At 41.8% G+C, this 124,611-nt stretch overlaps 1 protein-coding gene across 1 annotated transcript; it reads right to left on the minus strand.

Moving 5' to 3' along the window:
• Positions 1-30,588: 30,588 nt before the first annotated feature.
• On the minus strand, positions 30,589-120,692 carry camk1b (calcium/calmodulin-dependent protein kinase Ib). The gene is made up of 12 exons (XM_084061606.1): positions 120,604-120,692; positions 110,931-111,050; positions 57,050-57,181; positions 47,323-47,397; positions 42,865-43,003; positions 41,037-41,163; positions 40,791-40,866; positions 40,443-40,555; positions 38,717-38,795; positions 38,250-38,337; positions 37,475-37,562; positions 30,589-35,452 (listed from the first exon to the last, which is right to left on the minus strand). The coding sequence occupies exons 2-12, from the start codon at positions 111,014-111,016 to the stop codon at positions 35,343-35,345; spliced, it is 1,113 nt and encodes a 370-aa protein (XP_083917732.1). The 5' UTR covers positions 111,017-111,050; positions 120,604-120,692; the 3' UTR covers positions 30,589-35,342.
• Positions 120,693-124,611: the final 3,919 nt, after the last annotated feature.

Genomic DNA, 124,611 nt, shown 5'->3' on the forward strand with positions numbered 1-124,611 from the left:
CGGTCCCGGTGGCCTTTGCTGCATGTGATTCCCCATCTCGTTCCCCTGGAAACCTCCTATGTCCAAAACTGTTACTTTGTGTGACGCTGTAGCAGTGTTGATTTCGTCGACTAAAACTATGACGAAAAATGTTCGTCCACTACCTTTTTTCACTGACGAAAACCACGTTGTGAGCTTGTAGATCAGCTATTTTCAGCATGCAACCAAGTGTAAAATCAGGCATTATGACGCCATCAAGGCACCGCCAAAATACAGGGTTATGAGCAGATTATAATGCATTATAAGTATGTTCATGATGCGTTATACACATAGGATGGATAGCAAGTGCTACCAAATACATTTTAGTCGACTAATTCAAGTGTAGATTTAGTCGACTAAATCAAGTGTAGATTTAGTCGACTATAATCTTATGATATTTAATCGACTAAAAGTAGACTAACACTAAAACATTTCAGATGACTAAAATATGACTAAAACTAAATGGAATTGTATTCAAAAGACTATGAGTCATGACTAAAACTAAATCAAAATTTGTTGTCAAAATCAACACTGCGCTGTAGTATGATCAAGTAGGGCGTTCATGTACAAAACAAAACACAAAAAGTTAAAACATGGAGATCAGAGATTCCTGCCCGACAGCAACGATTTCTACATTGTGGTATTGCTACTTCATCCCACCCTCCCACTGCCCACCACCTACCCCTCTCCCCCTCCCAGCGCTCAATGTTTTTTTAACTCATGTCATTTTTCATGGTCAGGGGGGGGGGGGGGGGGGGGGTGTTGGACTCAGGCAGCAGAGTGGCGGTCCTCAGGGACCAGCCTTCACATCGGTTGGAAGGTTGTAATCTTTGGTAGCTATGGTTGAGGTCGGGCGTTGCCAGATTTCACGAGAGAAATAAGCAACCAGGTGGTCTATGACAGGGCTCTTCAACAGGGGGTCCGGGACCCCTAGGGGATCCTCAGAGTTACTACAGGGGGTCCGCCAAATCTTCTGCGAGGCGTTGTGAGCTTGTAGATCTGCTATTTTCGGCTATTGTTCCCCTTCACACAGAGATTTGGTGTAGAGGGAAAAAAGAGCAGACCAAGTACAAAGCCAATGGCCAAATTGACTAAAAATTGAGCGTTTAAAAGGTTAACTAGATTTGCACACATTTTCACGAATTTTCAAAAATAGCAGATATACAAGCTCATAGCGCGGCACAGCCCAAAGTGTAAAATAATGCTTTTTAGCTCAAATCTAAAAATGACACAGTTCCAGGTCTTAATGGGTTAAACAACACAAATCTGGTATACAGGTCTCCCTCCCTGCCACAAAAGATGTTCAGATGGGGGGTTAGGGAGGGACAAATACATATTAATGTGGGGGGTCCATGACATGAAAACATTTTGAGAACCACTGGTTTTAAATAATAATCAAAAACTTTGGAAGCAAGCCCAAATAAACAACTATACAGAAAAACAAGCCCAAAAGTCGCTTAAAATAAGCAGACATGGCAACACTGGCCTTCACAATGTTTGGAGGGTAGCTGAGGGTTGAGGTTGGAATCTGTGTAGAGAGAGAGGCCAGGATAGGATGAGAAGCACTGGTAGGAAGAATTATTGGTAGCAATACATACCACAAAATAAGAAATACTCTGTTTCAAGTCCCAGAAACCACTGATCAAAATTGTACTTAACAGTACTTGAGTAAATCGTCTCTGTCGGTTGTCCGAAACTGTAACTTTTCAGGATTCAGGGTTTTATGTTTTAAAAATGATCAAAAATGTCAGATCGACAAGCTCAAAAGCGTGTGGGTCTGCTATTTTTATATATATATATACTTTTGTGTGATGCTTTAGTACAGGGGTCTTCAACAGGGGGTCCGGGACCCCTAGGGGGTCCTCAGAGTTAATACAGGGGTCCGCCAAATCTTTGTGTGACATGATTTTTTTTTTACATTAACCACTTGAACCCTAGCATCCCTTTTCTGAGGAGAACTTTAGCTTCGCCTCGCGCTGCGAGGCGTTGTGAGCTTGTAGATTGGCTATTTTTGGCAAAGAGGTAATGGTGTAGAGGGAAAAAAGAGCAGCAAAAGTTTATCTGGAACACAATTTATACAATATAGAGGGGGAAGATCTCTCTCTCAGCTAGGGGGTCCTTGGCCTGAAAACATTGAAGACCCCTGCTTTAGTATGATCAAGTAGACCGTTAATTTACGGGGGGGGAAAAAGAAAACGTTAAAATATGGAGATATGGAGGTTTCTGCCCGACAGAAAGTAAATGTACTTAGTTACTTTCCACCACTGCATGGTTGTAATCTTGGTAGCTGAGGTTTGAAGTTGGAATCTGTGCAGAAAGACCAGAATGTAGGATGAGCAGAGAATGGAAAAGACTGGTTGCACGGTTGGTTGGTTGGTTTCCGTTGCTGTCGGGCAGAAACCTTGTATCTCCATATTTCCAAGATTCTTGGGCGGTGTAGCCGCCCCTATATGTGAGGTTGGGACATTGACATTTGCTGCACTGTGATTGGCCACCCATTGTACCCGCCTAACCCTGCACTGTGATTGGCCACCCATTGTACACCCCTAAGGCCTAACCCCTACACATTCAATGCAAATCTATACTTTTCTTTAAGTGAGCTTCCATCACTGTGATGACCACTAGCTGCACTGTGATTGGCTGACTCTATTGGCTGACTCTATCCAGCACTGTGATTGGCTAGCGAGACACCTGATGAAATTAACAACCTATAGATAGGACTATGTACTTAAAAAAAACACATTTATGTTTTTTTTTTAAGTGAGTACACCGCCCACTTCACACTGGGTGTGATTTTTTTAATGTTTATTTTCGTAAATTAATGCCCTACTTCAGGGGTCTTCAACGTTTTCAGGCCAAGGACCCCCTAGCTGAGAAAGAGATGAAGCAGGGACCCCCCTCTATATTGTATAAAATTGTGTTTCAGATTAAAGTTTTTCTTTTACTTAGTCTGCTCTTTTTTCCCTCTACACCTATAGCCTCTTTGCCAAAAATAGCCGATCTACAAGCTCTAAACGCCTCGCAGCGCGAGGCGTTCAGAGCTTGTAGATCTGCTATTTTCGGGCTGATGTTCCTCTCAGAAAAGGAATTCTAGGGTTCAAGTGGCACTGGTTAATGTAAAAAAATCACACCCAGTGTGAAGTGGGCGGTGTGTGGTCATCACAACATGACTCACTTTAAAAAAAGGATGAATGACTTTTTTTAAAGTCCATACTGCTATTCATAGGGCTGCACATGTGTCATGTGTTTCGCTAGCCAATCACAGTCCTGAATTTGCAAAGTCAGCCAATCACATTACAGTTAGTGGTGATGACACTAGCTGTAATGTGATTGGCTGATATGAGAAAAGTATCGATTTGCATTAACAATGGAAGGGTTAGGGGGTACACAATTTTTTTGGTCGGTGTCCAAAACTCACTTATAGGGGGCGGCTACACCGCCCCAAAAAACGAAATCCTATCACACAAAGATTTGGCGGACCCCCTATAGTAGCTCTGAGGACCCCCTAGGGGTCCCGGACCCCCTGTTGAAGACCCCTGCCCTACTTCATCATATGACTGTATGACAGTAAAAGTACAGCACAAATAGACTGTCGACAAGCTCATGACGTGTCGCAATTGCGATTCCACTTGATTTTCAGTTATGTAGACAGTGCTATATTGGATCACTCCAATATGATACATCCCTCCGCTGCGGGCAGAGCCATCCCGAGGTACATTACCAGATGAATCCGTTTTTTCTCCTCGACGTCCCCTAGTACCTTTGCTAGGTTCTACCGCATTAATGTGGTCCCTTCCAACCAAGTGGAACAAGCCGTTTTGGGGGTTGCCTCCGCTTCTGTGGAACCAGACGACAGCCCACTGTTGTGAGGAGGACCCCAGCCCCAACCCCTTCTGTTAGGTGAGTTTGTGCTTTGTTCCTTTCTCACTCACCGAGTAATCTGGTATGGTCAATATCATAAGTGATCCAATATAGCGCTACATGATGATGGCATAGGTAACCACGGTTGTGTGAGCGATTGGATCACTCCAATCATCATTTTGGTGTTCTAGGCCGGGTGCCTCGAGAAGGACACGAGGTGGAAAGGTGGGCCACGTAGGGATTTGAGGCAGTCGCAGAGGGTGACGCCCCCCAAGGCGTGCCACACCCCGACCGTACACAGATTAATATGGTAATCCACCTCGGGTCGGGTGCCTCCGCCCGCCGCAGAGGGATATATCATATTGGAGTGATCCAATCGCTCACATAACCATGGTTACCTACGTAACCATCATTGTCTGTGGGTTTTACACATATTGAACAAGAGCTTGTGACTAAATAATAACTACATTGGATCCATGGAATACGGATTTTTCTTTTTGGACATACAGTGCAGCAGTGGTTCTCAAAGTGGGGTCCGGGGTCTCCTTGGGGTCCTTGTAGGTAGGGGTATACCAGGGGGTCCCCAGCCTACAGATTCTGCCGTCATATAAGTAAGATATGTTTACTGTATGTTTTTGTGAACACAACTGAACTGAGGTATATAAATGTCCATTCAAACGTGTTATGTTATACGTTTTGTAGCACGTGAAGCTGTTTAAATTGGTGTCACAAAGTTCAAGGACTTAAGTCGCTCGCTGTATTTGTTGGCATTAGCTTCAGACAGGAGAGAGCCCCGTGGAATTCCGGGCCCCATGACAGCTACATCACACTGAACTCTCCAATATTTATTCAGCAATAAAACCTATAAACCATGGCCTGTCATGAGCCCCGGTGAGCTATGGGGACCCTTGGAATCTCTCTACCCTTACGGGGTACATTTTTAACACTTTATTGTATAATTTACAGTGGTGGAAGAAGTACTCAGATATTTTAAGTAAAAGTAGCAATACCACAATATAAAAATACTCTGTTACAAGTAAAAGGCCTGTGTTCAAAATGTTACTTGAGTAAAAGTACAAAAGTATCGGCATCAAAATATACCAAAAGTAAAAGTACTAAAATGTTTGAAAATAGCAGATCTACAAGCTCACAACGTGTCGCGATGAGACACGTTTTGAGCTTGCAGATCGGCTGTTTTCTAATAGCCAATGTATAAAATAGGGCCAAAATATCTCCAGAGAGTGTACAAATGGAACCAAATGGACCCTTATATACCGGTCCATTTGGTTCCATTTGTACACTCACTGAGTTACAGTCTTGTAAGGGTCTATTTTTGGTTCCTCCTCACTATCAATCATTTAGCTGGGGACCACCCGGACCACCCTATATAGCAGTGGTTCTCAAAGTGGAGTCCGGGGACCCCCAGGGGTCCTTGGGGGGCAGGGGGCGTCCCCAGCTAAATGATTGATAGTTAGGAGGAACTGTAGGCTCTTACAGGACTGTAACTCAGAGAGTGTACAAATGGAACACTCTCTGAGTTACAGGTAACCACTTTCCCCATGATACTGTGGCTATTCAAAAACAGCTGATCTACAAGCTCAAGCTTGTACATCTGTTATTTTCGATTTTTTAAAAGAAATATCGAAAATGTTTGAAAAACTTCCCTAGCACAAAACCTTTTCAGATGGGGGTCCACGGCCAAATACATATCAATTTGGGGGTCCTTGACATGAAAAAGTTTGAGAACCACTGCTCTAATACTGCAGCAGTGATTCTCAACAAAAAAAAAACATTGATGGAGCCAAATGCTTCCCTTTTTACACTATAGAACTGAGGGTCCATTTGGTTCCTTATCAGTCATTGAGCCGAGGACCCCCCTGGAACCCCCTCAAGGTCCCATGGGGGTCCTTCCGGACCCCATTTTTTACTGATTTAGCAGGGGTCTTCAACGTTTTTCTGGCCAAGCACCCCTTAGCTGAGAGAGAGATGAAGCAGGGACCCCCCCACTACGTATTAGATTCATGTTAAATGTGTTTTCAGACATTTAACCACTTAAACCCTCTATATACTTTGTAAACTTGACCTTTTGCTCGGTACTTGGTCTGCTCTTTTTTTCCTGTACACCAAACATCTTCTCCAAAAATAGCCGATCTATTGTGAGCGTGTAGATCGGCTGTTTTAGCTAATGTTCGCCCCAGAATAGGGATGCGAGGGTTCAAGTGGTTAAAGGGGTAATTCACCCACAAAAATACTTTTTTAAAAATTGATTAGTCACCCCATGGAGCCTTGAATTCATGGATATTGTTTTGTTTTTGTCGCATTCCTAAGCCAATAATTTGATGACCGGCACCGGTTCCGGTAGGAGACACAAAGAGTCTCCGTTGTGTCTCCTACCGAAACCGCTGCCTACCGCTCCGCTGGTCATCAAATTATTGGCTTAGGAATGGGACGAAAACAAAACAATATCCATGAATTCAAGGCTCCATGGGGTGACTAATCGATAGAATTTTTTTGTTTTTGTTTTGGGTGAACTATCCCTTTAATGTAAAAATAAAGTCCCTAGCACACAAAGATTTGGCGGCCCCTCTGCAGTATCTCTGAGGACCGCATATAAGGGTCCCGGACCCCCTGGTGAAGACCCCTGCCCTACAGTATGTGGTGCCCCTGCCAGGGCACAGGTAAAAACAGCATCATCCTCCTCAGACAGACATCATTTCATGATCTTGCGAACAATTCTCCTCTCAGTGCAACCAGAACCAGGTGTCATCATGACATGATGAGAAGTGCATCTGTTCATCTGGTTATCTATTTTATGTGCTCCTATACTTGCCAATGGAGGGAATTAGCTAAGCCTGCTAAACACCTGTTCTTACAGAGAGGCCTGTGTAGACAGTCCAACACCTTAAGGTTTCTGTCAACACCACATTCTACTAAAAGTCCAATACCAGATATTTGATTATGGATATTTTAACCACTTAAACCCTTTTACTTCAATGAAGTAAAAGCTCACAATGCATAGCCAGTCTGTGTTCTTTTGTTCTAGTTGTACCATTGCTGTAAAGCAATGGTACTTGAGGAACCATTAAAGTGTGCACATTTGCACTCTCTCAGAGTGATGGGGGTCTTTGCATAGAGTTATGATATATCTGGCGGACCCAAATGCTTGCCCAAATGCGAAAGTCTTGAGCCCCGAGCACTACTAGGCGCACTTGGGTTTCAAACGGTAGAAGCATGCGCAGTGGCGTTTTAAATGCGGAACTATTGCATTCTCAGATTTGACCACTAGGCGATGGCCGCTTCATTGTTCTATACCTGTTCTGGGTAGCCTGGCTCCAGCCCGTGAATCGCTAGCCACGGCCATTAAAAAAATATGTTCAGGCGATTCTGGTCTGGTGACGCTCTCATAGGAGGTCTCAGCCTCGGTTGAAAATCTGATCGACGAATCGGGATCGGGATAATCCAGTACGAACCAATCGCCAAAGAGTCTTTGAAAAAAAAAACTTTGGCCACGCCCCCATCTCAGCAACCGGCTGCATTGAGAGGGCTTTCAGACTGAATAATGGAGTGAAACGAAATGAAAATTCAGGCTGAGTGTCAGGCTATGTTCTGGAGGCTTGGGTCTTTGAAACTAAGATGTTGACTCCAAAGGGACCATTGGAGTCAACAGAGTTGACACGATTCACGCGACTGTCTCTTTCCCTGGCTCTGGTGGAGTAGGCAGGTATAACTGCTGATGTAACCTCGCAATCAATTCGCGGCTTTCCTCGTAACCTGATGTAACCTTGCGTCTTTTCGCGTCTTTCCACCGCGGAGGAAAGCCGCGAAAAGACACTCTGAGTGAATACCAGACTCTGAGTAACTGAGCTGTGTGATCCAGTTTAGAAAAAAGTGGAATATTATTTCCGCTCCAAACCAGATCAGAAAACTTAAAACGGTATTGATCCCAGGCTACTGCTGATGAGAGAAATGGGAGTTGTGTTTGTAGATGGGTGGGGCTCGTCAGGTGATCTGGGGGGGGGGGAGGAGGAGGACGAGTCCCAGGGCATCTGTTGGACTAGTGACCAATAGAAAAGGCCTGGGAAAGTAGAACTATAACAGTGTTAGGAGAGGAGAGACAGAAGCAGATTGTGACACATATTTGAATCCTTCCGAAGTGTTGTTTGAGACATGAGCCACTGTCTGGGCACGTTATACATATCGTCACTGTCGGGGTAGAAACCTCTTATCTCCATATTTTTTTTTGTTGTTGTGTTTTTTTTTGTAAATTAACGCCCTACTTGATCGCACTACAGCGTCACACAAAAGCATCAAAAGTAGCAGCTCTGCAAGCTCGAGACACGTTTCGAGCTTGTAGATCTGCTACTTTTGCTACTTTTGAATTTGAATCCTGAAAAGTAACAGTTTTGGACATATGAGGTTTCCACCCAATATATTTTTTAAGGCATGCACACCACACATACCCTGTAATAATGTAATAATAATGGATCAAAAATGGGTCTATTATTACATTCTCAGGGTTACATTAATACGGAGGATTATCTTTTGGTGTGTGCATGCATGCATGCTGTGGGGAATAGATACTGAAGAAAAACAGATGTTGGAGGATGTTGTTTAAAGTCCATTATGAGTGAAAAATAGTACACCGTTTTCACATTATTCCAAAATAGACAACATATTAGGAGTTAAATAATCCCCCTGTGTTGGCCTGTGTGTGTGTGTGTGTGTGTGTGTGTGTGTGTGTGTGTGTGTGTGTGTGTGTGTGTGTGTGTGTGTGTGTGTGTGTGTGTGTGTGTGTGTGTGTGCTCGCGCGCACATGCGTGCGTGCGTGTGCGTGCTTTCGTTTGTGTAGATAGAATGTTTTTTTTTCCCTCACATTATTTTTTCACATACATGAAATGTGTCCTCTGTATTTACCCATCCTATAAATCTGTGGTTCTCAACAGGTGGTCCGGGGACCACCAGTGGTCCTTGAAGGGGTTCCAGGTGGTCCCCAGCTAAATGATGGAGAGTTAGTAACCAAATCGACCCTTATTAGGTAGATCTTTAACTCTTGATAGCGTAAAATGAAACCAAATGGACCCTTACGGGTCCATTTGGTTTCATTTCACGCTCTCAAGAGTTACATTATTGTTAAACATCTGCATTACTTAATTAAAGAATTGTTATTAACGTTTGCCTGTTATCTCTCCTATGGTACCAAAATCAATACCAGGGCCGCAGCCATGGGTGGGCTGGGGGTGACCCACCCATGGCCACCCAGCTGTCCCACCCAATCGATTTTGCAACAAAAAAAAAATGTTTGTATTTTTTTATATATATATATAATTAATGTTTTGATTAAAAAAAACGGTAAAATCTGGAAAAATAAGAATTAAATAACATAACCCTAACCTAACCCTAACCATAAACCGAAATAAAAGTAACAAAAAACGCCCCAAAACGCCCAATATCCGCTCAATAACCACAATTTGTCACGGGTCGGGGACACATGCACGCACGTGCCCACCCGCTCCTGCTCAGGCCCAGCCTATGCTAGCGTTCTGGCTGCGCCACTGATCAATACAGCATGGAATTGTTGTGGACAAAATCGTATCCAATGACGACAAAAAGTCTTGGCTATGAGAGTCTAAAAAATCTCATCAAACGGTGGTCCGTGGCTCAAATGGCGAATAAATAATGGACATTGATATGGTTGAAAACCACTGCTATAACCACTAGGAGCAGCGAGCGCCATTCTACACGCTCGGGGAGCAATTTGGGGTTAAGAGTCTTGCTCAGGGACACACATCGCTGGTGACACATTGCTGGTGCCCTTTGATCCATGGTCCCACCAGAAGCCCCCAGTGCAAATTAAGAGCCACTATGTAGACACAGGCAAAGATGTGGAATTGCGTCCATAATTCCATCTCTTTCCATGTTCTGTTCATGGCACCGGCCTTGAATTCTTTCCATTTCATGTTGGCTTCGATCGATGCAGTGGTGGAAGGACTGCGATTTTTTACTTAAGTAAAACTATAGCAATACCACAACATAACAAGACTGACATTTAAATGTCATTTACAGGGTGGCTACCAATATAAAGAAAATGAGTGCATCTGTGTCTGTCTGCCTTTGTGTGTGTGTGTGTGTGTGTGTGTGTGTGTGTGTGTGTGTGTGTGTGTGTGTGTGTGTGTTTGTATTTTTATACTTGCGAGGACCAAGTATAGTAGAATTTGAAGAAATATACATTGTGAGGACGTTTTTTTTAAGACAAATGGTTGTTTTATAGTTAAAAAAACATTTTTTAGAGATACGTTTACAATTAGAAAAAGTGTCTTAGAGGTTAGGTTTAGGGATTGGAATTAGAGTTCAACATGTTTTATACTTAGTTGCGCGCCAGTGTCATGCACCGAAACATAGCTGATCTACAAGCCCACAACGCGTCGCAGCGCTTGTAGATCTGCTGTTTTTCGGCTTTAGGCTTACGGTTAAAATGGCAATTATTATTTTTAAATGGCATTCATAACATGGCTGTCCTAAAGTGTTGATGTCCTCACAAGTATAGTAATACAAACATATGGTACATACAGTACAGTACATTCATATGGTACATACAGTACAGTACAGTCATATGGCAGTACATTGCCTGTGAGAAAGAGAAGGCCGGAGCAGAAAGCCAGCAGCAGTTTACATGGTCTCTCCATTCTGGTTGAAAGATCCATTATCAAGTACACGACTAATTCAAACTGCATGTCTGTCAGGTTGCTGGCGGGACTTTACTGCAGCCAGAAACCTACCGAACCCAAAGTGGAAAATTAGTTCTCTCCTAATACTGTACTGTCTCTCTCCCTCTCCCTCTCTCTCACACACACACACACACACACACACACACACACACACACACACACACACACACACACACACACACACACACACACACACACACACACACACACACACACACAGACTTTGTCTAGTCCTTCCTCTCTGTTCCTCTACGCTGTTCGTTTGTTTTGGACACAGTGTCAGACAAACCATTGTGTCTCGGCCAAATCCTTCCAAGTTGAGACCAACAGAAAAAAAGGGAAACAGACAAAAATCATTAATGACCAAGATTTTCCGATTGGGCCCCTGCCATCTTTCCTCTGGTCCTCCTGGCACTTCAGAGATCTCTCTGCATTGTGTTCCAGGAGTCAACCCAGGTTACTGTGAGCCCAGCTGTTATATGGTCTGGAACAGGAGAAGCAGGAAGGGGAGACTGGTAGACAATGTATGGTATCTATATAGTGTCCTGCAATGATATTATGTGACAGTTATTAAACCATTGGGTTTTTATAGTGTATTACATAAAACTATATCATACAGTTCATCACCGTCTTGCTAACTTTTAACACTCGCCTCATCAAGGGCATATAAAGTGCCACAGAATCCATGGAAAAAAAGATGTTGATTGTATGATCAAGAGTTATAGGCCAAAACGTGAATCTGCCTGTTATAGCGCCACCATGAGGCTGATTTTAAAAATTGGGTGGCATTTCTTCCTTGGCCTAGTGGGGATGTGCGTATCAAGTTTCACGGCAATCGGACGCTGCGTTCATGATTTGAGGCATTTTGTACAAAACGGACCACTCCTGCAAACTTTGGAAGCCAATCTTAGCCAATGAGGATGGAATATGAAAAGTCTGACAGATCCGTCTTGATCACATGACTATAGAGGCCTTGTAGTTAGAGTGTCCGCCCTGAGAATGGGAGGCCAGGGTTTGATCCCCGGCCGGGTCATATCAAAGACTATAAAAATGGGACCCAGTGCCTCCCTTCTTGGCACTCAGAATCAAGGGTTGGATTGGGGGTAACTAAGTCCCTGTGACATACTGGCATCATGTCTAGGGTATGTACTTGTGTCATGGTCTGAGTCAGGGCAGATTGTAGGACCCAAGTGCAGGAGGAAACAGAGGCTGAACAGGTCGATTCAAAGTATTTAATAACTCAAAACGTAGGAATACAAACTAGAAGTGAAACCAAGACAATACTACACGCAACGTAAGATAATGAACAAGCAAAGACAAGGTGCAAACACAGGGCTTAAATAGACAGGGAAATAATAAGACACAGGTGAACTCAACAGACGATCAACACTGGGATAGGCTGGCGGACTAAGAGGACACAGGAGGAGAACATGACTAATCAAACGGGAGGTGAGACAAGACAGGTAACAGTAACTAAGCACAACAGGAAACAATACAATAAGGTACAGAACAGCAGGGCAACAACAACAACAACAACAACAACAACAACAACAGAGTAACAGAACACAATAGGAACGATACAAGTCCTAATAAGTCCACGGCCTTATAAGGGCAGAAAAGGTCAAAGTGCTGAGATATACAGTCAAATATACACAAAGTGCTGAGATATACAGTCAAAGCCCGAGGAGCGGACCGTGACAACTTGTACATCAAGCTGCCTCACGCAGAAACAGGAGATAGGCTCCTGTCCTATTAGTCCATGAGCCAGACAAGATTTCATTATCGAAAAAGAGTGGGCAAAACCAAACCTATATTAAATTGTTCATAGGGTCAATACGAGTAAATAAATATATGATAACCTCTCCACAGGAGTAGCTTTTTCATGGTTATCACACATTTAGTTATTTTCCCCATACGTACATGAGGTGAAAAAATTACAAAATTTAAAAAAGAGTTATCATATAATGAAACTTCCTGAGTTGATTACTTACATGAAGACAATGATTTATCGTATTACAAGTTTTCTGAAATATATATTTAAATATGCAAATTAGGCATTTAGTCCATGAGCCAGAGCCCCAAAATTGAGCCAGATATTGAATATTCCCTCATTAAAAACCTTTGACTCCAACATCTTAACAAAATGAAATAAGTATGTTGACTCTATAAATACATGTGTCACTTTGAAAGAGTCTTTGCCTCTTTCAAAGTGAGGTAAGACAGGAATAATCACTAAATGGCTGAGAAATGGCGGATACTGTAACAATTGGATAGGACACTTACACAGACAGGACAGATAGGACACTGACACAGACAGGACGGATAGGACACTTACATAGACAGGACGGATAGGACACTTATACAGACAGGACGGATAGGACACTTATACAGACAGGACGGATAGGACACTTATACAGACAGGATGGATAGGACAGTTATACAGACGGATAGGACACTTGTGTCATGTTACTATGACAAAGTAACATGTTCTATTTTTTGTAAGAATTAGAACATAAGAATTAGAACATTCCCAACATTCCCAACATAAGTCTGCTGGCGGAGACTTGTGCTCCGAGGAGCACTTTTTCTAGTTATATTTGCTTTTTAAAATTTTGTCATTTTTTCACCTCATGTACGTATGGGGAAAATAACAAAATGTGTGATAACCATGAAAAAGCTACTCCTGTGGAGAGGTTATCATATATTTATTTACTCGTATTGACCCTATGAACAATTTAATATAGGGTTGGTTTTGCCCACTCTTTCGATAATCATTGCTCAATTTTGGGGCTCTGGCTCATGGACTATATGGGCCACGTGGCTCGGCAAGGCTTGCTTACTTTACTTTTGCCCTGGCCTCCATGCCTTCAGCCTCGCAGAGACAAAAATAGCCAGCTTATTGTGTAAAAAAATAAAACATTTTTTACCAATTACCTGAATGCCCCCCCCCCTTTTTGAATCTCGGAAACAATAGAAAGCAATAAATTAATACATTTTAACACTCATCTTTTAATGTTAATTAAACATCAACTGATGCACAAACTTGGACACATCATCAGTGTTGGAGTCACTGGGTGTTTCGGGTCTTGCAACAGACTCCCTCCTCCAGGCGACCCGACCGAGGCTGATCAGACCCCGGCCTGTGTCCAAGTGGCATGCTAATGAGGTGAGATGTTAATGAGGTGAGATGTTAGCAGAAGGTGGTGGCGACACCAGGAGGCTCTAGGCACTGTGGGTTGCCTCCGGGCCTGACTCCTCCTCCTTCGCCTGACCAGAAGTGAGCGCTCTTCTGTGCGTTGTGTCGTTGTTATTGCTTGGCACAAACATCTCATTCTGCCTTGATGGATTTTTTAAACCCCTCCTTGTAGGTTTCAACGCAGCCTGTAACTTTTGGTTCTTCCTCACAGAAGAAGTGGTTTGGGCTGCCAACCCTGTCCAACCCCGGGTCGCCATCTAGTCTCCGGCCGTCCTCTGTCTCTTCAGATGTCACCACACACTTTATGGTCGTCACCCTGTCTGTTCCTGGTTGTCACTGGTACTCCCACTCCCAGAGTTGTCAGTTAATAAAGCATTCGCTGATGCGCACACTTGGACACATCATCAGTGTTGTTTCCTGGAGTCACTGCGTGTTCTTTTTTATTATCATTGCAAACTAATAAAAGAACGCTTGTTGTAAAAAAAACAAAGTTATCCTTGTGTGCGTGGGGGGGGGGGGGTGAGGGGGGGGGGGGGGTCTCAGCTTGTGTCAGATGTAAGGAGGTGGGGCCTCCAATGAAAAAAGGTTGGGAACATCTGGTCTATAATATAATATGTTCAAAGAGGAGATTGTGTGCACATCTTCTACCTGTATTTAGGCCAGGTGCCAGGACATCAAGGCAAGAACCAAATAGAATAGAGATTTGACCTTATAGGTCTTCATCAGGCAAATTATTTCATTTATTTCATTTAATTTGCCTGATGTAGACCTAATAGTGTTAATTTTGTCAGCAAATTTTGATTTAGTTTTAGTCATAGTCTCAGCTTGTGTCAGATGTAAGGAGGTGGGGCCTCCAATGAAAAAAGGTTGGGAACATCTGGTCTATAATATAATATGTTCAAAGAGGAGATTGTGTGCACATCTTCTACCTGTATTTAGGCCAGGTGCCAGGACATCAAGGCAAGAACCAAATAGAATAGAGATTTGACCTTATAGGTCTTCATCAGGCAAATGATTTCATTTATTTCATTTAATTTGCCTGATGTAGACCTAATAGTGTTAATTTTGTCAGCAAATTTTGATTTAGTTTTAGTCATAGTCTTTTGAATCAAATTCCATTTAGTATTAGTCATATTTTAGTCATCTGAAAAGTTTTAGTTTGTGTCTAGTTTTAGTCGACTAAATAAGATTATAGTCTACATTACAAGCTCACAACGCGTCTCAGTGCGACGCGTTGTGAGCTTGAAGATCTGCTATTTTCAGAGCGCAACACCCGAGCGCAACCAAACATAAAATGACTTGTCTTTTAGTTCTACTGGATCTCTTCTCCACTAGTCCCTCACTAACATTTTAGTCTAGTTTTTAATTGTTGACGAAATTGTCAATATATTTAGTCTTAGTTTTAGTCATCATGGCTTAGTTTTTATTTCGTTTTTATTTCGTTTTCGTCAGTGAAAAAAGGTAGTTGACGAACGTTTTTCGTCATAGTTTTTAGTCGACGAAATCAACACTGCAGAGACCTATAAGGTCAAAACGTTGAGCCATTAATAAAATTGCCTGGGAGCTTAAAACCAGTGTGTGGATGTTTTAACCTTCTATATAATAAAATATACAATAACAACTAACCCATGCTCCTTGTCTGTTGAGGGAGTTTGATGTACAAATTGTGAATAATTTATGCATGCTATGACTATACGGTCAGATTTTGCATGTATAAATTATGCAAAATACACATTTGGAAAATCTTTATTATGCAGAGTAGGAGAGTCTTCTGTGAAAGAATTTTTCCACCAAAGCACAAAGTCACATCGGTTTCTTACTTACTCATGTCTATTGCCATGCCAAGCAGTCAAGCTCTACAGGATCACTGCCCTGCCGTGTCAGCACTTTTCTAAATCAGTGAGAGCATTTTGTTTTTTCCGTGGAAATGAAGTCCAAACTGCCAATTCCTCATGAAAGAAAAAAAGATATTGGCTGGCAGATAGATAGATAGATAGAGTGGACAGGCAGACAGACAGACAGACAGACAGACAGACAGACAGACAGACAAACAAACACACACACGCCCCCCCCCCCCTCCCCCCACACACACACACACACACACACGCACACACACACACAGTCCAGTTCCCAGAATGCCACTCAACATCCTGAGCCAGCGGCAAAACATTGCACAGTAATTTGTTTCAGACCCTCAGAATTGAATTAACACTTCATTGTGTAGCTCAGTGAAAACAAACAAGACTTTGTTGGCAGGTCAATTGAGCGTGTAACTACAGACCTCTCAAGGTCAATAAATTATAGCTTGAGCCTCTCACTCTGGGTATGTATTTCATATCTTCATAAGTAGGCCTAGGCCCGCTTTATTTGTGCCATTTATAGAAGGGAAAAAAATCGGTTCACTTTGAGCTATATGCAGGTGATGAATGGAGTAAAAATCTGGAGTGTTAACTTTCAACATAAAAAAAAATCTTGAAAGTATTACACATTTTAACACAAATCTTCTCTTCTGGGGGTCCCTGGCTCAAAAACCTTTACAGATAGGGTTCTGTTGGAAAATACATATCAATTTGGGGGTCCTTGACATGGAAAAGTTTGAGAAACCACTGTTCTGGAGACCAAACTTCTGCACTTCCAAGAGGGAATCCCCACTAGTCCAGGGAATGCTCATGAGCTTCTCTCTATAGGTCGTCCTCAGACGAGAACTCCATCATCGCTTCCAGCCATCCCGGTTCTCCATACATCTGGCCAGCTCGTTGGTGCTTTGCGCTCCTGCATCTTTCTTGAGTACGTGACGTCCACGTATGTTAGTGTGGGATGTCCTCGTGACCGGTGCCCATGTGTTGGTTCCCACGGCACCAATTTGCTGGCTGGCAGCTCTTGATGTCTTTGGCAGTGTCCTGACTCATTCTATTATGCTATTATGCTATTTTCTCGCTCACCCTTGGTATTCCCGTACACAGATTCTTGTTGGTAACATGTACACTCTTGCTGATGTTAAGTGCTGCACGCAACATTCTGCTGTGGCACCCGTCTAGAGACTTATGCAGGGTTGGTTTAGGGTCCAGCATTCACTGCCATAGAGGAGAACAGACTCTACCGTTGCACATAGAAGAAGCTGAGTTTGATTTGTCGGGGAAGGTTGGAGTTCCATACACTGGTCATGCCGTTCAGGGCCCTCCGTGCATAAGTGCCTTCCTCACTTTAAGATCTTGCTCGGTTGGGTTGATCCATGGGCCCAGGTACTTGAAGTCCTTGACTTCCTTCAAGGCAGTGCCTCCAGTTGTTGTCAGAGGTGGATTTTCCGATAGGATGTTATAAGTGATAACCGTACATTTTTACCGTTATTTTATTCTTTGGCCATTCAAAAATAGCACATATACAAGTTCATATCGCACCACTTTGTGCCGCGCTACGAGCTTGCTTCTATTTTTGGAAAACCGTGAAAATGTGTGCAAATATTTGAATATACTGTATATATATATATTTTTTTAAAAGCACTTTTTTTTTTACTCAAATCTTTGCTTCTGGTGGTCCCTTCAACAAAATGTTTTGAGATGGGGGTCAGCCGCCAAATACGTAATAATTTTGGGGGTCCTTAACACGAAAAAGAACCACTGACATGGAAACTTAAGTTTTTGCAGAAAACTGTTAGGATTTAGAAGACATTTGTAGAATCTGCTTCAGGTCTTGGGTTAATACAATATAACTTATACAATTGGGGTGGTTGTATTTTGTCTCCCTGCTCTTCTATTGAGACATTTAGATCGTGTCAAAGGTCATGTCTCACCTAGACACAAGATCTGACACGAATTTTGACCTGATGGTCAAGATTCCATTTATCTCCTGAGCAAGCAGGCAGGCTCTATCAGCTCAATGGTAAAAATGTAAGACGAAGAGGAAAGTTACATAGTGCAGCTTATTATTCTGCCAAACAGATTGCTTAGAATAACATTTTATTCATTAAAATGAGGTCCGGCTCGCAGCTTTGAATGAACACGCTGGATTTTTTTTGTGCTGTGTACAGATTTTCATGATAACCTTTGGATGGCAGCGGGTGCAGAAAAAGGGGATGAAAGTTCATCAAAGCTGTGAAAGCTCTCTTTGACTTTGTACCAGTTTGGTTGGCACACATGTTGACGGACGTGCTGGGCACCGTGGCCACCTGAGACCGCAGATGGCATCGACAGATAAAACGCAATAAATCCCTGGTGACAGACATAATAGACAGTGTGTGTGCGTGTGCGTGCTCTTTTACTGCACACACACACACACACACACACACACACACACACACACACACACACACACACACACACACACACACACACACACACACACACACACACACACACACACACCCCGACATTTCATTTTCTCCTACTGTAAGTACTCCTGAAATCTTAAATCAGCACTTTGACATAAAGTGAACCAGATAACCTTGAATGATGAAGGTTTATGACATATTATTGTGCGCCCATGTTTTCCCGTCATACTGTAATAGGGGCTGGGCAATGCATCGAGATATCGAAACCGATATTTAGAACCAATTAATCAACTTGATCTTGCTGATGTACTGTAGGTTGGCATGTAGGCATGCACATATTTTTTTTAATGTTATAGACTTTTGAAATATCTGATAAATCCCCAAGAAAAAAATCAAACTGATTTTTTTAAAATAATCTACCAAATCAATTAGTCTGATTAACACTGAAATGAATAGATGGCAGTGAGAATGGCTATTTTCACTGTTTAAAAGAAGAAAACAAGTTTTTTCTTTTTTTTCTCTGTTTAACCGCCATGCAGCACTAATGAACTTTCATGAACGACCTGTTAAAAGGAATTATCCTTATCCTTAGCCAAGCAGTGTCAAACACTTCAGGTTCTGCTGAGGTGCAGACACACAATCAAATAATAATGTTAATTTATCGAATTGTACAGTAACCAAATGGACTTTCACGGGTCGATCTACCTATGAACGTATGAAATCTGTTTGTGTCTTTCTTGCGCATATAACTCGAGGATCGTCTGACCGTCTGACTTCAAACCTGGCATATAAACCTGGCAAACCTTGTGTATCTCCGCGGACCTGAGGGTGTGTTGCGCCGATTGGGAATTTTGTCAGACTGGCCATATCTGTCTGTGTCCCTTTATATCCATATTATGGAGATCTCTGCGTCTGTCTGTCTGTCTGTCTTTCTTTGTCTGTCTGTCTCCCTCTTATACACATATAAGGAGATCCCTGGTGTCGAAGTGAGAAAAAGATAAATGTAGCGAATCAGTCTGGATTCCAGGCTACAAAAGGTCACTGATAATTTCACAGTGAGTGTTTTTGGTCTGCCATAAATGACCAGTTGAGCATTGGGCGGCACTATATCTGTATTCTTGTCATAATATGAGTCATCGCTGTGCTGTAATTATGGAAGCCTTGTTATGCGGGGAGTTAGGGACATGCAGTGGTGTAAAGTAACTAAGTACATGCATTTAAGTACAATTATGGGGTACTTTTTTTTAAAGTATTTCCCATTTTAAATACTTTCACTTCTACTCCATTACACTACATTTATTTGAAAACTTAAGTTACTAGCTACTTTGTTGATTTTCATTATTATTACAAAACATACATTAACCACTTCAGCCCGATATGTTCTTCGGCTATTTGAAAATAGCCAACCTACAAGCTCACAACACGGTGCGAGTCTCGCGACGCGTTGTGAGCATTTTCAAATGATTTTATACATTTTGAAAACATGAAATGGAAGATTTCTGCATAATGAGTACTTTTACTTTTGGTACTTTTATGTACATTTTGATGCCAATATTTTTGTACTTTTACACGCAAATTGTGAATAATAGACTTCAAGACTTGTACTTGTAACAGAGTATTTCTGCATTATACTGTAGCATTACTTTTACTTAAGTAAAACTAATTCAGAGTACTTTTTCCACCACTGATGTTATGCAAGCAGTGAGGGACAGCTTCCTCCAGCCAGAAGCAGCAGACCTCGGTGAACTCCTTCAAAACATTCTCAAGTTTGGTGCAACCGCTCAGGACATTACTCATGCCTGTTTCCCTTCGGAGGCGTTCTGTTATTTAAAATGGTCTTTTGTTTGTGAAACCACACAGTTTGCTAGGAGGTCACCAAAGCGTGAACTATCCTTTGGTGCAGACACTCGCACACAACTAAAGTATGAATCGGGTTCAATAAATCAGGCGCAAAGGTTGGCATTTAAATGACAAAGTCAGTGTCAGCGGTCAATGACAAATCAACCACTTTTGACTCTTTGCGTGTAAGCATTGTACAGTACAGCTGCAAAGTCATGTAAGAATGTGGGTGAGTGGCGAAAGACATTGTTAGTGAAACAAAAATGTTTGTGTTTTGAACATTTGCTCCACGGAGGAGCCTGTCTATGTTCCCTCAGCCCTACAGTATGTCAACCGCTTGACCACTAGAAGTACAGACGCCAGGGGTCTGAACTTGGCATCCTCCTTTCTCCCTCTACACATCAACCGCAAATGGCTCGGTTGATCTACAAGCTCACTCGTGAGCTTGTAGATCTGCTATTCACTGAATGTTCACCTATTATGACAGAATAGGAGAGGCTAAAGGCAGCTCTCCACAGCACAGACCCGGCGTTTTGGGCCGACTCAGCGTTGGAAAGCGTCCGCTGCGGTTAGCTCGTTCCGTCGGGTCAGACCTCCATCGACCCGACGATGAGAAACCGAGCATGTTCAGTCTTTGGGCCGACTGGTAGAGTCGTGGGGTAGTGAAGAGGGGGGAGAGAGGGGGGTAAAGGTTAGGTGCGAGCTGGCTGCGGTGTTGCCAGATTCTGTGAGTGAAACAAAAGCGACCAGGTCTATGAAAACAAGCCCAAAAGAAGCAACCGGTTTCACCACTTGAGCCCTATTATATCAGCTATTTTCAAACATAATCTTGAAAGCAAGCCCAAACAAGCAACTACACTTCAGAAACAAGCCCAAACATAAGCAACCAGCAACTATAGAATATTTACAAGCGACTTTACAGGAAAACAAGACCAAAGTCGCTTATAATAATCAGCCCGCCAGCTCTACATGCATTAGCACAACAATGTGCACATCGGCCGACAGTTTGCGCTGAACTAAATGCCAACTTTTGCCAACAGACTACCAGTCTGTTGCAGTCCAATCTGGGAACCCATCGCCAAATGAAAAGGAAAAACAGCGTCCTCTGCTGTTTTTTACTATCTCACTTGGCTCTGGGAGGAAGTCGACGTAGCACACATACGCAAGGAAACCGGGGTTTTGGTCTGCCTTCAGCCTTTCACTTCCGGTGGTGTGACTATGTTTTCATCCCCACAAACAATATTTCTACACGGAACACTAACACCACTTCTCCCAGAGAACATGGATCGTTTTGGTTATAAACCCACTTGTTTCTATGATGAAAGAGCAAGTTAAAAATGTGAATATCTTTCCTTGGTTTTGTCTGCTCCGAGGACGCTATTGTTAAATGAGTTTAGGTGTGTTTCTAGTGGGGAAGGATCGGCGGACACGCAAATCCCGCCCACTACATTTGATTAGGTAAAGCGCGGCCTGCTTCCTGATTTGAAGGCATGCCCACTTGTAGGCCAGTGCGATGACGAACCCCCCCCACAAGATTCAAACGCAGAGCAGAATCTGTTCTTGAGAGATTAGTTGCAGTCTGAAGTAGTCGGTTTGGTGGAGAGTCACCTTTAGACCCGAGTTATAAACCCATAACCCCAACCGTATAAACTGAGAGGGAGCATACAGTAGGATGGGACTTTAGAACACCAGGTCTTCCCACAAATGACAAAGTGTTTCTTCCTCTTTTCCTCTTATGCCCATTTAAACACATCTTTCACTGAATATTTTCCGCTATTTTCACTGAACGTTCACCTATTATGACAGAATAGGAAGGCTAAGACTCGAGTTATAAACCCCTAAAACCCCAACCGTAAACTGAGAGGGAACATATACAGTAGGATGCCCTCCCCACCTCGACCCTTAGAACACCAGTGTCTTCCCACAAATGACAAAGTGTTCCTTCCTCTTTTCCACTTATGCCCATTTAAACACCGCTTACATCTTTCAGCACTCTCTACGACGGCTTTGTGATCCAACACAACTTCCACTGCCGTTATATTCTGAAGCGGTCCCTTGTTCCCCGAGTCGGCGACCACATAATTTCTCCTCTGTCGGGCTATACAGTCTTATGGGTGAGGTTTGACCGCCGTGGCTCCTGCTGCCTCGCTCTGTGTCGTTTAGTGGCCCTCCGCCACTATACATGCCGACCGCAGGGCCCCCGTCTGCCCCAGCATTCCTCACGGAGGAGAAGAAGAAGAGAGAGGGCCTCATGTAACGGGCTATGAAATTAACATTCGTGACAAGCTTCTGAACCCACACAACTATGTTATGGGATCGACCGGTGCCAAACTCTCTACTTGAGAAAACTTATGTTCTCTTCTGTTCTCTTCTGTTCTGTTCTATTCTGTTCTGTTCTGTTCTGTTCTGTTCTGTTCTGTTCTAGTACAGCGATTCCCAATCTGTGGGCTTGAGTCCACTGGTAATTATAATATAATAATTGGCAAAACGCTACAATATTATTGATAATAGAACATTAATAAAGAAAAATAATTAAATTAAAGTAAATAAAAGTGATGCTATTTTTTTCTTCAGAAGCTTGAAAAATGAGTTTTCATTGTGATACCGATATGTAGGAACTTAATAGTATTGTACATAACGCTCCACATTGATCCACATTAAGACCACGTGATCCACCCATCTGACCACAACATGGCTGCGTGCCGTGTTGTGGTCAAAATGGGAGGATCGCAAACTATTTAAAGATTCTCAAGTTACGGCCTTGATCCAGAAAAGGATTCTTGTGACTGAGACGAGCCATGATTCAAGAACCAGGTGTGGAATAGATACCTGGACAGGACAATGTGCTTCAGCTACACATGACGGATATCAATCAAATTCAAATTCAAAGATTCTAAGGGGTTGATTTGTCAATCTCTCCTAGTAGAAGCAGCGAAATGAGTGACAAAGAAAGTTTCTTTCTTTAAGAAACCCCTTTGAATCCGTTTGATTTCAATTGATGAGTCAATCAATAGAATCTGTTATGCACTTCTATTCTTTTTGTGACAATAACCACGAGGAGTTTATCTAAGCAATATTAGCACAAAAGCCTGGTTAAAGATGTCAACTGAGCAGTGGTTCGCAACCTTTTCATGTCAAGGACCCCCAAAATGTATTTGACCGCGGACCCCCATCTCAAAATATGTTGCTCCAGGGACCCTCAGAAGCAAAGATTTGAGTTACAAATGTTCCCTTTAAAAATACATATATATAATATATATATATATATATTTTTTTAATTTTCACAATTTTTCACAATTTTTCAAAAATAGCAGATCTACAAGCTCATAGTGCGGGACTCGTTGCCGCGCTATGAGCTTGTATATCTGCTATTTTTGAATAGCCCAAAGAATAAAATATGGATAAAGGGGTGTGACGCTTTATTAACTAATTTTGCAGGGGACCCCCTGGTACCCCCCAAGGACCCCTGGCGGTCCCCGGACCCCACTTTGAGAACCAATGAACTAGGTGACTGATCATTCATAACATAGGGCTCTATGCTGTTAATGTATCCGTTTGTAAACTGTAGTGTTGCAAATGTCACCCCAAATGGACCCTTAAATGAACTGTCATGACTGTGTAGCAGAGCTTGAGCCTCATCATGCCTTGAGGCTGTTGTGGTGGTTGTTGGGCAACAGCATCAAACAAACAAGCTCACTGGACCGTTTGGGACGGTCTCATCTAAATCAACATGTCAACATGGTGTCATCCTATCAGCTGATCCTGTGCAGAGCATTTTATTTCCCCAACCGCAGCTTCACCCCAAAATATCAGCCCTGTCGGGCAGAAACCTTGTATCTCCATATTTCAGCGAGTGTATCAGACAAAGTAGCAGAAATAGCAGATCTACAAAGCTCACAACGTGTCGAGCTTGTGATGTTATAGATCTGCTTTTCCCACAATTCTTTTTTAAATCTTGAAAGTGAAAGTGTGTCCGTGGGTTTTATAAATATTTCACTCATGAAAATAATAAAAAAATAATAACTAAATGGCTAAATAATAACTACATTGGATCCATTGGAGATGCAGGTTCTTTGTTCCATTTTCTGAGAAGTAACGGTTTTGCAATGGTGTAAAGTAACTAAGTCCATTTACTCAAGTATTGTGCTTAAGTACAATTTTGAGGTATTCTTACTTTACTGGAGTATTTCCAATTTTCAGTACTTCTACTCCATTACATCTCAGAGGCAAATATTGTACTTACTTCACTACAATTATTTATTTATAGTTACTAGTTACTTTGTAGATTTTGATTTATTACAAAACATTAACCACTTCAGCATTTATATATATTTTGACCATTTGAAAATAGACAATCTACAAGCTCACAATGCGTCGCATCGCGACGCATTGTGAGCTTGTAGATCTGCTATTTTCAAAAGATTTATATACATTTGAAAAGAAATGGGACTTTCTGTATAATGAGTACTTTCTACTTTTGGTACTTTGAGTACATTTTGATGCCAATACTTTTGTACTTTTAATCAAGTAAATTTTGAATTCCAGACTCTTGTGAGTATTTCTACATTGCAGTATTGATACTTTTACTTAAGTAAAACATGTGAGTATGCCAATTCTTTTTCGACCACAGTGGTTTTGGACATAAGGTTTCCACTCGACAGCAACGTGAAGAATACATGATGTTTATCCATCGGTCACACACACAATGCATAGACAGGAATTTTAATGGACACTTCACTTACAAAATCTGCTCCAAGCACAAATTATTGCCTTTTGAGCAATAGTCAATAATCAGCATTTACAAAAAAAGGCCCATACATTTATTCATTTGTACAACAAAGTTTTGCTGTACAATAATGTCATTCTCTATATAATTAGTTGATGAAAAGTCAAAGAGAAAAGAAGAGATTGACACGGTAACAGAGGGAGAACCTTCCAAACAGCTGAGGGAAACCCACAATGAATAAGACTTGTGGGTTGGGACCCCCAGGGGGATTCCCACCTGATTTTTTGGGGGGGAATGACAGATGACAGTAAAGTGACAAATTAATACCCCAGAAATGTAACTATTAAAAAATTAAATGAAAAAAAGACCATTACTGCGTCAAAAGTAATCAACAAACTATACTATAAAAACAGGTCAAACATTAGCCAAATTGTCAAATAATATAAGAAAGAGGCAAAAATGTTGAGAATAGAGCTTGTAGATCTGCTATTTTCACGACATTTATCTGTGGAACCGAGTCAGACTAAATGAAATGTAATGTAATTGGCGAAAAGTGGCAAGCATTCGGTGAAAATAACAGATCTACAAGCTTGTTGATCTGCTATTTTTGCCAAAGAGATTTGTTGTGTAGAGGGGGGGGGGTTACAGAATGTAACTAAAAAAATCTAATATTTGAGTTACATTCTGTTGTTTGTTTACTAAGATTGCAGGGTAGCGATGTAGCAGGATTCTGTCAATATAATGACTTTAGTTCATATATTACAGCTGCACTTATTTCAGTTACTGGAATATAGCAAATCTTTCTTTGAAAGGTCATAAATGATTTGCTGCGCATCTAATTATAGTCCTTCATTTGTCACAATTAAGAGCATACCTTATGGTAATCATTTTTGCTTCATTTAACTTTCAGATGAAATCCTCATCAGGCTTTTGTGGGAAGTTTTTTTTTTCCGCAAATAAGGTTTTCAAATTCCACTGTGACCACGACGTGAACCCTAGTGTTCCTATTCTGGGGCGAACATTCAGTGAAAATAGCAGTTCTTCTGTACAAGCTGAGCTTGTAGATCGGCGTCGGTAAGAGATATGGTGTAGATGGGGAAAAAGCAGGGGGCCTAAGTGCTGTATAGCAGTGGTTCTCGAACTTCTTCGTGCCAGCCAGCAATTTGTTTTTTTATGTTGAAAGTGAAAGTGAAAGTGGTTTTATAAAACACTTAACCAATGAAAAGTAGCCTAAGAAAGGGATAGTTCACCCCCAAAGTGACTTTTTTTCTATCGATCAGTCACCCAATGGAGACAGGAATGCGTTTTTGTAGCGGTTCCGGTAGGAGACACAGAAGAGTCTCCTTTGTGTCTCCTACCGGTCTGCTGGTCATCAAATTATTGGCTTAGGAATGCGACAAAAACTAAAAAATATCCTTGATTTTTTTTTTTAGGTGAACTATCCCTTTAACAATAGCTTGTGACTAAATCATAACTAAATTGGATCCAGTGGAACATGGGTTCTTTTTTTCGCCTCCACATTTCCTGAAAAGTAACGGTTTTGGACATACAAGGTTTCCACCCGACAGCGCCTATATATTATCTTCACAGAATGACATATTACATGATCACACCGCTGACTGCTCAGCCCTGCTGGTAAGAAAAGCACAGCTGTTTAATCAAACCACAGGAATGACTTATGAAATGACAAAACACAAGCAAAGGATCAGTCAGTCTGCCATAAATATAACGTTATATGAGAATGTTGTCTCTTTAATCAATGTACTGTAAGGCCGTGCAGCTCTGGACAGTTTTTCCTCCCCCTGTTCTTGTGTGGGCATGCCTTATTTCACTGTCACAATAATTCATTAAGTACAGAAGTATCCACAGAGAAAGTCCCCGACAAGTAACTGGGCATTTCAACTATATAGTCTTTATGTTAAACATTACATCACATAAATAAACACAGCATTAATATATATAATAATATAGAGAATGACATTATTGTACAGCACAGCTTTCTGTCCAATGTGAATAATGCATAACTAGAAAAAGTGCTCCTCGGAGCACAGGTCTCCGCCAGGTCAGGTACGTTATTCTGGCCTCCTGGTGGCGCTATAATAGGCCAACGTGAAAAGGGTGCCATTTATTCTTAGGTCTTTCACGGCAATCAGACACTGCATGCATGATTTGAGGCATTTTGTTCCAAAAATGTGTTTTGCTAAATTAGACCTGCTGGTGGCGCTATAACAGGCCAATGTGAAAAGGGTGGCATTTCTTCCTCGGCCTAGTGGGAATGTGCGTGTGAAATTTCACCGAAATCGCAAGCTGCGTGCATAGTTTGAGGCTTTTTGTTCAAAACGGACCAATCCTGTAAACTTTGGAAGCCAACCATAGCCAATGAGGATGGAATATGGGAAATCGGACAGATCCGTGTTGATCACATGACTATAGAGATACTGTCTACCGATTTGCATGACGTTTGGATAAAATCTGTAGGAGTAATGTAAAAAATCACACCCTGTGTGAAGGTAGCGGCGCCTTTGATACATTTTGTCATCGATATGTGTTTATAATGTGTTTATAGCCATGTGTCACGTGAAGCTTGACCAATCACTTTGTTGACGGACCTGACCAATCAGAACGTTGGCGGTGAACACGGACAAAGTCAGGTATAGAGCAGGATCCGCTCGGCTAGCGCCGCTAAAAAATGGGTTTTGCACAAATCGGCCTCCTGGTAGCGCTATAACATGCCCATGTGAAAAAATTGGGGCAGAGGTTTTGAATTGGCATCCAGGGAGTGTGTGTGCACAGTTTCGGAGCGACCGGGCCAACGGTGCCGGAGATTAGCTGCTAACACACAGACAGGACGGACACACACACGGACGGACACACACACGGACGGACGGACGGACGGAGGGTAAAACATACTCTCTCGCCATGCCTTCGGCCTGGCGGAGACAATAAAAGCTCAGAATACATTTTGAAAACGTCACTTTTTCACTTCGCTTCAACAGTTGAAGATTTTAAGTGCCGTTTCAATCAGCTAAAGTTTAGCTGATTGAAACGGCACTAAAATCTTGCAATGCACTTCGTCTACAGCGTGACAAACGTTTCAAGTAAAATGATCGACATAAATCTTCCAGCTCTCACCAGAATTTATGGAGAGTTTTTAGTGTTTTGTTCTCTTATCTGTGTAGGCTACAGTACAAACTCTTCATCATTACTAAATCACAGACAGGGGTTCACACACATTTCAAGCCACGACGTCATGCAAACGCACACTCACACAACCAGGACCAAGCTATTATGGTTTTTATGAGAAAGCCAAATAAAAACGAAACACACACAAATTGCTTAAAAGGATCAGTGATTGTTTCAAGGCGTCTGGAGGAGCGTGGTTATAAACCCTCGCTGAGATGATGTAATCCACAATCTGGATGAATGACCACAACATTCACTCTATCTTATGTCATTTTATATGATGGAGTCATTGTTGTTGTTGTTGGGTAAAATACATCATGTTTGGTTGGGTGGGCAGTGTGGGAGAGATGGCAGATTTGATCACTTAAACCCTATATGGTTGACCGGAGTCCCTCAGGGCTCTGCACTAGTGTATTTTCTGTTTTCTGTTAACCCAATCAATCCGGGAACGCATTCCGTGTCATTTTAGATTTCTTTGACTATTCCGCGAGCGCTATGAGCTTGTAGAGCTGCTACATCTTTTTGAATCGTGACATTTTTGCAAATTTTTGAATATATATATATTTTAAAGCGAACATTTGTAACTCAAATATTTGCTTCTCGGGGTCCCTGGAACTAAACATTTTGAGATGGGGGTCGGCGGCCAAATACATATAGTTTTGGGTGGTCCTTGACATGAAAAAGTTTGAGCACCACTGATATAGCTACTGTATATGTTTTTCAGAAACCAGTTAGGATGTAGAAGACATTTGTAGATACGTTCCAGGATTTAATGGTTTAAAGGGTTAAAAGCTATAGAAGTAAAGGTAAAAAATGGACAACGCCTTACGAGCTTGTCGATCTGCCATTTTCCTGCGAAAGTTTTCCCCACAATGAATACGGATGCTGGGGTTGAAATAGTTAAGCAGTCACACCTGTGCCCGACTCCAAACTAATTGGACACTAAAGGCCGTTCACCTGCATGGATGTAATCTAATAAATGCCCTCTCTCTTCAATAAATGTGTTTATACCAGTTTAGTTGCCAACCTGAGCCCACTGGATCAGGGCCCACTTGATTATCTCAAAAGCATTGGCGGGCGACCCACCCATCTGAACCACTTAACATAGCAGCCAAGAGCAAGTTTCTTTTTTTTTTTTTTTTACAATGCAACAAATCAATTGTGGTTAGGAACGGCTGGTTTCTACCCATCTACAGTACCTGACCTTTGTGTCCCTGTTTTGGAGGAACTCCAGTGAGACTCTGCTACAGGCAGAGTCATTAGGGCTGCAACCAGGCCTGGAATTTCATCTTTTTAGGGGCAAGGTCACTTGGCCTTAACCTAGCTCCGCTAGGGCAAAAGGCCAAATGCAAGGACAGCAAGGCCATGAAATAAAACATTAATATCAAGACCAGTGAAATCATTAATTTAATTTACTGTCTAAGAATTAAATATTAAATATGAAGTATGACTATCATTGAAATAAATATTGTACATGTTTGTACAAACTCCTGAAAAGTTCATACTCAGTCACTGGACTGGTTTGAAGATGGGGGTGAGGACCGAGGAGGGGTTAAGAATTCAGAATCTTGACAGTGAAATAGCTTTAACTGTTATTCTGTACTCTGTCTGATGACCTCATAACCCATCTAAATGTAGAAGTTTAAAACTTCCTCTAGGTAAAGATTAAAGAATATTTTCACGCATCCATCCATCCATCCATCCATCCATGCATCTTCAATCGCTTATCCGGAATCGGGTCGCGAGGGTAACCAGTTCCAAGAGAGAGCTCCAGACTTCCCTTTCCAGAGCAACATTAGCAACTTCCTCCTGGGGGATCCAGAGGCGTTCCGAGGCCAAGGTGGAGATGTAAATCCCCCCATCTGGTCCTTGGTCCGCCCCGGGGTCTCCTCCCAGTGGGGCGTGCAGCGAGGACCTCCCTAGGGAGACTCGCGACCACCTAAGCTGGCTCCTTTCCAAGTGAAGGAGTAGCGGTTCTACTCCGAGTCTCTCACGAGTGACTGAACTTCTCACCCTATCTCTAAGGGAGAGGCCGGCCACCCGTCTGAGAAAAATCCTTTCGGCCGCTTGCAGTGGTGGAAAAAGTACTCAAATGCTTTACTTAAGTAAAAGTACCAATACTGCAATATAAAAATACTCTGTTACAAGTAAAAGTCCAGAATAAAAAATGTACTTGAGTAAAAGTACAAAAGTATTGGCATCAAAATGTACTTAAAGTACCAAAAGTAAAAGTACAACATATTTGAAAATAGCCGATCTACAAGGCTCACAACGCGTCGCGATGCGACGCGTTGTGAGCTTGTAGATCTGCTATTTTCAAATAGCCTAGGTATAAAATAGGGCTGAAGTGGTTAATGTATGTTTCATTATATCATAGTTTATATCTGAAAAGTAACTAGTAACTAAAGTTTTCAAGTAATTGTAGTGGAGTAAAAGTACAATATTTGCCTCTGAGATGTAGTGGAGTAGAAGTAAAAGTATTGGAAATTGGAAATACTCAAGTAAAGTACAAATACCTCAAAATTGTACTTAAGTACAGTACTTAAGTAAATGTACATAGTTACTTTCCACCACTGGCCGCTTGTATCCGTAATCTTATTCTTTCGGTCATCATGACTCATGACCCACACTGTATGACAATATTTTCAATCTCCATTAAATCAACCAGCCCTGATAATTGTCCTTTCAGTATGTGTGTGTGGCTACAGAATGTACTTTGCATTGCAGTTTCATTAAAATAAAAATACATATGTAATGATGAAGTGAGACAATGGGATGTGTACATTCATATCCTTTAATCCAGTTTCTCTCTGTACAGACTGGATTTGATGACATAACATAAAAATAGACATGCCTATGAAAAAAAAAAAAAAAACGTATAAAGAGGAGGATGGCAATGAAAGTGCATTGACTGTACATGGTGACAGGCTGCATGTAAAGTTTTGGTTACAATTCCAGACATCCTCACAACCTGTACAAGATGACCACATTTACAGTAAGTATGGTTTAGCAGGTCTAAGTATTTTTTTTTTTTGTGGGTCAATGTTTAATACATCCCAAATGATCAGGAGCATCATCAATAAAAAAAAAAACATACAACTTCCATTTATTCCTAAAGGAGACCTAAAAGCTGTTAAGGATATAAACAACATAAAATACAATAAAAATCCCTTTTTGTGTATAACTGTAAAGAGTAAAGCTGCTCCAATGCCACCAGGACCATCTATAAATGAGTGGCCCCATGACTTGGAGCCAGAATGACCATGCTCTGCTTCCCTGCACTATGAATTAATATATCATCATCATCATCATCATCATCATCATCATCACTGTTGAGGGAAAACCTTGTATGTCCAAAACCATTACTTTTCAGGAAATGGAAAAAAATAATCTGTGTGTTCTGCAATCCAATATAGTTATTAGCTCTTATTAATACTTCATTGGATCAACATTTCAAAACCCACAGACACACTTAAAGAGGTGGTGCCATGGTTTTGCACTTTTTCTGTTTTTCATGTGTCTATGAGGTTGATAGAACTTCATTAAGCCCCCTGGTGGTGTTTTATGGTGTTTTATGTCTTCTCTGACTATTTTGAGTTTCTACAGTACCTGGAGGCTGAAAACTTGAGGGTCAAACGTGCCAATAGAGAAACAGCACTTTAGTGACATAGTAAAAACATACCCTCCCCCTCATTATCATAACACAACAGGTGTGGGCATGAGGAGGAGGAGGGACTAGGACAGGTGGGTGGTGCTAAGGTGGTGGAGGAGGTGCTACGGTGAGAACCAGGTATACTTAATGAACTGGAGGCGTGTCCACAGAAAAACATAATTTTAGCAATTTTTGTATACTTTTTTGAAAAAAATCTTCCTCCTAGTATAACCATAATACCTGATGATTATGTTTTTAGGGGGGGGGGGGATTCACTGAAAATCACGGCACCCCGTCTTTAACCACTTTCAAATGAGTAGCTAAAATAGCCGATCTGCAAGCTTGGCTGTTTTTGCTACTTTTGTGTGACATTGTTGTAATGAAGTAGGGCAGTAATCTCAACCTTTCAAGGCCGTAATCATATTTGAACTGGGGACCCCCCACCCTGACAAGCACTTGGAATTGTAGGAGTTGAGGCATTACATTTAGTTTGATTTGGTTCCACAGATGAAAATTGTGAAACTAACAGATCTACAAGCTCACTATTTAAAAAAAAAGCTCACAAGCTTGTAGATCGGCTATTTTTACCATTTTTAAAGTATAGTTTGTTGATTACTTTTGACACAGTAATGGTCAAAAAACCTACAGTTTGAAATATGGAGACACAAGGATTCCTCCCGACAGCAAAGATATATTGTTTTTTTGCAATTAGGCTGCATGCATGTTTTTCTTTACATAACATATATGATCACCACTGATCTAGGCAAGCATTTTGGTTTAATCAAGCTCTATTCTTAAAGCCTCACTATGTAACATTTTTAATGAATAAAATGTAATTTTGTCCAATCTGTAATACAATATAACTTATACAAAGTTGGAGGTTGTATTTTGTCTTCCTGCTCTTCTATTGAGAAACAGGATGTGACCAAACTTTTACCTCAATAGTATTAGCTCAATAGTAAACATTTCAGCACTTACAGCGCAGGAAACCGGGTTCAAATCCGGGGGTAGAAGAGGAAAGCTACATAGTGCTGCTTTAAGTGAAGGTATAGGGATGGCAGTGAGTATACTGTATGTCTCGCTCATGAGATTACAGGACCTAACTGGGAGATGAAATAAAAAAAAAAGAAATGCATTTTCAATTCATAATAATAGCATCAATGCAATACAGTATTATGTACAACACATGAAATGACAGAAATAGTGTAGATGCATCTTTTTTCAAAAGCTACCGTAAAATAAACCCTTCACACATCGTACAGTACATACAAAGGCACCGTTTTACAAAGATATATCCCTGTACTGAATTAGTTTAAAGAGGTTTGGGGAGAAGAGTGAAGCTGTATCTGGTTTAAAGACCCAAACCACTAAACCCAGGAACACCATACACAATAAAATAATGGACCCCAAATTGTCCATTTTTTACACTCTGCAGTTAAATTGACACTCCGTATCTTACTGTGTACCGCCACAAGAAAGGCTACATGCATGCAGTAATAGGGCATAGAAGTGGTGGCCATTTTGTGGTGCCACCGATAGAAAACCCATGATTTTTTCCCACAGAGATTTCCGAAAGTATTTATATACATTAATTGAAGCTTTTCAGTGTCAACAAATATTTGAAAACCGCAAAACAAAGGGTATTTATTACATATACACGGTTCCCACACATTTTTACCAATGAATTTCCAAAACTTTTCCAGAATATTTAACCCAATTTCCAGGCCTATTTAACAATCATTCAGCGCAATAATGATTCTCTTACTCCTATGTGCAATGCCCAAAGACAGGCAGTGTATAAAAAATAAAGCATAGAATGGTATAATTCCATTCCAAATTTCGTGCCAAATTTACTAACTCCGCATCACGCTGCACCACGTTCACGTTGTGAGCTTGTAGATCTGTTCTTTTTGTCACGTCCAGTATGCATTAGGCTGCAATCACGCAGCCCGTTCGGTGAAAAACTACTTTTGTTAAATCAATAGCCAAAAACAATGCAAAGCCAAATGTTTTTTCCAGGACCCTTGATACATTCCAGGACCCTTGATAAATTCCAAACCTTTTCCAGGACTGGAAAAGGTGTTTTCTAATTTCAAAATATTTCATGACCGTGGGGACCCTGCATATAGTATATATAATAAAATTAAATATTCAAATATTTTTTGACACAGAATCAAATGTTTTATGGTCATGATTCACCAGGAGCCAGGGTTTGGTTTGGTTCCAGGCTTAAACTAATTCATATAAATATTTTCGGGAAATCTCTACGGGGGAAATTAATGGGTTTCTTATCTGTGGCACCACAAAATGGTCACCACTGCTATGCCCTATTGTATGGGAACTCACTGATTGTCTAAAAGCACAACCTGCTTATGTACTAGATGGATCCACGTTGACACAATGGTAAATTATGATGTCAAATTACATCAAATAAAATTGGAACATCAGTTAAAATTGGAACATCAGTTAAAATCAGTTGTCATTTTCAAGAAGCCCTTCACATCAAGTTTATCAATATAAAACGAAGAGGCTTACTGTTGTGTCCAACGCACACACACAATACTTTAAAGTCATACTGTGTAACATTCATTATTCTAGTCTTTTTTTGGCGACACCTACTGGTAGCTCTGTGTCATTATTACAGCGTTTGTCTATACAGAGGGAGCGCTCGAAAATGAATGCTAGCTAGCGCCTGAGAATATTTTGGAATGCAACAACCCGTCGTCAGAAACGGCATTTATTAACGGTAAAATACATCAATACGCACATTTCCGGTGCCTAAGTCATTTCGGCGCCAGTGTTTAATAAGTGTTTAGAGAGATTTTTGTGGAATGGTTATTGTGAGAAATATACCAGTGAAAGATTATATAGAAAATAACATTTGTTTAATTGAACAAGTTACACAGTATAACTTTAAACATACTATCTGTTGGAAAAGATGTTCCTTGTTGTATTATTCTAAATTCTAAGAGGGAGATAAACAATACAATAGGCTCTATGCACAGCAGCCATATTGGGAATGAATTGGGCCCCTTCCTTACTTCCTTTACAGGTGTTACCAATAATACTAATTAAGGCTCAGTTCCATTTAGTGTGGCATAGTGGTTGTCTTATTTTGAAGGACCCCCATAACTCTGAGTGTACTAATGGAACCAAATGGACCCGTAAGGGTCCATTTGGTTCCATTTGTACACTCTCAGAGTTACACACCCACCATAAGGGGCCATTTGGGAACCAAAATGGAGTGTTTCTAGTGAGCCAACATGCACGATATCAGCACCCTGACCAGAATGGAACAGAGCCTTCAATTAGTATCATTGGTAACACCTGTGAAGGAAGTAAGAAGAGGCCCAATTTCTTTCCAATATGGCTGCTGTGCATAGAGCCTATTAAATAAAACAAGTGTTTGCCCTACTCCCTTTAAGCAATACACTTGATACACTCCCCCTCCTCTCTCTCTCTCTCTTGCTCTCTCCATCATATTTCACTCCTCCTCTCAACCAATCCATCACCATCAGTCTGTGAAAGTGACCCGCCTACCATAAAGCATCACCAGCGGCAGTGTCTCTCCTCCGTCCACAGACCGGACGCGTTGAACCTCCCAGCCATGCCCACCACCACCACCCCCACCTCCCCATGTATACGTACAGGCAGGGGGGGGGGGGGGCTTGGAATGACGCTGTGGTCCCAAACCAGATGGAGGGAGGGAGCAGCAGATGCCTCTGGTCCTCCATGACACCCACAGGGGGATTAAAAATGTTAAAGTCACTGGTGGGGAGGAGGGGAGGGAGGGAGGGGGGGGTATGATGATCAGGTAGGTTACAGTAAAGTGGGGGGCTGCATGGTGGGGCACAGGGGGGGTGGTGGGTCAGGAATCAGACCTGGCTGGCAGGGTGGCAGTGGTACGAGCAGCTGTTGTTGGACAGAGGGTCTGCAGCACTGCTGTCAGCGCTGTGGGTGCAGCCACCACCCTCGCACTGGGATTCTGGTTGAGAGAGCGAGAGCGAGAAAGAGAAAGAGAGAGAGAGAGAGAGAGAGAGACACCATGTGTGTGTGTGTCAGAAAGAGAGAGAGAGAGAGAGAGAGAGAGAGAGAGACAGAGACAGTGACAGTGTCAGATCAAGTGCCACCAGAACACCCTGCTTTGAGCTACGTATATTAAGGACAAGTAAGACGTGTGAACGCGGGAAGCGAACGCAGCTTGAAAATAACAATAAGAAGAATAGACAGGAATGAGCAATTGTAGAGAAGTGGGTGGTACAGTTAAATTAGTGAGAACAGGGCCGCCACAAGAAGGTATCTCAAACTGTCCTCAAACTAAGGCATTTTCAACTTGCCATCCGGCCTGAAATATGCACAAATGACATGGAATTCTTAGATATCCCAATAGGTGAACTCGTGTAGATGCTTTTAGATGTGTTATTCTTGACTGTATTAGTCACCCAGGGGCAGGCGGATTTCAGCCACACTGTAGTGCACTCTGAGATCTGTCAGCAGCCAATGAGAGCATGAGTCACATGGGGGTGCGGCTGCACACAGGCAGTGCACACAATACTGCACACAGACACACGCACAACCCGAGCACGGTTTCTTAGTAAGCTCCACTTGCGAGGAGTTCCGCTGCGTTCGCAATTATTATATACCAAGGACGACTTATGACGAGAGCGCTAGGTATACTCTTGGTTGCTTGTTTTAGAAGAGAATGCACTTAATGGTTCGGGTGATTAGTAGTTTCGTTCCCCACCTATGTTGAATGCACTTATTGTAAGTCGCTTTGGATAAAAGCGTCTGCTAAATGACTGTAATGTAATGTAATGTGATGAGACATCGTCCAAACGCCCTCACTGCAAAGGACGACTTATGACGACTTATTATTTCTTTTTGATTAAGAAAAAAAGAAAAGAATCACACAGAACCAGAAGATAACGTGATCCGAAGATTTACTGACCCATTCACTTCCTGGTTAATTATTTATTTGGGAAATAACCTGTATCTTGGCTCCTGTGTATTACTACGTATTTTTGGCGAGACATTATTTTTAACACGTATAAAAAGCGAACGGGAGGTCGCCATGACATTTTTTTTTTTTGCCGAAGCACAGTAAAACCCTCTGTGATTAGCAAACATCAGGGGGGTTGATCATACTAAGAAAATCGAAAGATCGCTGGCAGTCTGGGCTTTATTTATCTATTTGCTCTGGCAGTGGGAGAGTTAAACCAAAAATAGGGTGCTAAAAAGGTATGTTATTGTCCACACTCTTGGGAGTATGAGGTATAAGCTGCATAAGTCAGTAGGACTCTAGTATCACCAGATCCCAAACCACCTCTATCATACACTATTAGCAAAGAGGTATTGCTTTGTATCAGAGTCCTGCAACGGGCCGGGTACCCGCGTTTGACGGGTGAAAACGGGTGAAAATTTTACTTTGATAAGATCACAGGTACGGGGACGGGCGGTACTGAACTAATCGCGGGCGGGTATCATTTTATTGTGACAATCAGAGCGCACTGTTTCCGCCCAAACAACGTCACTTGTGTAACTTAACACAGCACAACTGCATGGAGCACGCTGGTCAGTTATCTTAACTCACAAAAACACATTGAACATCCTGTTAAACCTTCAAATTAAAACCATCTGACGACGTAAAAAACGACACATGTGTGCTGCGTAGATGCGCGTTCGCGCGAGTGGCTTAAGGTCGCTCCTCCGTCTTCACTTGATTTCTGTACGAACCTGACCACTGAATGTAGCGCTGTTGTTGAAGGCTGCTATCTTTTTCAACACACTTTTCAATAGGATTTACATTTTACTCTGCATGTAATCACGGAACGGGTAAACGGGCGGACAACGGGTCGTTTATTTGACGGGCGGGGCGGGTCTGGTTCGTATTTTTGAAATAATCACGGGTGACGGGTCGGTCTACGGATCTGAGTATTGACGGGCGGGCCGGGCGCGGGTTCTCAAAATTGGACCCGTGCAGGACTCTGCTTTGTATACAACGTGGTACCTAGGTGTTGGGGGTCCTCTGGCCTCTCGCTGGTCCCCAGCTGGAGTCGTCTCATGTGGCGGATCACCGCCGTGGCGTTGAACGCTTGCTGCAGAGAACACACAACAAGTGGTGGTAAAAGTATCAATATAACCATGCAGAAATACTCTGTTACAAGTAAAAGTCCCGTATTGAAAATGTACTTGAGTAAAAGTACAAAAGTATTGGCATCAAAATGTACTTAAAGTACCAAAAGTAAAAGCACTCATTATGCAGAATGTCCCATTTCACAAGTTTGCTAAATGTATTTAAAGTCTTTTGAAAATAGCAGATCTACAAGCTCACAATGTGTCGCACCGCAACACGTTGTGAGCTTGTATATCTGCTATTTTCAAATAGCTGAAGTATATATATAGGGCTGAAGTGGTTAATGTATTTTTTCTAATAATAATCTAAATCAACAAAGTAACTAGTAACTAAAGGTTTCGAATAATTGTAGTGGAGTAAAAGTACAATATTTTCCTCTAAGATGTAGTGGAGCAGAAGTAAAAGTATTGCAAATTGGAAAATACTCCAGTAAAGTAAAATCACCTAAAACATGTACAGTACTTGAGTACATATGCTTAGTTGCTTTCCACCACTGCACAACACAATGCTATTTAGCACAGCGTTACAGTATATTTTCCTAATTATCGTTGTGCTTCAGTTGTACGAGATTTGGTGTAGAAGGAAAAAAAACAATTATAGAGCCCTGGGGGACCCCGGTCATGTGGTTAAAGTGATATTTTCCTCTTACCCTCCACTTGCTCTTAGCAAAGTTCTTCTTGATCTGGGCACTGACAGACTCGTGGATGTTCTTGTCCAAGGCGGTGTCTGCTGCAATCCTGATCAACACAACAAGCACACAACACCACTGTTACACACTGTGGTGACATCATAGTGTCCTTATCTCTGTGTGTGCGTGTGTGTGTGTGTGTGTGTGTGTGTGTGTGTGTGTGTGTGTGTGTGTGTGTGTGTGTGTGTGTGTGTGTGTGTGTGTGTGTGTGCGCGCGTGTGCGCGTGACAAAATGTGACATAGCTCTGTTTAACACAATGCTGCCTGTACCCCCTCCAACTAAACTTTCCCCATTTTCTTAAACTGTTTTTATTATATTTTTCACACTTGCTTTGGCAATGCAAACGTACGTTTTCTCATGCCAATAAAAGCTCCTTTGAATTGAACTGAACTTGTGTGTGTTGACAGTAACATATGGTTTCCATTACCACGGGTGTTGAAGAGCCTGGTCGCATGTGTAACGCACCCTGGGGTCTTTCTCCATCAGGTGTATTATGAAGTCTTTAGCTAGAAAAAACAAACAAAAAACACCAACACATTAGTACAGTGGTTTTCAACAATTTTCATATCAAGGTCCATTATTTATTCGGCATTTAAGCCACGGAACCACCATTGGATGAGATTTAGCCTCTCAGACCCAAGACTTAGAATACTTTGTTATCGTTTCATACAATTTTGTCCACGATTCCATGCTGTATTGTAACAGGCAAACGTTGATCAAAATAACAATTCCTCTACATGCTCTAATTGTGTAGACTTGTTGTAAATTAAGTAATGCAGATGTTTAACAATAATCTAACTCTTGAGAGCGTGACGGGTCCATTTGGTTTAATTTTACGCTCTCAAGAGTTAAAGATATATAAGGGTCCATTTGGTTACCAACTCTGCATCATTTAGCTGGGGACCACCTGGAACCCCCTCAAGCACCACTGGTTGAGAACCACTGACATAGTACGTCACCAGCTGCTCTTCTGAGGTTATTCCCAACAATAAAAGAAATTGACACATTTGAAAAATGTGGCCAAGACAGGGATGCCAGGGTTAATGTGGTTAACATAATTATGTTAAGTAAATAGTTAAATCAAATGTATCAAACATATCAAGACAGTCTACAGTCCTCAAAAGGAAGTGAATGTGATAAAACATATCAGTCCCCACATCCCTGCTGTAGGGTTTAAGTGGTTAGCACCGAGTGCCGCGCTATGAGCTTGTAGATCTGCTATTTTTTAGAAAAATCCTGAAAATTTGTGCAAATCTTTATACATTTTTAACTCAAATCTTTGCTTCTGGGGGTCCCTGGAACAAAATATTTTTAGATGGGAGGGGGTTCGCGGTCAAATACATATCATTTTGGGGGTCCTTGACAAGTTTGAAAACCATTGATAATATAGCAACTTTCGGAAAAAAGTACTTTAGGATTTAGAAGACATTTGTAAAATCCCCAGAAGCAAAGATTTGAGTTAAAAACTTTCGCTTTAAAAAAGTATATATGTATATATTCAAACTAAAGATTTTCACACATTTTCACGATTTTTCTAAAAATGTGTATCTGCTATTTTTGAATAGCCAACGAAATCGAAAAAATTACACAGATGCTGCTTTCCCAGGCCTTAAAGGGTTAAAAAGTCTGAAAAAACATCTATCAGGAGACCACAAGAGGGGGGTAAATGTAAATTCCGAAAGGAGTTGTCATTCACTGCAGCCGTTTTTCCTTTTTCTCCTTTGTACATATACTGTACTGTAGTGTTTGAATTTGTTGCTGTATAATTGTGTACATTTTTGTCATGCTATGTTGAGGAATTGAATACATATAGGACCACAATGGAAACAAAAACCACCTGCAGTTTTCCTTTCTGACAAATTCTAATCTATTCTTCATTCCCTTGAACATAATTTTGTGTTTCTTGTTCCTGTCTCTTAACTATGTATCTTACTGTATTTATTTGATCTTGTACATGTAAATTTATTGTTGTTTGTATGTCCGGCCTTGTGGGGAAAAATGGTGGGTGGATGGGGAGGACTGGGGAGGGGTGGATGGGAGTTGTTGGGAGAAAATGTAAAACCGAAGAGTTGTTTTATTTTTTGCAAATTTGAATACAATGTCATGTGTACTCTTTGAATAAATTTTGCTTAAAAAAAAAGAAGTCCTTTTACCTGAATCAGAAATATCATCCCAGTAGGGAGAGTCAAACTCATACTCCGCCTTCAGGATCTGCTCAAACAGCTTGGCATCGTTCTCGTCATAAAACGGAGGGTAGCCACACAGCCTGAGAGACAGCATGGGAGAGAAGAACAGGTGTCAACGCAGTGAATGCACACATTTTTAGAAGCTTATAGATTTGTTATTTGGTTGAATATATTTAGTCTACAGCTAAAACAGGAGGGGGGCCTAGTATAGAGATCCCTGGGAGACTCCAGTCAACTAAGTATATATAATGTAGGGTAGGGTTTAAGTGGTTAAATGAATGGTGCAAACAGTGCCACTTCCTTCAAGTCACTCACAGTATGTAGGCGATGACTCCGATGGACCAGCAGTCCACTGCCTTGCTGTAGGGCTTCTGAGCCAGAACTTCAGGGGCTGAGAGACACAAGCAACAACGCAGCATGAAACATTTTATATGGACCACAGCTCCACCATGTCTGTTAGCATGTACATCCTTATACAGCTTTTAAATTCAAAACACTTCTATAGTGTATCGCTGCCTTAATAGTCACACATCAACTTCATTAGATTGTGCATGTGCTCACCAACATATCCGGGCGTTCCACAGGCAGTAGACATGACGCTGTCAGAGCCCTCGATCTTAGACAGACCAAAGTCACTGATCATGATCTTGGAGTCTTCCTCCATACTGTAGTACAGCAGGTTCTCGGGCTGCCATGGTAGGAGACACACATCAGATTAACACCATTAAAACCATCTCTGTCATTTTACATTTTATATATCTTTGTTTTACTCTTAGGATTTAGAACAGTGGTTCTCAAAAATAGCAAATATACAAGCTCACAGCGCGTCACTTTGTGCCACGCTGCAAGCTTGTAAATCTGCTATTAAAAATAAATAAAAAATAAATAAATCTTTGAAGTGTTTTTTTGGGATAATTTAGATTTTTTCTTCTCTTCCAAGGCAGAATACATTTTTAGAAGGGGGTCTGTGGCCAAATTCATTTTGGGGCGTCCTTGGGTCTAACTACTGTTGATGATAATGAGAGCTCATTTGGGAAGGCAAGCTATTTCACTTTTAATTTCATGCAATACCTCTTGCCAACCAGTGGGTGCCCTACCTAACCACAGGGTCTAAAATGTCTCAATAGAAGAGCACAGAGACCACACACACACACACACACACACACACACACACACACACACACACACACACACACACACACACACACACACACACACACACACACACACACACACACACACACACACACACACACACACACACACACACACACACACACACACACACACACACACACACAGAGAGAAGAGAACGTATACTTTTGTTTACATTCTTTTAACTGTGTGGAGATTTTGTCCAAACTTGGCAATTTCCTTGGTGGTGTGTTCTCAACCACACACGTCTACACACAGCACACAAACACTGCATCAAACAACGGAGCTTCCCCGCCCACCGCAGTTTAAACAAAATGGCAGAAAAGAAAATGGCTTTTAAAACAACTATCAAAGTCAATCACATCAGTTTACAGGCAGAAAGAAAGGGAAGAGCAAAGCAGCGAGGCAAACAGACTGCTTTCAGTTACTCCTTCTTCCACCAGCTCAGTGACCTTCGTGGTTAGAGAGTGTCCGCCCTGACACTGGGAGGTCGGGGGTTCGATCCCCTGGGACAGGTCATACTAAAGACTATAGGAATGGGACCCAATGTCTCCCTGCTTGGCACTCAGCATCAATGGTTGGACTATGGGTCCAACCAAGTCCCTGAGACGATACAAGTGTCGGCTATATACAAAAAACATATACAAAAAAAGGGGAGGGGGGTCATCTGTCTACCGGGAAACTGGTACTACCTCCTCTTATGGCCTCCAGAAAGATGAGCTTTTAGGGCTGTTTTAAATGAGCCCAGCGAACTGCATTTTTTGAGGGATGGGGTTAGACTATTCCATACCTTGGTGGCCGTACTGTAGAAGGAGAATTTGCCCATGTTTGTTTTATGGGTGGGGTTAGAGTTAGGGTTAGGGTTAAAGATGGGGACTCAGGGGAGTTCAGAATCTCAACAAAAGACACTGGTGTCTACATGACAAGAAAGAGACACCAGCCCAATCTATCAAAGTATCATGCGCTAGACTTCTGGGAGATGAATTGCTGGGCTGGAGCGCCACACCTACCGTACCATCAGCTCCCAGTACTTACCGCACGACTTGCCGCACCCAATCCACCCATGCTACTCACACACTGAGTTTAGCGGTGCCACGGGCTGTAACCCATGACCTTGTGGTCCAAAAAGGCGAGAGCTCTACCGACTGAGCTACACCCGGACACGGTCTAACTAAAGTATTTAGGGTTTAAAGTGGTCAAATATTCCCGTAGGTGAGCCATGCAGCAGACTGACCTTGAGGTCTCGGTGGACGATGCCCATGTCGTGGAGGTACTTGACGGCGTCCAGGATCTGCTGGATGAGCTTACTGGCGTCCTTCTCCGTGTAGAAACCCTTCTCTATGATGCGGTCGAACAGCTCCCCTCCGGACACCCTGCAACGATGGGAGCAACCAGTGTTCATTTTGAGTTAGTTTTAGTCCTATTTTAGTCATCTGAAATGTTTTCCTTTTAGTCGATTTTAGTAGACCAAATCTACAGTTGATTTTGTCAGCAAAAAAGTATTTTGGCAGGCCTTGATGACATCATAATGCCTGATTTTACACTTGGTTGCATGCTGAAAATAGCCAATCTACAAGCTCACAAGTTGTCACAATGCGTCACATGTGAGCTCGGCGGAATTTTGAATACCAGACTTTTAGGACAGAGTATTTCTCCATTGCAGTATTCATACTTTTACTTAAGTGTAAAGTAAAGTAAAAATGTAGTACTTTTTCCACCACTGTTAGTAAGTGACATATTGTGTACTCACTGCCATCCAGCTCTAATGCTCTCACTGTAATTCAACCTGCTCTTAGCCTCCACGACCACTAGGTGGAAGCATTGCCTTATCTAACAGGGGCCATTCTGCCATAATAACACAGACGAACATGACAGCACGCCACACAGCATGCTTCACTCAAGTCATTAGGATTTTTCTGCCACAGAAATCACACAAACACGCTCCCCCACATGCACACGATCACACGTTTAATCACACCATAAATATAGCAGCAGCAGGCATTGAAGAAGTAAGAAGAAGCGAGCGAGGGAGTGCCAAGAAGTACGAGATAATGAGGTTAAAATGTAAAGGAGGAATAGATGAGAGAAACAACTGGGTGGGCATGAAAAGAAAGAGAAAGGCAGACAGAAGGCTTCTAGGTGGTGGTGATGGAGGTGATGGGAGCCTGTTGCTTTATGTTGTTGAGGCACAGATTGGGCTTGTGTCTCTTTTCTTGTCATGTAGACGCCAGTGTCTTTTGTTGAGATGCTGAATTCTTAACTCCCCTGAGTCCCCATCATTTGAGACCTGAAGCCGATTCTACGTGTCTCCTAAATCCTAACAGTTTTCTGAAAAACCTATGTTTCTATATCAGTGGTGTTCAATCTTTTTCATGTCAAGGACCCCCAAAATTATATGTATTTGGCCGAGGACCCCCATCAAAATGTTTTGTTCCAGGAACCCCCCAGAAGCAAAGATTTGAGTTACAAATGTTCGCTTTAAAATATATATATATATATATATTCAAAGATTTGCACACATTTTCACGATTTTTCAAAAATAGCAGATCTACAAGCTCGTAGCGCGGCACTCGGTGCCGCGCTATGAGCTTGTATATCTGCTATTTTTGAATAGCCCAAAGTGTAAAATAATGCTTTTTAGCTCAAATCTAAAAATGACACAATTCCAGGTCTTAATGGGTTAAAAAAACAATTCAGTGACTTTGATTGGTGCAGGGCTGAGCATGGATCAGATAGTAAATACCATAATTTATTCATTTCACTGCAGATAGTCTACATATTACATTTAAAATCATCCTTAAATGCAATTCATTCTTTCAATGCACTAAAATCTTGTTTTATTTGATGGCCTTCCTGCCACTGCCATTTGGCCTTTGTGCCCTCAAAAAATGGACAACACCAAAGGCCAAGTGGCCTTGCCCCTAAAATGACCAAGTTCCAGGCCTGCGTACGTTGCTGTCGGGCAGAAACCTCATATCTCCATTATTTCATCTTTTTTATGTTTTTTTTCCCCATAAATTAATGCCTTACAACTTCATCATACAAGAGTGTCTCACCAAAGTAGTGAAAATAGCTAATCTAACAAGCTTGTTAGATCAGCTATTTTCACTATTTTACTTTTGTTTTAAAAAGGAACATGTTTTTGTTGTTGTAAATACCAGGTTTTCCGGCCGAACATCGACAATAACACCCCCCCCATATGTCACCCTGCCTGCCAGACCACCTGCTGTTTTCACTGGAAACATCCAAACAGTGTGTGCCTCTCCTCTCCCTCCCTATCTCATCTCTGGATCCCTTTTAAGCCCAGATAACACTAGTAAAAAAAAAAAGAACATCCGCACACCCAGATAAAGAAAGGGCGACGCGGTGGTAAAGTCCCTGCCCAGTGCCCACCATCGCGGAGGTTGTGGGTTCGAATCCACTGTGGTGCGTCCGGCTTTGTCGAGCGTCTACTCTACAAGAACACAATTGGCCCGTGTTCGGGGGAGGAATCAATTGGCATAACAACTAAATTGGGGAGTAAAAGGGCTAAAAAGCAAAAAAGTAGACAAAATCAATATTAAAGGATAGCCTGTTCAAAAGAAAGTATTTCATGTGAGCAATGAACGTTTCGGTCGTGTAGATGCCTGAGGAAGGTCTACACGAAACGTTAAAACTCCCATTAAATACTTTCTCTTGAACGTTGCAAGTGGCCGTGTGCGGGTATATCTTTCAATGTTGATTAAGCCCTGATAACACGCCATGGCTTGGTGGTATAGAAAATGACACATTATTATTACCAGATATTATTACCAGTAGTGGAAAGAACATTTTTAACTCAAATCTTTGCTTCTGGGGGGGTCCCTGGAACAAAATATATTGAGGTGGGGGCCGGTGGCCAAATACATATCATTTTGGGGGTCCTTGACATGAAAAAGTTTGAGAACCACTGATATAGCGTTTTTCAGAAAAAACGTTCAAGATTTTGAAGACATTTTTTGAATCGGCTTCAGGTCTTAATGGGTTCAAACACAGTGCGTAAATCAGACCGAATCATCGCACTTATTCTAAACTAAGTTTAGAATTTGCCAGCAGCATGTAACCTTAATTAGTGACTAGTGACCCAGATTTAATTTAATTAACGCCCCCGGAGGACTTCAGAGAGGTGTCCACAACAGAGTGGAATGTGTAGGGCTGCTATAGCGGTAATGAATGGAATCTAAAAATGGTCCAATATAGATTTTTCCAAATTAGATAATGTGGCCCATAAAATAATCAATCGCCCAGTCCTAATCCTCTCTATTCTATTCCTCTGTGTGACAAACCTATACTACCACTTTAAAACCCTCTACACTTAGCTGAACGGAGTCCCTCAGGGCTCTGTACTAGACCCGCTCCCGTTGACCAGCTCACAACGTGCCCGGCGTTGTGCCGCATTCATTGTGAGCTTATAGATCTGCTGCTGTTCACACATGTTCGCCCCCAGAATAGAGACGCTATAGAGGGTTCATGTGGTGAAAAATGGCTAATATTGATTTTTTTTCCCAATTAGATAAATGTGCCCCATAAAATAATCAATCACTAAATCCTCTCGTTTACTACGTTCCTCTGTGACAAACACTGTAGAGTTAATTTATACGCCATCGCACGACCGCGTCACTTGAACAGATCTTTAAGCTAATGAGGCAATAGGTCTCTCTCTCTCTCTCTCTCTCTCTCTCTGTGTGTGTCTCTCTCTCTCTCTCTCTGTGTCTGTCTCCCTGTGTGTGTGTGTGTCTCTCTCTCTCTCTCTGTGTGTGTGTGTGTCTCTCTCTGTGTGTGTGTGTGTGTGTGTGTGTGTGTGTGTGTGTGTGTGTGTGTGTGTGTGTGTGTGTGTGTGTGTGTGTGTGTGTGTGTGTGTGTGTGTGTGTGTGTCTCTCTCTCTCTCTCTCTCTCTCTCTCTCTCTCTCTCTCTCTCTCTCTCTCTCTCTCTCTCTCTCTCTCTCTCTCTCTCTCTCTCTCTCTCTCTCTCTCTCTCTCTCTCTCTCTCTCTCTCTCTCTCTCTCTGTGTGTGTGTGTGTGTGTGTGTGTGTGTGTGTGTGTGTGTGTGTGTGTGTGTGTCTCTCTGTCTCTCTGTCTGTCTGTCTGTCTCTCTCTCTCTCTCTCTCTGTCTGTCTCCGGCGTACTCCCCTGGTGGTTGTTGTGAGAAGGCACGGTGCTCTGTGTGTGTGTGTGTGTGTGTGTGTGTGTGTGTGTGTGTGTGTGTGTGTGTGTGTGTGTGTGTGTGTGTGTGTGTGTGTGTGTGTGTGTGTGTGTGTGTGTGTAAACTTGCATCACTATACTTGTGAGGGCACAATGTCCCCCCTCTAGTAGAATGTAAGACATAGACACGGTGAGGAGCATTTTCCTGGTCCACACAAGGGAAATGGTTGTTTTATGGTTAAAAAAAGATGAAGGTTCTACAACACCGATCTACAACACGCTGCAAGGTGTTGCATTGCTTGCAGATCGGCTATTTTTCGCTAACGTTCTCCTCAGAATAGGAATGCTAGCGTTGAAGTGGTTAATGTAAAAATGTAATTATCCTATCACACAAACATTTGGATGGCCCCCCTCTGTAGTAGCTCTGAGGACCCCCTAGGGGGTCCCGGACCCCCTGTTGAAGACCCCTGCAGTACAGTAGTACTCACATAAAACACATACAGTACACACATGATATATACACAGTACTCACAGCTGCATGATAAGGTAGAGATGAGATTTACTTTCAAAGATGTCCTCCAGGGATACGATGTTGGCATGTTTGATTCTGAAGGAGAGAGAGAGAGAGAGCGAGAGAGAGCAAGACAGTTAAACAAAGTAATACAAAATACATGTAAATGTCTTCTATTTTTCTTATGAAAAGTAGCTTTGGACATACACGGTTGCCACCTGACAGCGGCTCTCTCTATCAATCTATTGATCTATGGCAGGGGTGATGCACCTTTGATGATGGCGAGGGCCACTATATTTCCACACTCACTCCAGAGGGCCACATTGCATATACTCTGTGTCCGTATTTTAACTTTTTTCGCCACACAAAAGTAGCAAAAATAGACGATCTACAAGCTCAAAACGCGTCACAGTGCGACGCGTTTTGAGCTTGTAGATCGGCTATTTTTACTACTTTTGAATCAGAATCCAGATTTTTCTTTGCTATTTTTGAATTGGAATCCTGAAAAGTATTTATTTTTATTTTATTTCAAATGCATTTAGTTATACTTATGTTACCTTTATGGACTTAAATACAAACACATTGGACATAAAAAAAAGACAATAGAATTTTAATACTAGTCATTAAGCTACTAATATAGACTGAAGTAGTTAAAGCGGGTCATGTTTGCATGTTTGGAATTGTAGCGGCTGAAACCAATAATATATCAGTGTTCCGATATTAAACTGTGGGCCGCATTAAGGGAAGGTGGGGGCCGCATGTGGCCCCCGGGCCGCCAATTGCCCATGTATGATCTATAGACACTCACTAGGACTGACCAATATCCTAATCAGGTCTTCTTCCCCTTCATAGTCAATTAGTAGATTAATCAGTTCGTTTGGTTTTATGTTTTTTTTTTGCACATTATCTCTTCATGATGCCAACAACCAACAAAAAACACTTTCCTATCCTAAAGCCTCACCAATAATTACCATACTTTAAAGACCGAAAACCCGAAAAACCTGAAAAGGTGTCATTATGTGCCTATTGTCCTCAAAGTCACTCATCCAACAAGCTTTGAACTGAGCAGATTGGACCTTCCGTTCCAGAAATAATGGCCAAAATATCTTGAAAACGGCCACTTTCACCGATTTTCGATTGAGTTTTGACCATTGTCGCCCGTTTTTCTTTAATAACTTTGAGCTGCATCCAATACATCCACTGCCATTTCCGTCGGCCTTACCGTTGAAATTTCTATTTTGGGAGTAATAGATTTCTTTTTCTTTTTTTCTTCTTCACAGAACCTGAGGCTCGGCCCGGCCCGACTAATTAGCATAGATTTGGGTTCGGTCCTGCCCGGCCCGAAAATGTATGATCGAGTTCGGGCAGAACTTGAGAACTCTAGATTGCATGCAACAAAACACATTTGACAGGTTTGTAGATTTTCAGTGGTTCTCAAAGTGAGATCCACCCAGGGACCCTCCTTGTAGGAGGTTCCAAATAGACCCTTACAGGTCTGCAACTCATCTCTGAGAGTGTAAGTACAGTCTACATTGCAGTATTGATACTTTTACTTAAGTACAACATTTTTGTACTTTTTCCACCGTTGAACATGAATAGGCGGATATGTGATGCGGATGCTGGTTAAATGATATTAGTGTAAAACACACACCAGTTCCTCCTGGGTAGTTATTACAACCAGTGGTGAAAAAAGTAGTCAAATGTTTTACTTATGTAAAGGTATCAATACAGCAATGTAGAAATACTCTGTTACAAGTAAAAGTCCGGAATTATAAATTTACTTGAGTAAAATAATAAAAGTATTGGTATCAAAATGTACTTAAAGTACCAAAAGTAAAACTACTAAAATGTTTGAGAATAGTAGATCTACAAGCTCACAACGCGTCGCATCGCGACGCGTTGTGAGCTTGTAGATCTGCTATTTTCAAATAGCCTAGGTATAAAATTGGGCTAAAGTGGTTAATGTATGTTTTATAAGTTGTAATAATGTATATCTGCAAAGTAACTAAAGTTATCAAATAATTGTAGTGGAGTAAAAGTACAATATTTGTATTGAGTAGAAGTAAAACTATAGGCAATTGGAAATACTCCAGTAAACTAAAAGTACCTCAACATTTTATTTAAGTACAGTACTTGAGTAAATGTACTTAGTTACTTTACACCACTGCTTAAGAGTACCTTTTCCACCGCTGAACATGACTAGGCGGATATGTGATCATGCTGGTTAAATGATATCAGTGTAAAACACACACCAGTTCCTCCTGGGTAGTTATTACAACAATGCAGGAAATGGACTCTGTGTGAAAATAGTTTAGCTCTCCACACAGACATGATAAAGAGCATGTAGAGCTCCAAGCGTCACACGTTTTTTTGTGGTGAGATTAAAACACATTGTTAATGGGAGATAAACAGTGCACAGCAGACTCACATTTCTTTACAATTGCTCTGAGTAAAAGGCCTCTATTCAAAATGTCCTTACAACACATTTAATCCGGGAACACATCTGTGTCATCTTAGATTTCAACCACTTTAACCATTATTTTATACTTTGGCTATTCAAAAATAGCAGATCATAGAGCGGCACCAAGTGCAGCGCTACGAACTTGTAGATCTGCTATTTTTGAAAAATCTTGAACATTTGTGCAAATCTTTGAATATATATATCTTTAAAGCAAACATTAGTAACTTAAATCTTTGCTTCTGGAGGTCCCTGAAACTAAATATTTTACAAATGTTTGCTTTTAATAATATGTATTCGAAGATTTGCACACATTTTCACGATTTAAAAAAAATAACAGATCTACAAGCTCATAGTGCACTCGGTGCCGCGCTATGAGCTTGTACACCTGCTATTTTTGAATAGCCAAACAAATCTAAAATGACACAGATGCATTCCCAGTCTTAATGGATTAAAGTACAACAACAAAAAAGTTGCATAGTGACATGCGGTCCTGCATAGTGACATGGGGTCCTGCATAGTGACATGGGGTCCTGCATAGTGGCATGCAGAGCCCCCAGTTGGCTGAAGGCCATATTCTGATGCCCCGCGTATATAAGTAACCACATGGCCTGGTGATAAGACATGGGCACATGATGGCCACATGAGTCACCAACATTGCAGGCATATTTTATTTATGTTGTGTGTGTTAACACTGTCTGTGGCCCTAAAGTCCAGGGAGTCCAGGGAGGGAGTCCCCAGGTAAATGATTGATACACAAAACAGACCTGTATGGGTCTGTGACGGCACGAGAAATCAATCGATTGTATTTCGACTTGGATCAGACAGACAGACAGACAGACAGACAGACAGACAGACAGACAGACAGACAGACAGACAGACAGACAACTGCCTTTTTTCACTGACGAAAACTAAATAAAAACTAAGCTATGATAACTAAAATTAAGACTAAATACATTGTCAATTTCGTCAAGAAATAAAAACTAGACTAAAATGTTAGGGAGTGACTAGTTGAGAAGAGATCCAGTAGAATTAAAATACATGTCATTTTATGCTTGTTTGTGCCGCTCAGGTGTTGCACTCTGAAAATAGCAGATCTACAAGCTCACAAGATCGCTATTTTCAGCATGCAACCAAGTGTAAAATCAGGCATTACGATGCCATCAAAGCCCGCCAAAATACATTGTAGTCGACTACGATTTACACTGTAGATTTAGTCGACTGAAATCTTACGATATTTGGTAGACTAAAACATTTCAGATGACTAAAATATGACTAAAACTAAATGGAATTTTATTCAAAAGACTATGACTAAAACTAAATGAAAACGTGCGGTCAAAATCAACACTGGTTGAGAGGTTTTCCACGTTTACTTTTCAATGGGGTGACATCACGTTCTCTTTCTGTATTGCAGCTGTAAGCCGTTTGTGTGGGTTCGAGGCACTGTAGACAGTCAATGACAGATCATATAACCCAAGGCCAACTCTCTCTCTCTCAACTGTTCTAGCGTTCTATGAGTCAGCCTGCCCTGAGCTCAAGCCAGATTACAACAGAGAGACTATAATGTCAAATCCAGGAAAACCCCATCAGCTTCCACACTGACACATTCTGTAGTTATTCACCTGCTACAGTATAAGATCCATGCACAACACACTGGTCTATCTATGGATAGATCTACCATGTCCGCATCTGTGTGACTTTATATATTTCTTTGGCTCATAGCGCGGCACTCAGTGCCGCGCTATGAGCTTGTATATCTGCTATTTTTGAAAAAGTGTAAATCTTTGAATATATGTATTTTCAAAGCCAACATTTGTTAACTGTCAAATGTCTCAACAAATGTCTTCATTTTTCTGAAAAGCTATTGTTGCTACTGTATATCAGTGGTGCTCAAACCTTCTCTTGTCAAGGACCCCCAAAATGATGTTTTTGGCCACCGATCCCCATCAAAATATGTTGTTCCAGGGACCCCCCAGAAGCAAAGATCCCGGGTTCCCCCCAGAGTTAGTGTCGAAGTGTCCTTGAGCAAGATGCTAAACCCCAAATTGCTCCCGATGAGCAGGTTTTCCTTGCATGGTTTCCTCCGCCATCGGTGTATGAATGTAATGCACAATCTATGCTTTGGATAAAAGCGCTATATAAATGCACCGTTTACCATTTTACCATTTACAAGCTCATAGCGCTATGAGCTTGTAGATCTGCTATGTTTTAATAGCCAAAGTATAAGATAAATGGTTAAAGTGGTTACACAGATGCGTTCACGGTTTTAATGCGTTAACTGCTAAGTGAGCAGACACATCAACATCAGCGATTCCCAACATGTGGGCTATTATAGGGACATGAGGATATAGCACAGATCCAGAAAAGTTCAGGAACCACTGATACACTACAGTACAACATGATCACACAGCTGCCAACTCTCACCGAGTGTGACACATAAAACAAATCACCCTGCTTATCATGCACTCATGCAGACATCTCCTATTTCTCACACCGTGTGACCCCTGCTCCAAAAATGTCACCCCTGAAAATCTCTTAATCGCAACATGTTGTGAGCTTGTATATTAGGCTATTTTCAGCACGCAACTGGATATAAATTAAGCTTTAGGATTAAAGCGGTGAACACCACTAGCATGATGTATAACGTGTCCTGTGACCTGCACTATAAGCTTTTTCCTCCCTCCATTTACTTCCATTGCCAGCGGTCAGGATGGAACCATTTATATGGGTTGCGAGTACATATATACTTGTTTTCTAGTTTCCTATATTTAAAATAGGAATATGTTTATGTCATAAGATTTTCACACAGAAAAAAATCAACACGAAAAAAATGTAATGTAAAAAAAAATAACCTTTTAAGAAATAGTGAAAATAGCAGATCTATAAACTCACAATGAATCAGCGTCGTGTTGTGAGCTTGAAGGTCAGCTATTTTCCCTATTTTTTAAATAGGCCTTATGTGGTTATTAAGTCATAATATATTTTTTGTTAGTTGGGGTCCTGGCTGGGAAGACACCAAATGTTATCTTCTGGGTCTAAAGCTGAAAATGTTTGGTAACCCCCGTTCTGAACGGTCTATAATCATCATACAGTACCAGAGGGTAACAATGAAATACAGCATCAACGTACAGGCGAGCAGCGAGGATCTTACCTCTATTTTTACCCACACCACTGGGGATAGGCAGTGTTGGCAGATTTTGCGAGAGAAATAAGCAACCAGGTCTATGCAAACAAGCCCAAAAGAAGCGACTATTATGGGCCACATGAGCACTTCAAACCTATATACGTAGGCTATTTGAAAATAGCCGATCTACAAGTTCACAACACGTCGGGGGGGGAAAAAAGTGGAATATTTTTTGAAACATTTTAACAACACAAATCTGGTATGGGGGTCCCTGGCAAAAAATATAATTTCAGATGGGGGTCCGTGGACAAATACAAATTAATTTGGGGGTCCATGACATAAAAATGTTTGAGAACCACTAGTTTAAACAATAATCAAACTATTTGGAAGCAATGCCCAAATAAGCAACTATACTTTAGACAAAAAAGAAAACGCCTAATATTTACAAGCAACTTCACAGAAAAACAAGCCCAAAGTCACTTATAATAAGCAGACCTGGCAACACTGGGGATAGGTTGTTTATGTACCACTTTGACTATATTTATACCTGCTAACAAACACTATTAATATACTGTTAGCACACTTTATTTTTATACCTGTTAATAGCTCATACGATATGCCAGGGCAGGGACCCTCATAATTGAAGAATATTTTTTTACGCCGTGGCTCTATAGCAGTGATTCTCAACCTTTTTATTTCTGTTTGTTTTGATACTTTGTCACGAGCGCACGCTCAATATAGTTTCTAGATTGGGGGAGCTGCGCACGCTTGTACTTTTCACCATATCTCACAGTACCTGTGAGTCACATCACATGTATGCATCTGTGACTTTGTGGATAGAAGTCGATGTGCAGACATACATTTTTTGGAGGGGGCATTATCCTAAAGCCAATCAGAGCAAGGGTATTCACTATTGCAGGTGGTCCCCAGCTAAATGATGGAGAGTTGGTAACCAAATGGACCCTTATTAGATCTTTAAACTCTTGAGAGCGTTTCATTCATTCATTTCATTTTAAGCTCTAAAGAGTTACATTATTGTTAAACATCTGCATTTACTTAATTAAAGAATTGTTATTTTGATCAACGTTTGCCTATTATCTCTCCTATGGTACCAACATCAATACAGCTTCGTATCCAACGACAACAAAATATTCTACGTTTTGGGTCTGAGAGTCTAAATCTCATCAAACAGTCCGTGGAATATCGCATAAATAATGGACCTAGATATGAAAAAAGTTGAAAACCACTGTCCCAAAGCCAATCAGAGCAAGGGCATTCACTATAGTATGAATCTTCAATCATAAGTGTATGATTTTCTTTTCACTTCACAAAACGTGAGCACATTTTGTACAATGTACTGCAGTGGCGCATGTACTGTTTTGAGAACCAACTAAAAGTGGGGTCCCAAGTGGGGTTTCGCAGGGGGTCCACAGCTATAAATGTGCTAATAGGCCTAGAGCATTACAATCATTTTAACCACTTTATCCATACGTTGGCTATTAAAAAATAGCATATCTACACAAGCTTGTACATCAGCTCTTTTTGAAATGTTTTTGAATTTTTTAACACAAATATTCTCTTCTGGTGGTCCCTGGACCCTGGCACAAACTATTTTCAGATGGGGGTCCGTGGCCAAATACATTTAAATACAATTTGGGGGTCCCTTGATAACCACTGCTGTCTAAATAATATTTGCACTACATTAGCTCGACTACATGTGAACAACACACCTTCACACACGGGTAAGTAACACTTCATGAAATCAGTGCTTCTCTCTCTACAGTATCCATGGCAACCTGGAGGGGAGGGATCACTAGACAACAAACTTCAGATAAGGAGAGACCAAAGACCGTTAGGTGGAGTTTTCTCTAGATCAGTGTTTTGCTTTTTTATGGGTTCATGGGAGTTTGCTTTTTGATTACGGCTAACATCTTGATGTGTCTTGGGTGTTTGGGACTGTTGTCTGTATATTGTAAGGTAAATATTAAATTGTAACCATGTTTTTACAATTATTTTGACTGTTTTGTTATGAGGTATTACACCATATGATTGAGATTGATTTTTAAACATTATTTTAAACATTATTTTGTTTGTATTTTTTAACTGTTTGATACTGTTTGATACTGTCATGTAGGCTACTGTAATATGTTCAATAATAATAATGTTCAAAAAATAAAACAAATTCTTCCAAAATCATAAAAAATACTTTTTAAGAAATAGTGAAAATAACAGATCTACGAGCTTATAGATCAGCTATTTTAACAATTTTTGAAATAAGGCTTAAGTCAAGTGATTCATTGATGAGTTTTTTTTTGGGGGGGGGGGGAGACACCAAATACGTACTGTACATACAGTAGGTTAGATGATCTTGAGCTGAAGAGTTTGGGGAACCACGGCTCTAGAATTCATCCCCATTCGACAAACTCTGCAAAATTAAGCTTCTCCTGCCCCCGTACGTACCTACGTACGTACGTACCTCATTCCACACCTTAGGAGGGATGGCTGTACACTGTGTCTCCTGTAACCCAGGCAACAAGAGCACTATAAATAGCTTAGGGCCCAATGTAGTTCAGTCATTTCCGCCGTTAGCCATGCAATTCATCCCCCCTACCCCCCCCCACACTTGTAAAGAGAGGTACTGTATTTGAGCAGTGGTGGTAAAAGTACTTTTTTTCTTTTACTCAAGTAAAAATATCAATACTGCAAAGAAGAACTACTCCGGTCCGGTAATCAATATTTACTTGAGTAAAAGGACAAAGTATTGGCATCAAAACAAACTTAGAGTATCAAAAGTAAAAGTACTCATTATGCACATATTTTCACATATTTTGAAAATAGCAGATCTACAAGCCGGTCAATGTGACGTGTTGTGAGCTTGTAGATCGGCTATTTTCAAATAGGGCTGAAGTGGTTAATGTATGTTTTGTAACAATAATCAAAATCTACAGAGTAACTAGTTTGTAGTGGAGTAAAAAGCACTATATTTGTCTCTGAGATGTAGTGGAGTAAAGTGAAAGAAAATTGGAAATACTCCAGTAAAGTAAAAGAACCTCAAAATTGTACTTAAGTACAGTACTTGAGTACATGTACTTGGTTACTTTGCACCACAGTATTTGAGTGCTGATGCTTGCCTTTGGTGTAATTGTTACACATCATCAACACAGTACAATCACCAATATATCTATCACCAGATAGAACCACTAGGGAAGCTAAAGTGGAGAGACACTGGCTGATTAAGGTAGAAAGAAAGGATCACTTTGGTTTACGGGAACTTTGGTCTGGGGGCGGCTTTCGTTTCAAGCAAGATTGTGATGATGCAAAATGATGAAAATGGTAATTCTGCAGACTGTAACAGTTATGCCACGATGGGTCAGCTTCTTCTGGAGAATCTGGAGTGGTTATTTAACTCTTTGCCCTATTTTGGGGAGACAGGTGCAATAAAGCACAGGTAACGGCTTACTTGTTCACATACACGTACTGTATGTTTTGTTACTTAGATTTGTTTGTGCTTCAATACAAATGACAAGAACGTTATTTAGATGTTGTTTTAGACAGATGCCAGGTGTGACATTTACCTGATATCCTAGTGTCTTTCAAGCAGTAAATTGTTTTCCTTTGCACTCTACTGACGTGACCATTTACACTGTCGTTTGTCGACTAGGGTTCACACCATTTATCTGGCTCTTGTAATTCATTCTGGATAAGAGAATCTGCTGAATGCCTGAATTGTAAATTGTAACCCGAGTACCTGTGGTGCAGTGCACAGCTTGAACACCAACATTCCAGGGGAGGTAAATGTAATTACCCATCTTCTTTGTACTGTACATGTTTGTATTGGTTGATGACATGTATTATTGTGTACATCTTTTATGCAATGTTGATTAATTGAATACATAGGACCACAATGGAAACAATTCCACCAGGACTTTTTTGTGTTATCCTTTTGGCCTTAATGTCTTACTGTACCACGTGCTGTTTACATTTCGGACTAATAAAGTATTCAATCAATCAATCAATCAAAATTTTGCATCTCTCCTCCCGCATCGGCTCAAGGCAATTCTAACTCTGGAATTTATTGTCAATTCAAACTTCCTCAGCTTCCCGCCGAGTCACGCCATGCACGACTAACCACAAAACTAGGGCCCTACAACCTTGCATTCACTTACTTGTGCAGGACGGCGATCTCATTCTCGATGCTGGTCTCCTTGCCCTCGAGGGCTTTCTTGGGGATGCATTTGATGGCCACCAACTTCTGGGTCCTCTTCTCTTCCGCTAGGACCACCTCGGAGAAGGCACCGCTGGAAACACAAACAACACAGGCCAGTCCGTCAGAACTCAGTCCATCATATTAACCACACTGTGTTTACCAGTGGTGGAAAAAGTACTGTGAGCTTGTAGATCTGCTATTTTCGGCGAATGTTTTGCCCCGGAATAAGGTTGCGAGAGTTCAAGTGTTTAATGTAAAAAATTTAAAAAAACAGTTGGCCAACATCCCTACTAGTCTTCAAAAGTCTAGTAGGTCCCTAGTAAGTCTTTAAAAATGTGTCCCAACCCACTGTTTTGGAACCACTGGTTTAAAGACTAGTAGGGATGTTGGCCAACTGGCCCCAGATCAGAGTTTGTGGGTGTAAAAAGTGTAAAAGTGACAGAAGGAGACAGAAACTTGAAGGATAACATGGGGGCAGAATGTGTGACAGTTTACATGTTGATCATTCTTTCTGCTCTGCTTCCTAGATAACACTCACTCAGCTCCTCCAGAGGAAAGTGGAATTCTGTTCCAAGGGGATTTTCCACTATAAAATGATGATGTCTTACCCTGGATTTGAACCCGACCCAGGTCTCCTGCGCAAGTGCTGATTTTTTAAAATTCTATACCAATGTGCTAATAGAGCCTGCCTGCTTGCTCAGAGGAAGAAATTGCATTTTGACCTTCAGGTCAAACCAGAAACAGGATTGTGTCAAAGGTTGTGTCCAACCTGGACTCAGGATCTAAATGTGTCAATATAATGAGGGAGTCGGTGACAGGGGAGGCTTTTGACATTAGTTTAACTTTAACCAATATTTTATACTTTGACTATTAAAAAAACATCATGATTTAAAAAAAATAGCAGATCTAAAAGCTCATCACTACGTGCCGCGCTATGAGCTTCTAGCAATTTTTGAAAAATCATGATAATTTGTGCAAATCTTTGAATACATATATATTTTTAAAGCAACATTTTTTTTTAGATGAGGGGGTCCTTGACATGAAAAGGTTTGAGCACCACTGATATAGCAACGTACGTTTTTCAGAAAACTGTTGGCCTCAGGTCTTAATGGATTATAAAGTAGGACTTCTTTAGTTAAGCTCACATTAGGATTGCACACCACGTAAACACAACAACTTACTCTCTCAATTCTGCTCTCCGCCTAAAACAATAAATTAAGAACAAGCGTCAGAGAGGTAGACCTCAATTCACCCATGCTGTGACTAAACAAGAGAACTGCTACATTTTCCCATGACCCGGCAAAACAGTAGAGCAACAGACATCACTCGCGACTCGGTTCAAATCCCGGGGGGGTTTGGCTATAGTCCCTTTAAAGCACACATGCTGTAACTATATACAGCATATAGGCCAGGGTGTCATTCCTCAGTAGCTGTAAAGAGAGGGTACAAACCAGACAGAACAAGGAAAGAGGTTGTGGTGTAAAGTAACAAAGTACATTTACTCAAGTACTGTACTACTGTAAAATTTTGAGGTACTTTTTACTTTACTGGAGTATTTCCATTTTTTTTTGTACTTTTACTTCTATTCCACTACATCTCAGAGGCAAATATTGTACTTTCACTCCACTACGATTATTTGACCACTTTAGTTACTAGTACTTGGTAGATTTTGATTATCATTACAAAACATACATTCCACTTCAGCCCTGTATACATTTCGTCCATTTGAAAATAGCCGATCTACAAGCTCACAATGCGACGCATTGTGAGCTTGTAGATCTGCTATTTTTGCTTTCATTGCCTACATTTGAAAACTTGTGAAATGGGATAATCTGCATAATGAGAACTTTCTACTTTTGGTACTTCAAGTACATTTTGATACCAATACTTTTGTACTTTTACTCAGGTAAATTTTGAATTCCAGACTTTTACTTGTAACAGAGTATTTCTACATTGCAGTATTGAAACTTTTACTTAAGTAAAAAAAATGCGAGTACTTTTTCCACCACTGGAAAGAGGCGTTCTAGTTGGAAAGAGAATGTATTGTATACTATATCAGCTTCACTTTCCCACTCTTTGGAAAATCCAGTCTTTTCTTCCGAACCGTGGTTTACTTGTGTTGACACTTGAAACGTCTAGTGTTACTTGGAAGCAGGCCAGAGAGTCGGTGCATTCTAGTAAATGTTGTCGTGTTTTGTCGTCTCCAGACAACACACTGTTAAATCCTGAGTGTTCATTTGAATCTCAGAGTGAACACATGGACCCGAGGGGTTAGGGGGTTAGGGTTCTCACATTTAACACTAATGTTCAGTCCCAAAGTATGCATTTAAATCAATAAATCGTCTCTCATATTTTATATATTCACTATTGGTGATAGATTGTGCATGATACATATGCTTTTATTTATACTGTTTTATATTCATCTTATTTTATAATTAGTGTTATACCTTACTACTTCATTTGTATCTATCTACTCTACCTCTATCTGTTTTTCATGCCTACTAGCTGCGGTGCTGAACTGGATCAATTAAGCTCAATCAATTAATCAATGAAACTCAGTCAGAGCTCTGAGGTCAGCTGACCAGTCACTGCTGGTTTTTTACTAAGAACCCAACTGAAAAAAACAGGGGTGACCGTGCCCAGGGTTGCATTGCATCATGGGACGGCCTTGCACGCCGTGCATGAACCTATTTGACCAGGAGTACGCCCAGGCACACGCATAAGATTTTAAACGAGTTTAAATTCACACCTCAACAAAGTTTACAAAGGCTCCCGACTCACACCAGGGGGATTAACATAGGAATGAGCCTAGACGCATAGCAATTGTTCATTGTGTGACCTGCAGTGTAGGTGTTAAGCGACGTGCGCGTCACGTCATTAAAATAGAGTGCAACCACGTTCCAATTCACCATTGCAACACTGACCGTGCCTTTGTGGCGGCCGCACAAAACCTTTTCAGGTGGGGGGGGGGGGGTCCACGGCCAAATACATATTATTTTCAGGGTCCTTGGCACAATAAAGTTCGAAAACTACTGATTTAGAAGGCATTTGTATAATGTATGCCTTCTAAATCAGTAGTTCTTACACTTTTTACAAGATTTTTCAAAAATGTTTAAAAGAAATAGCAGATGTACAAGCTCACAGCGCGGCATGAAGTGACGCACTGTGAGCTTGTATATCTGCTATTTTTAATACCGGTACAGTAGATGCAAAAATATCTAAAATTAAACTAAAATGACACGCTTTGGGAGTGTATCTTCCCTTAGTGAAGCGGACATGCTTGGGCATGTGCCAGGATCCTGTGTTTTCCTGCTTGTGTACACTAGGCCAATCGACAAAGATTGCAAACATCCTGCTTGAGGGTGGATGTCATGAGATACTGTAGTAGTTTGTCTTTTGTTTGCATGTGCCTGTGTGTGGTGTTGTGCAGCGTGTGTGTGTGTGTGTGTGTGTGTGTGTGTGTGTGTGTGTGTGTGTGTGTGTGTGTGTGTGTGTGTGTGTGTGTGTGTGTGTGTGTGTGTGTGTGTGTGTGTGTGTGTGTGTGTGTGTACAGTACTTGTCTTACTATACTTGTGAGGGTCAAATGCACCCCAAATGCAAGTAGAATTTGAGAAATAGACATGGTTTCATGGTTAAAAAAGATTTGGGGAGTAAGGGCTTACAATTAGGAAAAGATTCAGATTAGGGTTCATTTCAGAAGGTATATTTAGGGGTTAGGGTTAGAGAGTTATGCCTGATTTATAGTTAGTTGTGCGGCAAAAAATAGCCGATCTACAAACTCATAACGTGCTTGTAGGGTTGGCTTCAGGGTTATAGGGTTAAAATGTAAAAAAAAAAAAAAATCTTAAATTTTTTATCCCGCGATTTTGTAACCCATTTTTTTCACCCAGTGCCAATTATTGTCTAAGTAATCCTGGGCGCTACACTCCCTCTGCCAGCCTAGGGAGAGCCTAGAGCCAAGCTCATGCCTCCTTCAATGCATGAGAGCTAGCAAGCCGCTTCTTACAGTACATATAAATAACATTTAAAAAATGCAGTTCATAACATCACCGTACTAAAATGTTGATGTCCTCACAAGAATAGTAAAACAAACGGTGTGTGTGTGTGTGTGTGTGTGTGTGTGTGTGTGTGTGTGTGTGTGTGTGTGTGTGTGTGTGTGTGTGTGTGTGTGTGTGTGTGTGTGTGTGTGTGTGTGTGTGTGTGTGTGTGTGTGTGTGTGTGTCTTTAGCGACTGCTTTATCTCCTCTGTCAATGATAGCTGCTGTGTGGCCAGAGTGAAAGCACATTCAGTAACGTCCCAGGACAGGATTCACAAGGACCTAATCGGGAGCACAAACACGGAAGAGACAGACTGCTTGGCTGCATTCCACAGTCTGAAGAAAGAAGACACAATGATGTGACTTAAAGGCCTACTATAAAGGATTACCGCCTCAATACATAAGAACACGGTCAACTTCTAGAGCAGTGGTTCTCAAATGTTTTAATTTCAAAGACCGCTGTTTGTTTGTTTGTTTGTTTATTAAGGGATCCCCATTAGAGACGAATGAGCCTCTAGTCTTCCTGGGGCCCTGAACAAAGCAAATGCAATATAAATGTACAACTAAAAATACAAATTAAAGTAAAACGAGAAAAAGTGCTCCTCAAAGAACAGGTCTCCGCCAGGTCAGGTACGCTATTGTGGCCTCCTGGTGGCGCTATAATAAGCCAATGTGAAAAGGGTGCCATTTCTTCTTAAGGCTTTCACGGCAATCGGACACGGCATTCATGATTTGAGGCATTTTGTTCCAAAAATGTATTTTGCTAAATTAGACATGCAGGTGGCGCTATAACAGGCCAATGTGAAAATGGTGGCATTGCTTCCTCGGCCTAGTGGGAATGTGCGTGTGAAATTTCACGGAAATGGCAAGCTGCATTCATGATTTGAGGCATTTTGTTCAAAACGGACCAATCTGGAAAATCCGACAGATCCGTGTTGAATATAGAGATACTGTGTACCAATTTGCATGGTTAATAAAATCTGTATGAGTACTATCAAAAAATGGGATAAATCAGCCTCCTGCTGGCGCTTATAACAGGCCCATGTGAAAAATTTGGGGCAGAGGTTATGAATTGGCATCCAGGGAGTGTGTGTGCACAGTTTCGCAGCGACCGGCCCAACAGTGCCGGAGATTAGCTGCTAACGGACGGTCAGGACACATGGACGGACGGACGGACAGGGTGCAAAACATACTCTCTCGCCATGCCTTTCGGCCTACCGGAGACAAAAAAACAAAATTAAAATGAACAAAAAGATAAATTAACATTATAAAATCAAATCCAAAAAACATTAATTCAAGTCTCTATGGGGTGGCTAATCGATAGAAAAAAAGTCATTTTGGGGGTGAACTACCCCTTTAATTAGTTTGTGCAGGGGTGCCAAATGTTTTCGCACAGCTATAGAGAATGGATGCTCAACCACAAAACACGCCTGCATTGTTGTTTATCTCCCAACACAGACATTGACAGGAGATGACCTTAGAGGTCAGGTCACCATTATTTGCTGATTTTGCTCCGATCTAATTTCACACTGTAAAAAAACCCTGAGCGTTCATTTCACCTCTGAGAGTGTACACGTGGAACCAAATGGACCCCTGTGTAAGGGTCCATTTGGTTCCACGTGTACACACAGAGTTATAACAACACTCAATTCTACAGTGCACCGGCCCTCACAACTACTGTACCTTGCTGAGAGAACAAAGGGCCTCTCTGTGTCCCTAATCAACTCTACTCATCGCGAGGACAGCTCTCCCATGTTCAGTCATGTCCACAAGACAGCACCCCCCCCCCCCCCCCCTTCATTCACACTCCACCCACCTCTCTGTTCCCTCTGTTTGTGACAAATATGGGGGGAATGACAGTCATTCATTCTACTATTATGCCAAAAAAAAAAGTGGAATGCCCTACCGCCATAAGCCATCAAAAAGTGTGACTCCTTAGTCTACTCTACCCTCCTTCAAAACCGCCATAAAAGAGCACCTGTCTTGGCACGCATTGCTTTTATTCTACCCTAATCTGAAGCAATCATGAAAAAAGCATTTCATGAACAAAAATGGTTAGGGTGTCTGGTTAGGGTGATTAGTCACACACAATCACTGAGAGACACTCCTACAGAGGAGTGTGATTGTGTCACACCTGTGAACATGAAGGGGTGTATATAGCCTATAGAAGAAGATGTTGGTATCATTGCTGGAAGGTGATGAAGGTCCAGACGGACCGAAACGTCTCTCAATCTGAATAAAAACTGCTGCTGCTGCTGAGCAGGAGCAGTGTGTGGGATTTTTGTCCATGAAATACTTTTTTCATGATTGCTTCATCTGAAGTGGATGTGCGAATATTTCCTTTGCGTAGATTCTACCCTAATCTAAAATCTTTCCTCGCCAAATTCTTCTTCTAGTGGGCTGTGTGGCTATTACTCATCACGGAAAGAGAAAAGGGGGGGGGGGTTAACAATAGTTTTTGTGTTGCGTCCTCAGGACGGTTTCTGTGATTACTGCACAAAAAGGCCCCCTTTGTGCAGAACAAGGAGCTCTATTTATGGAACAGCTTCAATGTTCTTCCAATGTCTCTGACCTTAGACCACACAATGATTGATTGTGTCTGCAAAGTCATTACAGCAGATGCTTCTACGTACTGTAGAAGGACTGTGAAGTTCAGAGCTCTTACCCACTCCAACCCCCAGCGCACGCAGCGACTCCCAACCTGTGGGGTTGGGAATATCAAAAAGAATGAATGTAAAAAAGGACAATGTCCCACTTGATCACACTACGGGGTCACACAAAAGCATCAAAAGTAGCAGATCCACAAGCTCGAAACGCAGCGCAAAGTGACACGTCTTGAGCTTGTAGATCTCTCAAAAGTAACCATTTTAGCCCGTAAACGAACGTAAACAAAGTTGAAGTTTGTCTATGTGCTAAAAGAGTGACTTTGAGAGCTGTTTTACCGTACAATGTAAGTCAACGAGGAGAATATTTTGAATGATCAATTTCTAATCAATGGAGCAATTATGTTTGATTTCTTGTCCAACTTTGGAGTTACATCATGGCAAGGTAACTACACGACCTAAACCTCTACCAAAGTGTTCTTGCCCTTTAACTAAGTGCTAGAGGGTAAGAACTAAGTAAGTACTGTAATAAGTATAAAGTAATAGAGGGTTTAAGTGGGTAAATCAATGCGGTCTCAAGTCACATAACGCACAAAGTGGCGTCAAATGGGAATATTACAATGTTTCATAAGCGTCTTCTCTTCAAAGGCCATCTCCCAGTCCCAGACATATTTAGTTTTGAGTGGCCGACGCGACGGCATTATGTCGGTTCTAAAGGGTTCTTTTGTGACACAGAACGACGTCTTGAGCTATAATAGATGAGTCTAAGTCGTAACCGTCCAGGGACTTGAGGTGCCGTGGTCGTGTCGTCAAGAGAGAAGAAGACATTATTATTATTAGCCCAATCAATCCGGAAACGCATTTTAGATTTTTAACTATAACCAGCATTTTATATTTGGGCTATTAAATGGACTATTAAAAAAATGCAGATCTACAACCTCATAGCGCGGCACCGAGTGCCGCGCTATGAGCTTGTAGATCTGCAATTTTTTCTTTTTTTTTTAAATCATGACAATTTTTATAGCGAACATTTTTAACTCAAATCTTTGCTTCTGGGTTTTCTATAAATGTCTTCTAAATCCAGGTTTCTACTGTAAAAATATTATTTGAGTTACAAATGTTCACTTTCAAAAATATATTATATTCCAAGATTTGCATTTTCTTTTTCAAAAATAGCCAAAGAAATCTAAAGCGACACAGATGCGTTCCCGGTTTGAATGGGTTAGGCTGTTACGAGTTTTGGGGGCAGAATAATCCAGCTAGGAAGGAGGATGTAAAAGTGGTTCAAAGTCTTAACTGGAGCATTTTGTCGGATGTCCTTCACAAACACTTTAACAGACCGTGGATGATCTCTACGGAGCTCTCAACTCTTGGTTAATAAAAGTATAGAACAGTGTTTCTCATCTCAAGGACCCCCTAAATTGATATGTATTTGGCCACGAACCCCCATCTGAAAAAGTTTTGTGCCAGGGATGCCCCAGAAGACAAGATTTGTGTTCAAAAATTCAAAGATTATTCAAAATGTGTTGATATTTTTCAAATATTTTCAAAAAGTCTTTTCTGAACATATATGTTTTCAAAGGGATTTAAAGGATATGATAGTATCACCTTGTCGAATAGACTTGGGTAGCAACAGGGCATTCCAGAGTTTAGGAGCTTTGAACCTTTCACAAACTTCATTCTGCAGCATGTTCTTGTGTCAAATGAAGCGACGTCTCAGAATATGAACATAATTTACTATTTACTATTTAAAATGTACAATTCAGGGATTTAGCTTAATCCAGAGCGATTTACAGTAAACAAGGACAACATGAGGTAATACATCAAATGCATAGAACTAGTAATCTAGGATCATAAACCAAGAACCTTGGTCATCACTCTAAACAGTATAATATCATAATCTCTATAATCTGTACATTTTATTACATTATGAAATTATACACAGTTACACAATAGGATACCTTGTCAACAATGACCTGGCATCTCCCTACATAACATGCTATCTAAACGGCATTTTAGCCTTTGCATAAGCCTGCAAGGTCGTGAAGGCTAGGGCAAGTGCTACGGGCTGAGGTGGAGTCTGAAGAGGTGAGTCGGCGGAAGATAATGAGACACTAGCAGAGGTGGAAAAAGTACTCACATTTTTTACTTAAGTAAAAGAATCAATACTGCAAAGTAGAAATACTTAACAAATAAAACTCCGGAATTCAAAATTGGAACTGGATCCTACCCCCCCCGTCCCCCCGTCCCGTCCCCATTTATAAACAGACTAGAAATGATCATTACACCTCCTATGAACAGCCAGTACCTGCAGTACATTAACTGAGTTGATGAGTAGCGAAGATCAATTAAATTCAGATCAGCTGCTCAGCCAACCCACATTAACAACAACCTGATGTCTGGCATTTGAAAGAAATTGGATAATGTCACCGTTCATGATTGTTATGATAATAAGGCTGAGAATAAATCGGCACACTTACAACTGTTGAAGTACAAACTATGAATTGTATGGGTATTATTATTAGCTTATCCAGCTCTATGCCTATTGCCTCTAGTCAGTAAAGTGGGTTTGTTGTACGACCTAAAATAGCAGGCCTACAAGCTCTCAACGCTTTGCAGATGCACCGTGTTGTGAGCTTGTAGATCTGCTTTCGGCACACAACACCACCACACGACAGAGCATAAATTACACTTAAAGATGTCATGTTTATCATTTCAATGTGATACAATAAAGCTGATGGAAAACATGCATCAACAATTTAGCCCTGTTTCTCTCTCTCTCACACACACACACACACACACACACACACTATTTGATCTCTCAGCCAAGTGGATTTCCAGACGCCGCACTGTCAGTGATGAAAGCTAAACATACTTTATAACAGATAATGACATTTTATTACCTTCACTTATAAAACAAAACAAAACAAGGCTTTGTCTACGAAGGTCATTTTCCCTTAACAAAGTCCCATTGAACAATGTTCTTCTAACTTGCAGAGTGCAGGTTATAAGAACAAGGCATTATTAGGACAGTGACAGTGAGTAGGCCACAATACACGAGAGAGGGAGTACTATTCACTCACTGGCCTGCGGCCTTGTGACCTGCGACCGTGTTACCCAAGTGCTAAATTCACAGTATAGTACAACCTTGAGTGTATTATTTTTCTATTATTATCTTAATGCGACAACCGAGGACACACACAAGTTATAAATAGTTTATTTGACAAAAATGAAGTGGCACTGCTACAGTACATGTATACAGCCTCATCGTGCAGGCAAAGGGAATGTTATCAAAGCACATACTTTAAAAACTCAAGATGAGGGGGGCACGGTGGCGCCTGCAGTAACTTCTTTGTCTCTTCTGGGCAGCCAATCACGGTCCTGCATTCACTGCTTGTGGTCCTTAATTCTCTGCTTGGGCGGCGAATCGCGGTCCTCCATTCACTGCTCGGGCGACCAATCACGGTCCTGCATTCACTGCTTGAGCAGCGGCCAATCACGGTCCTGGATTTACTGTTTCACTGACCAGTTAAATCTTTCCCCCAACTCCCGGACCCGCCCCCGTCATTCACTGCTTGAGCAGCGGCCAATCACGGTCCTGGATTTACTGTTTCACTGACCAGTCAAATCTTTCCCCCAACTCTCAGACCCCATTCCTAGATGAGGAAGAAGGAGGAGCCCTGAGGAAACAGCAAAGATTACAGCAAGGATTAAATAAGAATAAAGATTGATTTGATTGATTTTTACACTTTGTCAGCTTGTTCTTTTGTCATTTAATGGTATGTCATGATCTAGTAATTGTATTTGTATTCTATTAGAGAACAGCAAAAAACGGTATAGCCCTGAAACATGACTGTCATATCGTGACCGTCATGGATGAACTTCAAACTGGTAATTAAACTTTCTTCCTTTTTGGTCCGTACATCTACATAAACGTTCATATTCCAAATATAAAGTGCTTACCCCATGGCTACGGATTTTACAATTATGTACGTTTCCTCAGAAGTACCCGAATATTCTGAATTGTTAAATGAAAAGCATTTTAATCCGATTGGTGGCCATTTCCTCCGTATTTTCTTATGCTTTCAACTACGTGACCCTATCGGCTGGGAGGTGTATTGCACTCTGGTACATTATAACTATGAGAAAATGGCCGCCGATCGGATATTTTAATCCGATCGGTGGCTTTTTATTGAACAATACGGAAAATACGGGTACTTATTGAGGGCCCGTACATAATTGTAACATGTGTGGCCATGAGCTAAGCACTTTATTTTTGAAATCTGAACGTTTATATAGATGTATGGAGCAAAAAGGGAGAAAGTGCAAACACCAGGTTGAAGTTCATCCATGACCGTAACAGACGACCGTGATCCATGGCTGGCATTTGTTTTCCAAGTATTTCCAATGTTCAGTACTTTTACTTCTACTCCACTAAATCTGATCTCAGAGGCAAATATTATACTTGTACTCCACTACAATTATTTGAAAACTTAAGGATTTTTGGATTATTATTACAGAACACACATTAACCACTTCAGCCCTATATACATTTCAGCCATTTGAAAATAGCAGATCTACAAGCTCACAATGGTGTAGGCCAGGGGTCTTCAACAGGGGGTCCGGGAATCCAAGGGGGTCCTCAGAGCTACTGTAGGGGGTCCGCCAAATCTTTGTGTGATAGGATTTCGTTTTTTTTTACATTAACCACTTGAACCCTAGAATTCCTTTTCTGAGGGGAACATTTGCCAAAAATAGCAGATCTACAAGCTCTCAACGCCTTGCAGCGCGAGGCTATAGGTGTAGAGGGAAAAAAGAGCAGACTAAGTAAAAAAAAAACTTTAATCTGAAACACTGTTTTATTTAGTATAGAGTATAGGGGGTCCCTGCTTCATCTCTCTCTCAGCTAGGGGGTCCTTGGCCTTAAAACGTTGAAGACCCCCTGATGTAGGCTATTTATCACTACATAACTAAAAGAGTTTATGAGTTAGGGGAAACAAGAGTTTGTCATAGTATCAACATTATATTAGGGTAACATGCTATGGTTTAAAACTAAACCATAGCATTATGTTCTAGATCAGGGGTCTTCATAAGGGGGTCCTGGACCCCTAGGGGGTCCTCATAGTTACTACAGTACAGGGGGTCCACCAAATCTATTTGAGATTTTCTCTCTCTTTTGTTGAATTTTTTTCACGATAACCACCATCCGGGGGGAAACATTCACTGAAAATAGCCGATCTACAAGCTGACAACGCGTCATGCTGCGATCAGCTGTTTGTGGTAGGCTACAGTGCCTCCCCGAATCCACAGACAGCCAATCTGCGTCCCAAGAGAAACCACGCTGCTGCTAGAGTAAACAACAACAGAGCCCATCCCCCAATACCTGAGTGTACTCCATAGAGTTATAATATATCAGTCTAGGCCTACTGTACAGCCAGCCACATCACCTCCCCCCACAGGAACTCGGCAAGATCTTTTTTTCATCAACGTATTTCCTTCATCAAGCCAGAAAACCGTGAGTGGAATCTATATTCTTATTGTTGATTGATTGATTAGCACTTTATTAGAAGTTTGCAGAAAAAAACACATGAAAGTACAGTTCAATACAAGGTCAGCTAAGAGGATTTAAAACTCAAGAAAGCAATGGCTTGTTTCCATTGGGGGCCTCTGAGGCCTACTCAATTCATAGATCTGTTGTCCGATGGCTTACGTTTTTGGCCAATTATTATCAACTCGAAGTTTTAATATGGTAAATAAATGTTCGGTTGTAATGTTACTCAAGAACTAATGGTATCTTAAGGGTTAGGGTATGAATCAGGATATCACCCGATGTGATTAGTTAGCTCTGGTCCATAGCTTTAGAAGGAGTTCTCCTTAACGCTATGTTACTTTCGATCTGTTGCCTGCACACCCGCAGTTGCTCAGGCTGTGCAGCCTCTCGTCTGTAGTAAAAATAAAGAATACTCTTTCACTATTCACCAAAACAAAGACGGGTTTAATTTGTTAAAAGCCTACTTTCCTTAGTGGGAACACTCGGAGCCCCCACCTCACGTTTTAAACACACTTTTTAGCCAGGAAAGAAAATATTTCACCGGAAGGAAAAACAAGTTTTAGTTACTCCACTGCGCCCCCTACAGATATGATTAATGGAACCTTTCTATTGACCAGATTTTCCATCCGGTTAAATATTTTATTTTCTGGACAAAAAGTGTATTTTAGACATGAGGTGGGGGGGTCCGAGTGTTCCCACTAAGGAAAGTAGCCTTTCCACATTTTAAAACCGTATTTGTTTTGGTGAGTAGCGAAAGTGTATTCTTTATTTTTTACTAAAGTGGAGAGGCTGCGCTACCGTCAATATGTGGACTGGTCAATGCCTGAAAAGTCGCATAGCGTTAAGGAGAACTCCTTCTAACGCTATGGACCAGAGTCGTTGCCTACATGAATTCTAAAACTAACGTTGTAGCCTATGATATCGTGACTGTTTAAGCTTTGTTCTACCAGGAGTCCTGTGTGTTAATAAATATGAAGCCCACGTTAATTGATCTCCGCTGATCTTTTATAACGTAATGTTGTACATCATTATTAGTAATTATTTATTAGTATTACAGCCATGTAATAAAACCGGATACAGGATAGGTGAGCACTAGGACATCTGGGCACCTCGATGTAAAATTGTCTTTGTCCAAAATGTTCTAAACAAATAATTTATGGCCCAAAATGACTGGATCAACAGGTTTTGTAGCAATTGTAGAAATATTAGACATTTACACCTTTGCCGAATGCTTAAGCATGTTCTAATCATGTATATTTTACTTTACTTAAAAACATTTTCCAAATATATATATATGTTTTTAACATTTTGGACAAAATAGCCCATTTTACATCAAGGTGCCCAGATGTCCCTAGTGCCCACCTATCCTGTTGCCATAAAGGGTAATCTGTCAACCGCCCCCCTCCCCTACTGTATCATGACTGAATTTGCATGGGGAGTAACAAGACACAGATTTCAGTTTATTTTATTTTTGTAGTCCAGTATAGCAGAAGACAAAGGCTTAACAGTTAAGTTAAATGCAATGCAATTCTTAGTTTGATAGCCAGATCTGATCACCTTTCAATGCACTGGCAGAGATGGCAGAGATTATTGCCTTTTACACAGGCTCCATCAATGCAGCATACTGAGGTAGAATGTAAGAAGGGAGAATTATGTTAAAGTGCAGTAAAGAGTTAATACCAAGCATATTCTAACTGTTGGTTTGTTTGTATTTGATGTTTTCTTCAAGCATGCAGGATGGATCCTAAATTCAGGAAGCAGCCGGATGGCACTCCGTGTCTCTCAGACTCATGGAGAGCCACACAAGTCAAAAGAGAGAAAAGGCCATGGGTCCGAAGTATGTCACCAAAACGAGTGAGGCAGGCTGCGCAGGATGCTGTTGTGCACCTTGGTGGGGACACCAATAGCAAAAATGATGTCCTGGGGCAATACGTGCTGACATTTGGATGCTATGTTGGCGAAACTTTTAAATGGTTGGCTGAGAACGCGCTGGCCTATGCTGCGTTCATAACCAATGATGTACGACTAGAGGAGTCAGGCCAAAAAAAGAAAAGAAATGAAAACAACCCTAATAAGCAGGCCAACCAACGTGCACTCAACAAGTACATCAACTCTTATGCTGAGGGCCGTTGGGCCATTGAGGAGAAGAGGAAAGAAATTGAATTGAAGAAAAATAAGACCTCCTCCCAATCTACCACTGGCGATGTCTTCACTTCCACACAACCTCACACAGCCTCCTCACAACTCTCAAGCTCCTCACAAGCGGCAACTCAAGCGGCCATATCCTCATCCTCACGACAAGCCTCAGTGCCCGCAGCTTCACTGCGTTTATTGCTGACAGGGAGCAGATCAATTCAAAGCATTGACAAGTCTGTGAAGAAGCTGTGTTCGCAGCCAAAGTTTAAGCCTTGTAAGTTCACAACTAAACATTGCTTTTATTTAACATTGAGTACTTTTTCTCATGGTCTCCCCACACTCATTCCATGTGTATCCTGTGTAGTCCTTGCTTGTGAATTATATACTGTTTTGTCATCCTTTTTAAGCTGTTCCTACCAAGTCCACTGCAAGATCCGCCACAGTCGTAGGGGATGACATTTCTGACAGCGAGATGCTATCGGTCGATGAGGCAGGCATTATAGCACGTATGTTTTTTATGAAATCACTCACACACTCTTTATGTCTCTGTATGGAGGAGTTGTAGATGTTTTCATATTGTTCATGTATCTTGATATTCTTTTTCAGCTGTTCCTGCTACATCCTCAAGCACTGTTCCAGCCCCTCAGCAGACGGGGTCAAACTCAGCAAGTATGACTGACACACACACACACACGCACACGCACGCACGCACTCACACGCACTCGCACGCACGCACACACACACACACACACACACACACACACACACACACACACACACACACACACACACACACACACACACACACACACACACACACACACACACACACACAATTAATTCAATTCAATGGGCTTTATTGGCATATTCTTTTTCAGCTGTAACTGCTGCATCCTCAACCAGTGTTCCAGCCCCTCAACAGACGCGGTCAATCACAGCAAGTATGTATTTATATCAATACCCATCTATCCCCCTCTCTCTTTCTCTCGCAGACTCTCATTTCTGTTATGTTATTTCTTATGATTTTATTAAAGCTACATATATCCTCATAATCATGAATGTGATTTGAATTTAACAAACATGTGAACATATTTATTTGGACAAGTTTGTAATAGCAGTCACTCAAGATATTAGATATTAGTCAAAATGATATGTTTACCCACTACACACCAACACGTTGTTTCCTGATGAACAATAACCTGACAATAACAATGTTGTGGATGTCTATTCTCTTTGAAATATAGACTGTTTATGTATGTCTTCTCTCATTCTCTATTCCTCTTATCTGTTTCGTAGAGAGCGGAATTTGCCTTTATGCTGGTTGGAAACCCGCCCTGCCTGAGTGTGACCAGCATTGGATCTCCAAGGCCCTGTTCCGTTGGACCAAAAAAACCAAAGCAACTATCGACGATGACAAGTTGGACAGGCTGTGGTATTACCCACCTCTGGCTCAGGGCAGAAAATCCAGTACGATCCCTGTATTAGAGGGGTACTTTGGACACCGCCTGTTGCTCTGGATGCCCAAGAAGCTGTGGGGAGTGACGCTGCTCTGTCCACATTCAGGCTGTGGGTCAGAGCTTCAAGGTGCTGGCATGCATCAGAGGATCAGGCAGGTGGTAGGTGTGAGTGACTGCTACTACATGGGATCTGAATATCTGATCTGTAGGGCCTGCGATAGAAAGGTCATCGCCTGGAGCCACACAGTTGTCTCCCAGCTCGACATTGGCCACAGAGTCCTGTTCCCATGCCTCCTGACATACAGGCTGGGGTGCGACATCCAGGTTGTACGCATGATGCGTCAGCGAGGCCTGGGAAACAGCAGCAGCCAGCTTCAGAGGCAGTTGGAGGAGCAGCATGCTGAGTCCTGGCTTGGCAAACAGATTCAATTCCTCACGGACTACAAAGGAGTTAGCCGTGCAGTTAGCCAACAGCTCATTCACGTCCCATGTCCACAGTTGCCAGCTATGCCTGTAGTGCCAAAACATCGCTGGCTGATGCAGGTCTATGCACAGGATGTCCTCGGCAGGCTGGATGAAGTGAAGGCCTCCATCACCTCACTCTTTGGCCGGGTCCTCAAAATGGACTCAACAAAGAAGATTGTCAAAAAGCTGGCAGGCCAGGCTGCAGGTACAGCTTCTTGGGCCACTAACGTCGGCAATGAGCATGGGCAGGTCATTATGTCTGTGCTGACATCAAAAGAGGGCTGGGGTCTGATGAAGATGGCAGAGGGTCTTGTGGGGCGGTATACGGATGCTGGGATGCCACCCCCAGAGATCCTATATGTGGACCGTGACTGCTGTGGCAACTCTCACCTCCTCAAGCTCTTTAGGAACTGGCCAGGCATGAAGATCCGGTTGGATGTATGGCACTTCATGAGGAGGATTGCCACTGCATGCTTCACAGAGTCTCATCCTCTCTACAGGAGCTTCATGGCCCGGCTCAGCCACTGCATCTTTGAGTGGGATGCGACTGACTTGGACCGACTCAAGAAAGCCAAACGTGCAGAGCTTGAAGCAGCCCACCAGCATCCCACAGAAGCTGACGTGACACGCCACATCACCAGATCAGAGATGCAACTTCACTGCAGAAGGGCTGTCCGGAAACCCACGGAGATGGAGACCATGCTGAAGCAGTGCATCGATGCATATGATGGAGAGAGGGGTCACAACACCCTCGGTCAACCTCTCATCAACACCCAGAGGATGAAGCTTGCCTTTGAGACCCAGCGCAAGCACCTCCCCTGCCTACAGGACCCATTAGATTTCCAACTGTACACACAGACTGGAACACTGAAGAAAGGTGGGCATGTTCTTCCCAAATACCGGTGTGCCAGAGGCTCAACTTCCCTGGAGAGTTTTCATCTGCACATGAACCGATTCATCCCAGGTGAAAGAGGCACACATTAACAGTTCTCGTTCACACTTAAAACTACAACTGTGAAGACAACAAAAATAGATTAATGAATTAATTTAAAAAAATATTTTAAATATAAGTAAATGTGTTCACACTGTAATGTTATAACATAATTGTAATACTTGCTATATTAAGATTACCAGAAGGAATCACATTGCAAATACTATTTTTCAGGAACCTTGGCAAGTGACACCTTTTTCCAGGCCTATCTGCTTGATGGTCTCGCCCGGTGGAATGAGGACAGGTCCATGGCTGCAGAGAGGATGGAAGGGCCACACTCCTATAGTGGCCTCCTTCGGTATGCTGCCAACCAGCTATCAGTGGAGGTGCTAGGAAAAAAACTGGTGGAGTACACGGCCCCACGGATATACACCGGTATGTAATGTAGTTAATTATGATTTTGATATGTTTTTAGCCAGGTGCATAATTATTCCTGTCAGTGACATGCTTTTTTGATTTCAGGAGAGCTTATAGGGATTGAATATCTGTTTGACCAAACTGGTGACGTGATGGAGGACTACAAGTTGTTCCTCACAACGCTGGAGACACAGGACGTTTCAGAGAGCCTTACAGTTGCCTGGGGTGATCCCGGGTCATTGGACATGGATGATGTTGCCTCCCTGGACACAATATACACTCCACAGTCCACTCCATCAGCTGCTAGCAGCAGCATCACTCCACCTACAGTCACAGCACTGCCTGAGGAAGCTACTACTGTTGCCACTCTGCAGAGTGGTATGTTTATATTTCATTGTTAAAAGTGCCAGTAATTGAGAGTTGTATTTTGATTAAAACATAAATAATCTATATTACCCCCCCCCCCCTCTCTAATTTGTTCTTAGCTCCCCAGCAAGACACCGCCAGCTTGACTGTTACAGAACCTGATGCCCGCCTGATTCTGCAGCAACCCTCCGCTCCGAGCCAGAGCCTTCAGACCTCCAGAGATGCAACACTGCTCTCCACTCAAGGTCAGGGGTCAAAACATGAACAAAGAACTCACACTCACACTACACTTCTGTTCGTGTAAATTTGTCTTGTGTGGAGCCCATAGCAGTATAACGTTAACATGATATTTTCATGAATGTCCTATCTCTCAGCTGCCCAGCAAGACACAGCCAACAAACAGCAATCAACAGAATCAGCCTCCGCCAGTCATGATGTAGGTTTATCTTATTTTGAATGGTTAAACTTCATTCAAGTTGTAACTGTAGTAACTTAAGTAACTTATTAAATAGATGCATACAATTTTCACAACTCTATTTTGTTTAATGTAGGACTCTGTTGGACCTGACAATGTTGAGGGCTTCCAAGCAGTCCAGAACTTTGCAGGACTCTTACTCCAGTTAAAAGACAACGATGCCCTGTCCAGAGAGGAGGTGGACAAAGTCTGTAGCCTATGGGGGTGTTTGTCAGAATATGACAAAAAAGGTGCAAAGTTCGACCGACGTTTCCCAGATACACTCAGAGGGACTTTCAGGGCCACAAAAGGAGTGGTTACGCCTGGTGTGGAGTACACAAAACGGTACGTGCTATATTTTGTTGAGCAAGCATGAAATATTGTATGCTATTATATAATTTCTCGTACTAACACTAATGCTGCCCAATACCTTTTCAGGTCTTTTGCAGGACCGGGCACACCAGCGGCGTCACCTACATGCACTCGGTACTGTGAGGCACTTTGGGTCAAAATATGTGAGGAGTTCAGTGTAGACAGGCGTGAGGGTGGAAAAAGAATGTCACATTGGAAGTTGGCACACAGAGCATACACACGCATCCGGGAGCTCATTACAGACAATCACGAGGTGAAGCAGAGAACCTCTGTCCAGCTCCCGTCGATGAATACCAAAACCGTTGCTACTTGGTGAGTTGATAAACGCTTAACCTAGTGAGGCAACAAATTACTTTCGGTGCTATTTTCTGTGCACATACAGTATATAAATCACTGTGTTTATTCACATATCAGACAGTGTGGGGGAAGGACATGATAAAAGACGGGTGACTTACATATTACACTTGCGTTACACAAAAGATGATACTTGCAATATTTTCAGGTACAACCAGCGACAAGATAGACTGGATAGGAGTGTGCTGGAGCAAGGCATCCCTAGGGCAACAAACCCAGTTGTGAGCCCAGAGAGCCTGCCTCCTGCAGTTCAGAGGAAAGACAGACCCTGTATGCCGACCAGTGCTGTGGAAAAAACGCATGTGTTTACTCTCCCCCCTGACACCGCAGGGACAGCCCTGGGGAAAAAAAGAAAGAGGTCAGTGGCTCCAAGCGCCAGTGTTGGGCCACCTTTCATTGCAACCCTTGAGGACACTCTCCCAGCATCCACACCAGCACCTCAACCAAATGTGCTAAGACCTCTGCTTCCGGCACTACAAACTATATTGCCCACTCCCCAACCTGCACTACGATCTCTCTTGCCCCCAGCATCCACACCAGCTGACCAACCTCATGTGCTGCGACCGCGTCTACTACTCCCGGCACTACGACCTCTCTTGCCCCCAGCATCCACACAAGCTGTCCAACCTCATGTGCTGAGACCGCGTCTACTCCTCCCGGCACTACGACCTCTCTTGCCTGCTCCCCAACCTCTCCTCTATGCCCCCCAGTTTCTGGCTCAGGTAGCTGTTCCAAGACCTGCAGCTTCCACAACATATGTGCCACATACCATATTAGATGTTCCACAAGCTCTCCTCTCTGCCACCCAACCTCCGGTTCCGCTCCTCCCTGCCACCCGATCTACGGTTTCTCTCCTCTCTGCCTCACAACCTGCCTTCCAACCTCTGCTTCCTGTGGCTTCTTCCCAACCTCTGCTTCCTGTAACTTCCACAAAAGATGTGCCTCACAGCACCCTGCGCTACCGTAAGAGGAAGTTAGAGGAGGAAGCGAGTGGCAGAAAGAGGAGGCAGTATACCAAGAGGACTGACACCATCACCTGCAAGCAGTGTCAGAAGGAGAGGGACCCTGCAACCCACAATAAATACTTTGGCAATTGGTACTGCCAGGCCACAGCCACCACAACTCTGACTGAGTGGAAGGCTGAACAAGCAGCCAAAGGGTATGGGAAAAAAAAAGGACTATGATCGGATCCCACCGGCCAAATAGAGGGGTTACTTTATTATTACTTTGTATTTTATGTTATATAATATAATGCATATGCATATTGTTGTGAGGCAGAAATCCCTCATCTAAATTAACGCCCTACTTGATCATACTACAGTGTTACACAAAAGCAAGATCCAAAAGCTCTAAAGCTTGTAGATCAGCTACTTTTGCTATTTTAGAATTTTGACAAGAGATAATATTTTTTATACATGCTAAATTGCTGCTATACGAAAACGTATTGTTACTGTTTATTTCATTTTTAATAATGTCACTGACATCGCAAGGTGTACAGTATATAATTTGTACTTTTACTATTTACAAGCTAAAAAAGCACAATACAAGCTAAAAAGCACATGCTAAAATTTAAAAGAAGAGTATTATAAGTAAAACTACCTCAAAATGTAGAGTTGTATTTTATGTTATATTGTTGCTGTCAGGCAGAAATCTCATCAAAATTAACACCCTACTTGATCATACTACAGTGTTACACAAAAGCTTGTAGCTCTGCTACTTTTGCTACTTTAGAATTTGTATCCTTAAAAGTAACAGTTTTGGACATAATGAGGTTTCTACCTGACAGACAATATATTTTGTACATGCAAAATTGCTGCTATACCAAAACGTATTGTTACTGCACTGTTTATTATTTTCATTTTCATTTGTAATAAAATGTCACTGACATCACAAGGTATTCTTCATTTTATGTATGGTCCAGTATATTATTAATTCATATCTGTCACTGTATTCCAGTGTGGCAAGGCAGCCTACTGTAAGTCTTAAACAAAATAGATGTTGCATGTATAAAATATAAAAAACATTTATCCCTAACCCTCAACAGTGGCTCAGTGGGTGACCGTCATGGATTAACTTCAACCTGGTGTTTGCATTTTCTCCATTTTTTTACCCGTTCAGATTTCAAATATAAAGTGCTCACCCCAAGGCCACGGATGTTGCAATTATGTACGTTTCCTCAAAAGTACCCGTATATTCCGTATTGTTCAATAAAAAGCATTTGAATCCGATTGGTGGCCATTTTTCTCCACGAGCTTTCAACTTCGCGACCCTATCGGTTGGAAGGTGAATTGCACTCTGATACCTTATAACTCTATGAGAAAATGGCCACCAATCGGATTAAAATGCTTTTTATTGAACAATACGGAAGATACAGGTACTTCTGAGGGCCCGAACATAATTCTAACATCCATGGCCAGCCCTTTTGAATATGAACGTTTATGTAGATGAATGAAGCAGTAGGGAAACACCTGGTTGAAGTTCGTCCATGACGGTAACTGAGCTTGCGAAATGAGATTTCCGGAGGGAGTTGGGGTTTACAAGGCTAAGCGAAGACATGGCTAGCATGCAGGTGGCTCATTTGCATATCACGCGTATGCAAATTAGCCATGTGGTCTCACAGCCAGGGGCTCACAATGAGCTTGTAGATTAGCTATTTTCAAAGGATTTGTTAAACATTTGAAAACTTGAAATGGGACATTCTGCATAATGAGTGCTTTTACTTTTGGTACTTTAAGTACATTTTGATGCCGATACTTTTACTCAAGTATATTTTGAATTCCGGACATTTACTTGTAAAAGAGTATTTCTGTATTGCGGTATTGATACTTTTACTTAAGTAAAAAGTTTGAGTACTTTTTCCACCACTGATTACTAGCAATAAGCAATAACTTGGATAACAATGACACGATTGCAAAATGTCGGCTATTTATTACCTACATAACTAAACGAGTTTAAGGAGTTATAGGGGAAACAAGAGTTCGTCATAGTGTCAACATTATATTAAGCAAAATATAATGTAGGCTATATAGTTCAAAAATAAATTGCCGTCTGCATGATGTAAAAACGGTGGTCCACAGCATCCCTATTTTTTTGGGGGGGGGGGGGGGGTAGCCTACATTCACCGAAAATAGCAGATGTACAAGCTGACAATGCGTCATGCTGCAACAGCTTGTAGATCTGCTATTTTTGGTTAAGAAGTTTGGTGGTGTAAAAAAACAAGTACAGAGCCAAATGTCTAATTATAATGCTTTAATCTCAACGTCAATTTTAATGTTTTCCGAGTGAGAAATACAAATAGCTACTATAAGCTGCTGCTATACCCCTGGCTGTAAGCATTTATTGCTCAACTAACAGAGTTTGGGTAGAGTTAGGGAAAGCGTTCTCAATCACACTCTACAATTTTATTACACTTCTTCTTATCACATATAGCCAAAATATAATGTAGGCTATACACTTAATAGAAAATTGGACAATGTTTAGCTGTTTGTCGGAAAGAAACCATGCAGGACCATTAAGTCAGACAGTAAAAGCTCTCGTTCTGGTTTGATCAGGTTAATGTTAATGTTACATTATCGGCTGCCTACAAGCATCGTTGAACTCGTGGCTCTATGTGCCCTCGGTGGCTCGCGGTAATTATTAATGCTTTGATCATCTCATCAATTGTAAGTCTAGAATGACAGATGCAATAAATACAAGAGTATGTTACGTTATAAGTACAGTATATGCTACAAGCAAGCAGAGCCACAGTTGAACAAAGTTGGCTCGGGCAGGATTCGATCCCGTCCTCCCGGTGCGTGTGCTTTTCTGTGATTGGCCGAACGTTCATTTTCTAGCGCTCCGACCTCGACAATCAGGCGATATCTTTGGCGCAGTCGGTAGCGCTGTCGCCTCACAGCTAGAAGGTCCTGGGTTCGATTCCCGCCAGGGACGCTGTGGGCGCTGGGGGCGTGTTCTCTCCTCCACGTCATCGGCGCCCATACCCTAGGTGGGGTTGGTGAAAGGGCCTACTCTGTGTGGAGTTTGCATGTTCTCCCCGTGTCTCCTAGGGTAGTTAATACCCTCACAAAAACATGTAGTAATCCTGGTCACTATACTGCCTCCCCCTGGTCAGCCGGGGCGCCTGATGGAGGAGAAGGGAACTGGTTGGAATAACGTGTTCCTTCCACGCGCTATGTCCAACCAGGGAAACTCCCCCCTGTCCGGTGATAAGAAGCGGCCTGCTTGCTCCTCATGCATTGAAGGAGGCATGAGCTTCAGCTTGGGCTCTCCCTAGGCTGGCAGAGGGTAGGTAGTGCCCAGGATTACATAGGCAATTGGCACTGGGTGAAAAAATGTGGGTTACAAAATCGTGGGACAAAAATTATAGAAAAAAAAAAAAAAAAACTCAAGATGAACCGTTTTGTCTGTGAGCGAGTGCATAGGTTCATAGGTTAGCCCCCCCATTCAGTTATTACCATGGCCCAGGGCGCAGTCAGAAGAAAGAGAAAAGGAGCAATACAAAGAGGACTAGATTAGGTCTGCCAGTCAGGAGGGACGGGAGTAGGCCTATAGCTAAACACACACACACACAACCCACAAAACACAAAACAATAAGTGAACCTAGGAGTCCCCTACAGTGAAAAGGTGGGGTCTTCAGCATGTTTTTAAAGGTCCCTAGGGTAGGGGGGCAGCTTTGATCCTCAAAAGGGGGTTTGTTCCACAACTTCGGTTCCAACACAGCAAAAGGCACGGTCGCCCATCCTTACTGTGCTAGATCGTCAGTTACATTTGTACATTTGTACATTTGTCTCATTATTTATTTAGAACTGTACATTTTGATTGCACTGTTATTGAGTGTTAAATGTTTGATGGACCACAAGCCTTTGGCTTCTTTTCTTTTTGGTCTCATCCATTTGGCGTTTTTTAACTCGTTGTACAGCTGTAAAAAATCATCGATAAAATATTCAATCAATAGGGGTGCGGCAGTGATTAAAGACCACAGGCCAGCCACCACAACAACAGTAGAAAAAAAAACAGTAGCTGCAGTACAGTCATGATGGTGATACGCCCAGGGTTGCCAGATCTGCTTATTATCATTTCCCCGCACAATTTTATTTGAAAATAGCCGATCTACAAGTAGATCGGCTATTTTCAAATAGCTGATGTATATGTTAAAGACGGGGTGCCGTGATTTTCAGTGATTTTTCCCCCTCCTAAAACATAATCATCAAGTATTATGGTTATATTAGGAGGATTCTTTTCAAAAACGTGTACAGAAATTGTTAAAATTATGTTTTTATGTGGACACGCCTCCAGTTCATTCACAAGTATACCTGGTTCTCACCTCCACCACCTTAGCACCACCCACCTGTCCTAGTCCCTCCTCCTCCTCATGCCCACACCTGCTGTGCTATGATAATGAGGGGGAGGGTATGTTTTCACTATGTCACTAAAGCGCAGTTTTTCTATTGGCACGTTTGACCCTCAAGGTTTCAGCCTCCAGGTAGAAACTCAAAATAGTCAGAGAAGACATAAAACACCATAAAAACACCACCAGGGGGCTTAATGAACTTCTATCAACCTCATAGACACATGAAAAAGTGCTCATGTGACCCATTGTCGCTTCTTTTGGGCTGGTTTTCCAAGACCTTGGTTGCTTGTTTCTCTCAGAGAATCTGGCAACACTGGCCACGGGGCCTCTGGTGTTTAGCTAGAGTTGCGTGCGTTCTGTCACAGTGCACACGCACACAGCCTCACGGCGTGTGGATTTTGGCTGAACAGTAGAGCAAACAGTTTAGTGTTTACTGAACAGATCCTTCTCCGGGATACTTATTGTCACCACCACGGGACACACAGAGGAGAAGATGAACACGCTGTGCCAAAAAGCTCAGTTATTATAGTTGCCAAGTCCTTCATCAATCAGTCCTGGCTGACTGACTGTCCAAACAGTGGGGTGTCTCACTCATCATAGATTAACTACTCGGCAAATACTGTTGCACAACACTTTAAAATGAATGAAATGTGATGAGATACTTTCAGTATCGAGCGGCGTGAACGACTTTTGCAGCGGAGGACTTAGCGGTACAGTCAGTTTCCAAATGATACGTTTTGTCATTAGCCTACTTTGGTAACCTTAATCAATCTCAACCTTGACCTTAATACCTTAACCCATTCAATCCGGGAACGCATCCGTGTCATTTTAGATTTTTAGCTATATCCTAATCACCATTATCTTATACTTTGGCTATTCAAAAATAGCAGATATACAAGCTCATAGCACGGCACCCGATCTGCACTTTTTTTTTTTATCGTGAACATTTGTACAAATCTTTTTTTAAATCATTTTTAACTAAAATCTAATGCTTCTGTGGGTCCCTGGAACAAAAACGTTTTCATGTCAAGGACCCCCAAACTTATATGAATTTTGCCGCAAAATATCTGTCAAAATAACTTGTTCCAGGAACCCCCCCAGGAGTAAAGATTTGAGATAAAAATGTTCCCTTTAAAAGCTCGTAGTGCGGCACTCAGTGCTTGTATCTTCTATTTTTGATTAGCCAAAGTATAGAATAATGGTTAAAGTGGTTACACAGATGCGGTCCAGGTCTTAATGGGTTAATCAGTTTACTGATACCTAAATATGTTGTACTTTCATCTTTTTTTAAAAGGCAAGAGTTTTCCTACTCTATAATCCAACATATCTTCATAACAATTATACACATTTTGGAATTATGACAGTGTGCTTGAATTAACTCTAATTCAAACAATTTGCACATTAGCACAGCTGCCTTTTCCATCATAATCAAGGACAAAGATCAGTATGGAGCGTTAGACCTTCATATATAACATAGAACATAGACATTCTTTGACCATCGTTCATGTTTAATTCCTATATGACCAGACTGCCATCTGGCCCACTGAGAGTGGTGTAAAGTAACTAAGTACATTTACTCGAGTACTGTACAAGATTTTTTAAAGTGAACATTTGTGACTCAAATCTTTGCTTCTTGGGGGTCCCTGGAACAACATATTTTGAGATGGGGGTCCACGGCACAAATACATAAATAAAAAAGTTTCAGGGTCCTTGACATGAAAAAGTTTGAGAACCACTGACCTTGCAACAAGTTTTTTTTTTTTTTTAAACCGAAGACATTTTGTAGAATCGGAATCTCAGGCCTTAATGGGTTAATTGATTATGTTATTAAATTATCAATCAGCAATTGTTTTTTTTAAATTGTTTTTTTATATTTGTTTTATCTTTTAGTTTACTGAGCATAGACTGGATAAAGGACTTTTACTTGTAACAGAGTATTCCTACATTGCAGTATTGTTACTTTTACATAAGTGAAACACGTGAGTACTTTTTTCCATCACTGCCTATGAGTTCCAAATGACACTGTGTCTGACCAGTCTGGCCATCTGGCCCGCTGACTGAGAACCTCGGTCAAGGAGCTGCGGAAACAGCCGACAACACGGTCTGCTGTAGAGAGGTCACAAAGACCATCTGGTCCAAATGGATCTCAGAAATATACCCAGCAGTGAAACTGGCTCTGAAAGACAAAAAGGAAGGACCCCCTGAAAAATGACCAACCACCTGGGCTCACCAGACCGGCTCACCACCAGCCTCCAAGCTTTGGCCCACAATGCTCTGGTTCGTGCCGCACTATGAGCTTGTAGATCTGCTATTTTCGAAAGATCTTGAAAATATGTGCAAATCTTTGAATATATTCATTTTTTGAAAGCAAACTTTTTTAACTCAAATCTTTGCTTCTGGGCCCGGACAGTTGGCGTAACCGTCTGGGCATCTAGGCTGGTAATCCAGCCCGACAGCGTGTCGCGAGTTTGACTTCCGATCCCGACGGCCTTTGCCGCGTGTACCCATCTCTCTCCCCATTTCCTGTCAAAGGCATAAAAGCCAAAAATATATATATTTTAAAAAATTACAAATCTTTCCTGTTAGTAAACATGAGAGGATGCTGCGCAAGAGAGGGATTTGCATGCAATTTCTAAAGTGAGCCTATAGAGGGCGCCATTACCCGCAGCAGCTCTGGTCAAATGTCCATTCATAAAAAAATGGTCTTCACCGGGTTTAATGAAAGTAGATTAAATTATGCAGTTTGTAATATCTTGTTTACTCAATAAAAATGATTTGTCGGAAGTTGGATCTGTTTGTATATAATAGCAGCATTATGCCTATTATGCCTATAATAGCAGCATTATGCCTATCTAAATCCCGAACACAACAACAGAGTGAAGGGCGCTTCCGGTTCGTTCTACCCGGGCATGTGCAGATTGCGCATTCTACTCTGTGATGACGTCGCGCGGAAACCTGTCTATGGAGAAGCAGAGAGATCAATTACAACCACAACAGTTGTGTAAGTTATAGACCTTGATTAGTCGAATAGTCGACTAATCGATCGAGGGAGTCTGATTCGACTACGTTTTTTCCCCCAATATTATTTGCATGATTCGACTGAGAGATTGGCGTAATTTTATATTACTAATAGTTTGCCAAAAATAGGATATATCATCGATAGATCATGATTTATTGGGAGAAATCAAGCCAGTATATGTTAAATCAGACATTAAGCACCCCCCACAGCCCAAATGGAATGATCCTCTAGTGCATAACTTTCATTTTTTTGCATGATTCGACTGAGAGATTGGGAGTCGAATCACACTGATTGGACAGCATTAAAAAAAGGATTGCAGCTTTAAAAGTGTGTTAACACTGCAATTTTAGACTCCACGGCCCAGAATGTCTCTGTTTGTTTAAATAATGACGGAGGTTCACATGAACGTGTGAAATGTTTGAACCGAGTCCTCGAGGAGCAACGTTACGAACCACCAGCTGTTTCCATGTCCATTTCAAGAGACCGACCAGTTCAAATTCTTTAGCCGTAAGTCAGGAATAAGGATTCATTTGGTTTACTTTTAACTGGAAACGTCAGAATGGAAGTATCATTGTTTTTTTTCCTCTCTCGTCTCGTGCTAATCCTTTAGCAGGACCGTTGCCATGACACTGGATTGTTAGCCTCACTGCAAATAACCGTCCATTAGCCAAAGTCTACAGTGCAGAGAGCACTACAGTATACAGTATTGTACCGTGTGAGGAATTTACATAATGAAACTAAAGAAATGAAACTAAGACATATTAGCTGGCCATAGGATTTTGAATTTGGTGTATTAATCAAAAATATCAGATTTTTGGTTGGTTGGTTGGTTGATTGGTTGAAACCAATTAAACACTCAGTAAGACCTGCCTTATTGTACGTGTCTGCAGTCTGTGACTGGAATGCTACCAAACAATCACCTTTGATGAGACTGCAGAAGGATATTTTTAGGAATTCAGCCTTTTGTGTTATTGCTTATTTAGTTTCTCGGGCCTCCTCTCCGTTTCTCTCATCTTTGTTTTCATCTACTCTCGTCTATTTGTTCTCTGCCTTTTCTTTCCATTTGACTCATCTCTCTACCACCTGTCTTCAGTTCACAGCATAATTGCTCTGGAGCCAGTAGAAGTTGGCTCCACTTCTCTCTCCCTTGTCCCTCTGTCTGTCTGTCTGTCTGTCTGTCTGTCTGTCTGTCTGTCTGTCTGTCTGTCTGTCTGTCTGTCTGTCTGTCTGTCTGTCTGTCTGTCTGTCTGTCTGTCTGTCTGTCTGTCTGTCTGTCTGTCTGTCTGTCTGTCTGTCTGTCTGTCTGTCTGTCTGTCTGTCTGTCTGTCTGTCTGTCTGTCTGGTGGCTCAGCCAGTTTGTGCACAGACCTGACCATTATGCTCTTTTTGGGTGTGAGGTGGACCTCGGTTCAAATCCACCCTCACCGCTTGTCTTGCATGCCTGTCCCCTCTCTCTCTCTGCCCTTAGTTTCCTGTCTCACTCAGTGGTGTAAAAGTAACTAAGCACATTTACTCAAGTACTGTTCTTAAGTACAATGTTGAGGTATTTTGTATTACTTTACTGGAGTATTTCCAATTTTCAATAATTTTTACTACATCTCAGAGGCAAATATTCTGCTATTTTCAAATGATTTTTATACATTCGAAAACTTGTGAAATGGGTACTTTTAGTATATTTCGATGCCAATACTTTTGTACTTTTGAATGCCGAACTTGTAACAGACTATTTTCTGCAATAGGGTATTGATACTTTTACGGTATTGATACTTTTACTTAAGTACAAAATGTGAGTACTTCTTCCATCACTGTTGTCTCACTACACTGGCCTATTCTGAAGTCTTAAAAAAAGACTGTTAAACCGCCAAGCAAAACAAAGTTTTGACTCCCGATATTAAGGCTACATTCCTCTTTTCTTCTCTCATCCCTTTTTCATAACTCTCTCCTTTTCATAACTCTCTCCACTGCAAGGGAATCTGTTGAATATCTGGCACTCGCATCTCGTTCCATAACCTCACTGCAACCTCTGTGTGCGCTATATAACATACTGGCTTATGAGGTTAAGCCCCGAGTATAAGGACAGACTTCTCTTTGTATTACAATAGTAGCAGCTGAGGAGAGACAACTGAAAATCTGTATTTCATATAAAGTCACTGATTCTTACAGTACATCCCCTTGATGTAATGTAAAGAAAGATGACAAAAGAGTGTGGGAAGACATACTGCAGCACATAGCAAACCTACATCATCATAGGCATTTTATTATTGTTGGGCTACACAACTGAGAGCAGATGGGAGTTGCACAAATGGGCCAAGAACTAGGCGTGTGTGTGTGTGTGTGTGTGTGTGTGTGTGTGTGTGTGTGTGTGTGTGTGTGTGTGTGTGTGTGTGTGTGTGTGTGGGAACTGCAGGCTATTCCATGCCGAGTTGTGCTGTGCTGTGCTGTGGCTGTGCTGAGATCCAGGCTATAGCGGTTGGAAGTGGGTCAGAACGGGGCTGAAGGGCGCCGGGTGCTGCTGGTTAGAAGCAGGGGACGGGTAGCAAAGAATCAGAGCCCGAGTTGGAACCGGATCAAACTGGCCAAAGCGCCAAAGAATAGCTATACGCTAAAGCTCCAAGACCCTGTCATCACTTATCAGTGCTGGAGCTTCAACATGAATTTGCATTTAACAGTGGTGGAAAGTAACTAAGTGCATTTACCTAAGTCCAATTTTGAGGTATTAGTACTTTACTTGAGTATTTCCAATTTCCAATACTTTTACTTCTACTCCACTACATCTTGGATGCAAATATTGTACTTTTACTCCACTACATTTATTTGAAAACTTTAGTTACTAGTTACTTTGTAGATCTTGATTATTATTACAAAAACATACATTAACCACTTCAGTCCTATATACATTTCGGCCATTTGAAAATAGCAGATCTAAAAGCTCACAATGCGTCGCTTTTGTACTTTTACTCAAGAACATTTTGAATTCCGGACTTATTCCAGAAAAAAAAATGTCCTTTTTCCACCACCGGCGTTTCTCTTTGTTGTGCTGACTGTATGTAAGCTGACTTGACATAATTGACATAATTGTTTTCAATGCCTATGGTGTAATGTACGTAATCTGTACGTTGGATGTTACGCAATGTGGACATAATCAGTGGAGTGAGAGAGAAATGTGTTGTGATGCGTCACTACAAAGTCAAAGATTCGTTGGGGGGGAGGGGGGGGGGCGTCGCCACAGACTGAACACAAGCTGCCTCTGCTCAGTCTTGTAAATGAATTTGATTGGCTCTGTGGAGCGTGTCATGCCAACATGTCACGCCAACATGTCACTGCACATGCGTGTGCCAAATGACAAATAAGCCTCTTACATCTCGGGTTGGAGAATTATACTTAATGATACTATAGTTCAGCGAGGACCGCTGTCATTGTACAATGAAGTATAATACAGCAATAACTGGTTACTCAGACTAATCTATTCAGGCGAATATAAACAAGTCTGTTAGAATTTTGTCAAGTCGATTCGATTATATACAGAATGTATGGAAAAATATATATAAAACCTTGCTCCTCGATTATTCGGCTATACGTCGGTTATTGGTTCTAAATATCTACAGCAGGGGTCTTTTTTCAGGTCAAGGACCCCTTAGCTGAGAGAGGGATGAAGCAGGGACCCCCGCTACATATCGTTTAAAATTGTGTTGCAGATTAAACCTTTTCATAGATTTCATAAACGTATTTGACAGCACTGTCATCAGTGTTGTGTAAATTCATGTTTTCTTTGGTTTGTTGACTAATTTGTTGTATATAAGTAAACTTGACGTACTTGGTCAGCTCTTTTATCCCTCTACACCAAACCTCTTTGCCGAAAATAGCCGATCTACAAGTAGATCGGCTTGTCGGCTTGTAGATCAGCTATTTTCGGGTAATGCTCCTCTCAGAATAGGGATGCTAGGGTTCAAGTGGTTAAAGTAAAAAAAAGATATGATCCTATCACACAAGGATTTGGCGACCCCCAAGACAACGCGTTGTGAGCTTGTAGATCGGCTATTTTCAAATAAAATCTTGAGCGGAAATTATAATAAGTAGATCTGGCAAGTGGCAACCCTGCCCGGACCCCCTGTTGAAGACCCCTGATCTACAGGAAAGAGCCGGGTGGTATTTTGTCCCCCACACAGTGACAATAAACTGTCTGTTTGTGGGCATAGCAACGTGGGCAGTGTTGTGGAGGAGGGTAACAATCTACTTCTCCTTTAGCTTCCCTTTGACTTTTACTTCACCCAGCAGCATTTCCTGTTGTGTTTGTGCACTAGAATAAGCATTGAAAGAAGAGGGGGAACCCGCATGTCATCAAATGCAGAAGTTGGTGGTTTTAGAAGCAATAATAGCTTTAGACCAGCATGTCGGACCAGCATTGTTGTAGCAAGCAACTATACAACTTTGACTGACAGCAAGAGGAAGTGCAATGAATCAGGTGAGCTTAAAGGGATAGTTCATCCAAAACACTTTTTTTTTTGTTTTTGTCGCATTCCTAAGCCAATAATCTGATGACCAGTGGACCGGTAGGCAGCGGTTCCGGTAGGAGACACAAAGGAGGCTCTTTGTGTCTCCTACCGGAACGGCTGCCGGTCATCAAATTATTGGCTTAGGAATGCGACAAAAACAAAAAAAATATCCATGAATTCAAGTCTCCATGGGGTGACTAATCCATAGAAACATTTTCATTTTGGGGGTGAACTACCCCTTTAAGTAGATCGCCAATTTGGTCAGCTGCTTGAGACGTCACATACAGTACATCGCCCACACAGTGCTGCACATGCGTATAAACCGTTCAAGTATATCTGGCTGAACTTAGCTCGCAGGCTACGCATCATTAATGGTAATGGAAATAATTGGAAGGATCTGAACATTTTCAGGTTACGCCAGAGAGAGAGAGAGAGAGAGAGAGAGAGAGAGAGAGAGAGAGAAAATGCAGCCATAACAAAAGACTGAATTCCCCAAAAATATTCCTTCTTCCTTCCTCAAGACAAGTGTTCTTGTTGTCAGACAGGTTTTTTTTTAACCACTATCAAAGAAATTCAAAAAGTCTTAAGAAATGTGAAAGATTTTCCCGAAAAAAGCTTGTAGATAAAACTATTTCACTGTGTTTTAAATTTGGGCTTAACCCATTAAAACCTGGAACACATCTATGTAATTTTAAGATTTCTATGGCTATTTGAGCACTATGGCAAAAATAGCAGATCTACAAGCTCATAGCCGTGCTATGAGCTTGTAGATCTGCTATTTTTGAATAGCCCAAAGTATAAAATAATGGTTTTAGCAAAAAAATCTAAAATGACCCAGTATGCGTTCCCAGAATGAATGGGTTAATGGCTTAAGAGAAGCATGGAACATTTCTCTGTGTGCTGATCACACAGAACCAATGGCCCTGGACAGTAACATGGTATCCTGCCTGCGCTCTGTCTCCTCTGACCATCAACATGGGAGCCAATTAGAGGAGGAAACACTGTGGGTGTCCTCTCCTCTACCGGGGAAGACTTTATTCTAATCTATCTCAGCCTTCAGTTGGAGAGAGACGTGGGAGGGAGAGAGGGGGAAAAAGGTAGAAAGGTAGAAGAAATAGAGAAAACGGGTGCGGAGGTCGCTTTACGACGACAAGCACGTTTGAGTGAAAGACAAGCAAAATAACGCAACAAGAGAAGAGAAGAGAAGAGAAGAGAAGAGAAGAGAAGAGAAGAGAAGAGAAGAGAAGAGAAGAGAAGAGAAGAGAAGAGGGAGTAGAGGAGAGGAGAGGGGAGAGAAGAGAAGAGAAGAGAAGTAGAGCCAACTTCTACTGGATCCGGTCCTGTCCAGAACATAGTGTCAGAATGAGTCATCAGTTGGATCAGCACACATGCCGACTCACTGCTTAGCACTCTCACACTTTTTCCTGCAGCCATTTTTGTCACACTGCCCTAAGAGGCTTCATCCAACAGAAAAGAAAATCAGTCACACCAGCACCAGAATGATAAGAATTGAGAATAAAATCCTCATATCCTAAAATCAATGTATCCTGGTGCCGAAACTTAAGAAAAGCCGGTCAACAAATCAAACACTAGCACTGTGGCCAATCACCTGCTCCTTTGAATGGTTTATATGGCATTGATTCCACCCCCATCCCACTCACTTTGCCCCTTTTCCAGTGGACATTTTGTTGGAAAATGCTTACATTTCTAGACCATGCTCCTGTCAAGTGTAGTCACCCCCCTCTACCCCAGCCCCAAAGGAAATCCCACCCTGTAGCCCAACTGGCGGCCCGGGGGCCACATGCCCCCCCCCCCCCCCCTTTACTTAAAGGAGACATCCGTTCATTTTAAGTGTTATGTTTGATGTGTGTCAAATCACTTACCGACGTAGAAATGAACTAATGCTGGTTGCCTGTTTCTCTCCCGACCTGGCAACCTGGGGCTGCCATGCAGAGAGATAAGCAGCCCCAGCATTAGCTCGTTCTGTTATTAGCCGTTAGCTTCTCGGAGTTTTAGCGCCTGTTACATTATCATGGGATTCAACAATGAGTACTAGAAGCAAAAAAACAGACTTTGCATTTGTTAAAATAGGCGAATTTGGGCTATCCAGCATCCTACTATCATTCCAACGGTGGGGGTCGATAGGGGGATTTGTGGAGTCACGCGATTTTCATTTCTACGTCGGTAAGTGATTTGACGCACATCAAACATAACACTTAAAATGAACGGATGTCTCCTTTAATGCGGCCCGCAGGTTAATATCGAAATACTGATATATTATTGATTTCAGCTGTTACAATTCCAAACATGACTTCCAAACTTTAATTACTTCAGTCTATATTAGTAGCTTAATGACTAGTATTACAATTCTATTGTCTTTTTTATGTCCTACGTATTTGTATTTAAGTTCAAAAAGTTAACAATGTGGCCCTCTGGAGTGAGTGTGGAAATATAGTGGCCCTCTCCATCATCAAACTTGCCCACCCCTGCTGTAGCCACTGGTAGGGCATGTAAGGACTGGGTTCGAGGCGTATAACGACGGATCAGCGCCACCCCTCCACGACAGAGATTCCTGTCACGTGTCTGGAAAGCAGTGAGAGACCACTAGCACAAAGCACAAGTGCCAAAGCACAAGTGTAGGAAATGACACAACATAAAAGAAGGTAAATACAGCCTTGGTTCACGAGCCATAGGACATGATGAACCCATCTCCTGTTTACTTAGCATGAGGCAGCTTGATGTATACAGTACAGTACACACCCAGTTCCCACGTCTTCAACGTTTTTCAGGCCAATGACTAAGACCCTTTAGCTGAGAGAGATATGAAGCAGAGGCCCCCACTACATACTGTATAATAACATTGTGTTGTGTTGTTAGTTAATGTGTATTTTCACTCTGTACTTAGTCTACTCTTTTTTTCCCTCTACACCAAGCGTCCTTGCCTGAAAATGGCCGATCTACAAGCTCACAACGCCACGCAGCGCGAGGCGTTGTGAGCTTGTAGATCTGCTATTTTTGGCTAAAGGTCTCCTCAGAATAGGGATGCTAGGGTTCAAGTGGTTCATGTAAAAAGAAAGTTCCATTCACACAAAGATTTGGCGGCCCCCCCTGTAGTAACTCTGAGGCCCCCCTAGGGGTCCTGGACCCCCTGCTGAAGACCCCATAGTGTATCGCAGGGACTTAAATATACCCCCCAATCCAACCCCTGAAGCTGAGTGGCAAGCGGAGAGCCATTGGGTAACAGTTTTATAGTGTTTCTTTGGTTATGACTCACCTGACCTCTCAATCTCTGGGCAGACTTTCTAACCACAAGACTACTGAGCCGGTTAAACATCAAATGGCATTAATATTCAATAAAAGGTCTTAGATACCACATTGTCAGTGGTACATGTTATCTAACGCCAACTGTAACCACGTGAAGCTGCCTACTGTATTTTCAGTGGTTTTAAGAAGGATGACTGCTTGAGGTCTTCCCCGATGACACCGAAGGATGTGCCAACAAGCACATACACTGTCTGTCTGTCTGTCTGTCTGTCTGTCTGTCTGTCTGTCTGTCTGTCTGTGTGTGTCTCTCTCTCTCTCTTACTCTCTCTCTAGCCAACCATTCAAGACATAAGGCCTTCCATCTGATTCTGTTCAGGTTCTGTTGAAGGTTTCATCATCCCGTTAAAGGAGAGTTTTTTCCTTGCTGCCGTTGCCAAGTGCTTGCTCACTGTTGTTGGGTCCCTGGAATAAACAGTATAGTCTTGACTTGTTCTATACTGTATTTCTTTTGTCATTTTTAACCGTAACCTCAAAATCCCTATCCCCAACCCTAAACCTAACCCTTAAATGACTTCTATCCTAACCCTGAATCCTTTAGTAACCTTATCACAAAAAAATCTTTCTCGCCCATGAAAATGACCATTTCCCTTAAGAGGGACCGAAAAATGTCATAAATCATGTGGTATTAATGTCCTTGTGGGGATTTCTGGTCCCCACATGGATAGTAATACAAATAAACACACACAACACAACACACACACACAAAGGGAAAGAGAGAGAGAGCGAGAGGAAGAGGAGAGATCAGGATACCCAGTTAACGGTTGGACAAAAGAAAGGCGGTACAGACAAGGCAGTCATAAAGACAGAGAAAAGAAGAGAGTGAAAGTTAAATAATAGATGTTCTGGGACAGCGCTTATAGCACTGGTTCATCATGCTGGAACAAACAGCTGTTCCATAAAAAGATCCTATGCAGTTCACCTCCTTTTGGTTCAAACCAGTGTTTCTCAACCTGTGGGCCTGGGCCCCACTGGCGGGTTGTGAGGATACTTCAAGTGGGCCCTCCAAAATGATTGTCAAAACACTGAAGATGTTGATGATTATACAACATTAATATTAAAACATGATACCAATAAATAAGAACTTAACCCATTAAAACCAGGAACACATCTGTTTAACCATTATTTTATACTTAAGCTATTCAAAAATAGCAGATATACAAGCTCATAGTGCGGCACCGAGTGCCGCACTATGAGCTTGTAGATCTGCTATTGCAAAACCGTGAAAGTTTGTGCAAATCTTTGAATATATATATATTTTTTAACTCAAATCTTTGCTTCTCGAGGGTCCCTGGAACAACATATTTTGAGATGGGGGGTCCGTGGCCAAATACATATTAATTTGGGGACCCTTGATATGAAAAGGTTTGAGAACCATTGATTATAGCAGCATAAGTTGCAAAAAAAAGACATTTGTAGAATCCCCAGAAGCAAAGATTTGAGTTACAAATGTTCGCTTTAAAATATATATATATTCAAAGATTTGCACAAAAAGTTCATGATTTAAAAAAAGAAACCAGATCTACAAGCTCATAGTGCGGCACAAATTTACTACACACACACACACACACACACACACACACACACACACACACACACACACACACACACACACACACACACACACACACACACACACACACACACACACACACACACACACACACACACACACACACACACACACACACACACGAGTGGAGAGCTATTGAAACCTTCCACTCAACTGTAGAGAGCTCTCAGACAGAGTGGAGGTGGATCAGCGCTGAAGTCAACGTTGTGTTAACGTGCTGATCTGCAGTAAGACAATTACTGTAGGAATGGAAGCCAAAGGTGGTCAGATCGGTCAAACTGTTTGAAACACTAGCAATGTTTCTCTACAGTTTTTTTTACTGGTCTGCATGAACCATCATGTCTATAAACGTCTGTTGCTCTTGACTAGGGCGGCAATTATCGATAATTTTCTATTAATGCCCGATTATCTATTTATTAAAACTCTATATACTGATGCTAATCATTGCCATAGAGTGTTTATTCAGTAACAGGGGTCTCCCATCTCTCCAGCTCTTTAATAAACAGAAAAAAAAACATTTTCAGGTGGGTTGCGAATTTCAGGAGAGAGTCCGTTTGTCAGCTTACATTTTACAGTGTTCCAGTTCTCATTTCTATGTGTCATCACTTCACTTGTTTATCCTGTATCCTGTGAGAGTTCTCACTCCTGATTGGATAAAATTACTATCCCATCAAAAAAATATCCCTTACCCTACATTTAATCGAACAATTGAGAAGCACGTCTCAGAGTTACAGACCCTGTAAGGGTCCAAACTGTTTACTTCTCTATATCTTATGATCAATCTTCTCTCCCTCTCACAGACATACACACACTGAATCCTCAACGTAAACAACCCATAATACACAAAGAGAAGTAGACGCTGGGAGAGAGAGAGAGAGAGGGAGAGAGCTCCCTCCAAATCAATTCTGGGAAGTAATTAATCATGAGGACAGCAGCGGCAACCAAAAGTCACTGGGTCACTGTTCCACACGACCGGCAAAGTCCGGGCAGCTAGGGCAGATCAATCAGTGCTATTGATTCTAGATAATCACTCTCCCCGTTTAGCTACAGCGAGTACATTCCGGCCTGTTCCCTATATATGCTTGCTCTGTCCCTCTGTTTCAAAGCGCATTCCGGGTTGACAGAAAACACCCAGAGAATCGTTTTCTTTTTCTTTCTTTTTTTTCTTGCAGAAAATGCAGAGAATTCAGCCCCGAGAGAGGAAGACGCTCATTCCTCACGGCATGCGGAAATGTAGATATACGCGTCCGTTTAAAATGTCACAGTGGCAGCACGGCCCATTATGTCCAATTTGTGTGCGGCTTACTTGAGAAACCACAGTAGAGTCAACAGTAGCAGAGTGTGGGAAAATGGGGAGAGCAGTTTGGAAAGAGTTGAAGAGACTCTGGGCACTGGGCAAACGTACGGCACTGCGAAGTTGAGTTAAGGACATTCGGTGGCTCTCTGAACTAATGGGATTTAAAGCCACTGAAACCATTCACACCTCTCAGCACCTCGAGGGGAGCTCCTTGAAGGAGCTCCTGCAATGGATGACGACAGCTTTGGCATCCAAATTGTGTAAAACTGGCAGCTAGGCTGGACAGCCAGTAGGCAGCAGGAACAAGACTGCCAGCCATGCATGTGACAGAGACACAAAGTAAAAAGCTGCTGTCAAGCTCCTGGTGACGCCAAATGCTCATTTGTCATACTTTTGTCGACAAAGTACACAAGAGTAAAATGATTTTTGAGTTTCAGTTCCTCAATGCTGTAGCAGCAATAAAGCAACAATAACAAAGAAAGAATGAACCCATTAAGTCCTGGGACGTATCTGTGTCATTTTTTGATTTGAGCTAAAAAGCATTATTTTACACTTTGGCTATTCAAAAATAGCAGATATATAAGCTCGTAGCGCTGCACCGAGTGCCGCGCTACGAGCTTGTAGATCTGCTATTTTTGAAAAATCGTGAAAATGTGTGCAAATCTTTGAATATATATTCTTTTAAATCGAAAATGTTTTAACTCAAATCTTTGCTTCTGGGGGTCCCTGGAACAAAATGTTTTGAGATGGGGGTCCGCGGCCAAATTCATATCGTTTTGGGGGTCCTTGACATGAAAACGTTTGAGCACCACTGACATAGAAACATACGTTTTTTCAGAAAACTGTTGGGATTTAGGAGACATTTGTAGAATCGGCTTCAGGTCTTAAAGGACGACTTCACCGATTTTCAACCTATCTTCATATAATTGGTCCTCACTAATAATCATGACTAGAAGCTCGCCCCCGCTACGCGGGGGCTCGCGTCTAGCCCGCGGCCACGCCCACGTTGCGCCCGCGGCCACTTGGCAACTCATATAAGTGGCGTAGCGTCATGAGGGTCAGTGGGGCCGTGGCTCGGTCAGTGAAGACCCTGTAGTGCGGATGATATGTGGCATAGAGGGGCAGATTGTAAATCCCCAGAGGAAACATCCGTGGGCTACCATTGGTTCAGCGATGTGTGCGGTCGCCCTGCGGCCCCTCCTCCTCCACCAATGTGCAGTATTGAGAGCCCTGACGTCACAACAATTGGAGCGATGGGCACTGCACTGTGGTTGGTTAGGGTACACCTAGGGCCCAGGTAGAACCCAGTTAAAGCCTGCATGGGCAAACCCAGTTAGGACTCGCCTTGGTCCCACATAAACATGGCTAGTTGGGGCCCACCTAAGGGCCAGGTAGAAGCTACTTATAGCCTGCATGGGCATCGCAGTTGGGACTGAAGTGGATGCCGCTGACATTGCTGACATGGGGTCCATATGGTTTAGCCCACCTTGAAACCATATGGGAACTACGCTGGCATGCTGGCTGTAATGCAAACGCTGCATCATACCTGCAGTGTGTAGTTTGATGTTGTGTGTGTAGCAGATATACCTGCAGTGTGTAGATCAATGTCCATATGAAAGTCAATGCCCAGCAGTGTTTTTTTTCCCCAGCAGAGTTTCTAGTGTCTCTGTGTCTCTCTGGAAGAGGTTGCACATGAACTCTGCAGCCGCACTGAGGCGCTCCAACACAAACACTCTGACATTAAGCTGCTTCACACAACAAACATCAGCACCACGCTGCTGTTTGTCCAAAAGACACAATATCTCCTCTCCCACCGACGTCATGTGTTCATTTATCGACAGCTGTACAGACTCCTTTTGAGACATTTTACCTCGTTTATCCAGCTCTCACTGACTCTCCACATCGGGCTGTTATTTTGCTGCGATCAAGTCAACGATGTGAGAGATTAGCTATCACAGACGGACGGACAGGGGGTGAAACATAGTCTTGCGCCATGCCTTTCGGCCTGGCGGAGACAATTAAAAAACGAAAGTAAAGGAAATGGCCATTTCTGCAACAGAAGTAGTCAACAAACTATACTATGAAAACATGGGCCACATTGGCAAAGAATGTAAGAAAGAGGCAATCATGTAGAAAATAGCCGATCTACAATCTTACAAAGCCTCTCAACGTGAGGCGTTTCGAGCTTGTAGATCGGCTATTTTCACAATATTTACTTGTGGAACGGAGTCAAACAGAATGGGGGGGTCCCAGATCAAGTACGTGTATTTGGGGGGGGCGGCGTGAAAGGGTTGATAAGCACTGCTCTAATCGGAGCGAAATTATCTGAAATTACTACATGACCATAATGCAGCCTAACATGCGTTGCACGGGGCGGTCCTGCCATTACGTTAGTTACTGTAGTTGCTGTGGAGCTACATAGTTCTCCAGAAGACACACACAAACATACACCATCTACAATGGACGAACTGAGCAGCAATATTGACATTCACCACACGAACGTGCATTGTTGACAAAGTGATTGCACAGCCGCTGCAGGCATGACAACCACGTTAGCGTTAGCGACATGGCAGCTATCACAGCGCCCTGTCCGTCGTGCTGCAACTGCCAGTGATGGCTACAGCAGTAACAGCAAGCTGTCTGCGATGCCATTGTCTGGAGACTGCTCTTAGCGTGACACGACCAATGAGAGTGAGCGCTGTAGTTGTTGCTAAGATACGGTGGCGTCTCTGCCCCATAGCTTGTAGATCTCTCACACATGATTGGCGTAGGCTGCGTTGCCAGGTCTGACTTTGTGTCTAAGCAATGGTCGGCTTATTTTTGCGCGCCTTTGGGCTCGTTTGCATTGTGCGCACGGCAGCGCTTGTTTAGCGTAGGTCAGCGCGACGTGGCAACGGACGTGGCAACGTGAAAGGTGATTGGCTGGTGAAAAGAAACACCCGGACGTGAATTTGGAATCAGCGAAGTGATTTGCATAAGTATTGGAGCATAATGCGTTTGATATTAATTGTACATCCTGCAAGTACAGTGATGGGATGCGAAGCAGCTGGTTTTACAGGCAGAATATTGAGGAATTTTGGGGGAAAATGTGGAGTTAGTTGGGCCATGTGTCTGCTTGGCCATTGAGCACATACACTCGTGTACACTCCATGAGTGTGGCCGCCAATTATGGTAGCAAGATAAATAAAATAAAAATCTACTCGGTCTGTGTCTCAGAGGAGGGTTGTGGACAGTTCAGAGTCCCGTCTACCAGTGACATCATCAATGGGGAATCCAAGCTAATAGAAACTGCAGGCTTTCTATTCCTGGAAAGTTGCAATGCAATAAAAGAAGCCATTGTTCTCGTGTTAATAAAAATCTAAATAAAAAATGTTGTTGGGAAAAAAAATCATGCCTAACGATGATGTCACTGGTAGACGGGATGTCACTGGTAGACAAGTAGAAAAAAATGGTACCATTTTATCATGCTGCTCAAAAGAAGTTCGGACACTTGACTTGGATCGATTATTTCTCCCCTTCAATAATGTCAATTGGTTATTGTATTTTATATCATTGTTATCATGGATTAGTCACCTTTACAACCAGATATGACTTGTAAGTCAACACTGTACTGGGTCAGAGCGTTGGTTCCAGCAATAAAGATTATGGGCAAATAAAGTTGTCTGAGGCTGGTATTTACCAGTGGTGTAAAGTAACTAAGTACATTTACTCAAGTACTGTACTTAAGTAAAATCTTGAGGATTTTTTACTTTACTGGAGTTACTAGTTACTTTGTGGATTTATATTATTATTACAAAACATACATTAACCACTTGAGCCCTATATTAATTTCGTCCATTTGAAAATAGCCGATCTACAAGCTCACAATGTGTCGCATCGCGACGCATTGTGAGCTTGTAGATCAGCTATTTTCAAAAGATTTGTATACATTTTTTTATACATTTGAAAACTTGTGAAATGGGACATTCTGCATAATGACTACTTTGTACTGTTGGCACTTTAAGTACAATTTGATACCAATACTTTCACTCAAGTACATTTTGAATTCCTGACGTTCACTTGTAACAGAGTATTTCTACATTGCAGTATTGATACTTTTACATAAGTAAAACATGCGAGTACGTTTTCCACCACTGGTATTACTATTTACTCAGCCCATGTCTTTCTGTTGCAGAGAGAGGTCGGGCCCATGCCCATGCCAGCCAGGCCAGCCAGACTGCACTGAATTTCACTGAGAGAGAGAGAGACTGGCAGTTTCAACGGGCTCAGCTTGTATTTGAATGATGTTTTCATCAATCGAGTTCATAAGCACACAGTTTATGTTGCAATAAAACCTGCCGTGGTGACATTTCCATCAATCTGTGATTCTCCAGAGGCATCCATATTCCAAATTGGAAGCTGTCACTGTGACATACGACCAACACACACTGTGTGTGAGAGACTGGCAAGGGCCAAGGCAAACACATTCTGTTTCACTGAGTCACACAAAATAAAGTGGCTGTTTATGGAGTACGCAGTAAAAATCAGATAGATGATTGATTAGTTAGGAACCAAATGGGACCCTTAGAGGTCTGTAAATCTGAGAGTGTACAAATAGAACCAAACACAGGTTCCATTTGTACACTCTCAAAGAGTTAAAATAACACTGAAGATTTTACATTGTAGATTGGGGATCAAAATTAAAATTAAAACGGGGGGGGGGCGGGGGTTTGAGGCCTAATGCAGTGGTTCTCAAAGTGGGGTCCGGGAAACCCCAGGGGTCCTTGGAGGAGATCCAGGGGGTCCCCATGCAAAATATGTTACCGTGGCTATTTAAAAATAGCAGATCTAAGAGCTCACAGCGAGCGTGTCACTTTGTGCGGCGCTGCGACCTTGTACATCTGCTATTTTTGAAAAATAGCAGATGCGGCCATACGTATATATATATATCAATAATATATCTATCAATTTGGGGGTCCTTGAGAACAATCACTGGGGAAGGAAGAGCAAAGAGAGGAGAAGGGGGCGGAGCATGCAGGACGGAGGATTTGAGCTGATTTGCAGGCGGAGTGCCGTCAGCACTGTGTTCATCATTAATCCCCATCTGTGTTAATTACAACACACTGTCACTGCAGCAGGCAATCTCTCTCTCTCTCTTTCTTTCTCTAACTCAGAGAGAATCTATCATACCAACAGTACAGCATATCCAGTGTTAAATTCACTGAACCGCACAGTGCGGCTGTAGAACGGTATAAAATCGTCCGCAGATCGGTATATAAAAAGTGGTTAGATCAGGGGTCTTCAACGTTTTCAGGCCAAGGACCCCCTAGCTGAGAGACAGATGAAGCAGGGACCCCTTGATATTGCATCAAATTGTTTTTCAGATTATACTTTTTTTGTTTACTTGGTCTGCTCTTTTTCCCCTCTACACCTTTACCTCTTTGCCAAAAATAGCCGATCTACAAGCTCACAACGCCTCGCAGCGCGAGGCGTTGTGAGCTTGTAGATCTGCTATTTTTGGCTAAAGTTCTACTCAGAAAAGGGATGCTAGGGTTTAAGTGGTTAAGGTAAAACAAAAAATCATATCACCCAAAGATTTGGCGGACCCCCTGTAGTAACTCTGAGGACCCCCTACGGGTCCCGGACCCCCTGTTGAAGACCTCTGGGTTAGATGATATAGTTTTTGTAAATACAAACCCTGCTTCTCGATTAATCAAAAGGTAATCAATAGATAATTGCTCAGAAGATACTCGACAGTTGCAGCCCTAAACACATATAACGCCATGCAAGTCTGAAGCAGCTCCGATATTACTGCAAACTGATCTCCAGTAAACAACAGATTACTCAGTAATAAACTAGATATTAAAGGGATATTTCACTTTCAAATTAACTTTCGGTCATTTTATCGTCTACTCAGGCTTTTGTGAGCCCCCCAGACCGTTTTTAAGTTGCTTTATTCAGTATTTAGATATTTGATATTCATTTTATCAGACACGCCCCCTTCCTATACAAACCCATTATAACTTCAAACTCCATTTTTAACATGTTAGATTCATCAAAAACACCCGTCCTTGGTTCTGGTGACTCACCCTGCCCTCCTCGAGGGGGCTGTGTTTTTTCGATGACATTTTTCATTTATTTTATTTAATTTTTTTATTGTATTTACATGCTTTCATTTCCCCCCAAAAATATTGAAAAAAACACAGCCCCCTCGCGTATTAGGAGGGCAGGGTGAGTCACCAGAAGCAAGGACGGGTGTTTTTGATTAATCTAACATGCTAAAAATTGTATAGGAAGGGGGCGTGTCTGATAAAATGAATATCAAATATCAAGCAACTTAAACACGTTCTGGGGGGCTCACAAAAGCCTGAGTAGACGATAAAATGACCCAACGTTTTTTTGAAAGTTTAACTAATGGATCGGACTTCTTTCTCCTTCTGTTGTTTCACTGACCTAGTGGCAAACACTACTGTGTTTAGAACCAGGAACCAATATAAGTGTGACATAATGTACAGTATGAATGCAGCATTGCAGCCATGTGGATCTGAGGGCTACTGTACTGTGAAGGACTGAGATATCAACTATGGTGTGAAAACACACACACGCACACACACACACACACACACACACACACACACACACACACACACACAGACACGCACACAGACACTTCCTCCATGGCCTCCGTGACGAAATGTCAGCGAGGGGAGGCTATAGAAATGTCAGCTAACTATCAGCTTCTACTGCTGCTGTCCTAAAGTGTTTATAAATGTATGTATGTGTGTGTGTGTGTGTGTGTGTGTGTGTGTGTGTGTGTGTGTGTGTGTGTGTGTGTGTGTGTGTGTGTGTGTGTGTGTGTGTGTGTGTGTGTGTGTGTGTGTGTGTGTGTGTGTGTGTGTGTGTGTGTGTGTGTGTGTGTGTGTGTGTGTGTGTGTGTGTGTGTGTGTGTGTTCATTTGATTTTGCTATTTTGTCTCATCTGTTTAAGAAAGTAGGTAGCTGATATATTGCACCTTTACCTTAGCGCTAGGTATACTCTTGGTTGCTTGTTTTTTGCAGGAAATGCACTTAAGACTTCTGGTGATTAGTAGTTTTCGTTCCCTACCTATGTTGAATACACTTATTGTAAGTCGCTTTGGATAAAAGCGTCTGCTAAATGACTGTTATGTAATGTAATGTAATGTAATGTAGTGTGTGTGTGTGTGTGTGTGTGTGTGTGTGTGTGTGTGTGTGTGTGTGTGTGTGTGTGTGTGTGTGTGTGTGTGTGTGTGTGTGTGTGTGTGTGTGTGTGTGTGTGTGTGTGTGTGTGTGTGTGTGTGTGTGTGTGTGTGTGTGTGTGTGTGTGTGCACTGCAGAGACTTAATCTCTCTTACAAAGCTCACACACACACATACACCCGACGGTGGATTATTAATAGCAAATCAAAAACTTTGTTTCCATAGAGACTGTTTGAGTCCATTATGGAAAGTGTCTCCTGTTGTTGCCACGACAACCGTCCCGACACTGGCAAACGCACGTGATACACACACACACACAAACACAGCTGAGAGATGTGGTTAGCTTGTGATCTCTGAATAAACAACACACACACACACACACACATGCACGCACGAAATCGCACACACACACACACAAACGCAAATGCAAACGCAAACACACTCACACTCACACACACACACACACACACACTCACTCACACACACACACACACACACACCTGAGCGATGAGGTTAGCTGGTGATCTCTCAACACACACAGGCAATGACTCAATACTGCAATGATGAGAACAGGAATACAATAGTGGAGAATCCCTGAAGAAGACCATTCCAGGTCGAAGCATTGGTTATCATTCAACTCTTTCGCATTGTGGGCCAGGGCGGGAATTTCAGGGAGGCCACGATGGCCATGGCTGTCGTTGGCCCTCAGTTTGGCCTTGTACCCCTCAAAATAATGGCATGCCTGAGGCCACAGTGGCCTTAATGCCCCAGCTGACTGTACCACGTTCTCCTCTGTCTCTTTCTTGTCAATATGTAGACACCAGTGGCTCTTTCTTGTCATGTAGACACCAGTGTCTCTTTCTTGTCAAGTAGACACCAGTGTCTCTTGTCAATATGTAGACACCAGTGTCTCTTTCTTGTCATGTAGACACCAGTGTCTCTTTCTTGTCAAGTAGACACCAGTGTCTCTTGTCAATATATAGACACCAGTGTCTCTTTCTTGTCATGTAGACACCAGTGTCTCTTTCTTGTCAAGTAGACACCAGTGTCTCTTTCTTGTCATGTAGACACCAGTGGCTCTTTCTTGTCATGTAGACACCAGTGTCTCTTTCTTGTCATATAGACACCAGTGTCTCTTTCTTGTCATGTAGACACCAGTGGCTCTTTCTTGTCATGTAGACACCAGTGTCTCTTTCTTGTCAATATGTAGACACCAGTGGCTCTTTCTTGTCATGTAGACACCAGTGTCTCTTTCTTGTCAAGTAGACACCAGTGTCTCTTGTCAATATGTAGACACCAGTGTCTCTTTCTTGTCATGTAGACACCAGTGTCTCTTTCTTGTCAAGTAGACACCAGTGTCTCTTTCTTGTCATGTAGACACCAGTGGCTCTTTCTTGTCATGTAGACACCAGTGGCTCTTTCTTGTCATGTAGACACCAGTGTCTCTTTCTTGTCATATAGACACCAGTGTCTCTTTCTTGTCATGTAGACACCAGTGGCTCTTTCTTGTCATGTAGACACCAGTGTCTCTTTCTTGTCATGTAGACACCAGTGGCTCTTTCTTGTCATGTAGACACCAGTGGCTCTTTCTTGTCATGTAGACACCAGTGTCTCTTTCTTGTCAAGTAGACACCAGTGTCTCTTTCTTGTCAAGTAGACACCAGTGTCTCTTTCTTGTCAAGTAGACACCAGTGTCTCTTTCTTGACAATATGTAGACACCAGTGTCTCTTTCTTGACAATATGTAGACACCAGTGTCTCTTTCTTGACAATATGTAGACACCAGTGTCTTTTGTTGAGATTCTGAATTCTTAACTCCCCTGAGTCCCCATCTTTAAACCAATCCAGTTTGATTGGTGTAGGGCTGAGCATGGATCAGATTGTAAATACCATCATTTATTGATTTCACTGCAGATAGTTTACATATTAAGACATAATATTGAGACTCTCAGAATTATGATGATCCTTGAAATGAAAAGAACGACTGGTATTGGTAATTGTACAGCAGACATGAAGTCCATATACCAGCTACCAGTGTGATGAAAACCGGTTCCGGAAAGCGGTTCCAAATGCGATGGAACCGATTCCGGTTCCTCAATGTTGGATCCGGTTCTTCCGGTTCCGGATCCTAACCCTAATAGTATGGTGGTGCAGCCAGAAGCTGTTGCTGGGGTCTCTGCTGAGTTATCCATGGCTCAGTCTTTCTGTCAAGGTCTAGAGGGAAAAAACAGCCTCAGAACAGTCAGGCTGAGAGAAAAGAAAAAGAAAAATAACCCTCAAGTGTAGAGTCTAGGTGACAACTCAAGTGCAGAGACTGCGAGGGTCAAATAAAGTTTATTTTCCAGCAAAGTGTCAGTCTTTGATCACAAAAAAAAAACACCCAAAAGTTCAGTGTTCAACAAAAGACAAACAGTCACTAACATTTCAGAAGGGTTATTCGAAACACTCAAAATATCCGGAAAAGGCAAAACTCCAACACAAGAAAACCCACAAAAACAAAGATCCACCTTAAGAACAAAAAGGCACAAGTCCAAAAATCACAAAATGAAAGGCACAAGAATAGCTGCTGGAGCCAAACACTGAGTGTGTTCCAGTTCCAATGACCCCCCCCCCCCCCCCTTACAGACTCACTTACTTAAATCACGCGTGAACTCCGCGAAGCCTTGAGGGCTTTCCCATTTGAAATGGTTGTCAGACTGCTTTCCGTAAGTTAGTAAGGGCATTACCCACAGGTCATCGATTGCGTTACCAGTAGGATCCTCCAAACGTCAATAATTTAGTATGCAAATTAATCATGCATCGCGGTTAGTAGTGCTTTCTCACCGTTCTCAAAGGGAGATGAAATGGAGGAGATATATTATTTAGTAAAAATGAAATACATAGAGAAAATGGAAACAATAATAATAATCAACAACCACAGCCTTTAAAGCAATGATTGGTAAGAGTAAATAAGGACAGTCAAAGTGCCCCGATTGATCGTATTCATCTCCAAAGTGCTGTCCCACAGAATAAATAATGGACCTTGATATGAAAAGGGTTGAAAACCACTGCTGTAGATGCAAGGCACTCACAAAAAAACACTAGAGGGCAACCACAAAACCCAACCCATGACTATTTTAACCAATCTGTATGGTATAGAGTATGTGTGTTTAAACAATAAATGAGATGGTCTCCCCACTCTTCCAATGATGTTAGGTAGGACGCTGTGTGTGTGTGTGTGTGTGTGTGTGTGTGTGTGTGTGTGTGTGTGTGTGTGTGTGTGTGTGTGTGTGTGTGTGTGTGTGTGTGTGTGTGTGTGTGTGTGTGTGTGTGTGTGTGTGTGTGTGTGTGTGTGTGTGTGTGTGTGTGTGTGTGTGTGTGTGTGTGTGTGTAGCAGATGGGGAGGGGCGGGTGGGCAGGAGCTTGTTCACATGTGGATTATTTCAGGGTGATTTATAACTACCAAACACACCAGGGCCAGTGACTAAAGCAAGCGCTCATAAATCTCAAGTTTCATGTGGCATAATATTATGCAGCGTGTTCCACTTCTGTTGAATAATGTGTTACTGCTGCATTTAGGACAAGGTTTAAACGAGGCACCTGGCCCTTACGAAAACAAGGTCAGGTATCACATGGAGTAAGCTGTCCGTGTCCGTGTGTTCGCACAACTTAATTCCTGTACTAACAAGGATGTGTGTATTAAACCTGGTGCTTTGAGCAGGACACACTGGATAAACATCCTGTGTGTGTTGTCACACTCCAAATGTCAATGATTAATAATGATCCATAAAAGCTTAGCCCCCATATAACAGTCTCTCTCTCTGTGGACTGGCAGTTACACTTTACTGCTGTGCAAAGCATGTAAGCACTGTAATGAAGAGAGCGGATTATACAATTATTAAACAGTGCCTGGCTGCCACCGTCGGCTTTAATAAGTGTTAATCAAGTTGTTTAAATGATCAAATGCGGTCGTAATAAAGATGAGCAGTCTCTCTTTTGGTTTTTGTTTTAACCATTGAGATCTGGAACGTATCTGTGTCACTTTTTGATGTGAGCTAAAAAGCATTATTTTACACCTTGGCTATTCAAAAATAGCAGATATACAAGCTCATAGCGCTATGAGCTTGTAGATCTGCTATTTTTGAAAAAAGTTGAAAATATGTGCAAATCCTTGAATCTATATTGTTTTAAAGCGAACGTTTTTAACCGAAATCTTTGCTTCTGGGGGGTCCCTGGAACAAGATATTTTGAGATGGGGGTCGGCGGCCAAATACATATCATTTTGGGGGTCCTTGACATGACAAAGTTTGAGAACCACTGATATAGAAACATACGTTTTTCAGAAAACCGTTAGGATTTAGAAGACATTTTGCAGAATCGGAACCTCAGGCCTCAACGGGTTAAAGCCTCACTACGTAACTTTTGTATTAATTCTGTATGGTAGAGTATGTTAATACAATACAACATATACAATTTCGGGGTGGTTGTATTTAGTCTCCCTGCTCTTCTATTGAGACATTTAGATCAAAGTTGTCTTACCTAGACACAGGATCTGACACGAATTTTGCCCTGATGGTCAAGATTCAATTTATCCCCTGAGCAAGCAGGCAGGCTCTATCAGCTCAATGGTAAACATTTCAGCACTTGCCTAAGGAAACCTGGTTCAAATCTGGGGTAGAAGAGGAAAGTTACATAGTTTTAATGTGGGACAATAAGGACTGCAGACTCAGTAGTAGGCCACATGCTGCTGCATGGTACAGTTTGATGGTACAGAATTAGCTCTGGTGCTTGGAGTGAACTCACCCTATATTTGGCTGTTTGCATCAAGGGATGTGGATTTTTTTTTTAAAGGTTACGTACCCTAACCTCAACGTAAAACTCAAACGATGTACTGTGTACAAACAAACCAACATCATATCGTCACTGTCGGCCGCAAACCTCCTATCTCTGTACTTTTAGTTTCTTTATTGAACCAATGAAAAGTATTAAGCACTTCTGACTAAACCTCCTAACTCAGGGGTCTTCAACAGGGGGTCCGGGACCCCTAGGGGTCCTCAGAGTTACTATAGGGGGTCCGCCAAATCTTTGTGTGATATGATTTTTCTTTTTACCTTAACTACTTGAACCCTAGCATCCCTTTTCTGAGGAGAACTTTAGCCAAAAATAGCAGAACTACAAGCTCACAACGCGAGGCGTTGTGAGCTTGTAGATCGGCTATTTTTTGGCAAAGAGGTGTTTGGTGTAGAGGGAAAAAAGAGCAGACCAAGTCTGAACCAAGTCCAAACAAAAATCTGAAACACAATTTTTATACAATATAGAGGGGGTCCCTGCTTCATCTCTCTCTCAGCTAGGGGGTCCTTGGCCTGAAAACGTTGAAGACCCCTGTCCTAACTCCATTGGATCCTAAAACTGTCGGTCAAACCACCTAACTACAACTCACGTTTTTTTTTCTGGTCTGACTTTGTCATTCTAATCAATGATGGACAAAACAATCTCCACAGTAATGGTCAAAAACCTCCTAACTCCACTTGAGCTGGATTTAGGTAAAGTGATGATAATATAATGACACATGCAGGTATCTGACAATGTATAAAGTCACCATACCAACTTCGATGCGGCAGTTTTCTTTTTTTCCATTTCCTGAAAAGGTACGATTTTGGATTAGTTGGTTTCTGCCCGACAGCTAAGATATCCAAAATGCAACTGCATACGCAAGTATTCTCATAATGGTGTTAAGTCTACTACTGCGTGGCTACAATATTGTTTCTTCATAGTCCTTCTATGTGTGCAATAATAAAACAGAATAATGCGACACAGGCCAGGCTTGAGAGAAGCGAGGAACACAAAAGTCAAACAGAAGGCACGCCACTACATATTACGATGAAATAAAACAGCATTCAATCAAATGTTTGACATTGCACAAACCTGTTTATACCGGTGTCCCACAGGGGTCTATACTTGCCACCCTCCTGTTTTTTACCCTCTACACCAAATAGCTTGGCCAAAATTAACGGCTCTACAAGCTGATTATTAAAAAGGGATAAAAACGTTAAAAACTGGATATTTACTCGCTAACAATAAAAATGGATTCCGACCCACTGTTTGGGAACCATTGCAATAGATCAATATGTACATACAGTATAGACTAAGCTGTTTGTATTAGGTTCTGTTGAAAGGCCTTGTCTGTGGCTTCACTGTGAAGCTGGTCACGTGGATCCAGACACCAAGTTGTTGATTTAGGGATAACTTAAGTAGGAATAAACCCGGACTAGAAACCATTACTCCTCCTGCCACTTAATGTGTTATTCAATGGAGGAATTTTGTTCTTTGGTGTAGTCAATGGTTCCGTGTTACAATAGCCTGTTGTTGCTATAAAGTGCATTAGCTTATTGTTACTATGTTCTCTGTATACAGTACAGAGTTTGGCACAGACCTCAATAAAAGAGGCTGTAATGTGTACAGTATGCAGGCAGCCGCCACCCCCCCCCCCCCTCCATCAACCCCTCCCAAGCCCTCAAAGTGAGAATGCATGAGAGAACTCTCACTGAACCGTTTCCTGTGTCAGAGGTCAAATCACACATCCACATACTAAAGCAGGCACCAACAAAATGGAAACAAAAAACAGTGTCACTGAGAAACATTCCTGTAATCCACAAGGGTACATTTGTCACTGAAAATAGCAGATCTACAAGCTCACAACACTCACAACGCTATTCTTGCCATGCAACACTGTCGTACAACAAAGTGCAAATCAAGCTCAACTGTACTGTGTGTGTATTTCCTGTGAAGGCAAGGCAACCTTTATGCGTTTCCAGATTCAGGCTTTTCCTTTGAGCTCTTCGTCGAGAGGGATTTAATTCAAATAATAAGCTGAAATTAGCTGTTTGAAATGTGCACGAAATGCTCAAGTCATTTGCCATGTACAATTCACATTTGAGCGCTGAGAAATATCCCTTTTGTCTTGCTTTGAATGCATTATGCAACAACCTAGATACTTTCGATTCCAGCTGTGATTGTCAAACAATTCTCTCTCTCTGCCTTTTGTCTTGCTTCTTTATTCTGAAATGTGTTCCATTTTTCTTGGGTCCCTTACTTACGGGTCTATTTATTTACATTTGTACACTCTCAGAGTTAAATTAACACCCGTGATTTTACTGGGTAATGGGTACAACTTATAATGGCTGCCGATTAGAAGTCATTGTGGCCACGCACGCACGCACGCACGCACGCACGCATGCACGCACGCCATCCACTTAGTTACCACAATATCCACTTAGTTGCCATGTCTTGTTGTTGTTGCATCCATACTAAATGCCAAGCTGTTGACCTAATGAAAAACCCACCCCAGCCGGCACAGACAGTGTGCTGTCAGTACTGTGTGGCATCATGTCAACAAAGCAAGGCGGTTGGGAGCATCTTTTCCTCATGTGCCAGCAGTACAGCATTAATAACAAGCTCGCACGCACGGGCAAATGGCCAACCGAAACTGGCTCCTCATCTGAGCCTACACATTTCATCTAAGAGCCTACTCCCCCTTACCAAACATCTTTCTCATAACAGGAGCCCCAGCAGTCAATTAAGAACAGTAAACAAAGAGCAACGGCATGGCAATAACAAACATTGACGACCCATGCAAATCAAGAAAGACATCCGAGGAGCGAGCGTCTCTGTGCTTTGTGCAGCTGAGCTGAACAGATGAGCGGTATAGTCATTAGATGCATCAACCTGCACCGTAGCCACACCGACCGTGGAAACATTTTCCAGAGCGTGAAAGCTCGTCATCCCACACAGCTGTCTTTGCCAGGCAGAGCCCCGGCCTGGCCCGATATGTATATATATATCAGCCATTATTTGACTTTTTGGACGACAGTGGAATCTGCAATTATGCAGCGGACCTGTCTTGATATTTTAAGCAATTTCAAACTGCCATACGCATTTTTTGGGTTGACATTATAGGTGAACATTCTCAAAAGTTTTTTTAGCATATCTGCAATTTCTTATGAAGTTATTTGTCATATGTGCCCTTTGCAAGTTGTGATTGTTAAGCCTAAAAAACGAACAAAAATTCAGTTGTATTCATATGTTCCAATGTTCAATGCCAAACACAAAATTAAATCGTTAATCGCGTGTCTGCCCTGTCAACTTTCGATGGTACGCTACGTGCTTATCTTGGTGAACACGGGTAGCAGGGAATCAGGGTTCGATTCCGTTGAGGGAGCCTACCACAATTAATTGACAACTTAAATTTGTAATCGTGACTCTCCATATAGGACTCAAAAAAAAAATAAGGATCAGCATCAGAGCCCAACATTATTTTGTCATCGGTTGGGCTCCGATCCAGAGCGTGGAGACATCTTCCAGAGCGTGAAGAAGAACCTCATCATCATCATCATCATCATCCCACACAGACAGCTGTATACTGTAAAACAAAGTCTTTGCCGCTGGCAGCGGGAGAGTCGTGACACACTTACGTTCCCAGGGTCTCTTTGAAGTCATAGTTCTCCTTTACATCTGAGGTCTTCTTTTTCCAGTCGTGGCATTCGTCACCCAGTGGCATCTTCTTCTTTCTGTGATGACGGTCGGCTACAATACTGGAGGAGGAGAGAGAAAGGAAAAGGAGAAGAGAAGGAGGCAGCTCATTAACACCTATGGGTGTAAAAGAAACACACTTGACAACCCTTTGGCAAGAGAGAGGTGAGAGGATGATGATAAGCTCTCTTCTATACAGTCTAGGAATGTTGGGAAGGAAATAAATACCTTTGTGTGTCAAAACTACATCACGACACATATCACAATTCAGTCCATACAACGTACAGCATTGGTCCGGGGACCCCCAGGGGTCCTTGAGGGAGTTCCAGGGGGTCAGCAGCTAAATGATAATAGGAACCAAATTGACCCTTATGGGTCTATAACTCTGAGTGTTCCATTTTCACACTCTCAGAGTTAAAATAACATTTATTTTACAATATAAATTGGGGTCCCAGAGATAGAAATGCCATTCAATGGGGGTCCGAAGCCTAATGCATGTCAAACTGGGGGTACTTGAAATTAAAATGGTTGAAAATCACTGCTAGAATCTTCTCTTATGGGGGTCCTTGGCATACATTTTCAGATGGGGGTCCGTGGTACAATAAGTGTCAATTTGGGGGTCCTTGACATGAAAAAGTTTGAGAACCACTGACGTACAGGATGGGAATAGGAAAATAAAAAACGACCTGAAACATTGACCATTAAGCCAGAAGTGGAACGTTTATTAATTAGTCCAATCTGCTCAGTTCAAAGCTTGTTGGATGTGTGACTTTGAGGACATTAAGCACATAATGACACCTTTTCTGGGTTTTGGGCCTAAAAGTATGGTAATTGTTCGGGCCGGCCCAGTAGGGCCCAGTTAGGGCCAAGCCTTAATTTTCAGGCCCGTAGAGAATTCTTACCTGTACCACAACTAAGCCCAACAACACAGTAGGCACGCGACGGGCCTTTGTACTAGACTGGTTCTCGGGTGACAAATGAATGCAGACATACCTGCTCTCTTATTTAATTGCACCTTCACGACTGACTACACACACACACACACACACACACACACACACACACACACACACACACACACACACACACACACACACACACACACACACACACACACACACACACACACACACACACACACACACACACACACACACACACACAGAAACCATAAGTGTTTTAATTTATCCTCAGGACTAGGGCCTTCATAAACAAGGTAAACAAAAAGATGTGAAAGCATTAATAGCACCGTCACAAAATCAGTTACACAAAATTAAGGCAGAATTATAGATTGCCAAAAAAACAGGAGTGCTGCTGCTCCAACTCTTATGAGATGATCTACTGTAGGTAGTAGATCTGACCGCTTAAAGCCCAGACATGAAAATAATCAACTCGGCAGCTATTTCCGTGTCACTTTTGTCAGTTCAAAACATTCACATTCCTTGACATGAGTCAACGTGTTGTTGTTGTGTCCTCAGGACACACACACACACACACACACACACACACACACACACACACACACACACACACACACACACACACACACACACACACACACACACACACACACACACACACACACACACACACACACACACACACACACACACACACACACACACACACACACACACACACACACACACACACACACACACACATTGGCTCTGCGAGGAGGAACAGGGGACAGGCAGAACTCCACTATCATCATCATCATTATGTAAAACCTGCCCAAAGCACAATTGATAGGCATCAAAAGTGATGAAGTGATAATCAATGGACAGTGCACTTTATATGGTAAGTTTGGTAACATTCTCAATTTCTGTACAGATCACAAATATTTAACATACAGTCATACACAGTAAGTTGAACTGTGTAGTGGAATCAAAAGGGGAGGCGTAGCAGAGTTGTCCATCTTTATCTGAATAGAAATGTATGAATATTAATGAATATTCATGTTAGCGTCTCTTCCTATTACGGTCAGTGACTACAATCGGCCAATGTTGTTGTGCTCTCTCTCTCTCTCTCATTTCAAAAATAGCAGATCTACAAGCTCATATAGCGCGGCACTCGGTGCCGCGCTATATGAGCTTGTAGATCTGCTATTTTTAAAGAATCTTGAAAGCCTTGGAATATATATTTTTTGAAGCGATCATTTGTAACCATTTGTTCCAGGGACCCCCAGAAGCACAGATAGGTCTCTCTCTCTCTCTCTCTCTCTCTCTCTCTCTCTCTCTCTCTCTCTCTCTCTCTCTCTCTCTCTCTCTCTCTCTCTCTCTCTCTCTCTCTCTCTCTCTCTCTCTCTCTCTCTCTCTCTCTCTCTCTCTCTCTCTCTCTCTCTCTCTCTCTCTCTCTCTCTCTCTCTCTCTCTCTCTCTCTCTCTCTCTCTCTCTCTCTCTCTCTCTCTCTCTCTCTCTCTCTCTCTCTCTCTCTCTCTCTCTCTCTCTCTCTCTCTCAGTGGCATAGCCCTCTTGCTGCCTCTACTGAGGCCTGAAGTTGGCTTGGTGTGTGTCGTCATAGAAACCCACAGGAGCTGCTGTATGGTACCGTATATGATGAGAGGCAGGCATTGCACTAGTGTGTCTAGAGGCAGGTGGCACAGCTAGAGGTGGGAGTTTATTTCAGTCACTTTGATAGCATGGCTGCAGCATCATGAGTAATTATGTTTCTCCTCTGCACTGAAACACACAGAGGAAGCGTATATATAGGGAGGGAGCAGCTAATATTGTACAGTATTAAGCCAGTGGTTCTCAACCTTTTTCAGGCCACGACCCCCTAAAATAATCATATTTGAGATACAGACGTACAGGGAGGCAAACACCTCCCTGTACGTCTGTCTAGCTATAATAACAGAATATCTTCATTGAACTAATCCTTTGTGTATTCGGTCCAAGTTAGGTTGGATCCTGTTATGACAATAAAGTTGGGCTTAATGTCCTATTGAGTCAACAGTTTTTATCATGAACAAGAAGACTGGATCTTCCAGTTTGCTTATCATTATTTTCTGAGGTATATTTTACAGCATTTACTTCCTCCACAGAAGTTCTGCCTGCCGGTAAAAGCTATTTAAATAAAAATGAACAGTGATCTAAGTGGCAAACCGGCATGCAAAGCGATGTGCTTTAGGGGAAGTGGTGAGAGGAAGTCTCTCATTTGTGAAAGAGCTCCTCAGTTACTAAAGGAAATCATCAATATCTTGGTCTTTCGGCCTATTCATGTTAAATATGTGTTTTTTTGTTGTTTTAACAGTACCTTTCCATGCTGCACGAACTGGTCTTTGAAACATTACCTTAATCCATTACGACAGGGAAAGCATCTGTGTCATTTTAGATTTCTTTGGCTATTCAAAAATAGCATAGAAGCTCATAGTGCGGCACTCGGTGCTTGTATGAGCTTGTGCAAATCTTTGAATATATATATTCTACAAATGTTTTCTAAATCTAAACCGTTTTTTTTTTTTAACTTATGTTGCTATATCAGTGGCTCTCAAATATTTTGTTCCAGGGACCCCTCAGAAGCAAAGATTTGATTTACAAATGTTTGTTTTAATAAATATATATTCAGTGTATATTAAAAAAAGATCCACGATTAAAAAAAGAATATATAAATATTATTATTCATATATTTGAATAGCCAAATAAATCAAAAATGACACAGATGCTTTCCCACTCTTAAAGGGTTAAGAAACACTGTACCTGCTGCTACTTTTTTGACCCAGCCTTATGGCATCAACGTTCGTTATGCATACACCTGTCCTGACCTGTATTTGATGCAAATGTTTCTAAAGGAACATGTACACGCCTGCATATGACACTAATGTTCTGAATATTGTGTACATAGTATACCTGCTATCTGCTGCTTCACACCTGTAAACCTGTGATGTGACAAATAAAACTGATTCCGATTCTCCAGTTGCCGATAGCCTGATGATAATATACTGCTCAAAAAAATAAAGGGAACACTTTGATCCCTTAATTCTTTTGAGTTTCTTCATGAACTGTGTACGTACTGCTAACGAAAAAACTCAAAAGAATTAAGGGATCAAAGTGTTCCCTTTATTTTTTTGAGCAGTGTATATGACATGAATTAAAAGGTGGTGCAAGTGATATTTTATTGTAAATACATAAAAGAATAACATTAAATACAAATATGTTATTATTATTAAATATCTCTCCAGCTCTTTAGCAAACAGAAAAAAAAATCAGGTGGGATATAAATTTCATCCAATCAGGAGACAGAACCCCAGAAAGACCATTTATTAGCTTCAATTTGTTTCAATTTTGTCTGCTCTTCTTTTTTTCCCCTCTTTTGTTCCATCACTTCCAATTTCACTTGTTCAGCCTGTATCCTGTTAACCTGACTCCGCCAGATGGAAGAGGCTTGCTTCACACATTTGTTTCACAGCCTATCCTGTATGCGTTCTCTATCCTTCATGTTTGGATGAAATTGGTATCCTGTCCTGAAAATGTATTTTCTCTGTTTACTAAAGAGCTGGATAGACAGGGATAACCCAGTAACTGAGCAAACACTCCAGCAATGGTTACAATGGGAGTATGGAGCTATTTAACACTTATTTTAACAACATCACTTACAGCACCTTTTTAACCACTTTCAACCTGGTGTCCAGGTTTTAGGGTTGTGAGCTTGTAGATTGGCTATTTTTCATTCTATGGTGACAGGGCTTTAGTGGTTAACACTATTCCAAAGTACTCTTTAAAGGAGTAGTTCACCCAAAAAATGACTTATTTTCTATCAATTGCACTCCCCATGAAGCCTTGAATCCATGGATTTATTGTTGTTTTTGTGGCATTCCTAAGCCAATAATTTGATTCCCGTCTCCTACCGGCTAATGTATCCGGTAAGAGACACAAAGTAGATTATTTGTGTCTCCTACCAGATACACACCCGGTCATCAAATTATTGGCTTAGGAATGCCACAAAAACAAAAATAAATCCATGAATTCAAGGCTTCATGGGGTGTGCAATTGATAGAAAATGTGTCATTTTTTGGGTGAACTCCTCCTTTAAATGTAACTCTTTTAAAACTTTAAATAACTCTCTTGGTCTAGACATTTAGAATCCATTTCTAAGCATGATTTGAATACAATAATCCACAAAATATTACATACCAGTAAACACATCTGAAAGAAGAAAAGAAAAGAAAAATAAACAGAACATCTTTTATGATTTATTCTTGCTTTTTTATACTAATGCTTTCAGTGCAATTCACCTCAATTCAACCTCACCAAGACAAATTCCTCCTATGTGAAAACATATCTGGCAAGACAAAGAATTCGGATTATTCCTATAGACTACTAGCCCTAGCCCTTACAAATGCTGTGACTGTGGGCAAATTGCAAAATAAATTCCAACTTGAACAAGATATAAAGTCATTTCTAATGCAAGAATGGAGCTTGAAAGGGCTTTGACCCAGATTTATGCCTTGTAATAGAGGGTTTGGACTGGACACAATGGACTGTAGACAGGTCAGTGCAACAAGACCAGCAAGTTTGGGGACAAAAGACTACTGTACGAGTGAAAACGCCTTTGACACATTCTATTTGAGATATCTCACCTTTTTTTTTACATCCGCTCTAACTCTGAACTAAAGACATCATGAAACTATAAATCTATCAACTCCTGACAGTACCTCCTATCACATATCAATGCACCTCAGAGCTGCATTGATTTAAATGGCTATATATTAAAATACCAAATTTTACACAAAACCTATGAACGTTCACAATTCAAAAGCCTTCGACACATTTGCTCTTCAGTAAAAAAAAAAATATATCACAATCATTTGGATCAATTGCCACCTGACCTGATATCAGACAACACATTCAACATATGTGATTTGTCACCTCTCTTGACTATTGACCAAGAGTTAAAGGACAATACTAATATAACATAATAGCCTTTTGTTTTTTCCTACTTAAATTGATCCCAAATGACTGGCCATGGGGTCTATTTGCAGAACAAGCCGCCATAGTATCTGACCGGCGTCATGATGAAGTATCGCGAGGAGTGGAGTGGATGTGACTTCACCCCACGTTGGTCTGTTTAGCAGACTACGGCGGCTCCTGTGGGACAACCAAGGCCTGGATGCGTGTGTAATGACAACCAATAACAGAACAAACAAAAATAAACACTTTTCACACCGCAACAAATAGCATAAGTACCGTTATGCTTATGGGCTCCACTCAATGCTATGGGGGTTGCTGGGGACTGCTGGAGAAGCTGGACGACAGGGGCAATTCTGCAAATAGACCCCATGGCCAGTAATTTGGGATCAATATAAGTAGGGGAAAAAAGGCTATATTGTATTTTAGTCCGGACTTGTCCTTTAAGAAAGTAAAAGATCAATTGACAGCAAAGTTAAGACTTACACGGGACCATGTGCAGTATAGGAGCACATACATACATACATACATACATACATACATACATACATACATACATACATACATAGTGATAAGGAGACAGGAGAGATTCATGCAGGTAGTACAAACATTTACAGGACCCATAGAAGCCTCCGTTCATTTGATGAAATAACTTGTGTCTAATGATACAAGTTAAGCCTGATGCATGTTGCTCGACAAAAATAGCGTTGCATTTGAAAATGCGTTTTATTTTTGTTTTCAGGCTTTTTCCACCGCTCAAATAACCTGGAGGCGATGAGGGTTGAGTCTTCAGGTGTAACAGGGAGAGGCACAAGAACTAACGCAACAGAATCCCATTCCCTAAGTTCTACTAGGGCTGGGCAATTAACCGAAAAATTTGAAACAGATATTTAGAACCAACAACCGAATTAATGTTCGGGAATCGAGAAGGAAGGTTTTTTTTTTATCTTTATTTTTTTTACGAATCAAGTCAATTGACACGAAAAAAAATATACTTTGTTGTACAATGACGGCTTACAAAAACAGTGAAAATAGCTGAGCTTGCAGATCTGCTATTTTCACTTTCTCAACGTGTGATTTGAAGTCATATGGCCCAGCCCTACGTTCTACTAAACATGCAGCATTCATATTATACACCCTCGGTAAAAAAAAAAAAAGACTAAACAAAAACTAAAAACGGTTATTCATATTCATGGAGAGAATTGCTGTGTACTCACTGGTTTCCCATTCCTGTGAAGAGCAGTGGATAGAAGAAATGCACACACAATACACACAAACACTGTAAGTGAGATGGCTGCATGACATATTAGATGAAGACTCTGAAAATGAAACGTGTGCATGGCATGCATGTGTGTAAAGTCCAGTCCACACACCAATGAGTCTCAATGCAACCAGTTGCAACTTGCAACCAGTTGCAGCAGCGGTCTGAATTGAATTGCAGGTCGGTGCAGTTTGGGGATTCTGTTGCAAGTGGTTGCAAGTGGTGGTTGCAGTTGCAACTTGTTGTGTTGCGAATCATTGGTGTGGGCTGGGGTTAAGACCACTGCTTTTAGATAGAATAGATTAAACCCCAAGCACAAACATACTCATATGCACGAACACAGGTACACACACGCACACACACACACACACACACACACACACACACACACACACACACACACACACACACACACACACACACACACACACACACACACACACACACACACACACACACACACACACTTCCTGGGTGGTAGAGCTTGTGGTTTATTGTCAGGGGGGGGTGTGCATGTATAGTAACAAATGTATCACAAAGGGTTACTGTCAGTGAACATACTGCTGCCCCAGTGCCCCACGGTCAGATGGATCTCATTTTCAGCAGAGATGAGATTCATTGACTTACTTACAGGGCTATCTCCTGTCCTGTCCAGTGGTCAAATACTCGCATTAGAAGAACAATATCAGTCACCAGAACCAAGCATTGCAATGGCTTTATATAGGAAGGGGGCATTTCTGATAAAAATGAATATCAAATATATAAATATTGAATCAAGCAACTTAAAAACTGTCTGGGGGGGGGGTGTGGGGGGGGTTGCATAACAAAAGCCCTAGTAGATGTTAAAAAATTACCCAAGAAGTGTCCCCTTTAACAACCATTTGTCTGTGATGGTTTTACATAAACTACACCATGAGGAACCTACATACAATAGGAACCGGAATAAGCATGTGTGGGGTAATTGCAACAATGGTTCTCTATTTGCCACTGGTTACGGTCTATCGCTGACAACCATCAGGAAACAAACACTAGCGTTAGAGGTCCCTCGACAGCCGTGGAGCACTTCGATGTCACTGGTGCCTGTCTGGAATGTCCTTGTTGTCACTATCAAATTCTATACAGCACAGCCATGCAGGTGGCAGACTGTGTTCCACTGGGACAGCGGTGTCAGTGACTCCCTTCAAAATAATTAGCTTATTAATTGATTAAACTGCTGGTGGGTGAGAGATGGGGGGGTCAATGTGTGTGTGCAACTGTGCATGTACTGGAGGGAGGGCGAGAGTGAAGGAGGGAGAGATGATAGAGAGGGGGTAGAGAAAGAGAGGGAGAGAGAGGGTGCAGGGAAAGTGAGAGGGAGAGAGAGGGTAGAGAGAGATAGATAAAGAGATGGAGAGAGAGAGAGAGAGAGAGAGAGAGAGAGAGAGAGAGAGAGAGAGAGAGAGAGAGAGAGAGAGAGAGAGAGAGACACACACACACACACACACACACACACACACACACACACACACACACACACACACACACACACACACACACACACACAGCAAGTGGAAGCAGGGAATCAGGGAAAGTATTAAGTGAAATCCCCAAACACACAGTGGTGTTTGAACTATTAAATATGAAATGATTAATGATACACATACATAACATCAAGTAGCCTTGGATGATCAACACTATCATAAATGTAGCCTATTTTATCGATTTTTTACATTTGCATAATAGATACGAAAGTAAAAGTCAGACTCGATAAAATACATATATGATAGATAGTCTTGATCCAAGGCTATAAACATCAAGCAATTTCCCACACAGCCTCAGTCTCCATGTGATAAGTAAGTCTCATAAAAAAGAGAATTGTCTTTCAGTTTCTGTGAAGATTGGACCAACACTGTTTATTTGAATTTCTGTCATTTGTAGGTTGACTTCACACATAACTGAAACACTGGGACGTCTAGTCTACATCTAAAGTGTATCATTCAGAATGCAACTGTGTATCCAGTCTCTTGCACATTGCATCAACCAGACCACAGTTCACACTTTGCACTCTCTCAGTGGTGCAACGTGTGAACGAGCTGAGCTCACCATAATTACTAAATGAGCCCAAACAATAAACAAGTTTATTTTCAATTGCAGTGTTTAATAATATCAGCTATACTGAGGGTGGTAGCTGCTAGAGAAATAAAACTTGAACCCAAAGCTGCTCCCATAGCAACGCAATCTAAAGATAAGAAACGCTTTACAGTATAACAAGCCTGTATAGATGATAAGGGGGTCAGCTGTCAGCAGCAGAATGCATGGGGAGCACAGACAGGGGAGGAGGAGCGCTCCAGATACAGTGTATCGGTCCCAACGTGATTTTACCTCGCATCACACAGTAGTTAGTATCTAGAAAACAATTCAACATTCAAGTTCATAAGTCCATAATAACAAAAGAACAGCCGTTATTACCTGCAATGGGTCTGTTTCACAGGTCGAAGGAGCGTCTCTCTCTGCTTCTGTGTGCGTGTGTTTCCAACTCGTTCAGAATGAGAGCCAGGCTGCTGTTACTTGTATTGACTCACCAGCCAGCACCAGCCCGGCACGCCCCCTGCTGACGTCACTGTACAGGCAGGGGGGTGGGGGGTGGTGGCTTCAGAGTAAAGTGACAGCTGCAGTGGCCAATCAGAGGGCGTCTACTGTGCACAGGTAAAAGTTGTTCGCCAGCTGCTCCTCCCCTTTGAGCATGAAGCAGGTGCGTCTAGTCATGATGGTAAGTGTCACAGGCATTTACAGTATATCTATGGTGAGTGTTGCCTCAGCAAGTACAGTTTTTTTTAAAACCCCTTCCATCCTCCTCTCCTCCTCCTCAATACCGTCCTTCTTTGTCCAGTGTTTGTTCGGTAACACAGTGGTTCTCAACCTGTGGGTTGGGACCCCCAACATGACTTTGAGGGGGTCCCCAGATGACAGTAAAGTGACAATTTAAGGACAATTGAATGCCTTTTTAATACCTAAAAAAAGAAAAGAAAAAGACCATTACTGCATCAAAAGTAATCAACAAGCTATACTATAACAAATGGTCAAACATTGGCCAAATATTTTGAAAATAGCCTTGTGAAGTGTTGAGAGCTTGTAGATCGGCTATTTTCACATTATTTATCTGTGGAACCAAGTCAAACTGAATGTAATGCCTCAACTCCTATACAATTCCAAAGAGCTTGTCAGGGTGTGGGGTCCCCAGTTCAAAAGATTAGGAAATTCTCCAGAACGTGTATTTGACTGTTGAAACTATTGTCTTTCTTTACCCTCAAACTTAATGATCAGAAATAGGTCCAGCCTGTGCTGTGTGCTTTCTATAGGTTTCTATACAGGTAATTCCAAACTGTTGTATATGTATTTTATGTGTTGTGGTCTAATGCACCCTCTAGTGGAAGGCGACATCCTAAGCAGTCAAGAGACTCTTTCATCCATAGTTGGGGGGGGGGGCTGTAAAGATTTGGCTCTTGGTGACAAGTTTCTGATTTTTGGCATGGTGTTAGGTATGGGCAAAAGGTTTTCAAAAACCATCGCAAACGTGTTGGGCTTGCCCCCTAGTGGTCTGTTTGCAATACTTCCAATATTAGATAAGTCAGTATATGGTTGAAACCCCAAATCATTTACAGAAAACATTTTTCAATGTATTCTGTTACTATTGGGCATGCTAGATAGCATAGGCTACTACATATTTAGGACAATCTGACTTCTGGAAAGACATCATTTTCAAGACGCCGTCTGCGATGGCTGCTGGGAGCTTATAAAATCTCATTCATTACTCAACCTAGAAAGGTGTTTTCAGTAAAATTACCATCAGTTAATTATTTATTGACAAATTCAAGATGGTGTACCAAAGTGATGTCCCTATAGCAGGGGTCTTCAACAGGGGGTCAGGGGGTCCGCCAAATCTTTGTGTGATATGATTTTTTTTTTACATTAACCACTTGAACCCTAGCATCCCTTTTCTAAGGAGAACTTTAGCCAAAAATAATAAATAATATTTTTGGCAAAGAGTTATAAGTGTAGAGGGAAAAAAGAGCCGCAAAATGATCTGAAACACAATTTTATACAATATAGATGGGGTCCCTGCTTCATCTCTCTCTCAGCTAGGGGGTCCTTGGCCTGAAAACGTTGAAGACCCCTGCCCTATAGGGACATCACTTTGGTATGCCTGGGGGGGAATATGTCAAACTCAAAAATCATAAAGATTGTGGATTTGGCACAATTGTGGATTCAACCTACTGTGCAATGAGAGGAACTCTTTAATCCCAAATGGTAGAAATCAATACATTACAGCTCAGAATGAGTATACAATATGGTATACTAGTATACAATATTTATTACAATACAACAATGTGTTAATGTCACAGCATGTCTCATGAGTATATATGAACCCCTCACAAAATTGGATGATTCTACCTTACAACTCAAAATCAGCCCAAAATATGGTGTACAATTATCTGTTAGTGTCATAGTCTCATCAGTAGGCTATATGGAATCACCCACCACTGAAGTGACCAACACAAATCAGTACAATACAGTCAATTCAACTCAACTTTATTGTTACATCAAAGGTTTACAGGTGTAAACCAGTGGGTCAAATTTGTCATTCAAGCGCCATTACAAGAAAGGTGGAAAGAGATAAAGAAAGAACATAACAGAAACACAGATCACCTCAGAAGGTTGCGCTGGCTCTCCACCAGGACGGATTAACCCCTGCACGGGCCCCTGGAGCCCCCCCTAAAACATTTTTTTGTTGCAAAAACGTTTTTTTTTTGGGGGGGGGGGGGCTAGTGAAAGTTACAGGTATGGTTTGTATGATATGAAATCCTTAATCATATTCCATCATATATGGAAGGGCCCCAGGAGCCCTTGGAGCCCAGGAGCCCTTGAAGGGCCCCAGGAGTCCTTGTCAGGGTCTCAAACCCAGCGAGAATCACTGCTGTAAATACAGAGGAGGGGCCCACACATTTGATATTTGATTAACCTATACATTTCATTTTAGTAAATTGTCGATGGCCGCGCGGCCCAGTTCCCCCCAAAGGCCACTGAGAGCCAAGGGCCCTTGGGCCATGGCCCCGGCGGCCCAATGGCTAATACAGCCCTGCTCTCCACACCTGCAGGTCGAGGGTGGTGGGGTTTCCGTACCAGGTGGTGATGCAGCCCATCAGGATGCTCTCGCTGCATGGTGCTAAACAACCTAAAGATGCAGGGAGTGGGACTCACCCTGAACAACAGAGACAGCACAGGAACTTCTGAGCTTTTCCCACCACGTGTGTGGTGTGTGTCCCTGACCCTCTTCTGCAACGTCATCATTGAAGATAGGGACTTGCTCTCTCCTCTGCCTCTCTCCTGTTGTCCACTATCAGCTCCTTGAACTTGTTGACGTTGAGAGCAAGGTTGTTCTCCAGACACGGAGTGGTTTCATATCTACTGATGAGACATGCTGAGACACTAACACAAAATTGTACAGCATATTTTGGATGCTCTCGCTGCATGGTGCTAAACAACCTAAAGATGCAGGGACTCACCTATGTCGTATGTAGAATCATCCAATTTTACGATGCGATGCATTGTGAGCTTGTAGATCAGCTATTTTCAAAAGATTTCTATACATAGACATGATAAGTTGTGAAACAGGACATTTTGTGTAATGCATACTTTTGGTACTTTAAGTATATTTTGATGCCAATACTTTTGTACTTTTTCTCAAGTATATTTTGAATGCCGGACTTTCACTCGTAACAGAGTATTTCTACATTGCGTAACGAAATGTTGTAGTTTACCCCACCACTGGTGCCTTCTACGGGCCGACGGCTTGGAATAAACTCCCATTACACCTAAGACAAGCAGCCTCTGTGGATAGCTTTAAAGCACAGCTCAAGACCTATTTCTTCACTCTTGCTTTAGTTGATTTTTAAATATCTGTGTTGTTGTTCATATTCTCACTGTTTTGCCTGATTCACTTCCTTTTTTTGCTATATATATATATATATATATATATATATATATATATATATATATATATATATATATATATATATATATATATATATATATATATATATATATGTATATATATATATATATATGTATATATATATATATATAATGTTGTTTTATGCTTTTGCTTTTCTTTTTTGCTTTATTGTTAAATTATTTGTACTTTTTCTGTAAAGCACTTGTGCTTTATTCTTGCTCTGTAAAGAACGTTGAGCTGCATTTCATGTCATGAAAGGTGCTGTACAAATAAAGTTTATTATTGTTATTATACATTATATTATTATTATATAATGAGCATTAGTGGGAACCAATTATATGGAGATATGAAAATGGGTGAAGAAGTGGTCCCTATTTTTAGTACACCCTTTGCTGCCTGCAGTCAGTGCATGATCCATCACACTGTACATGCATCCAATTTTAGAACTTATTTCCTTAGTGTGG

The sequence above is a fragment of the Gymnoscopelus microlampas genome, assembly GCF_963454915.1.
Source record: "Gymnoscopelus microlampas genome assembly, chromosome: 7".
Lineage (NCBI taxonomy): Eukaryota > Metazoa > Chordata > Actinopteri > Myctophiformes > Myctophidae > Gymnoscopelus > Gymnoscopelus microlampas.

Bases quoted from the DNA above. Each gene is read 5' to 3' on its own strand.
- camk1b (XM_084061606.1), bottom strand. From the start codon at position 111,016: ATGCCACTGGGTGACGAATGCCACGACTGGAAAAAGAAGACCTCAGAT. The intron at 47,398-57,049 runs GTAAGTGAATGC...TCTCTCCTTCAG, and splicing joins GAGATCGCCGTCCTGCACAA to AATCAAACATGCCAACATCG. The intron at 40,867-41,036 runs GTGAGCACATGC...TGTGTCTCTCAG, and splicing joins TGGAACGCCCGGATATGTTG to CCCCTGAAGTTCTGGCTCAG.